Here is a 144,179-nt window from a genome sequence, read left to right on the forward strand (position 1 = left end):
GGCCGTATCTTGTGAAGGCTGAAGGAAACCAGTAAAAGATTCTTAGTTTGGTTTTGGAGTTCACTGGCTCTACCTTTATGCCCAAGAATCAATCTTGGGGTGTAGCAAACTGGGTTTTGTGATATATAAACTGAAATATAAACCAAAAAATGTAGAGTAATAAAAGTCAAATGTAAAGAGAACTTGAGTGTGAAACAAGTCATGCTCGTAAACACACTGGGGTCAACAAAGTGAAAAAGAAATAAAACTCTGACGTCAGCAGACAACTCAAAGTTACTTGTTTGGAGAGTATTGGGGCTTTGCTTCTCTTTCCCCAGAGTTAGCAATTTACTCTAAGGAGCAAAGCAATTTTTTAGAAAACGTATGTTAAAAGTTAAGGTGTTCATTTTATTAAATATAAATTTCTTGTGTTACAACAATGATAGAGTAACTCTGACCCCTGCAGTGCACATCCTGTTCCATGTGGGATCTCCAGCCCATTTCCTGTGACCTGAATAACCATACAAGCTGGAAGTGTTGTCAAGTGCAGCAGCACAGTAGGAAGAGACACGTAGGCAGCTAGTTCAGGATCTCTCAACTGCATCTTATTCTTCAATGAATATTCACTTCTGAATACTGATGAAAACACTGACACCTTTGATCAATTTACTGATGATTAGAGTGGGCGGTGGGGCAAGAATTAACTCTGTTCAGTTTGTCCTTTTTGTTTTCAGGACATTCTTGGGTGATGTTCCACATTTGCGTGGTGGATGCCAGTGTTGCAGTTATAATGGAACAATTTTTGGCTAGTGAGAGATACCATGGAGGAGTGAGGAAGGTTGTGGGAGAGATAGAAATGTATGAGTCTCTGGTAACATAACTCATTTCATTATCAAATCACACTTCAGGTATTTTACCTCTGTCCAAGTTCCTCTAGATTGACTCAAGATCTAGAACTCAAACTCCTCAATGCTTGTTCGCATGTCCACTGTTGATAATTGGAAACTCTGTCTAAACTGGCTGCTATTGCATGCTGTCATTTCTAGGAATGATTACAGTCAACAGCAAAATAAGCTGCTCTGAACAATTCATTCCATGCTGCTTAAACCCAGACTCTTCGAGAAGTGGAAATGTATTCAGTTAGCTTGGGGAAAAAAACAGGAAACAGGACTGGGTTATTTATCAGAGATTAGAAAAAGGGTACAGTAATCTCCCCCTCCCCATCTGCAGGGAATGTGTTCCAGGACTTGAGCAGAAGTACGGAACTTGTGAATAGGAGTGAACCCATTCATTTAAATGGAAATATACCTTCCCAGCAGCCTCCTGGTTCCGGGATGTACCCTATATGTTCCAGCCATGGTTAATCGTGGGTAACTGAAACTGTGAAAACAGGACCCATGGATACATGAGTTGCCCTGTAATTGGAGGGCGAGGGTAAGAAACTTTGTCAAGTTGTTCTGAATGTAGGGTTTCCAGTTTTCAGAATTTTATTTGATTTTAAAATGAGCTCTGTTTATCTCTGACTACTCATGACTAAATTCATGCTCCCCATTAGCTAACTTCCTACCCTGTTTAAGTGGACTTTTGCAGATGCTGAGGCTTTACCTTTTACAGTAGAAATTTCCACTTGCCAGTCCTCAAAACCCAAAACATTTTGGCCAATTTTTGCTAATCTGGGATTGTCCTGGTTGAATTGAGGGCCTGGATATTTAGAAATGGCTATGCCCTCATTGTTGATGACAGTCTCTTCAGGCAAACCCACAACTCAAATTCGATGCAATTTAGTGGCATGAGTTTAAATATTGTGTTAAATGGAACAGCTTTATTCAAGCAAGGAGGAGAAAAGCAGTTAAGTAAAGGCTAGTTTGCCCAAGTTGCATGATTGGTACAGTGCTGGAATCGGAGCTGAAAATGTGTTGCTGGAAAAGTGCAGCAGGTCAGGCAGCATCCAAGGAACAGGAGAATCGACGTTTTGGGCATAAGCCCATCTTCAGTGCTGGAATCTTTATTTTAATAAAGCTAAAGCAAAATAATTAGAAAATTATAATCATGGTTTTGTGAAAGGGGAATAATGTTTAACTGATCAGCCAATTGCCATCTCATCAGTCTACTCTCATCAAACTGAAGGAAGATATTATCAACAGTGCTATCAAGCAGCATCTACTTTGTAATGATCTGTTCACTGATGCCAGTTTGGGTTCTGCCCTTGACATCAGTTTTGGCCTTGTTGCTACTAAGGAGACTAGTAAAACTGGAATCGGGGAAAACTATATGCTGGTTAGTGATCTTTGGCACATCAGAGGATGGCTCTGGTTGTTAGAGGTCAGTCATCTCTGCTCCAGGGCATCTCTGCAGGAGTTCCTCCGGATAGTTTCCTGTGCTCAGCTCTAACTATCTTCGGCAGCTTCCTCATTGAAGGGAAAGTCAATCATAAGGTCAGAAGTGGGGATGTTTGCCAATAATTATACCATGTGCAGCACCATTCACAACTCCTCATAATGAAGCAGTCCACATTTAAAAGCAACAAGACCTGTACAGTATCTAGGCTTGGGCTGATGGATGGCAAGTACATTTAAGAGACTGTTTAAAGCTGACCCTTGACATTCAATGGCATTGTCATCACTGAAGTCCCCCACTCATCATCCTTGGGGTTGCACTTGACTTGACATAAATATAGTGGCTATTACAGCAGGTCAAAGACTAGGAATACTTCTCTAAATAACCTCACACCTGACTCCCCAAAAGCAGTCCATCGTCTACAAAGTATAGAGCAGGAGTTGGATGGACTTCACCCCAGGTCAGTGCATCTCTAACAGCATTTCAGAAACTTGACACCATCCAAGATCTGTCTGCTTAATTGGCACCACATCCATAAGTGTCCATTCCCTCCACAACTGATGGTCAGTACATAATGTTGCTCTTAATCTACAAGATGCATTGCAAATTTTTAGGTAGCACCTTCCAAATCCACAAACAATCACATCTTTAAGGACAAGGGCAGCAGATACAGAGCACCACTACCTACACATTCCCCTTTAAGCCACTTGCCATGCTGAGTTGTGAATGTACTGCTGTCTGTTCATTGTTATTGGGTCAGAATTCTGTAATTCCTTCTAACAACATTGTGGCTCTACCAGCAGCACATGGACTCCAGTTGTTCAAGAAGGCAACTTGGTTCAACCTACTCTGGAGCAACCAGGAATGGGCAATAAATACCCTGTCAGCAATGCTCATGTTCAATGAGTGAATAAAAAAGTATAATAATGTTTTTTGACCATAATATTCATGGTTGATGGAAGAGAGCTGATAGATGTTATATCTTTAGATTTCCAAAATGCACATGATATGGTGCCGTATCAAAGTTTGCTGCAAAAGATTACATGCTATGAAAGGTAACTTATTAACATAGAGATGGATTTTAGGGATAGGGATAAATTATTCCTTTTGGGGTGAGTTGGGTTGTGGTGGATTGAAAGCTTTAAATCAGGAAGTGCCACGGAAATCGGTGCTGTGTTCTCAACTATTTACAATCTCTTTCAATAAATTGGATGAGGGATCAGATGCAAAGGAGTTAAATTTGCTAAAGACATCCAAGTGAGTAGTAGAGAGGGAAAAAAGTAGAGTTTTTAGAAGGTGTAGACCAATTAAGTGATTTGGCAAAGATTTGATAGATGGAATATGTCATGGGAAAATGTGAACCTTTGTCCAGTTTAGCAGGAAGATGAAATGAACAGTATACTGTATAAATGGGGATTGCATAATTCAGTGGTGCAGATGGATCACTGGATCTGGGTGTCCGGGTACATGAATCACAAAGTTAGTACGTGTGCTCAGCAAGTGAGTAGGAAGCGAAATAGAATGTTGACATTTTACGTACCGAATGGATTATAAAAGTAAGGGTGGTTTACTGAAACTGTACGGAACATTGGTGAGACTACATCTAAATAACTTTTTTTTTAAATAAGGAGATCAACAATGTAGATCCCTGTAATCGCTTCAGGTGTAGATCAGGGATGATTCACTTAATACTGGATTAGTGGTGCTGGAAGAGCACAGCAGTTCAGGCAGCATCCAACGAGCAGCGAAATCGACGTTTCGGGCAAAAGCCCTTCATCAGGAATAAAGGCAGTGAGCCTGAAGCATGATTCACTGAAGTCACTCCTGAGGGGATTATCCTAAGAGGCTGGTTTGGACAAGTTAGAACTATATATATGGGAGAAAGTGAGGACTGCAGATCAGAGTTGAGAGTGTGGTGCTGGAAAATCTCAGCAAATCAGGCAGCAACCGAGGGGCAGGAGAATCGACGTTTCGGGCTTAAGCCCTACGTTGGGAATGAGGTTGTGAGCCAAGGAACGAGAGAGATAAAAGGAAGGGTGGTGAGACTGGGGATGGAAGGTAGCTAACCATGCAATAGGTAGATGAAGGTGTGGGTAATGGTGATAGGTCAGAGAGGATGGCAGAGTGGATAGGTGGGAAGGGAGATGGACAGGTCATGAGGCTGGTGCAGAGTTGGAAGGTTGAATCTGGGATAAGGTGGGGGAGGAGAAATGAGGAAAGTGGTGAAATCCACATTGATTCTGTGTTTTTGGAGGGTCCCAAAGCGGAAGATGAGGCGTTCTTCCTCCAGGCATCAGGTGGTTAGGGTTTGACGATGGAAGAGGCCGAAGAATGAGAGGTGATCTTGTCAATATACAAGATCTTAGGGGACGGGATAAGGTGAATACCTGGAGGATGTTTTCACTTGTGGGGAGATACAAACTAGGGGCCATGGTTTAAGAATGATAGATTTCCCTTCTAAGACAGTGATGAGATTATTTTCTCTGAGGGTCATTATCTTCCCTAAAAGTTGGTGGCGTCTGCATCATTAAATTTATTCAAAGCTAAGTTAGAATTTTGAGAGACAAAGGGAGTGGAGGGTGATGGGGTGTAGAAAGTGGAGTTGAGACCCCATCCAGATCAGTGTTGACCTTATTTGAATGGTGGAGTAATCTCAAAGGGTTGAATGCCCAGCCCTGATCTTAAATCCTATGTAACCCCTGCGAATCTCCATGATAGAAAGTATGAAGGCAAAAAGCTTGGGAAATTCTGACAGCAGCTAATGGTCCTGCACCTCCATTATTATTCTAGCTGTCTCTCTGTTTTGACTGACAGCTGACCGTTTGCTATCACCTCGGGGATTTGGGTCTACAGTTGGGATTGGTGCTGTCATAGACTGTTGCAAGCTATTCTTCCTCGGTCATCACCTGATGTAACTAAACACATCCCAGCCTATTTTCTCATCCTTTAGATGCTAAACTGTGGTGCCAGTACTTTGTATTCCCCTTGTTCCTGTGCTCCCAACTCCTTCAGTTAGACCTGCAGTCTAGTTCTCCAGAACTTCAAGCTTTTGTATTCTCATAGCCTAATGGGGGAGTAATTCCAGTCTCCCAAAAGACCAAAAAATTGATTGTAAAGGGCAAATGGGAAACTGGCTTTTATCTACAATGAGTTTAGTAAAGTGTCAGAAAATTATACTTCATTTTGGCACAGTTTTATTCAAATCTCTGAAGTGTTGAATTGCAGTTCTCAAAATTAAATACAAAAGTATACAACAGCATAAGACAAGGTGCAGTGCAGATTCACAGAAAGATGCTGAGGATGCATTGAAGAAATGTGGTTTATATCCCCTTTAGAAGGTTAAGGGGCAATGTAATCAAGACAGTTATAAATGATAAATGAATTCAATACAAAGAAAATAAATGTGAGAGTTTTCACCTGAAGTCATTGCGTGATGAAGTGTTTACAGTATTTCTGCATCACAGTAGCTGTTCAAATGGAACCCATTTCGCATGTTTTACGACCGCAGGACAAAAAGGCAATGTTCCAGCTTAACATCTATCATCTCCTCCTGGTGGTTCTGTGGATAAATGCATCCTTTTAGTATCTCGCTAAGTGTCACTGAAACATGACAGTTCAAGAGAATTGAATCTAACACTAACCTCCGATGCTCCAGGAAAAACAGTCCCAGCCTGTTCAGCCTCTCCCTGCAGCTCAGATCCTCCAAACCTGGCAACATCCTTGTAAATCTTTTCTGAACCCTTTCAAGTTTCACAACATCTTTCCAATAGGAAGGAGGTACAGTTAGTAAGTTTGCAGATGACATTAAAATTGGAGGTGTAGTGGACAGCGAAGAGGGTTACCTCAGATTACAACAGGATCTGGACCAGATGGGCCAATGGGCTGAGAAGTGGCAGATGGAGTTTAATTCAGATAAATGCGAGGTGCTGTATTTTGGGAAAGCAAATCTTAGCAGGACTTATAAACTTAATGGTACGGCCCTAGGGAGTGTTGCTGAACAAAGAGACCTTGAAGTGCAGGTTCATAGCTCCTTGAAAGTGGAGTCACAGGTAGATAGGATAGTGAAGAAGGCATTTGGTATGCTTTCCTTTATTGGTCAGAGTATTGAGTGCAGGAGTTGGGAGGTCATGTTGTGGCTCTACAGGACATTGGTTAGGCCACTGTTGGAATATTGCATGAAATTCTGGTTATCTGTATATGAATTCTGTCTGTATTAGTTACTCTTTCTAGCCACATGTTCATAATGGTGTCACTTAGACCATAAAATTTAGGAGCAGAGTTGGGCCATTCAGCCCATCGAGTCTGCTCCACCATTTGATCTTGGCTTGCCGATAGTTTTTCATTGCTCAAATAGCAGTTACAAAAACATATGATAGAGGTACCTTCCAAATAACTCACCAATTATAACTTCACTTCAATAGAAGACACTTATCAGTGGCCTAGTGTTATCAGCACCAGACAATACATTCAAAAACTCAGCAAATATTCCAAGGTCATCGTTCAAATCCTGCGATGGCAGATGGTGGGATTTGGGTTCAATAATTTCAACTGGAATTAGGGGGTGTAATGATGATCATGACCATTGACGATTCTTGGGGAAATATCCACCTGGTTTACTTGTCCCCTTTAGAGAAGGAAATCAGCCTTTCTTACCTGGTCTGGCCTACAAACGAACAGCAATGTAGGTGTCTCTTAACTGTCCTCTGGGTAATTAGGCCAGCTTTGATTGCTTATCCCTAATCAGAGGTGCCCACATCCTGTGAACGAATGAAAAAAATGTTTTTCCTGGAACATGCTTATAGAGGTTTATAGAGGTTTACAAAATTATAGAGGTTTACAAAATTATGAGGGGCATGGATGAATAAATAGACAAAGTCTTTTCCCTGGGATGGGGGAGTCCACAACTAGAGGGCATAGGTTTAGGGTGAGAGGGGAAAGATATAAAAGAGACCTAAGGGGGAACTTTTTCACGTAGAGCGTGGTACATGTATGGAATGAGCTGCCAGAGGGTGTGGTAGAGGCTGGTACAATTGCAACATTTAAGAGGCATTTGGATGGGTATATGAATAGGAAGGGTTTGGAAGGATACAGGCCGGGTGTTGGCAGGTGGGACTAGATTGGGTTGGGATATCTGGTCGGCATGAATGGGTTGGACCGAAGGGTCTGTTTCCATGCTGTACATCTCTATGACTCTATGTTATGGGGATAAGCTACCTTTGATAAGATTTTGTAACTTGTGGTTCATTTCCAAATCAGTTCAAATTGCATTCAAATGTAATGCAAAGTAAAAGAGAGCATAGCACCAAGAACGGTGCAGCACAAGATTAAGCCCTTCAGCCTGTCATGTGTGTGGGGACCATGATGCCATTCTTAAACTAATTCCATCTGCCTGCACATGATCCATCTCCCACTATTCCCTGCCTGTTCATACATTTGTCTAAATGCTTGTTTATCGTTGCTAATTACCTGCTTCTACCACTTCCCTGGCAGCACATTCCAGCCACCTATCACTTTCTGTTGTTATGGACCAGACCAAACTGCCTCAAAATGTATTAAGATTGTCTAGACCCCAACTTTTCTTTATTTTAAAAGGTAATTGTAAGGTGTTGTGTTCCAGATACAAATCCCTTGATCAAACTATCTGGTTGAAAGCAAAACATACTTTATTCTTATAAAGTTAAAAATCACACAACACCAAGTTACAGTTTATTTGGAAGCATAGATTTCGGAGCGCTGCTCCTTCATCAGGTGGTTGTGGAGTATAAGATTGTACCACACAATTTATAGCAAAGATTTACAGTGTGATGCAACTGAAATGAAAAAAGACCTGGATTGTTTGTAAAGTCTCTCATCTTTTGGAATGACCAAGTTGGTTTCAGTTCTTTCTTATGTAAATCCCAGAACATTTTTTAAAGTTACATTCTCAAACAAACTTTGACAATCCACTCCCCACCTCTTCATTACACCGGCACCACTCCCCACCTCTTCCTCCGCTGCATTGATGACTGCATTGGCGCCACCTCGTGCTCCCGCGAGGAGGTTGAGCAATTCATCAACTTCACCAACACATTCCACCCTGACCTTAAATTTACCTGGACTATCTCTGACACCTCGCTCCCCTTCCTGGACCTCTCCATCTCCATTAGTGTCAACCAACTTGACACTGACATTTTTTACAAACCCACCGACTCCCATAGCTACCTGGATTACACCTCTTCCCACCCTATCTCTTGCAAAAATGCCATCCCGTATTCCCAATTTCTCCACCTCCGCCGTATCTGCTCCCAGGAGGACCAGTTCCACCATAGGACACACCAGATGGCCTCCTTCTTTAGAGACCGCAATTTCCCTTCCCACGTGGTTAAAGATGCCCTCCAACGCATCTCGTCCACATCCCGCACCTCCGCCCTCAGATCCCACCCCTCCAACCGTAACAAGGACAGAACGCCCCTGGTGCTCACCTTCCACCCTACAAACCTTCGCATCAACCAAATCATCCACCGACATTTCCGCCACCTCCAAAAAGACCCCACCACCAAGGATATATTTCCCTCCCCACCCCTTTCCGCCTTCTGCAAAGACCGTTCCCTCCGTGACTACCTGGTCAGGTCCACACCCCCCTACGACTCACCCTCCCATTCTGGCACTTTCCCCTGCCACCGCAGGAACTGTAAAACCTGTGCCCACACCTCCTCCCTCACCTCTATCCAAGGCCCTAAAGGAGCCTTCCACATCCATCAAAGTTTCACCTGCACATCCACCAATATCATTTATTGTATCCGTTGCGCCCGATGTGGTCTCCTCTACATTGGGGAGACTGGGCGCCTCCTAGCAGAGCGCTTTAGGGAACATCTCCGAGACACCCGCACCAATCAACCAAACCGCCCCATGGCCCAACATTTCAACTCCCCCTCCCACTCTGCCGAGGACATGGAGGTCCTGGGCCTCCTTCACCACCGCTCCCTCACCACCAGATGCCTGGAGGAAGAACGCCTCATCTTCCGCCTCGGAACACTTCAACCCCAGGGCATCAATGTGCACTTCAACAGCTTCCTCATTTCCCCTTCCCCCACCTCATCCTAGTTTCAAACTTCCAGCTCAGTTACTATCTCCTTGACTTGTCCGACCTGCCTATCTTCTTTTCCACCTATCCACTCCACCCTCTCCTCCTTGACCTATCACCTTCATCCCCTCCCCCACTCACCCATTGTACTCTATGCTACTCTCTCCCCACCCCCACCCTCCTCTAGCTTATCTCTCCTGCTTCAGGCTCACTGCCTTTATTCCTGATGAAGGGCTTTTGCCCGAAACGTTGATTTCGCTGCTCGTTGGATGCTGCCTGAACTGCTGTGCTCTCCCAGCACCACTAATCCAGTATTTGACAATAAGTGCCAAGTCAGCTCAGATAATGCATTGAAGGTGTAAGGTTAAAGTCTGTCTATCTGTGCCCTAATGTTTAGATTGATTCTATTTCTAAAAAAGGGACTTACAGAATTTTGCAGCATGGATTCATGCAGTTTTTGAGCAAAATAAAATGTAATTCTACAAGTACAAATTCACCCCCACAAACTAAAATGTTTGCGTGCATGTGGGTATGTGTGAGGGGGATGTGAGTGTCTGTGAGAGAGTGTCTATGTGTATGTGCAAGTGCAAGAGTGTAAAGGGGTTTAATTCTGTTAGAGGGTTTGTGTATGGGTGTGAGTGTGGGGGGTGTGTATGTGTCGGCATGTGAGAGAGCTTGTGCATGGGTCTGTAAGAGTGAGTGTGCACTTGTGTGCGCGTGTGTGAAAGTGTGTAATCCAGTGGATTCACCTGTAGTGTGACATGAACCCAAGTTCCAGTTGAGGCCATCCTCATGGGTATCGAACTTGGCTATCAGCCTCTGCTCAGCCACTTTGCGTTGTTGCCTATCCTGAAGTCCGCCTTGGAGGATGGTCACCCAAAGGTCCGAGGCCGAATGTTCCGGACTGCTGAAGTGTTCCCCCACTGGGAGGGAACACAACTGGCTGATGATTGTTGTGCGGCGTCCATTAATCCATTGCTGTAGCCTCTGCTCAGTATTGCCAATGTACCATGCCTCAGGGCATCCTTGCCTGCAGCATGTGAAACAGACAATGCTGGCCGAGTCACATGAATAACTGCTGCGCAGAGTGGATGGTGTCCCCACTTGTAATCTGTGTCAACACTGTGTTTTTAATTTTAGTTAAAATACAAACAAAAGAAAGAAGAATTGGAATAACAACTCTATTGGAAAACTTAATTAAATTCTAGATGATTTAACTACAAAACAGCAACTGTTCTAACATAGTAACATCCCATAAAGACAGTCTTGGCAAAAGGCAAATTCAATAAAATAGATGGTCTCACATGTAATTCTCCAATCCAGGAGGAAAGTTCAAGAGAGAGAAAGAACTCAGGCATTTTGCTGGAGCAGGAAGAGATTTATAGCAGCTTCCAAACCCTAACAGCTACTGAAAGTTAAACTAAACTCTTGGCTCTGTGGGAGCCTGACTCACTCCTTCATGTTCCTTCTATTGTTACAACTTTAAAAAATAAACCCGAGGGCTCATGAGCTGTTTATAGGTTGGGAACAGACCACTCATCATCTTTGTCATGATTTGGAGATGCCGGTGTTGGACTGGGGTGTACAAAGTTAAAAATCACACAACACCAGGTTATAGTCCAACAGGTTTATTTGGAAGCATGAGCTTTTGGCGTGCTCACCTGATCAAACACCTGATGAAGGAGCAGTTCTCCGAAAGCTAGTGCTTCCAAATAAACCTGTTGGGCTATAACCTGGTGTTGTGTGATTTTTAACAATAGACAATAGGTGCAGGAGTAGGCCATTCTGCCCTTCGAGCCTGCACCACCATTCAATATGATCATGGCTGATCATCCTTAATCAGTATCCTGTTCCTGCCTTATCTCCATAACCCTTGATTCCACTATCCTTGAGAGCTCTATCCAACTCTTTCTTAAACGAATCCAGAGACTGGGCCTCCACTGCCCTCTGGGGCAGAGCATTCCACACAGCCACCACTCTCTGGGTGAAGAAGTTTCTCCTCATCTCTGTCCTAAATGGTCTACCCCGTATTTTTAAGCTGTGTCCTCTGGTTCGGATTGTACGTCTATGTCTCAGCCTCTTCATTAAAAAAAAGCCAGGACAAAATACACCTCTTAAAACCATAGTATCATCACATGGTGCAAAAGAAACATTCCTCGCACATCTCCATTAAATTTTAAGTCCCTTGCTGAGACCCCAGCAGCTTATTCCATTGCGTCAACCTTCACAGTGTTTGTAACTAGGATACACTTCAGGTAAATATGACATGAGTGGTTTGTGAAAATACAGTTTGAAACTGAATGTGTTTTCTGCTCATGTTGGAAGCAGTGCTGCACACAAGTGAGAATATGGCATTCTCACAGATTTAAGTAAAACTGCTAACCTGGCCTGTAGCAGATTACTTAGCAAACAAAGTACTGGGATTCTTTGGATCAATGCTTCAAGCAGCCTCCATTTGCACAATCTTATACTCATCACTCCAAAAGACTTTTCCAGCAATTCAAAGTTTCAAGCAGTATCTATACCATTATAATTGCATTACAACCATAGCACCGCCTCCAACAGTACCGATACTAGAAAGAAGAACTGCAATTAAGGACATCACAACAACACTGCAGGATAATCATCATTAATTAAGAAATAGAGGAAGTCAGTGTCACAACTAAATGGCTCCACAGAACATTCATTCCCCCCATCACTGAGGGAGAGAAATCCTCCACATAAAGACCAGCCTTGGAGACAGGGTTAGGGTTAGCTTCCATGACTTTCAGTGATAAAATAACATGAGCACTGTGTGTCTGCCCAGAACAGATTAGCAAGACCAAAGAGGATGCTAAGCACCAATCATCATTCAGGATGTCCTCAGGTGATGTTTATGGCATTGTTACTAGAACACACAGTGTGACTCACCAGTCTGCAATAAAGTTGCTTTGCACTTTTTGCACCTTGTAATCTTAGCGCTCAAGAATCATTTTACCTCCATAACTGCTGTGCAGCTCAGAAGCTCTACTTCACACAAATGTTAAAACTGTCTAATTTCACTTCCATAGCTTTACCCTGCCTTAGCTCATTTATGATTAAAATGTTCATCCACATCTTTGCTTGTTCTGGATTGGACCATTTCAATGTAGTCATGGGACTTACGTTATACCATCCGGAAACTTGATGCCATCCAAATCTTTATTCCTCATCTCCCGGCTCACACAAGTCTCTGTTTCTCTAGGATCTCTGTGCTACTTGACTGCAATTACCTCCTAGTTAGTAAACATCTTGACAACGCATTCCTCATGCTCGTCTTCAAATCCCCTCATAGCCTCACTCCCTATGTTTCTTTTTAATCTCTTCCACATTCATAACCCTCTGAGATATCTGTGTTTCTCTCATTATGACATTGCCAATTTTAGTCATTCCACCATTGTTGGCCCTGTCTTCAACTGTTTAGCCCATGAACTCTGGAACTCCCTGTTAAAATTTCTATGCACCTTTATCCGACTTCCCTCCTTGCAGAGATTACCTGGCCATGCTTTTGACCTAACTTAGGAAAAGATGGTAGCATAGTCACTGGATGAGAAAATGTAGAGGCCCACATGATGCTCTGGGGGCATGGGTTTAATGTTCTCTCAGCATTATTATAATTTCAATATGGTAATGGTGACTGTAAAACTGTCATTGAATGTTGTACAAAGCAGTCTGTTTCATTGATGTACTTTGGGAAAAGAAATAGAACATAGAACATTACAGCATGATACAGGCCCTTCAGCCCTCGATGTTGCGCCGACCTGTGCAACCAATCTGAAGCCTATCTATCCTACACTATTCCATTTTTATCCATATGTTTATCCAATGACCAGATAAATGCCCTTAAAGTTGGTGAGTCTACTACTGTTGCAGGCAATGCGTTCCACACCCCTACTACTCTCTGAGTAAAGAAACTACCTCTGACATCTGTCCTATATTTATCAGCCCTCAATTTAAAGCTTTGTCCCCTCATGCTAGCCATCACCATCAGAGAAAAAGGGCTCTTACAGTCCACCCTATCTAACCCTCTGATTATCTTGTATGTCTCAATTAAGTTACCTTTCAACTTACTTCTAACGAAAACAGCTTCAAGTCCCTCAGCCTTTCCTCATATAAACCTCCCTCCATACCAGGCAACATCCTAGTAAATCTCCTCTGAACCCTCTCCAAAGCTTCCACATCCTTCCTATAATGCGGTGACCAGAACTGTATGCAATACATCTGCCATACTTACTTGTTCTGACCTATCCATGACTCCAAACCCACAGTAATGTGGTGAATCAACTGCTATCTCAAGGTTAATTAAGGATTATCAGCAAATACTGCCATAGCAGTGACACAAAAGTAAGTATCGAAAATAAAGCATTCCCACTGTTAATTCCCCAGTCACGATTTGGCTCTCCAACCTGATCTTACACAGGGGAATGCTAAGTTTCTGATGATCTATTCCACAAATTATCACACTCTCGGGTAGCATTGTCAGAAAGAGAGCAAATACGTTCATCTCTTACTATCAGAGACTGACCAGAACCCATATCTCTTAAGATTAAAACCTCTTTCCCTTCTCCCCCTGTTCTTCCTGAGTAAACTTTGCCCACAAAAGTGAAGTATTTTTTGAGATCAGGCATGAATTCAATACCCAATTGCTGCCTAGGCTGTGCACATTCCTGCAGCTCCCCTTGATTTTTCTTCGGGTTTCCTTTACTGTTTTCACTAATCCCACTGGTTTAGCCTCTTTTGCCACACCTTTTCCCAAATTGCCTTTCTTCAATGACCAGAACTGTGACCTTACCACAATGGAAACACCTGAGGCCTCTCACCTCCATTTCACTCCATTGGACTTTTTTTTTCCCCTGTGATAAACTATTTCCAGGATGATTTTTTTTTGTTTCGTCGTGAAGGATCTCCCCTTCTCCCGATTTCTATCCCTCCTGTCTGAAACTAAATTTCGCCTTATGCCCCAATGCATGTTCATTTGACATCTTTGTCACTCCTATTATTTCTTGAACTTTATGTTTATCCACATAAGTTCTTATCATCTCTGGAAGGGAGTTTTTAAACTCCAGGAGAGTAATCTCTTTTCCAGCCTCATATGTCTTATCTATTTTTAAGGCCCACATGCATCCATTAAAATTACTATGTTTAGACATAAGTCTAACCTGGTTCCTTGTTTATGTTTCTGAACTGTTTAATTAACAGACCACAGTCAAGCGAGGTAGTATTATTGCTCGACTATTAATCCAGAAGCCCAGGTAGTCTTCTGGGTACCTGTGTTCAAATCCCAATGTGGTAGATGTGGGATTTAAATTAAATGAAATCTAGAATTAAGAGACTGATGACTGTCAGGAAAAAACCTATCCAGTTTACCCATACTCTCTGGGGAAAGAAACTGCCATCTTTACCTGGTCTGACCTAAACATGACTCCTGACCTACAACAACTTGGTTGGTTCTCAACTACCCTTCTCAACTGAAATTAGAGATGGATAATAAACGTTGGTCTAATCAACAATGCCCACAACCTGTGAATGAATTAAAAATAAACTTTTTAATATAGATGGTGCTCCTCTATATTTCCCATATTAGTTATGGGAAAGTTTTGAGTGTCAGACAGCAGCCATTTAAGAGGGGGTGGGGTTTGTCTGCTCCTTTCAGTTTTCTTTCTTTCTTTGTTTTACCCCTTTTTGTTTTTGTTTTCTGCTTCTCCTTTGTTTTGGGCCTCCAGTGGGAGTGGCGGCAGTGGTAGTGCTGGGACAGGCAGGACCTGGCTCCACCTCACCCCAGGTTCCCCCAGCGAGTGAGGAACAGGTCCCAAGCTGACTCTCCCAGCCTAGTCTCGTAGGCTAGGCCAAGACTCCAGGTCCACAGCTAGGCCTGGGTGCCTGAAGGAGGAGAAGGCAACTTCTAGGTGTGGCAGTCTCTAGCTGCAATGGTCTTGTCCCAGTGTGGATGTCTCTTTTGCACGTGGAGGTTGTCTGTGTTTTCAGGATCCATCTTTACCAGCAGCCCGGTAGACGTACTCGTACAGGAGTCACAATCTCGACCTGGCATGGTGATCTTCTTTGATGGAGACTTTTGGCCCAGCAGCCCAGCATTGTGGTCTCATCCTGGCTAGGTTATCAGGATATTCTATCATTCCTAAATCAGTTTTCCCTGAGCCCAGGAGCCATTACCTGAACTGTGATGATTCTTGTCTTAATTTTTTTTATATATTATGTATGACTTCTGTTGTTGATGTAGGCATTGACGTGGGGCGACTTATGAAACCTTTTTCTTTTAAAAGGATATGTGATAATAGATTTCTATTCTCTTCTATTCCAGTCTATTCTGTTCCAACCAACCCCATCCTCATTAGAACAGAATAGAATAGAATAGAAGTAGGTCTTGTGGTAACCCTTCCAGGAATAGGACCAACCCAAGTTGGCAATGGGAGTCTCAAAATCAGAGAGAACCAGAATGAAATCAGAAGGTTTTGTAGATCTGCTACAGGTGAGTGTGTTGTGTTGGAAGATTTCACAACGATGAGGAAATGTTTGTCTCCAATGTCAGATAGATTAAATAAAACTAGCACTGGAAAGCAATTTTAATCCTCTGTATTTTTTAAAAAACTGCCTGATATTCTTTATTTCCAATTTAACCCCCACCTTCAAATTCCTTTTCCCTTCTCCTGACACTATCAACTGAAACTGGGAGAATGGTGAGGACCCACATGAAGATCTATTTTACAAGTTCATGTTGGCCATTGAACCTGGTCATTAAAGTCAGTGGAAGCTCTTGACATTGACACTTTGCATTGTAATTTAATGCTGGTGGTATCAGGGCTGGGCTATTGCTTGACTTGCTTGTCAGGGTTGGTCATGCAGTTTCAAGGATGACATATGATTGTGGTCAGAGACTTGAAACCTGATGGGTCCAATTGTCTTGTGAACATCCTCCCAAAATTACTACCCATAAACTTGAGTTCACCTAAAATGTATCTAAACCTAACATGCACCAAGTCCTGTTCATCTGTCACTCTTGTTCTCACTAGTCTATCTTGGTTCTTGATCAGCCATATTTTCAAATTTCTCCCTGGTCTTGCCCACCTATCTATCTCCGAATCCCCCCCCCCCCAAGTTCTCCCCTAAGTCTGACTACTTGGGAGTGTCCAATTTCAATCTCTCTCTTGTTTGTGGTTCGAGAATTTCTCCCAGCCCCTTTCTATATCATAAACACTCCTTATACCCGATCTATTTATTCAGTTTATTCAGTTCACCTCATCATATTGTGTGGCTTAGTATCAAGTTTTGTTTCATAAACAACAAAAACATGCATTCATAGTGTATAACTGTCAGACAACAGCAGGTCCTGCAGCATCAATGAAAAGAAAACAGAGTTAACATTTAGAGATCCTTCTGCAGAACTGGATGTGGATTGACTTGAAGCTACCTCACTGAGATGGAAGCTCTTAATAAAATTAAGTATTTTGTAGCTTTAATTACATCAGCTAAGCTTGTTACTGGAACAAAAGACCACTCTGTGAAGTGCACAAATGTTATAAAGTAGTTTAGCATTGAATTAATACTCTCTGATGGAAGTGCACATATTTTTGAGTTGTGTCTCCTTCACTTGTTTCTAAGAAAACAAACCTTGCAGCTTCAATCTAATCCTCTATTTTATTCTCAACAAAGTATCATATATGTTCTGGATGTAAGTTTGCTCGCTGAGCTGGAAGTTCATTTTCAGACGTTTTGTCACCATACTAGGTAACATTATCAATGTGCCACTGGTGAAGTACTGGTGTTATGTCCTACTTTTTATTTATGTGTTTAGGTTTCCTTGGGTTGGTGATGTCATTTCCTGTTCTATTTCTCAGAGGGTAATAGATATGTTTGTTGATAGACTTCTGGTTGGAATGCCATGCTTGTAGTAATTCTCATTCGACTCTCTGTTTGGTTTGTCTTAGGATGCATGTGTTGTCTCAGTCGAAGTGGTGTCCTTCCTCATCTGTATGTAAGGATACTAGTGATAGTGAGTCATGTCTTTTTGTGGCTAGTTGATGTTCACGTATCCTTTGGCTAGTTTCCGCCTGTTAATCCAACATAGTGCTTGTTACAGTTCTTGCAAGATATTTTGTAAATTATTTTAATTTGCTTGTTGTCTGTATGTGGCCTTTTAAGTTCATGAACTGCTGTTTTAGTGTGTTGGTAGGTTTGTGGGCTACCATGATGCCAAGAGGTCTGAGTAATCTGGCAGTCATTTCTGAGATGTCTTTGATGAAGGGGAGAGTGGCTAGGGATTCTGGGTGCATTTTGTCTGTTTGGGTTTGTTGTTGAGAAACAGCGGACTATGTTCTTTTTGAATACACTGTATAGGTAATTTTCCTCTGCTCTCTGTAGTTTTTCTGTGCTGCAATATGTGGTGGCTCATTGAAATAATGTTCTAATGCAGCTTCGTTTGTGGGTGTTGAGATGATTGCTTCTGTAATTCAGTATTTGGTCCGTAAGTGTTGTTTTCCTATAGAAGCTGCATTAGAAGAGTATAAATACCTGATACAGAAAACAAGCAAAATGAATGTCATTTACAAAGTATCTTGCAGGAACTGTAACAAACACTTCAGTGGATAAGCAGGCAGAAAGATTAGCCACCAGGATACATGAAAATCAACAAGCCACAAAAAGACATGACCCACTATCACTGGTATCCTTACATACAGATGAGGAAGGACACCACTTTGACTGGGCCAATACGTCCACTCGAGGACAAACCAAACAGAGACACACACAATTCCTAGAAGCATGGCATTGCAACCAGAACTCTACCAAAGAACACATTGACTTGGACCCCATCTACCACCCTCTGAGAAAAAGAACAAGAAATGGCATCAACAGAGGAAGTGATATCCCCTGTTGATGATGTCCTCCTTCTTCAGTGAAGGTGCTTTGTAAATGCAAGTTGGTTTTTGTGAGCTATTGTACTTGTGGCCCAAGTAAAAAGTGGGTATTCTGTAGATGACCAAATCCTTTCAATAACTCCTTGTGTATTTATGTCTCACTACACACAGCCTGAATAATCTGAGGGTTTTTTCTTCCAGGCTTCAAGTTAAATTTATTACATTCCTCTACACTACAAGGCAACAATCTGTAAATACTTAAGGTGAACCCTCCCCCCCCCAAAATTTCCATTGCCAATTTATACAGAAAGCAGAGCATACACAAATGAATATTTCATTCGTTGAGGCTGCATTGAAGTTTTCTCAGCATGTCTGTGCCTTTTTAATCTTTAAAGGATAATTATGGTATTTGAGCTAACCTTCCAATTTATTCGATTGGGCAGGGATTAAATAACATCTAATGCTGGATAAACTGAAGTGTATTGACTCTTTTAAACCTTAGTTGAAGCCAAAAATGTACTATTCTTCTTTGCTGTGCCCTGCACGCATTAATACCCTGATGTTCACAAACCAAATCAAGTTTCCACGTTAGGATAGCAACCTGGCGATTGTAATAGAGGGATTTCACGGAGCGCATTGCACGTCGGGATACTCCAGGAGCCATTGCCGGTGGTTGTTCCTTCACGCTGAGAGGCGACGACCAGTTAAGGAAGTAGTATTTGGACACGGTCAGATTGGGAGGGACATTAGCAATCACCGCTTACTCCCTCACCCCACTTGCTCTGTCTTTATGCCACCTTTGCAAAGGAGGCGGGGTGAGGAATGACGATTGGCGACTCTACCACATGACAGGGCGGTAGGGAATGTCGCATGCGCCTGGTGTTGCGCAAGGGATGCCGGGTAGTGCGGTTCACTCGGGGAGGGTACAAACTCAATTTCCCAGAAGGCCAAGGGAGTAAAGTGGAAGGTGATACCAAGTGCGGGGGGACAACAATATCCATTTACTTAAGGAAATCCATCTTACTGAACCAGGACGCTGCTCTTGCCTGTATTACTGTTTGTCTAACTTTAAAGGAGAAGCGGAAGATGGGGTGGGTGTAGTGATCAACGTCAGTTTCCCACCTGTGATCAGTGTACGCTGATGGATTGCCCCGGGGTCGCCATGCGGCGCGTGTTGCTGGCGGTTAGTGGGAGCGTGGCGGCGGTTAAACTGCCGGAGTTGGCGGCGGGAATCGCCGGTCTATCCGAGGTGAGGCCTTCGCATTGTTACGGGGGAGAGGGGCTCCTTCCAGCCGTACACAAATGCACAGTGACCGGCACTATCCCCGTCTCAGTCTCTTCCGTCCAGAGGCGGAAACGCTCAGAACTGAACCTGAATGCAATGCTGAGGGAGCGCCACACTGTCGGAGGGTCAGTGCTGAGGGAGCGCCGCACTGTCGGAGGGTCAGTGCTGAGGGAGCGCCGCACTGTCGGAGGGTCAGTGCTGAGGGAGCGCCGCACTGTCGGAGGGTCAGTGCTGAGGGAGCGCCGCACTGTCGGAGGGTCAGTGCTGAGGGAGCGCCGCACTGTCGGAGGGTCAGTGCTGAGGGAGTGGGCACTGTCGGAGGGTCAGTGCTGAGTGAGTGGGCACTGTCGGAGGGTCGGTGCTGAGGGAGTGGGCACTGTAGGAGGGTCAGTCCTGAAGGAGCGCCGCACTGTCGGAGGGTCAGTGCTGAGGGAGTGGGCACTGTCGGCGGGTCAGTGCTGAGGGAGTGCCGCACTGTCGGAGGGACAGTGCTGAGGGAGTGCCGCACTGTCGGAGGGTCGGTGCTGAAGGAGCGCTGCACTGTCGGAGGGTCAGTGCTGAGGGAGTGGGCACTGTCGGCGGGTCAGTGCTGAGGGAGTGCCGCACTGTCGGCGGGTCAGTGCTGAGGGAGTGCCGCACTGTCGGAGGGTCGGTGCTGAAGGAGCGCTGCACTGTCGGAGGGTCAGTGCTGAGGGAGTGGGCACTGTCGGAGGGTCAGTGCTGAAGGAGCGCCGCACTGTCGGAGGGTCAGTGCTGAGGGAGTGGGCACTGTCGGAGGGTCGGTGCTGAGGGAGATGGCACTGTCGGAGGGTCAGTGCCGAGGGAGTGGGCACTGTCGGAGGGTCAGTGCCGAGGGAGTGGGCACTGTCGGAGGGTCAGTGCTGAGTGAGTGGGCACTGTCGGAGGGTCGGTGCTGAGGGAGTGGGCACTGTAGGAGGGTCAGTCCTGAAGGAGCGCCGCACTGTCGGAGGGTCAGTGCTGAGGGAGTGGGCACTGTCGGAGGGTCAGTGCTGAGGGAGCACGGCTCTGTCGGAGGGTCAGTGCTGAGGGAGTGGGCACTGTCGGAGGGTCAGTGCTGAGGAAGCGGGCACTGTCGGAGGGTCGGTGCTGAGGGAGCGGGCACTGTCAGAGGGTCGGTGCTGAGGGAGTGGGCACTGTTGGTGGAGGGTCGGTCTTGAAGGAGCGCCGCACTGTCGGAGGGTCAGTGTTGAGGGAGCGGGTACTGTCGGAGTTTGTGCTGAGGGAGCGCCACACTGTCGGAGGGTCGGTGCTGAGGGAGCGCCGCATTTCGGAGGGTCGGTGCTGAGGGAGCGCCACACTGTCGGAGGGTCAGTGCTGAGGGAGCGCCGCACTGTCGGAGGGTCAGTGCTGAGGGAGTGCCGCACTGTCGGAGTTTCAGTCCTGAAGGAGCGCCGCACTGTCGGAGGGTCAGTGCTGAGGGAGTGGGTACTATCGGAGGGTCAGTGCTGAGGGAGCTCGGCTCTGTCAGAGGGTCAGTGCTGAGGGAGCACGGCTCTGTCGGAGGGTCAGTCCTGAAGGAGCGCCGTACTGTCGGAGGGTCGGTGCTGAGGGAGCGCCGTACTGTCGGAGGGTCGGTGCTGAGGGAGCGCCGCACTGTCGGAGGATCAGTGCTGAGGGAGCGTGGCACTGTAGGAGGGTCAGTCCTGAAGGAGCGCCGCTCTGTCGGAGGGTCGGTGCTGAGGGAGTGGGCACTGTCGGAGGGTCAGTGCTGAGGGAGCGCCGTACTGTAGGAGGATTGGTGCTGAGGGAGTGCCGGTCTGTCGGAGGGTCGGTGCTGAGAAAGCGCCACATTGTCGGGGGGTCGGTGCTGGGGGAGTGCCGCTCTGTCGGAGGGTTCGCACTGTCGGAGTGCAGTGCTGTCAGAGGGTCAGCACTGTCGGAGTGCGGTGCTGTCGGAGGTCAGTGCTGAGGGAGCGGGCACTGTCGAGGGTCGGTGCTAACGGAGTGCCACACTGTCGGAGGGTCGTTGCTGAGGGAGCCCGGCACTGTCGGAGGGTCGGTGCTGATGGAGTGGGCACTGTTGGAGGGTCGGTGCTGAGGGTGTGCTGCTCTGTTGGAGGGTCGGTGCTGAGGGTGTGCCGCTCTGTTGGAGGGTCGGTGCTGAGGGAGCGCGGCACTGTTGGAGGGTCGGCGCTGAGGGAGCGTGGCTCTGTCGGAGGGTCGGCGCTGAGGGAGCAGGCAGTGTTCAGAGGGTCGGTCCTGAAGGAGTGCGGCGCTGTTGGATGGTCGGTCCTGAAGGAGTGAGCACTGTCGGAGGGTCGGTGCCGCGGGAGCGCCGCACTGTCGGAGGGTTGGTGCTGAGGGTATGCAGTGTCACGGGGATGAGTGGGTGATTGGCTCCGAGGGAGCGCCGCATCTTGCTGCCAGGGGGTTTGCACCGAGCCAGCACTGCTTTTCATGTTGTGTCTACAAAATATACTATAAGTGGTCTTCTGGCAATTGTGTTTTGACTTTTCTATTATCCTTGTTTTTCTGTCAATGGATGCTGCCAGACCTGCTGTGTTTCTGCAGCACTCTGTTTTTGTTTAAGATTTCCATGCAATTATTTGCTTATCTTCAGATTAGAAATTTGTTTTACTAACAGTCAATAGACTTTTGTGCCTGGCGATTTTATTTTAGGAATGGCATTGGTGTAATGGTAATATCACTAGACTAATAATCCAGAGGCCTTGGTCGATACTCTCGGGCATGGCTTGACGTCCCATCACCGCAAATGATTAGATTAGATTATATTACTTACAGTGTGGAAACAGGCCCTTTGACCCAACAAGTCCACACTGCCCCGCTGAAGCGCAACCCACCCATACCCCTACATTTACCCCTTACCTAACACTACGGGCAATTTAGCATGGCCAATTCACCTGACCTGCACATCTTTGGACTGTGGGAGGAAACCGGAGCACCCGGAGGAAACCCACACAGACACGGGGAGAACGTGCAAACTCCACACAGTCAGTCACCTGAGGCAGGTATGAACCCGGGTCTCTGGCGCTGTGAGGCAGCAGTGCTAACCACTGTGCCACTACAATTTAGATTCACAGCTAGCCTCTGCATTATCCTAGCAAGCCCCTCCATTCAAAGGCAATCAAGGATGGGTAATGGATGCTTGTCTTACCAGTGATCAAGGGCTGATGCCCGAAACATCGATTCTCCTGTTCCTTTGATGCTGCCTGACCTGCTGCGCTTTTCCAGCAACACATTTTCAGCTCTGATCTCCAGCATCTGCAATACTCACTTTCTCCTTACCAGTGATCATCCCAATCCATGAAAGAATTAACAAAAGAAAATAAACAGTTAGATGCAAAAGATCAATTGACGGTTTTAAGGCAAACCAAAGAGTTTTCTTTGATATCCTGGCCAGTTTTCACCCCTCAATCAACATGACTGAAAGAGATTTCCTGGTCACTTTAACATTGCTGCTCCTGCGTGTTTGCTTCACACCGACTATCACATTTCCTTGTAACAACGGTGACTATACTTCAAGAAGGACTTCATTGTCTGTAAAACATTTTGGGATGTCCTAAGGTTAGGCCAGCCCCTATGAAAATAAAGCTTTTTGTTTTCATTACCTAGAGGTAAAGTCAATGAGCATTGCGGGTGGTGATGCTTTTCTGTATGTTGCAATGAGGATTTTTGTCAAAGGTTTGTGTCAGATTAGAACTTGAGGATGGAATGAAATTCTGTAACGGAAGGCAGTAGTGATTGTTTTATTTTGTCTCCTAAGGTTATTGAGCCAGGACTGGGCTAGCTGTCTGCTTTGTTGAATTGCCATCCAAGAAGTAAGCACTAGATGGTGCTATATGCAAACAGATAATATACAGAAACAATATGAATCAAATATCATTTTCTTCCTCAACATTGGTTCTAGTTATGGCTTCTTGACAGTCCTGATTTTCCACACACTACAGGTGATTGTGTTGTTTTCATAGTCTAGACCATTTGCTCTGCAATTTCCTCCTTTAAAAATCTTTCCTTTTACTGCCCAATAACCTAGTGTTATGAAACAGACCAAACGGTCTCAAAATATTCAAAAGATATCTAAGCCATAACTACTTTTTAATATAAAGGTATTGCATTCCAGATGCAATTCGATTGATTAAACTACTGGATTTAAAGCATAATACTTTTCTACTATATTTAAAATACAACAAAAGAAAGAAGGAATTAGAAGAACTCTGTTGGGAAACTTAACAGGATAATAGATGCAGTAAGTATTACTAATAACTGTTCCAGTATAGTAACATCCCATAAACACAACCTTGGCAAGGGCAAATCACAAACCGATTATCTCTCATGCAATATGCCTGGGGGGAAACAAACATGAAGAGAAAATTCTGAGAGAATAGCAACTGCGAGAGACTTACTGCAGCTTCCAACCCTGCTGAAACCCCAGCAATTACTGTTACTACTGAAAAATGAAAAAAAAAACTAAAAATGCTGGATCTGTGAGAGTGTGACCACACCCATTCAGGCTGCTTCTATTGTTTCAACTTTTAAAAAACCAAGACCTCGCCCGCTGTTTACTGGCTCTGGTGGACTGCCATTTACCTCTGCTTTAAAATCAGTCTTCAGAAAAGAACCAGGACAAAATACACCCCTTAAAGCCACAGTATTTTCACACTACCTCTTTGATCAACTAATTTCCTTGTAGCTAAGTATCCAATCCTGTTTTATAAAACACGGATTAATATTTACTGATACCTCAATATAAGTTGATGCTTTTCTTAAAAACACTTGGAATAAACAGCACTTCTTTTTGGTATTTATAAAATATCAGACTGATTCTCTTAGCTTTAATACAAGCTCTTTTTTAAAAAAAAATCACATGTCCCCTAGTCGTCTCAAGACATTTGGCCTTACATTATGTCCTTGAGTGCTCTCTATGGGTCTTCTCTGACTCAGTGCAGTTACTTTTCCAAACAAGAAAATGAAACCAGATGTACTCAAAGTGGATTACATATGCTTAAGATTTTGGTTCTCCTTGTTCTCTCTTGGGTGATCTTAACTTAATAGGGAAGCTGTCAAATGATTTTGCAGCCTCTGTTAATTCAATCTGTTCCTAGCTGTTGGCTGTCATCTGTTTCTCCCTGTTTTTCTTCAAGGAAGAAAGGGCTCACTTTTGTCTTTTCCTACATAATATTCCCAACTTCAACGGACAGTTTGTCAAATACTTGTTAAATGTGTTTATATATGCCTTCTCACTTCGCAAAACTCAACAAATATTTTTAGTTATACATTCTAATTCCAAAAATTTCCAAATTTTAGTTTTTTTCTGAATTTAGGAAATTGGGAGTTAAATTAAAATATAGGACCTCAAAGGTAGTAATCTTGGAATTGCTACCAATGCCACATGCTGGTCACAGTAGGGATGGCAATATAATTAAGATGAGTGGTGCATTATGGAGGGATTCAAATTCCTAGGTCATTGGAATTGATTCTGGGGGAGTTGAGACTACTACAAACCAGACCGTCTGACTGGGCAGGACTAGAACCAATGTCTGCTCATGCTGTTCGGAGAAGTTTAACTTAATTTGGCGGGGGGATGGGAACCAAAGTATGGAAATAAACAAAAGACAATAATGGGGAAAGTGAAAATGGAAGGCCGAGAAACCAAAGATTAAAAATCAAAAACAGACGTATTACACCATGATTCTAACAGGGCAATACATGTCAAAACAAAAGAGCTTGAAGGCTCTGTGTCTTTATGTGAGGAGCATTTGTAATAAGGTGGATGAATTAACTGTGCTGATAGTTATTAATGGGTATGTCGTAATTGGGACAAGGTGACTAAGGATGGGAACTCAACATCCAGGATTATTCAATTTTCAAAAAAGATAGACGGAAAAGAAAGGAGGTGAGGTGCCATTGCTGGTTAAGGAGGCGATTAACAAAACAGTAAAGGAGGACATCAGCCTGGACGATGTGGAATCTATATGGGTAGAGCTGCAGCTCACCAAAGGGAAAAAGACATTAGTGGGAGTTGCATACAGACCACCGAACAGTGGTTGTGTGGTTGGAGATTGCATAAAACAGGAAATTAGAGATGCATGCAGTAAGGATACAGCAGTTATTATGAGTGACTTCAATCTACATATTGGTTGCACTGACCAAACTAGTAACAATACGATCGAGGAGGATTTCCTGGAATGTATGAGGGATGGATTCCTTGACCAAAGTGTCGAGGAGCCAAGTAGAGAGCAAGCCATCCTAGACCTGGTATTGTGTAATGAGAAAGGATTAATTAGCAACATTGTGACGTGAGATCCTTTGGGAAGAATCACCATAATATCGTAGAGTTCTTCAATAAGTTGAAGAGTGGCACAAATAAATCTGAAACTAAGGTCCTGAACTTAAAGCTAACTTCAATGGTATGAGACATACATTGGTTAGGATAAGCTGGCAAAGGATACTTACGGGGTTGATGGTGGATAGGCAATGACAGACATTTAAAGAACACATGGATGAACTTCAACAATTGTATTTCCCTGTCTATCATGAAGGTAAAACAGGGAAGGTGGCTCAACCATGGCTAACAGGGGAAATCAGGGATAGTGATAAAGCCAAAGAGGAGGCATATAAATTAGTACCACATGCTTACAATATACATGACAATTTGGATGAAGGAATTGAATGCAAATTTGCAAATGATACTAAGCCTGTGCTGTGAGGAGGATGCTAAGAGGCTGCAGGATGACTTGGGCAGACTAACTAAATGGGCAAATACTTGGCAAATGTAATATAATGTACATAAATGTGAGGTTATCCACTTTGGTCGCAAAAACAGGAAGGCAGGTTATTATCTAAATGGTAGCAGTTTAGAAAAAGGGGGTGTGCAATGAGATCTATGTGTCATGGTGGAACAGTCGCTAAAGGTTGGCATGTACGTGCAGCAGGCAGTGAGGAAAGCAAATGGCATGCTGGCCTTCATCGTGAGGATTTCAGTAAAGATGTCCTGCTGCAGTTATGCAGGCCTTGGTGAGGCCACACCTTGAGTATTGTGTGCAGTTTTGGTCTCCATCTGAGGGAGAAGTTTTTTGCTACTGATGGAGAAAGTGAAGTCACTTGGGGTCCAGGGTGTACTTGGTAGATGGATAGAGAACTGACTGGGCAACAGGAGACAGAGACTAGTAGTGGAAGGGAGTTTCTCAAAATGGAGAACTGTGACCAGCGGTGTTCCACAGGGATCCATGTTGGGACCACTGTTGTTTGTGATATGCATAAATGATCTGGAGGAATGTATAGTTAGTCTGATTAGCAAGTTTGCAGATGACATTAAGATTGCTGGAGTAGCAGATAATAAAAGGGACAGTTAGAGAATGCAGTAGAATAAAGATAGATTGGAGAGTTGGGCAGCGAAATGACAAAAGCGAGGTGATGTATTTTGGAAGTTCCAATTCAAGAGCAAACTATATAGTAAATGGAAAAGTCCTGGGGGAAATTGATAGACAGAGAGATCTGAGTGTTCAGGTCCATTTCACCCTGAAGGTGGAAACGCAGGTCAATTGAGTGGCCAAGAAGGCATACAGCATGCTTTCCTTCATTAGACAGGGTATTGAGTACAAGAGTAGGCAGGTCATATTACAGTTGTATAGGACTTTGGTTTGGTCATATTTGGAATACTGCGTACAGTTCTGGTTGCCATATTACCAAAAGGATGTGGATGCTTTAGAGAGGGTGGAGAGGAGGTTCATCAGGATATTGCCTGGTATGGAGGGCGCTAGCTATGAAGAGAGGTTGAGTAGATTAGGATTATTTTCATTAGATTGAGGGGGGACCTGATTGAGGTCTACAAAATCATGAGAGGGGTGGATAGCAAGAAGCTTTTTCCCCCCCAGAGTGGGGAACTCAATTACTAGAGGTCACGAGTTCAAGGTGAGAGGGGAAAAGTTTAAGGGAGATATGTGTGTAAAGTTCTTTAGCAGAGGTTGGTGGGTGCATGGAACATGTTGCCAGCGGAGGTGGTAGAGGCAGGCACAATAGTGTCATTTGAGATGTACTTAGACAGATATATGAATGAGCATGGAGCAGAGGGATTCAGATCCTTAGAAAATAGGTGACAAGTTTAGATAGAGGATATGGATCAGCGCAGGTTTGGAGGGCTAAGGGCCTGTTCCTGTGCTGTAATTTTTTTTGTTTTTTTTTTAGGGAGCCAAACGAAGGTTCACCAGACTGATTCCTGGGATGGTAGGACTGACATATGAGGAAAAACTGGATCGACTGGGCTTGTACTCACTAGATTTTAGAAGGGGGGGGGGGAGATCTCATAGAAACATATAAAATCCTGATGGGACTGGAGAAGCTAGATGCGAGAAGAATGTCCCCGATGTTGAGGAAGACCAGAACTAGAGGGTTACAGTCCAAGAGTAAGGGTAAGCCATTCATGACCGAAATGAGGAAGAATTTCTTCAAGTGTAGAATTCTCTCCAACAGGAAGCTGTTGGAGCCAGTTCATTAGATATATTCAAGAGGGAGCTGGACTTTGCTCTTGCCTCTAAGGGGATCAAGGGGTTTGAAGAGAAAGTGGGAATGGGATACTGAGATTGCATGATCATATTGAATGGTGGTGCAGCCGCAAAGGTCCGAATGGTCTACCTCTGCTCCTATTTTCTATGGTTCTATCAGTGTCCCCGCACTTGGCAGGCAATCCCAGGTCCATTTGAGTACTGAGTTTTGCACTACATTTGGGTCCTGAGTTTTGTCCTTATGGTTAGAAATGTGATTAAAAGAGCCTGACCCCAACCATAGCTTTCCTTAGCCAGATACAGTTTCATGCTAAGATTGCTGTTGGTTTGTTGGGCTAAATGAGCATGTCCAATGGGCTAACTGGTTTACTCTGCTCCTTCATTCATATAGTTTTGCTTAACTTTTATACATCACTGTTTGTGTTCCAACTGGGGTATTCTCTTCAGTGCTGGTCACTACACTTTAGAATGAATGTCAAGCTCTCTAAGAAAGTGTAGATTTTATGGAGTAATTCTCTGGAAGAGGGATTTAAATTATGTGGAATCTTTAGAATTTACTCTCCTTGAAGCAGAGTAGGGTATACTTATGGGGAGATCTATCTAAGCTGTTCACAATCTTGAAATGTTTTGATTGAGTAAGTCAGAACTATTTCCAGTGGCAGAATGGGCAGCAACCCAAAGAGAACATTTTACGCAGATAGGCAGAAGAACCAGAGGGGATCTGGGAATGTTTATTGTGCTGCAGGTTGTTGTGATTCAGAAGTGCTTGCAAGAAAGACATCACTGCTCTTTGATGTTTGATGCACATTGAGACACAAGAATAGGGAGATGGGAGCATTCCATCTCGTTCAAAGAGCCCCACTTTTCAATTAGCTAGCATTTCCTCAATACTGACCGGTCAGAATAGCTTATGTTTTGAAATTCTTGGAATGGGATAGAGTTTGAACATTCCTTGGACATGTTCCTGGAGCTGTTGTCACATGACCTGTCACCAACCATCCCAATCCCCCATACTTGCCAGTGGTTGCCATTATGTCCATCCTCTTGTCACCTCATCTCCCATGTCAATGGAAATTAATATACTCTTTCATCATCCAATTGGAAAATCCTTGACTGTCCATCTTTTAGTTGCTGTACCGTTGCTAATACTTCTAAACATTGGCAATGCATTAGAGTGACTCTCTGATTGCTCTCCCTGTTGTTGTTATTTGCAAGAATGACCTGGGAATTTGACCTTCAGTTTTAGAGAGTTGGTACCCCAAACTGAACTTTCTGCCTCTAGAAAGTGATAAAATTGCCAACAAAAGTGCTAAACCAGGTTCAAAGCCAGCTGAAGTAAGAATTTTCTCTCATCATTTCTTCTGATTAGTAAGTTATAGCTGGGGCTAATTGCAACAATTTCCATCCCAATCCTACCTGCTCTTCCCCAATGTCCCAACCGTTGCAGCCCGAAACTAGTTTGATCTAAACGGCTCAGGGTGACACTGTTAGTAAAAACAAAAGACAATAGACAATAGGTGCAGGAGTCGGCCATTCTGCCCTTCGAGCCTGCACCACCATTCAATATGATCATGGCTGATCATCCTTAATCAGTATCCTGTTCCTGCCTTATCTCCATAACCCTTGATTCCATTATCCTTGAGAGCTCTATCCAACTCTTTCTTAAATAAATCCAGAGACTGGGCCTCCACTGCCCTCTGGGGCAGAGCATTCCACACAGCCACCACTCTCTGGGTGAAGACGTTTCTCCTCATCTCTGTCCTAAATGGTCTACCACATATTTTTAAGCTATGTCCTCTGGTTCGGCACTCACCCATCAGCGGAAACATGTTTCCTGCCTCCAGAGTGTCCAATCCTTTAATAATCTTATATGTCTCAATCAGATCCCCTCTCAGTCTTCTAAACTCAAGGGTATACAAGCCCAGTCGCTCCAGTCTTTCAGCATAAGGTAATCCCGCCTTTCCAGGAATTGACCTCGTGAACCTACGCTGCACTCCCTCAATAGCCAGAATGTCTTTCCTCAAATTTGGAGACCAGAACTCTCTCAGTACCCCAGGTATGGTCTCACCAGGGCCCTGTACAGCTGCAGAAGTACCTCTTTGCTTCTATACTCAATCCCTCTTGTTATGAAGGCCAGCATGCTATTAGCCTTCTTCACTACCTGCTGTACCTGCATGCCTACCTTCATTGACTGGTGTACAAGAACACCCAGATCTCTCTATACTGCCCCTTTACCTAAATGGATTCCATTTAAGTAGTAATCTGCCTTCCTGTTCTTGCCACCAAAGTGGATAACCATACACTTATCCACATTAAACTGCATCTGCCATGCATCTGCCCACTCACTTAACTTGTCCAGGTCACCCTGTAATCTCCTAACATCCTCATCACATTTCACCCTGCCACCCAGCTTAGTATCATCAGCAAATTTGCCAATGTTATTGCTAATACCATCTTCTATATCATTAACATATATTGTAAAATGCTGCGGTCCCAGTACTGATCCCTGAGGTACCCCACTGGTCACTGCCTGCCATTCCGAAATGGAGCCGTTTATCACTACTCTTTGCTTCCTATCAGCCAACCAACTTTCAATCCAAGTTAGTACTTTGCCCCCAATACCATGCGCCCTAACTTTGCTCACTAACCTCCTATGTGGACTTTATCAAAAGCTTTCTGAAAGTCCAGGTACACTACATCTACTGGATCTCCCTCGTCCATCTTTAGAGTTACATCCTCAAAAAATCCAGAAGATTAGTCAAGCATGATGTCCCCTTCATAAATCCATGCTGACTCTGACCTATCCTGTTACTACTATCCAGATGTGTCGTAATTACATCCTTTATAATAGACTCCAGCATCTTTCCCACCACTGAGGTCAGAGAAGGCAAAGAACGGCAGCTGCTGGAAATCAGAAACAAAACCAGAAATTGCTAGAATAACTCAGTATGTCTGGCAGCATCTGTGGAAAGAAAGCAGAGTTAATGTTTCTGGTCTAGTGACCCTCCTTCCAATCGTTGTGAAGAAGGGTCACCAGACCCGAAACATTAGATCTGCTCTCTCTCCGTAATTGTAACCAGACCTGCTGAGTTTTTCCAGGAATTTATGATTTTGACACTCTCAGCATATTTTCACTGTGGCAAGTGCTGTACTTGAACATGTTGAGCTGTGCAATTCTGAATTGCTCTTTGCCTGTGGCAAAGATCTCACAGTTACAGTGCTTGATCTGCGATAATAAAGTGCTTTTTATTTCTACTGCTGAGGTGGTAAAGCAATATTCTTGCAACGTTTCATGCCATCTGGAGATCAGTAAGATAACAGCTGTGGGAAAAATAATGTGTGGCAAGAGGGAGGAAGGCTACGTGCTAAGATAAAGCTGTCACTTGTTTCACTGAATTTTCTCAGGCCCTGAAATCTAATGTAACTTTTGCTTTTAGTATGTGCTACTTCATTATCTCCAGTTCTCTAAATGGAATTTGAACTCATACAGGTCATTAGTCCATGCTTCTGGAGTATTAGTCACAGCATAACCACTATGTTTTTCCAACCCAGCAGAGAGTTAGTAATTTTCACTTAAAGCAAAAACAGAATTGTAAAAATGTTGCTTGGTGAAGTGGATTTTTTTTTTGAAATAAATAAATATACTTCTGTTTCTTGACAATGCTGTGGTTTCAAGGAGGCTAAATAAGCCAACTCCAATTATAGTGTTTGCGATTAAGATTTATCCTAGCAATCTTGGTACTGTCAATTACAGTCTTCTATTAAAGAAGCATGGTAAATACATGTTCTTCCTGTGCAAAACCACTCTGAAAGCGACTCGTACTAGCTACTGTGATGAAATATATGCCAACGTAGGTTCATTGGTCTTGAAGTGAAACCCCAATTATTTACCATAGAACCAATTACTTGTGGTCTTTCTTTCTATTGCAGTACAACTCTGTGCAATATTGTATGTTTCACTGTGTTTTTTTATTTTATAGGTTGAATTAATAGTGGTGACCACAGAACATGCCAAACACTTTTATGACTCCAAAGATGTCTCTGCTAAAATATATAGTGATTCAGATGAATGGGAGGTAACATATTCTATATTCATTGTTTAAGAAATAAAGCAAGTGAAATGAGTTAAATAGCTCAGTTTCTATTCAAATTGCATTTTTCTTAGGTAAATAATTCTGTAAATACATGAATAGAACATCATTGACATGTGTTATAATTCTAGGTGATGTTCTCTGGTATTTGTCATATTTTAGAATTTCAGACTACATTTTAACTTGGGGTCTTTGATGTAATACATTTGTAAGCTATCAGTGAAGTGCTTGTGATTTGCAAATTAAATGGGGCATCCCAACCACGTGCTGAAGACAGTGAAAGTTATTTTGAAATTTGTGATTATTTACACTTGGTGATTTTACAGCAGATCTGTTCACTTGTGCTTCACTCAGCCTAGTGGATTCTGTTCTGGGGGAAAGTAAGGTCGTTAGTGTTGATTTAAAAATTGATACCACTCTCAGGGATTTCTTTAAATTTAAAAGAAATGTGGTCAAGATGGACGGAAAATAGGAAAGTGAAGTGTGAGAATTGGCTTTATCTCAAATACTCTGAAGTGAGGTCGCCATATACTGACTTTTTTATTATTACTTCATGAGTTTAGTATTGCAATAGTGGAACATGATCATAACTGTTTGTTCAGCTGATTTCTAAATAAAGCAGCATGATCATCTTGTCACACTAAAGTTTTGTTAAGTATGCCTGTTAAATTCAGGACATATACAACTACTGAATACAAATTACATAAGACTGTGATTATTACATTCTGGGGTCATGTTGTTGCAGTAGACACAGGACAGTCTCAGATCACTTCCATGGAATAAGACATCCAACCCCATTAAGGCAGTGACTATTCCCAATCATGTACCTCTGATGCATCTGAATTTGAAACGTGTCGTCATGTACTAATGTCATCATTTCACAAGCAATAACATTTTCCTCTTTTGACAGAGCCAGTTTTCTACAAGGAGCAATGTAATATGAAATGGGGGGGAAAAAATCCTACTATTTTGCCTCCATTTTTAAAGTGAATATGTTTTGTTCATTTGGTTGTTTAACCTAGTGAATGAAAGATGATAGGAAACACATCTTAATTTACAATTTTGATTGTTTTAGAATTATTTTCATCACAATTGATTTTGTTAAACTGTCTAACCTTCAGTAACAACAACTAGACAAAATCTATGAAAAAGGATGTACTTAAATTCAAAGTAATCTTTCTTGCTTAATCACAAGTAACTATATGCTATGTCTGGCAAGTGAGACTCTGGGATGTTCCTCACAATTCTCATAAGTACTGACTAGCCCACAGCTTTTATGGGAGTATTGTTAGGTTTTCATCAATCAACACTCCTTACTTACATTGCTAGACAATGTCAGCAGTGGTTAGGGAATAAAACATAGCCTGTCTAGTCCTGTTCTTCTCTCCCGCTATAATACTGGCTTTATTTCTTATTTAATGTGGAACTTGAGCAGGCAACAAGGCCTCCCACAGATTGCATTTTGTGTAAATGTTCATGAGTGCTAATCTAGATGGTCCTATGAGAACTGTTCAGATGGTGACTGTCCATGATTTCAACAGATTTGATACTAATTTTAAAATAGTTCAGAATCCACAAGTAGTGGTGTTTTTGTCCACCCAAATTTTCTGCATATACAATATGAATAATTAGAATTATTTTCATTATTTTGTTTCTGTTTGTTATTTTGTAATTGAGGGATGTACAGAAGGATATGAAGAATAATTATCCTCATCTGTATCATCACCAGGTCTTTCATTCAAGGTGGGGCTGCGCCATTCTGAAATTCTATGCAGTTTCGGTCCACTTGCGATCTGCTGCCCCCGCTCTAAATAATATTGTGCACTCCCTCATACTCATCATATCTTAACTTGGCTGTGATATTCTTCACTGAATGACCGTAATAAAAGCAAATGTACTTAGCTCCATGCTGTGTTTTGGCAATTATTGCACAGTACTGATTATTTGTGATCTATTTTGCTTCCTTTAGATGTGGAAGCAGAGGTCAGATCCTGTCCTACATATAGATTTGAGGAGATGGGCAGATCTAATGGTGATAGCACCTTTGGATGCCAATACACTAGGAAAAATAGCCACTGGAATCTGTGACAATTTATTGGTAAGTTAACTTGATCAGTTTTTCCCAGTCGAAGTTGGGTCATGAAACTTGTTAGTAGGTTTCTTTCCTGAATTTGAAGCAAAAAAGACTTGCATATACATGGCACATTATCTGAGTTCAGTGTGCTCCAGAGAATGTTTTGAAGTGTAGTCAATGATGCAGTTTTGGAAGTGAGGCTGTCAATTTATGCTTAGCAATCTTTCACAAAATGCAGAAACCAAATAACCTTTATTTGTGATGTTGATTTAAGGATGTTATTTACAAAAAAAAAATTAACTCCTTTGCTCACTTGAAAATTGTGGTACAGAATCTTTGATGTGACCTAGAAAGCAGACAGGATCTCAGGTTAATGTCTCCTCTGAAAGATGGCGTTGCTTTGATTTTGTACTTGAGATTCTGGACATGGGACTTGGTCCCACAAGCTTTTAACTCATAGGCAAGAGTACTGTATCACAGTTAACATGCATTTAGTAGAATGAAAATCTGTAAATATGCAATTAACAACAGACTTTACAACAACATCCTCTCAATCCGGATTTCTTTTCAAAATGGTTGTACTGGAAAGAATAAATTTACTTGTCAGTAAAATAAATGTTGCAGTAAACTTAATGTAATCTTCTCTTCTCCCTAAGTATCTTGTTCCTTGAAAATAAATTACTCAAATTTTACTTCTGGGGACAAGTTGAACACTTTTGAACAACTGTTCTTTGGAGATTGTTCAGTAAATACTTTTTTTCCTCCCAAACAGCCCTGTTTTTGTTTTATTTTCATGTTTCAGACAATAAGATCTTGTATCTGAATTTATTTTTGTTGCTCGATCTAAATCACCTTTTAATGTTAAAAAATGTAATTTTCCAAGGGAAGAGTAGTGTACTAAATCATTTTGCCATTTAAGTTTATGGAATATTACTTCCAAAATATACTTATTGAAATATTACTAAATTTAAGCAGCTTTTGAATTCCAATATTCTATTTTGAAATATTTTGGAAATTTGGTGTAAAAGCTGTATCTATGCTATTGTCTGAATTACTGTTCAGCTGTCTGATTTGTATCTTCTTAACTTTATCCAAACAACTAACCACTGCTTTTGTTGCTTTGAGATGAAACATAGTTTATCTGTTCTTACCGTTAAGCTCTAGATGGAACTTGTTTTTCTGATTGGTAACAAATTACATTCTTGTTATCTATAAGTTCCTGTCTTGAGATCAATAGACCATGTCATTTGTAAACACAAACATAATGCTTTCTTTCCTTTGGTTACATTAGGGCTTTTAGGCCTGATATTTGGGCAGAAATTCAACCTGTTTGCCAGAAGCAATAAGAACAGATGGCTTTGGGGTTCTCTAAATATTTTAAATCAAAGATCAGAAAATTTCAATACAGAAAGTTTGTGTGGGCTTTTGAATCCCTGTACCTCAGATCAGTTACAGGATTATGAGGTGCAGGCCCCACTTAAACCAGTGTTGCCTTTTGGCTGCACTTTTGTGGAGTTTAAATGCTGTGCAACTTTATGGGATTCCTGTGAAAATTACAGGAAATGGTAGAAATCTGCTGTAGCTGGTTTCTTTCCTTTTTCCTCTCCTCTGTGTTTAGGGACTCAGTTTATTTGGTGGAACAGAATAGTGCCTCCAAAGCAACAACTTTAATTTAATGTTTGTTTTCCTCCACCAATACTTTGGGATATTTTCCATTGAAAGTGTAATGGTTTATTGCCACTTGCTATTAAAGCAAATCTATAGCTAAAAGGTTTTCAGGGTTGAATATTTGTGCAAATTAGCCACACAGTTCTTTTTGAGATGGTATCAAACTGCAGTTCACTTTAACACAACTTATTTAATTGACCCACCTTTGTGGTAGTTTGAAAACAGTCATCACAGCCATACCAGCAGAGATATTTTGGAACTTGTCCTTAAGGTCTTCAACTGTTAGCTGCACAAATCGAGTTCTCAATTGGATCAGGTCTCAGGTTCTCTTTCATTTCAGAGCTTTGTTCCAATAATAAGCTATTAGTTACCACAACTGAAGTTTTCTCTTTTACTGTATGCTGAGATAATTTGCTAAAACCTTGTCCATTTTGTAAAGGTATAAAGGTTTTTTTTGTAGCCTGTCAGCTTGTATTCCTTAGATTGCAATCTAAAGTAAAGGATTGTACTTTTGGCAGAAACTACCTTTTGTGTTTCTGCACTATTTATTTTACTGTTTCCTTCCCCATTCCAGTTTTCATTTCCTTTTACTAACATCTATCATTTGGCTTTATTTATCGGTCTCTTCGTTCCTTCCTTTTTTTTTTGCAATGTAATTTTCTAGTTTTGCTAATTATTCCTGTCAGTTCTTTATTTTTGGCTTTGCATCATTTCTTCTTTTCCATTTCTCTGGCATGTGTTTTTTCACTACTGCATAAAATTTTAATTATGGTGTAGCCTCTGAAACTAAATTATTTATAACAGACCACTAATAATACAGTTAATGATTTTTGTTTTTAAAAAGAATACTGTAGTATTCCTTCCTCAACTGTCTGCAGAGTCGGGTGTGTTCAACAGTATAATTCTTTGCTGCCTGTCCGCTTGCCTTTGTAATACTATTTTTACGGAGTATCATTTTAATTCATCCAGCAATGTCTATCTCCCTCCAATCTCGCATTGTAGCTTTGAGCTACACACACAGATCTATCATATACTTGCTCCACTTTCTCATCAGTGCCCTTCAGTGATGGCATCTGTAGACACCAAGTAATTTTTCGTATGTATACTGACATTCTGAATCTCTTGTCAACAGAACACATTGGAATAAATATCAGGAAGATCAATATCGTGACATTTGAGGCACTGTAAATTTCACTCCTTTACTTCTAATTCCACCCTTCTTCCAACCATACTTTGGTTGGAAAAGACCGTTAAGTGTGTTACTATCTTCTTCAACCCACAGCTGAGCTTACTCATCATTAAGAAATAAAGCCTATATACAGGATTTTGTTTCAACACCTCTTCCACTGGACCAGTGTTTTCCTCACTAACTTCATAAGCTCGAGACTATGTAGATGCTCACTGATCCAAAATTTTGGTATTCTTTGTGCCATCGTGTTTATCGCTTGTTCCTGCCCTTGTAAAGCTACATTAATTCCCAGTTCTGTACGCATCAAACTTAAGATTCTTATGCCGCTAATGCTGTGCACTTGCATCCAGTTTTATGTCATTTTCCACATTCTTTCTTTAGTCCTGTCCTTTTGTACATTCTTTAGCCCTTTGCTTCAACATTGTTGCAGAGTTGCTAGCTACCCTCACCTTATTCTATAGAAACCCTTCTCTAATTCCCTGGGTATTTATTCATTCTTCAAACATTTCTCAAAACCCTTTTTTCAAACAGGTTCTTACACCGTTGTTATTGTCCATTTCCATTGTCTCTTCATCTCCTTTTCTCTTCCTTCCCCTTAGGACAGTCACTACTTCAATATCATCAATATCAATATAGAATCAGAGAATCGTACATTATGAAGAGGCCCTTTGGCCCATTGAGTTGCTACTACCAAAAATATACTTGTAATAATCTCATTTTACTGCATTAGGCCCATGGTCTTGAAAATTATGAAATTTGAAGTGAATTTGATGAGTAAGCTCAGCTGTGGGTTGAAGAAGATAGTAACACACTTAACGGTCTTTTCCAACCAAAGTATGGTTGGAAGAAGGGTGGAATTAGAAGTAAAGGAGTGAAATTTACAGTGCCTCAAATGTCACGATATTGATCTTCCTGATATTTATTCCAATGTGTTCTGTTGACAAGAGATTCAGAATGTCAGTATACATACGAAAACGTGAGGTTTCCTGCCTCAACTAGCTACTCAGGCAGTACATTCAAGACCCCTCGCCAAACTCTAGGTGAAAAGGGTTTTCCTCAAATCCCCTCTAAAGCTTTAAAAAATGTTTCCTTGTTATTGACCCTCTGAATAAGGGGAACAGATGCTTTTTATCCACCTTGTCCATGTCCTGCATAATCTTTTACACCTCTTGAGGATCCTTCCTCAACCTTTCTTGCCCTAAAGAAAACAATCTGAGCTTATCCAGCCTTTCTTTGTACCTGAAATGTTCTACATAGAACATAGAAGAATACAGCGCAGTACAGGCCCTTCGGCCCTCGATGTTGCGCCGATCAAAGCCCACCTAACCTACACTAACCCACTATCCTCCATATACCTATCCAATGCCCGCTTAAATACCCATAAAGATGGAGAGTCCACCACTGCTACTGGCAGGGCATTCCATGAACTTACGACTCGCTGAGTGAAGAACCTACCCGTAACATCAGTCCTATATCTACCCCCCCTTAATTTAAAGCTATGCCCCCTCGTAATAGCTGACTCCATACGTGGAAAAAGGTTCTCACTGTCAACCCTATCTAACCCCCTAATCATCTTGTACACCTCTATCAAGTCACCCCTAAACCTTCTTTTCTCCAATGAAAACAACCCCAAGTGCCTCAGCCTTTCCTCATAGGATCTTCCTACCATACCAGGCAACATCCTGGTAAACTTCCTCTGCACCCGTTCCAGTGCCTCCACATCCTTCCTATAGTATGGCGACCAAAACTGCACACAATATTCCAGATGCGGCCGCACCAGAGTCTTATACAACTGCAGCATGACCTCAGGACTCCGGAACTCAATTCCTCTACCAATAAAAGCCAGTATGCCATATGCCTTCTTCACTGCACTATTTACGTGGGTGGCAACTTTCAGAGATCTGTGTACATGGACACCAAGATCCCTCTGCTCTTCCACACTACCAAGTATCCGACCATTAGCCCAGTACCCCATCTTTTTGTTACTCTTACCAAAGTGAATCACCTCACACTTAGCTACATTGAACTCCATTTGCCACCTTTCTGCCCAGCTCTGCAGCTTCTCTATATCCCGCTGTAACCTGCCACATCCTTCCTCACTGTCTACAACTCCTCCGACTTTCGTATCATCCGCAAATTTGCTCACCCAACCTTCTAACCCTTCCTCCAGGTCATTTATAAAAATGACAAACAGCAATGGTCCCAAAACAGATCCTTGCGGAACACCGCTAGTGACGGCAATCCAAGATGAACCTTTGCCCTCAACTACTACCCTCTGTCTTCTTCCAGCCAGCCAATTCCTAATCCAAACCTCCAACTCACCCTCAATGCCATATCTCTGTATTTTCTGCAGTAGCCTACCATGGGGGACCTTATCAAACGCCTTACTAAAATCCATATATACCACATCTACCGCTTTCCCCTCATCTACCTCCTTAGTCACCTTCTCAAAGAATTCAATAAGGTTTGTGAGGCACGACCTGCCCTTCACAAAACCATGCTGACTATCCTTGATCACATTATTCTTATCCAGATGTGCATAAATCCTATCCCTTACAATTCTCTCTAAGACTTTGCCCACAACAGAAGTGAGACTCACTGGCCTATAGTTACTAGGATTATCCCTACTCCCCTTCTTGAACAAGGGAACCACGTTTGCTAGCCTCCAGTCCTCTGGCACTACTCCTGTAGACAAAGAGGACACAAAAATCAAGGCCAATGGCTCTGAAATCATCTCCCTTGCTTCCCAGAGAATCCTAGGATAAATGCCATCAGGCCCAGGGGACTTATCTATTTTCACCCTTGCCAGAATTTCCAACACCTCTTCTCTACATATCTCAAAGCCATCCATTCTACTTATTCATGCCTCAGTATTCATATCGACAACAATGTCCTGTTCCTGAGTGAATACTGACGAAAAGTATTCATTCAGTGCCTCCCCAATCTCTTCAGCCTCCACACGCAACTTCCCATTACTATCCTTGATTGGACCTATTCCTACCCTAGTCATTCTTTTATTCCTAACATACCTATAGAAAGCCTTAGGGTTTTCCCTAATCCTACCAACTAAGGACCTTTCATGTCCCCTCCTTGCTGCTCTTAGCTCTCTCTTCAGGTCCTTCTGGGCTACCTTATAACTCTCAATCGCCCCTATTGAACCTTCACGCCTTATCTTTACAAAGGCCGCCCTCTTCCATTTAACAAGGGATTCCAATTCCTTATTAAACCACGGCTCCCTCACACGACCCTTTCCTCCCTGCCTGATAGGTACGTACTTATCAAGGACACTCAATAGTTGCTCCTTGAACAAGTTCCACATATCAATTACGCTCTTGCCTTGGAATCTACTTTTCCAATCCACACATCCTAAGTTGTGCCTCACCGCATCATCATTTCCCTGCCCCCAGCTATAACTCTTGCCCTGGAGTACACACTTATCCCTCTCCATCACTAGAGTAAAAATCACCGAATTGTGGTCACTGTCCCCAAAGTGCTCACCTACCTCTAGTTCTAATACCTGGCCTGGTTCGTTACCCAGAACCAAATCCAGTATGGCCTCACCTCTTGTTGGCTCATCTACATATTGTGTCAGGAAACTCCTGCACACATTGGACAAACACTGACCCATCTAACGAACTTGAGCTATAGCTTTCCCAATCAATATCAGGAAAGTTAAAGTCCCCCATAACAACCACCCTATTACTGTCACTCTTCTCCTGAATCATCCTCGCAATCCTTTCTTCAACGATTCTAGGGCTATTAGGAGGCCTGTAAAAGACTCCTAACAGGGTGACCTCACCTCTCCTATTCCTAACCTCAACCCAAACTACCTCAGATGGCAAATCTTCGTCCACCTTCCTTTCCACTGCTGTAATACTATCTTTGACAAGCAAAGCCACCCCCCCCCTCTTTTACCCCCACCTCTGACCCTACTAAAACATTTAAACCCTGGAACCTGCAACAGCCAATCCTGTCCCTGATCTAGCCATGTCTCCGTAATAGCCACAACATCGAAGTCCCAGATACCAACCCACGCTGCAAGTTCACCTACCTTATTTCGTATACTTTTGGCATTAAAGTATACACAATTCAAGCCACTCTTCTGTTTACAGGCACCCTCCTTTAAGATTGATGCCATATTCCTAACCTCCCTACACTCCAGGTCCTGCACCCTAAAGCTACAGTCTGGGTTCCCATGCCCCTGCAGAGTTAGTTTAAACCTCCCCCCAAGGATACTGGTGCCCCTCAGGTTCAGGTGCAGACCATCCTGTTTATAGAGGTCCCACCTTCCCCAGAAAGAACCCCAGTTATCCAAGTACCGAAATCCCTCCCTCCTGCACCGTCCCTGTAGCCACGCATTTAACTGTTCTCTCTCCCTATTCCTCGACTCTCTATCACGTGGCACGGGTAACAAACCAGAGACAACAACTCTGTTCGTTCTAGCTCTGAGCTTCCAACCTAGCTCCCTAAAAGCCTGTCTAACATCCTCAGCACTCCTCCTACCTATGTCATTGGTGCCAATATGGACCACGACTTCAGGCTGCTCCCCCTCCCCCTTAAGGACCCGGAAAACACGATCAGAGACATCACGTACCCTTGCACCTGGGAGGCAACATACCAAACGTGAGTCTCTCTCGTTCCCACAAAACCGCCTATCTGTGCCCCGAACTATCGAGTCCCCAATTATTATTGCTCTGCTCTTCTCCACCCTTCCCTTCTGAGTAGCGGGGACAGGCTCCGTGCCAGAGGCCTGAGCCCCGTCACTTACCCCTGGTAAGTCGTCCCCCCCACAAGTATCCAAAACGGTATACTTGTTCTTGAGGGGAACGGCCGTAGGGGGTCCCTGCACTGGCTGCTTCCTCCCAGTCCCCCTCACTGTCACCCATCTATCTGCCATCTTTGGAGTTACTACTTCCCTATAGCTCCGATCTATGACCCCCTCTGCCTCCCGAATGATCCGAAGTTCATCCAACTCCAGCTCCAGTTCCCTAACGGTCTTGGAGGAGCTGGAGATGGGTGCACTTCCTGCAAGTGTAATCAGCAGGGACGTCCATGGCATCCCTCACCTCGTACATGTTGCAGGAGGAACATTGCACTGCCTTCACTGCCATCCCTCTAAAGCTAACCTTTATTTTAAAACAAAACTGGGTCTAAAGAATACAACAAGCAAAATTCAGCACTTACCTACTTACCACAACGGATCTTATTATTAGGTTAGAGGAGGAGGGCGGGTGGGAGGCACTACCTCCGTAGTGCCTCGGGTTCTTCAGCTGCGCGCTTTTAAAGGGGAAACAAGCCTACCCAGGTAAGCTTACGCTCTACCTGCTTCCGGGTCTCGGCTGCCTCTCTGGTCGTCGTCACTTCCCCCTGCTGCTCCCGCTCTTTCTGTGAAGAGAGAGTGAAAAGAAAACACCGCTGCCCGCTACCGGTAAGTACTTTTAAAACAAACAGTCTTGCCTTAGCTGCTGCTCGCACTCAAAATGACCATTAGCGTCGAAGGGTGAGTATTTATACTCACTGCTTTCCTTCCCGGCTGCCTCTCTGGTCGTCGTCACTTCCCCCTGCTGCTCCCGCTCTTTCTGTGGAGAGAGTGAAAAAAAAACACCGCTGCCCGCTACCAGTAAGTACTTTTAAAACAAACAGTCTTACCTTAGCTGCTGCTCGCACTCAAAAAAAAAAGCCCCTTCGAGGCCACAGCTTGGTGAATATCCTTTGCATCCCCTCTAGTGCAATCATACCCTTTCTGTAGTGCGAAGATCAGAACTGCACACAGTACTCCAGCTATGGCTTAGCTATAGTTCTGTACGTATGTTTCCTACATAGCCCACCCTGCTCCTACAATCTATGCTATGACAGAGAAAGGCAACTGTCCCTTATGTCTTAACTTCTTCTTAACCTGTTCTGCTGCCTTCAGGGATCTGTAGACAAGCACCTCAAGATCCCTGTTTTCCTCTGAGCTTCCTAGTAAATGAGTAGGGAAATCAAGAGCACAGGGTAAAGGCAGGAAAATGAATGTGAGGAATATTGGGTCAGCCACAATCTTATTGAATGGTGGATCAGGCTCAAGATGCTGAATGGTTTACTCCGGTTCCTATTTCTTATGATTTTCTATTGCCAATTGGGCAATCTGTAGGCTTAAGACAGGGCAAAGAATGTTTTGTTCATTTTCACCTCCAACAGCTCCAGGTGTGCTGTTGGTCTTGAGGTCTCTTTTGCATTCCTGACCACCACAACTAGAACTACAGTTGTGGGTTTCTGAAGTCTGCACTGGTGTTCATGTTTCCAGACACATTTTCAAACTCATGGCCAACCTAGAGTTGAGCAGTTATCCCGGACCTCGGGTGAAATGTTTTCAATCATTAAAGCCAGATATTAATTTCTTTAGGTGAGCAGTTGAGTTTTAAGTGAGCTGATTAGGACTACAGTTTCAATCCCACAAATGAAGCCTAGTATCCATTGTCACTGTAGAATTGATGTGAATAATGTTTCACTAATGTGTCAATTCCCATGTAAATGTTGGAAGATCAAGACAAACAGATGGAAGCCGTAGGCAGAATGTTACCATGTCTTGAATGACCATAGGCTGTGGTGAGAAATTTGACAAAATTGCTTGAGAAGTCCAGGGAAGTCATTCTTGACATCAGGAGCAACTAGCTTTATTTTCTAGCAGATTTCTGTGCATTGAGATGGGTTTATTGTGACAGACATCTGCCCAGAAAGGCCACTCCCTCTTTGGTATTAAACTACAGTTCTTTCAGTTGATTCAATAAACTGGCTTGCTCAATTTTAAAACATGGTCCATTTGACACCATTCTGTCTGTGCCAGTCAGACCTTATAATTGCATCAGCTGCTGAACTTCCTTTACATGTACTGATATTTGAATTGTCTGTCTTCAGGTAAATGCTTAATTTGTGTGGCCTTCTGTGACTTAAATTTAAACCAGCTACGAAGGTTTGTTTTTAAGGGAGATTAACTTTTCAAATGCAGGCATCTGAAAGAGAATGCTGCAGGACAGAAACGGGCAGTTTGGTCTTCATAACTGTGCCAGCTCTCTTGAATTCATCCCCTGATCTTTCCCTACGGGTCCACAAGTATCTTTGAAAGGATTGGCCTTGTAGTGCAATAATGTTTGTGTCACACTGGAAAAGCACCACGTTACCAAAATTGCGATAAGTTTATTACTATATTACAATGGATTAAAACTGAGATTTTATAAATGCAGTCTTTGGGGTGGGAGAATCCATGCTGCCTACGCACTGTCACATATACCAACAATCATTCATTTTGTTAAATGGTAATCAATTTGTAAGGTTCTTAACACAATCAAGCTATTTAATTTGGAGACATCAAGCTGGTGGATGCCTGATTCCTGATTAGTGCCAATCCAAGTTTGGAGGGAGTCACTGAGTTTAATAAACCTTCAACATTCATTCAACTATGGCTAGCTGCTGGCTAACATAGCTTGTAATTTGCTTGAACTCCATAACAAGAATTCATGCATTCAAACATGCATCAAATGGACCAAGAATTCTGTTGTTTCTCTTGTTTGATGACAGTTTTCAATGTCTTTGGGCTATTTAACCTGATCTTTCATTCAGGTCCCATGTCTTATTTATCACACTAGAAGCAAAATCCCCTTAGATTCAAGAGCTAAACACCTGACTGATATGCACATCTTCATGTAAGCAGCGATTCTTTCTCTGTGTCAGAAGTTTGTACATTAGTTTTTATAAATCTAATAAATTAAAGCAAAACATTTAACTCAAGACTCTCTCTACCTTTTCAAGCTGGGTTGTGCCTATTCTAGGGAAGGGGAAACCAGGCTATCATATTTGACAAGTTGGGTTGGGGTGAGGCTTTGTGAAATCTGACTGGGAGAGAGGCTGTCAGGTCTGGTGAGGGTGGGGCTGTTGGGCCTGGCAGGGAGAACAAGGTGTCGAGTCTGGAATGTTAAGGTGTATGTTCAGTCTGATGGAGGTGGGTTAGATTGATCAGGTTTGAAAGTTTGACTATCATCTCACAGGTGGGGAGTAGTATGAGGTGAAATCGCATTGGGTTGACAGGTCCTGGTAAGAATTTGGTGGGACCCTGGTAAATTGAGGGTCAGTTTAATGGTTACCCAGGAGCTGGACAAGGTTTCTCTTTCCTCCTCCAATTTCTCCTAAAGTGGAATCCTCTGATTTCTCTGACTTTAATGGATTCTTCCAGACATGGGGGCTTGTCCATCAGAATCTTTAATTTCCTAGGCAATTTCCATGGAGTTTGCTATGTATGGGTTTCCACATTATCCTGAGCCATTGGGAGTAATGTTGAGAGCTCCCCCATGCCTGATCAATATTTATCCCTCAAACAATGCCAGAAAAAACACTGCTGTTTCAGAGGACTAATTATGAACAAATTGGCTGCCTCAGTTTTTACATTAGCAACGGTGACTACATTTCAGGAGTACTCTGGCTATGAAAGCTTGTGAAAGGTGCTTTACTAATAAAAGTCTTACTTATTCTAGTGTTGCTCTTACAGTATAATTGGAGCAGTTACATCAGTTGTGTTGTTTGATAGTTGCAACTCAAACCTATTGAATTGTGACAAAGACTGCTCCTACCCTATAAATTCCCTTACCTGCCTCATTTGCAGTCACATTCTCCTATCCCTGAAGACTGAGCAAATCTGAAAACATATTCCAAGAGATGTGACTGCCTCCTGGTACAAAGAGCTGAGGCATGTTGCCCGAATGTGTCACAGTATCTATAATTTAACCTACTGAAATTCTGAACTGAACCTTCTTGAATTTGAAATACTTGCTGCAGATCAGACTACCCTGGATCAAACTGACATCCAGGAGTTCTCATATGATACATATAAGGTCTTCTCTTAATTATTTCCTTCAATTTTAAAAAATGTATATTTTGTTAATCCTAATGCCATTTGCTCTATTATTTTGAATCTCAGGAATAGAATAAGCCTTAATTATTTACCAGATGCTTGCCAGGTAGCAAGCTACTTTCCCTGTAACAGAAAGAGTCATCAGTTCATTTAGTAGGGGATTCAAGAGGATATCTTTAACCCAGTAGTTGAGAGAATGTGGAACTAGCTGCTAAAAGGAGAAAGTTGAGGTGAATAGCACAGATATAACATACGTAATAGCAAAAAAAATCTAGGTAAGTGTGTGAAAGAGAAAGAAATAAAAAGTTATACTGATGGAGTTAGATAATGGATGGAAGGAGGCTCATGTGGAGCATGAACAGCACGATATAGGGATTAGACAAAATTGCTCATTTCTGGACAATGCATTTGATGTACTTCCTTACTCATTCTTCTTAATCAAAGTAGGGAAGAATCCCAATGTGGTTAATTCTTAATGTGCTCAGGTCAAGCAGTACTTGTAACCTCCAGGCTTGCCCACATTCCAAGAAATGTTGAAATAATTTATAACATGGTGGGAATCTATTTCGTTCATTGTGGTTTTGCCAGCTTTCTGGAATAATTTGGTTCAAGATCAGTGAAGTCTGCTTTATGTTTTGTTCTATAGATTCTACAATAACCCACTACCTTCTTTTCGTCCCTCAAATAGGCCATCTTAGGATCTACACTTTTTTTTTTACACCTCTCAGAATCTATATTCTTGAACTTTGCATGTATCCTTGATCCTCAAATCTGCTTATCTTGTATGACAGTAGATTCTTTTTTAAGTAGTATGGGTAGTTACTACATGGCCTTGGATTTGGTTTAATAATTTTATTTGAGGTGTTTATATTTGAGCTTGTGCCTGCAAAATCATTGGACACAGCGATCAAAGATCAACTGGTAAGGTGTGAAGATATTAAACAGCAGTTAGCATGAAGTGTTTAGGTGGAGCCATTTGTTCTTATTAGATCATGTAGAAAAAAGTAGACTCTCATACAATGCAGGAGACTTGGCAGAACTGTGTGTACCTTGCATAGCACACTGTCAGCCCCCAGGTCATCTGTTACGTTCTAACAAAATTTACGACTACATTCTTATTAACATTCTTCAGCCAGAAGTTATATTCACTTCAGTGATTCACTAATTGGAAAGATCCTTTAAAAATATTTATTTCCATTAAGTTCAGTTGTTAAAACACAATCAAGAAGCTTGACTTACTTTTTCTCCCCTTCACTGTTTGGCTTCGAGACAGTGAAACCCGAGTTCCGAGGTTAAATGCCAAACCATGTTACATCTTCTGGGAAGACCATGATTTGTGAAATCCTTTGCTGTCCTAAAAAGGAAGCTGGCAAGACTGGAGATTATCTGTCTAACATCATTCCTCAATTATTCCGCTTTCTACAAAGGGCAATGCAGGGAACACTGTCTGTGTTTTTGAGGTTTTTGACTGGATTTTCCCTTCAACTTTAATATGCTTTGTAACAGTTGTTTATTCAGCCTCTTCTTACAGACAAAGACTAAATGGGCTGATACTCATCCGTTTTTGGTGAAATCTGTGTTTAGCCTAATTGTGTAATTAAAAATTAATTCTGTTTTCATTAAAGATTTGTTAATGTTTACGTTGTTGATGCTTCAAACTTTCCCCCAACCATTTTTGTTTGCTTTTATTAGGGAGAAAAGGTGCTTAATCTAGCAGATCAAATCTACTATGAGTGGAAAGCTTTAAATGGAATTTGAACAGCTAAGAACAGGCAAGAGCATAGCAGATGGAATGTAACGTGGATAGGTATGAGATTATCCACTTTGGTAGGAGGAACAGAGGTACAGGGTATTTCCTAAATGGGGAGATATTGGGTTTTTGATGTGCATAGGGACCTGAATGTCCTTGTCATACATCGTTGAAGACTAATATGTAGATGCAGTAAACAATTAGGAATCTTTTAAAAAATCTAGCAATCTAAAAAAAAATTCATGGCGTGTTACTGGCAAAGCTCGTATTTATTACCCACCATTAGCAGCCCTTGACATAAGTGGCTTGCTTGGACCACTTAAGAGTGAACCACATTGCTGAGAGTCTGGAGTCAGAGGTAGGCTAAGCAGAGTAGGGGTGACATATTTTCTTTCCTAAAAATCATTAGTTTGTTTTTTAATGAAAATTAATGTGAGTTGTCATGGTCATCATCATCAAGAGTAGCTTTCAATTCCAAATTTATTCAAGTGCTTAAAAATCCACAATCTGTTGTGATGGAATTTAAACCATGTCCCAAAGCATTAGCCCAGGCCACTGGATTAGAAGCCAGTGGTATGTTAGCCTTCGATGTAAGAGGATTTGAGTGATGGAGGAAAGATGTCTTAGTTCAGTGTACATAGTCTTGGTGTGATAGTATCTCAGGTACAGTGCGTAGTTTTCATCCCTAACCTAATGAAGGATACTTGCAATAAAGGAGCTGCAGTGGAGATTTACCATGCTAATTCTTTAGGTAGCAGACTATCCTGTAGAGAGAGATTGAAGAGTCTGGGCTTGCCTTCTCTGGAATTTACAAAAATAAGAGGTGATCTCATTAAAGTGGACAAAATTCTCATGGACCCAAGAGGTTAGATGCAGGATGGATGTTTCTTTTTTTTTTGGAGAAAGGGAGAGGAAGGCATAGAGTTACTGAAGGTCTGTAACTATGTAACACTGTGTCAGAAAAAGAGGCTCACCACTTAAGACTAACATGAGTAGGAATGTCTTCATTCAGTGTATGGTGAAACTTTGGAATTTCCAACTGCAGAAAACTGTGGAAGCTCAAGTCATTGAGTTTGTTCAAGACAGAAATCAATAGGTTTCTAAATAGTAATGATGTATGTGAGGGATATGGGCACAACATTGTGAAATGACATGTCTGTGCCAATATCAAGCCCCTATCTCCTGTAGTCCCATTTTCCAGCACCTGATCCATAACCTTGTGTCCAGTGACACTTCCGGTGGTCATCTAAGTAATACTCAGGTGTTATGATTGTTCCCACCTCTGTCATCCTTTCAGGCAGAGGATTCCATATACCAATCACTGTCTGAGTGAAACAGTTCTTCCTTGAATGTTCTCTGAATCTTCTCCCACTTGCCTTAAGTCTATGCCCCTGGTGATCCCTCTGTTAAGAAGAAAGGTTTCTTTTTGTCTTGGCCCTTCATAATTTGTGTACCTCAATCTGTTTCTCCTTTATCCCCACTTTAGCCTTCTTGGATCTAAAGACTACTGACCAGTTATTGATGACAAATGCCTTCTGGCTACTGAAAATGATGTGATTGATCAGATGGGCCAGTGGGCCAAGGAGTGGCAGATGAGGTTTAATTTAGATAAATGTGAGCTGCTGCACTTTTGGAAAGGCAACTGAGAGCAGGACGTGTACACTTAATATTAAGCTCCTGGGGGAGTGTTGCCGAACAACGAGACCTTGGAATGCAGGTTCATAGTTCCTTGAAAGAGGATTCACAGCTAGATAGGATAGTGAAGGTGGTGTTCGGTATGCTTTCCTTTATTGGTCAGAGCATTGAGTATAGGAGTTAGGAAGTCATGTTGTAGCTGTACAGGACATTAGGTTAAGCTGCTTTTGGAATATTGTGTGCAATTCTGCTCTCCCTTCTATAGGAAGAAAGTTGTGCAACTTGAAAGGGTTCAGAAATGATTTACAGGGATGTTGCCAGGGTTGAAGGGATTGAGCTATAAGGAGAGGCTGAATAGGCTGTTTTCCCTGGATTGTTGGAGGCTGAGAGGTGACCTTCGAGAAGTTTATAAAATCATGAGGGGCATGAATAAGGTAAATAGATAGGGTCTTTTCCTTGGGTTGGGGGAGTCCAGAAATAGCTAGAAGGCATAGGTTTAGGGTGAGAGGGGAAACATTTAAAATGGACTTAAGGGGCAACTTTTTCATGTAGAGGTGGTGCGTAATATGGAATGAGCTGCCAGATGAAGTCATGGAGGCTGGTACAATTACCACATTTGAAAGGCATCTGGGTGGGTCTTTGAATAGGAAGAGCTTAGAGGGATATGGGCTAAGTGCTGACAAATGGGATTTAGGATATCTGGTCAGCGTGGAAGAGTTGGACCGAAGGGTCTGTTTCCGTGCTGTATATCTCCATGACTCTTAAATCTTCATGGCTTCAGGTTAAACATAGGCAAAAAAAACCTCCTGCTAATTACCAAAGACCATCCTCCCTCAGCTAATCAATCAGTATTCCATGTTGAACAACACTTTGGAGGAAGCACTGAGGATGGCAGGGGTGCAAAATGTACTCTGTGTGGGGGATTTCAATGGCCATCATCAAGAGTGGCTCAGCAGCAGCACTACAAATCAAGCTGGTCATTTCCTAAAAGACATAGTTGCTAGACAGGGTCTGCAGCAGGTGGTGAGGGAACCAACAAGAGGACAAATCATACTCACCCTCATCCTTGCCTATCTGTCAGCTGCCAATGCATCTGTCCATGACAGTATTGGAAAGAGTCACCACAGCAGTCTTTGTGGAGGCAAAGCCCCACCTTCAAATTGAGAATATCCTCTATCAAGTTGTATGGTACTATAACCATGCTAAATGGGACAGATTGAGAATAGATCTAGCAACTCAAGACTGGGCACTCGTGAGGCACTGCAAGCCATCAACAGCGGCAGAATTGTATCCCAGCACAATCTACAACCTCATGGCCCAGCATATCCTCACTCCATCATTATCATTGAACTAGTGGATCAACCCTGTTTCCATGGAGAGTGAAGGAGAGCACGTCAGGAGCAGCACCAGACATACCTCAACCTGGTGACGTTACCCAACAGGACTACGTGCATCCCAAGCAATGTAGGAACCAAGTGATAAACAGTGAAGCGTTTCCATAACCAAAGGATCAGATCAAAGCTCTGTGGTCCTGCTCCATCCAGGCATGAATGGAGGTGGATAATTAAAGAACTCGCTGGAAGATGCTGCTTCACAAATATCCCCAACCTCAGTGATGGAAGAGCCCAGCACATCAGTGCAAAAAAACAAGGCTGATGCGTTCACAGCAGTCTTCAGCCAAAAGTGCCAAGTGGTTGATCCATCTTGGCCTCCTTCAGTGGTTGCCAGCATCACAGATACCAGTCTTCAGTCAATTTGATTCACGCCATGTGACGTCAAGAAACAGTTGGAGGCACTGGATTGTGAAAAGGCTATGAGCCCTGACAACATTCTGACAATAGTACTGAAGACCTGTGCTCAGAACTTACTGTTCCCCTAGCCAAACTCTTCTAATACAATTACACACTGGCGTCTACCTGATGACACCCCAGGGTTCTAAGGGAGATAGCTAAAGAGATAGTGGAGGCGTTAGTGGTGATCTTGCAGGAATCGCTGGAATCAGGAAGGGTCCCAGAGGACTGGAAATTTGCGAACTGACATACCTGTTTAAAAAGGGAGTAGGCAAAAGACAAAATTGCAGACCAATTAGCCTAAACTCGGTTGGGGGTAAGATCCTGGAATCCATTGTGAAGGATGAGATTTCTGAATATTTAGAAGTGTATGATAAAATAGGACAAAGTCAGCGTGGTTTCATCAAGGGGAAGTAACAACTCTTCTAAAATTCTGTTGAGGAAATAATAAACAGGTTAGACCAAGGGGAGCCAATGGATGTTATCTATCTGGACATCAAGAAGGCCTTTGACAAGGTGCTGTACAGGAACCTACCGAGTAAGATACGAGCCCATAGTGTTGGAGGCAAGGTGCTAGATTGGATAGAAGTTTCACCATCTGGCAGAAAGCAGAGAATTGGGATAAAAGAGTCCTTCTCAGGTTGGCAGCTGGTGACAAGTGGTGTTCCGCAATGCTCAGTGTTGGGACCACAACTTTTCTCGATATACATTAACAATCTAGATGACAGAACTGAGGGTATTCTGGCTAAGTTTGCAGATGATGCAAAGATAGAGGGACAGTTAACATTGAGGAGGTGGGGGGCCTGCAGAAACACTTGGACAGGTTAGGAGAGTGGGAAAAGAAGTGACATGGAGTACAATATGGGAAAGTGTGAGGTTATGCACTTTCGGAGACTGGAGCAGTCTCCTCTACACTGGGGAGACTGGATGCCTCCTAGCAGAGCGCTTTAGGGAACATCTCTGGGACACCTGCACCAATCAACCACACCGACCTGTTGCCCAACATTTCAACTCTCCCTCCCACTCTGCCGAGGACATGGAGGTCCTGGGCCTCCTTCACCGCTGCTCCCTCACCACCCGACGCCTGGAGGAAGAACGCATCATCTTCCGCCACGGAACACTTCAACCCCAGGGCATCAATGTGGACTTCAACAGCTTCCTCATTTCCCCTTCCCCCAGCTCACCCCAGTTCCAAACTTCTAGCTCAGCACTGTCCCCAGGACTTGTCCTACCTGCCTATCTTCTTTTCCACGTATCCACTCCACCGTCCTCTCTGTCACCTTCATCCCACTCCCATCCACCCATTGTATTCTTTGCTACCTTCCCCCACCCTTCTCCCTGACCTATCACCTTCATGCCCACCCCATCCTCCTCGCATTTATCTCTCCACCCTTTCTGTATTCCTGATGAAGAGCTTTTGCCCGAAACGTCAGTTTTACTGCTCCTTGTATGCTGCCTGAACTGCTGTGCTTTTCGAGCACCAGTAATCCAGAATCTGGTTTCCAGCATCTGCAGTCATTGTTTTTACCTAGACAAAATAGAGGCATGGACTATTTTCCAAATGGGGAGAAAATTCCGAAGTCAGAAGTACAAAGAGTCTTGGGAGTTCTAGTCCAGGATTCTCTCAAGGTAAACTTGTAGGTTGAGTCAGTAGTTAGGAAGCCAAATGATGGCATTTATTTTAAGAGGACTTGAATATAAAAGCAGGGATGTACTACTGGGGCTCTGTGAGGCTCTGGTCAGACCACATTTGGAGGATTGTGTGCAGATTTGGGCTCCATATCTCAGAGAGGATGTACTGGCCTTGGAGTGTGTTCAGAGGAGGTTCACAAGAATGGGCCCAGGAATGAATATCTTAACATATGAGGAATGTTTGAGAACTCTGGATCTATGCTTGTTGGAGTTTAGAAGGGAGGATCAAATTGAAACATGCAGAATACTGAATGTAGACGTTGGGAAGATGTTTCCATTGGTCTGAGAGACTAGGACCCAAGGGTACAGGCTGAGAGTAAAGGGAAGACCTTTTAGAATGGAGATAAGGAGAAACTTCTTTAGCCAGAGAGTGGTGAATGTATGGAATTTATTGCCACAGAAGGCTGTTAAGGCCAAGTCATTGAGTATGTGTAAGACTGAGATAGATGTGTTCTTGAATATCAAGGGGATCAAGGGTTATGGGGAGAAAGTGGGAGAATGAGAAACTTATCAACTGTGATTGAATGGCAGAGTAGACTCTGGGTTGAATGGCCTAATTTCTGCACCAATGTCTTACGGTCTTATAATGTAGAAAATTGACCAGGTACGTCCAGTACACAAAAAGCAGAACAAAATAAATCCAACCCAGCAAATTACCAACCACCAGTCTACACTCAATCATTAATAATGGACGTTGTCATTAACAGTGCTATCATGCAGCACCTGCTCAGTGACATTCAGTTTGGATTCTGCCAGGGCCACTCAGCTCCTGACCTCTTTACAGCCATGGTTCAAGCATGGACAAAAGAGATAAGGTACAACTGAGGTGTGACATCATGGAGCCCTAGCAAAACTGAAATCTGTGGGTATTGGGGGCAAATGTTCTGCTGGGGATTTATACTTGGTGCATAGGAAGGTGGTTGTGGTTATTGGAGGGCAGTCATGTCTGCTCCAGAACATCTTTGTAGGAGTTCCTCAGGGTAGTATCCTATGCCCAACCATCCTCAATTGCTTTATTAATTACTTTCCCTCCATTATAAAGTAAGAAGTAGGGATGTTTGTTGATGATTGCACAATGTTCAGCACCTTTCACATCTCCTGAAATACTGAAGCAAATGCAACAAGATTTAGATAGTATCCAGCTTGGGCTAACAACTAACACTTGAACTACAAAAATGCCAAGCAATGACCATCTCAAATAAGAGACAATCTAACCATCACTCCTTGACATTCAATAGTGTTACCATCACTGAATTCCCCACTATGAACATCTTGAAAGTTGCCATTGACCAGAAACTCAATTGGACTCACCACATAAACATAGCAGCTACAAGAGCAAGTCAGTTCCTAAGAATACTGCAGCAAGTAACTCACCACCTGACTTGCCAAAGCCTGTCCATCATCTGCGAGGCATAAGTCACAAGTGTGATGTGGACTATTCTCCACTTGCTTGGATGGGTTCTGTTCCAACAACACACAAGAAACTGGACGCCATCCAGGACAAAGCAACCCTCTTGATTAGCACTACATTCACAAACATCCACCCTCTCCACCATTGATGTTCAGTAGTAGCAGTATATACTATCCACAAGATGCATTGCAGTAATTCACTAATGGTCCTTAGACAGCATCTTCCAAACCCATGTCCACTTCCATCTAGCAGGACAATACATAGGAACACTCATCATCCTGGCACATGGAATGTAGTGGCTCCAGAAGGCAGCTCACCGCCAGCCCCTTAAGACCAATTAGGGACAGACAATAAATGCTGGCCAGCCACCGAAGTCCACGTCCCACTAATGAATAAACAAAAAAACTGGCTGAAATCTACCTTCTCCTTTCTCGTTTTCATAGAGTTGTCAAGTTGGTGAGTAGGTACTAAATGCAAGTAGTTTTGAATTTTTGGCTAAAAGTTGGGTATCGACTGATGCATGAGATATCTGAAAAATAAATATTCTTTTTGATCAGAGGTCGACTTTTGCACCAGTTGGACCATAATCGAGTATATGCAACAATGAAGAGACAATCAATTGAATGAAATTGAGAAATACAATTACAATATATTTTGTTAAATGCTGTATTGAGTTGACACCTTAAACCATTCAGATAAGGAAAAATTTGTGATATTGTGGATCTCATCTGAATACCTGCATTGGGTTCCAGAGCGATACCATAGTGTCAATCCAGCATGAGGGGAGTTGAACTGGCTACCCTCCTTTATTGATTCACCGCTTCACTTCGTCAAAATGAAGTTAATTTTAAAAAGTATTACTTTCTCCCAAACCTAATTAAAATCATGTCTGTAAGGGATCCAATTTTGCTAGGCTTTCTTGATTTAACTAAAGGTCTGAAGTAACTCCCAGGAGATTACAGTTCAGTTTGAAGTGCATTTCTCCCTTATAAGAGTACTATTTATTTTCTCTCTGAGCCAGACTTGCATAGTTAGAGCCTGGGACCTTAAGAAGCCACTACTCTTCTGCCCAGCCATGAACACTGTAATGTGGGAGCATCCGATTACAGCAACACAGGTCCAAACACTGAAGAGCTTTGGTTATATTGAAGTTCCTTGCATTGTAAAGACTTTGGTGTGTGGAGACAAAGGTGAGTGAATTCTCTCTTTCTTTTGAGAAACTATATATATTATAGTTTTGCCTGCTTCATATAGATAGTTCAGATACTAAGCTTGCATTTATATCCCATATTTCAGAACTTTTGAAGTGTAAGAAATGTTGTAGCCAAACTGCACATAGCAAGCTGTGACACAATGATAAATTGATAATATCCAGAAAACTTATTTTGGTTGTACTGGTCATGACATTGGTGAAAATTCCCCTCAAATCCAATCTTTCTTTGAAAAAGCAGCATGCAATCTTTCACCTTCACTTAGTAAACCTCAGTTTGTTATATTCATCCACAGATGTTTAGGAAAATTATTGCTTGAAGAAGTTTAAAAACTTGAAATCCCAGATATGAAAGCACTTTATTGCGAAAACAGTCTGAAGTATAGTTAACTACTGTTAGCACGGCCCTGTGCTAATAATGGGATTTTGGTTTTCTATGTGGGATTAATTGTTAGTTCAATCCAGTCCCTACTGGGCTTGGGACTGCTTATCTTTCCATGACAGTGCATTAATCCATTAATCATTATTGTTAGGTTTCCAGAGAAAGTTTTTCCTTGTAAATAAAGTCAACATAGTCCCAGAGGACCACAGTGCTACTCTCTCATTTGAGTTTAATCTGAGAGTCTTGAGTGAGGTGTGAGGTTGAAAAGGCAGGACCTTTGTGATGCTAGCTGGAGTGGATAGACAGAAGGGGGAAACAGTTTAAGGGCAGAATATGAAGGCTACTGGGAGAAAGTATCAGGGCAATTTGAAGCTAGAAGACAGGGGGCTGGTCAACAGTTGGAAAGCTTGTGGGACCCCACTTTGCTTCTTTTGAGGGTGGATTGTCACATTAGTTACCACTGTCCAATTTTGGCCCCAAACTACATTGGCCCACAGCCAAAGAAATCCAGCCTGACAGAAAACTGGCCAAATTAAATTAAGCAGCAGCAAACTGCTTCAGAGAACAGTGCAAACCAAGATCAACGAGGTTACAAATGTTCAAAGTTATTCAGTTACAATCAACCCAATGGTCGTGTATTGGAGAAGTGTTGATTGCCTGAGTATGAGCACTTCACACCACCTGGCATGGCAACAATGAAGAATGTTGGCGCAATCCCATTGAATGATTGAACCCAGCTTGTAACCCCATTGGCCAAAGAATACCAACTCACCTGGGCACCACAACCTCAGCGGAGACTGAGCAAGGACTCATGGGGAAGATTTGCATCAAGATTCGTGGCAGAAGACTGTTTGACAATCCAAAAGATTCACCCTGACCTGTGAGAGCCACCTTTGTGGAAGAGAGCCAGCCTTATGTTGAAGAGATTCTAATGCCCCAACTCAAACGTGTGGACCGTCACAAGTAATATCCTTTCTCAGACAGAGCTAGAGAGAGAGAGTAAATATTGTAGGAATCTGGGAAGTGCTCGTGCGGTGTTCTTTTAATAAGTAATATTTTGTGAATAAAATAGAGTTGAATTGGAAACCAAATTTTGTGTCCCCTTGTTCGCCTAACCCACAATATCTGCCTAAGGAACAAGAGGCTTGGGTAAAGTGTTTTTATTAAGTAAACTGGTTGAAGTGTCCAAAGCATGGCCAACACTTGCATGGTGACTTCAGCCAGTACGGAAATTGAAGGTATGCTTTGATGTCACTCTTTAGTGCAATCCAGGAATGCTAGCTGGAATGGGTAGACAGGAGGGGCAAACAGTTACAGAGTAGCATATGGAAGCTGCTGAGAGAAAGTATTTGGGCAAATTGGAGCTAGATGGCAGGGAGCTCACCAACAGTTGGAGAGCTTGTGGGAGCCCTACACTTTGAGGATGGCCCCTCACATTACTTATCGCTGGCAGACCTTTTCTGGATCAAGGACCCGAGAGGTGAGCAGCTTCTCCTTGCCTTCAGTGCCACTTGACAATGACAGTAACAGCCACTGATGCATTCAACAGAGGCCTAGGATTGGTGAAGTGCAAGGGCAGGGTGAGAGAGTTAGGGTAGGTCTCAGCAGGCCCATTCTCTTGATACAGGGTGCTTCAGTCAGGGACTGAGAGCCTGATATTTTTCCTGGACTCGCTGTATAGTAACTACCCTGCCCACCATTAATTGAATACCTGAAGTGACCAAATTAGGAGAGATGATGGTGGAGTGGTAATGTCACTGGGCGAGCAATCCAGAACCACAGGAGACCTTGCATACGTATCCCACAATGGCAGATAGTAAAGTTTGAGTTCACTAAAAATCTGGTATAAAGAGTTGGATTAATGACAACTGTGTAACCATAAATGCTAGCCTAGCCAGTGCCATCACATCCTATGGGGAAAAAAACAAAAATAATTGAGTCCTCAGGTGAACATTAATTGTCCATTTGAAGACCTCGAATAGTGGTGAGGTGGTCTTCCTTGCCACGGATGTAAATGGGGCAGAGGTAAGAAGAGAGCAGAGACTCTACCTAGCACTGTCTTACGTGTTAATTGCCCACATCTACAAATAACCCAGAAGTGGACATTAAATTCTTCTATAGGTTTACTGAGTATTTTTAATCATTAAAAGTTTTAGATTGGAACAGAGATCAGGGCACAAGTCAGACAAAAAGAAATAATCTAAGGTTGAATTAAATTTTGGAAACACTGGCTTATTGATGATGGCTAAAAAGTCATGTTGGCTTTTCTTGTAATGTTGATATTTTGCAGGAACTTTTATTTTGGGGATTGAATTTTCCCATTAAAAAAAACATTATTTATTCAGAGAGGAATTGATTCAAATTGATTTCTGTTTAATGTTTCATCTCATTTAAAGTCTGCCTTGTCCCAAAGCAGCCCCCTGCAATTCCACCCCCCTCCCCCGCCAAAAAAAACCCACAGCGTTAGCAGATGCACTCATTGGCGGTAAAATCTCCTTGTTTTCCCCTGTTTACCAAAAATTGAATGAGTGCCTCTCACACCAACTGATGCTTATTGCATTCCTACTCTATGGAAAATTTGAGGCAAGATTTGCATTCAAGCAGTAACATCCTCCAGTTACTTGTCTGAGCATAAATGCAGTTCATGAATTATATTAAAAAGTTTGTTCTGGCTATTATTTAGTCAGAAACCAGAATTGTTAAAATAGGTTTGCCAGTAGCATTGCAATAAGAGGATAATGGACTGGACCCTACCTTCTATCTCATTTACAATCCTATAACATAATTTTGATGAAGGGCATAAGTTTTCACAATATCCTGGTCAACGTTTAATCTTGAGTTAACACTGAAAGCAGATGATCTGGTAATTTACTGCTGTTATGGAAGCTTCTGCTATAACTGTTTGTTATGATTTCTCAATTGGTCCAATCATGGCACTTCAAAAATCCTTTGTAGACTGCTGAACTTGTAGTTACATCCTGAGGTATGGAAAGACAGATGTAAAAGCAAGTCTTTCTTGCAGTACAGACTTTTGAGGAACAGGAAAAGGGTAATCAAAAGTCAGAATACATTCAACTGGTGAAATATAAAATTCAGTTACTGTTGGTATGTGGACCACCAGATCAGCCAATCTGTGCTGATAGAAATGGAATGAATGACCAATTTGTTTATTTTCACTGACTAATTGTTGTTGTTATTTGGTGACTGGATATGGGCATCACTGACCAGACCAGCGTTTATTGTTGTTAAGAAGATAATGGCAATGCATTGCTACAGTCAAAATGTAAGTACTGTCCCAGTGCTGTTAGGATGGTAGTTCCAGGTGATGGAGGAACAGTGATAATTTAAAGTCAGTCTGCAGTGGCTTGAAGGGGTAATTGCAAGTGCTAGTTTTGTCATGTACTTACTGCCTTTGTTCTTCAAGCTATTAAAGATTGTGGTTTCAAAGGGACTGTCAAAGTTAAGAAGAGAATGTAGGTTAGGACAATGAGAGAGCTCCTTGCTCCTTTTTGTATAAAGATGTGTGATGCATCAGCCTGACATTTTCTAACAGTTCCTGTTCACTTGCCTCGTGAATCTTTCTCTCTGAAGCCATTTACAAGAGAGAAATTTGTACTCTTAAGATAGAAAGACCCCATATTTCAATTAGAAGTGGACTGTCAATCATTACATTAAAATGATGGTGTGTGCCTGAGCAAATGTATCTTGGAAAAAATTGCTCTGGTCATTTTGTTCTGTGCCAGTAAAATTTAGTTGGCTGCTGCTTCTGCCTTATAATAAAAACCTAACTTACAGTAGCTGAGCTTGCAAAATATTGTCCTTTCCTTTTCAAATGCACTATACAATATACTTAAGTAATTAAAAAAGGTGATTCATTGCTCAGTGTTGACTGCCAATTCATCAAAACAGTGTAGAATGCATTTGCAATGAAACTACAGAGAAGTGTAAGAATTACGGAGTAGTTATAGCCTTTTAATTATTCAAACATAGGCTGGCGTTGTAGTAGTAGTAAGGTTAGAGAGGGACAAGAATTCCTAGGGAGATTTTTGTGACATGCTGAAGGGTCATGAGGATTTTGCTTAATTCTGGGTCATGCTGAATGTTTTTTTAAAAGGCAAAACAGATCCTGTGAAATAGGCATTTTTTCTTGGATTTAGCTTTTCAGAAAAAGATGTATCCATCACTTTGTCCCTTGAGATGACTTATTCCTGTCCCCAAGTCTACACAGTAATGATAGTATTTTAGCACTGGAGTTCCTGGGCTGTTATTGACGTTCAGGTGTGTTGCTGCTAGAGTTGTCAATGAGCAGGGGAGTGGAGTGGCTGATACACACTGATTCCTCCACAGTTCTGGTGAAGCCCGATGATAGAGAGAGCTGACAAAATTGGAGTCACAATCCGCTACATGCACAAGGAACTAGTATATAGTGTTGTTGCCTCAAATCCTATGAGCCCACAGTCCTCCTTGCTTGTGGCATGGCAATGAGCAGAGAGGGTGCTCCAGGTCAGTCAGCCCCTGTGACCTCGGCAGACACATTACTGTGGCAGCAAATTAAATGCTTCCCAAAATGTCAATAAGATCCTCCCCTACTCATTGCTGCTTTGCATGCCTGATGTCACACTTCATTTTAATTTCTCCACATTGGTGAATATGTCTTCAGCTTCCTAGATTCTAAACTTTGGATTTCCTTCCCTAATTCCTCTGCCCCTCTACCTTCTGTTCTTCTCAAAATCTACTTGTTTAACCAAACTTTTGGTTATTTGTCCTGATGTTTCTTTGAGGTACTGGACTTTATTTGGGAATACTGTTGTGAAATACTTGGAACGTTTTATTGTGATAAATGAGCTATCTAAATGCAACTTGTTTGTTGTGTGCCAAATGATTGGAACCCAAATCTGCAATCAGGTTGAATGTTCAAATTTCTGTAGGTCACATCAGTTTTTTTTGCGAGCTTGGAAAATGTTTAATTTAGTACTGCTTTTCTTTTCATGTTGCTTCATATCATTTTCTCAAGTTCCAAAAGTATAGGAAAGGAAATGATTCTGTACAATCCAGGGATGTCTGGAGAGTTGTATATGTTGCTGAAAGGATCAAAGATAAGCCTTGAATGAAGCAAAAAGTGCAAATTTTAGATATAACCTGCCTGAATCCTAAGTCCAATAGGAGTGCCCAATCTTAGTAAGTATGCATTTGTTGTTTTGCTACATGTTCTGTTGTACCTGGTATCGTGAGGTGCTTCCACAGTCATCTGTTCTTAGTTTAAATTTTCATTTGAATTTGTTTCTGTTCTTTTAACATTTAAATTTTGCCATCCTCAAGAATGCTATTGCACCAGGTAAATTGCTAAACAAATAGTTGTTGTCTTAACTGACTCACTTTACCTGAACACATGACTTACATATTTCAGCAAAATATATACCTATTATTTGGTTTACCTCAAAGAAAAGTATAATGGCAGAAATGAAGTGTCTGTCAAACTGCAAGTAAAGCAGCAGGATGATTTCAAGGCTGTTGCTGATTTCGTTCTGAGAGTGTGAAGGAAGCTAATTCAGTGATATATTGCAAAAAGGAATTGGAGCAATACTTGAGGGGATAAATCATACCTGACATTTGTAAAAGAGTTGGGCAGCACACCTAATTGACATTGTTCTCCCAAAGAGCTGGCATTCATATGATAGGCTGATAGTTTCCTGTGCTGCATGTATGATTCTGTATGGAATCATATTGGCATCAGGCATCACCAGTAACCCATGTGAGGAGTCATTCTTTACATTTGATCCAAGGCAATGGATTTCACTTATTTTTACAAGTGCGAGGGTGGAGATGGTCATCATATCTTGCTATTCCTCCCATCTGAATATTCCATTTTTGGCTATTCTTTCACGCTATCCTCCTGTAAATCTTGGGAATTGGGATTAAACAGAAAATGCTGGTGAAACTCAGGAGATCTGACAGCAACTATGTAGAGAGAAGCAGAGCTAGCATTTTGAGTCGCATATGACTCTTCAAAATTAAACTTGGCAGCTTTCCCACAATAGCCCATTAAAGGAGTTTTGTAGCTGAGGCTTTTTTGATGCATTTTTATTGTGACAGTAAATGAAAAGTGGTTTTCAGACGTGGTCTGTAGAAAGAATATTGGTCTCAACCTAAACTGTTTCACTTTTCACAGATGCTACTTTGGTTGCTGCATTTCTTCAGCAGTCTTCTTATTTCAGAGCTCCAGCATCTGCAAGCCTTTTGTCATATTTGACTTGTGTTAGTCTCTGTCTTAGTACTCCCCTGATCCATTGATGCTTTGGGATCAGAATATTGCTTCATATTCTACCCCAAACTGTCACAATCCCAGTGAGAACAAAATTAGAAAATGTAGTGGGGTTGTTGGACTATCTTAACTTCCCTTGAAGGTCAAGAGCCCTTCAATATCATTCCAGAAAAATTGCAGAGAGGCTGATACAACCCAAACTTTAAATTTTGATCTGCAATGTATATTGTCTCAAGAAAGGAGGATGGAGTATTGCTGATTTCTTTAAGGAATAATGCTGGAAAAGATGGTCTTGCATTGCAAAATCAGACTGTGTATTATTGTCCCAATCTTTCAATCATGCAATGTTCCAGTCAAAACAAAAATGCCCAGAGGATAGGTCACATCTGTAACATTAACCCAATTTTTCTTTATATACTATTAATTGAAAATAAAGAAGTAAACATTTGCTCTTGGGGCTGGGACCTCCACTTTTGGTAAAAATTGATGGTGTGCCTTCATGCACTTGTTTGGTTTGTAACTCAGCCATTTAATAGCTGCTGGGCATTTAATTGGATCAAATCTAGACATTTTCCTCCTTCCAAGAGGAAATCTCACCCCTAGGATCTGCCAGCTAATTGTCCCAACAGCATCACCAGGAGTGGTGAGCAATAAAGAGGAAACTCCAATGAAGCCTGGGCTTGTCAGTAATTGTGATGTCCTGATGGGACCGAGTTGAGGTGTCTAAAAGTGGGGCCAGGATCGTCTGGGTTGGAGGGGTAGGGAATTAGAAGGAAATTCCCTTGGCATGAGAACCTGGAAGTGAGAAATGCCCTTTTTCTCAGCCACCCAGCCAGTTTCATTTTGCCAGTTAAACACTTGACATTGGACTCCATTAATTGGTCTCAGTAAACCATAGGTAATGAATTCCTCGTCGCTTCCTTGGTAAAATTGCAGTGGGAAAAATAGGCTGTGGGAAGTCACCACTGCTGTTTTAAGGCCCCCATCTCCGCATTTCTAAGCCTTGAATATTTGATTTGATTTATTGTTGCTGTTAGATTTAACAGAGTTACAGTGAAAAGTGTTGTCTTATGTGATTTACAGGTAGATCATATGATACATGTGCATCAGGGTAACAGAACAGAGTGCAGGATACAATGTTACAGCTGCTGAGAAAGTGAAGAGAGTGATCAACATTAATTTCCATAACATTCTGAACCATGGCTGACACTTCATTTGTAATATATTTGCAGTGTTTGAAGGGAACATCTCTGGGACACCGTACCAATCAACCCCACCAGTTTCCTCATTTCCCCACCCCCACCTTACCCCAGTTCCAAACTTCCACCTCAGCACCATCCTCATGACCTGTCCCATCTGTCAGTCATCCTTCCCACTTATCCACTCCACCCTCCTCTCCGACCTGTCACCTGTACCCTTCCTCCCATTCACCTATTGCACTCTCAACTACCTTCTCCCCAGCCCCACCCCCTCCCATTTATCTCCCCATCCCCGAGGCTTCCAGCCTCATTCCTGATGAAGGGCTCCTGCCCGAAATGTCAATTTTCCTGCTCTTCGGATGCTGTCTGACCTGCTCTGCTTTTCCAGCACCACACTAATTTTGACTCTAATCTCTAGCTTTTGCAGTCCTCACTTTCGTCTAAAGGCTTTTGACACATGAGTTAAAATCCCACAACAGCTGGTGGAATTTAAATTCAACTTTTTATTTTCAAACTAAAGACTAATCTGACTAACCGTGACCAAGAAACTGCTGTTAATTGACATAAAAGCTCAACTGGTTTTCTATTGTCTTTTAGTGAAGAAAATCTGCCATCCTTAACTGATATCACTTAACTGATTCAAGACCCACAGTAATATGTTTGCTTCTAACTGCCCTCTGAAATGGCTCGGTTGTCTTCAGTTCAAAAGATGATTAGGACAACAAATGCTGGCCTTGCTGATAGCATCCACATCCCATTAAAAAGTGTTAGTTTTTTAAGTTTTCCAATTTGCTGGGTCCTTTTGTTTTAGAATACAGGGACTTTAGGAAGATTGCAAGCAATGCATCAACTGTCTCTAAAGCTAATTTTTTGCAGATCCTAAGATGCAGGCAGTCAGATCCATGGGACTTCTGTAGGCCTTTAATCACAATGTTTTCCCTGTTCTTTTTCCTTTACATTGATCTTTATTTTAAATTATTTTCTTCCTTTTGTCTTGATTTTAAATTATTTTTGGGATATATTTTTCTGCAGCAAAGACTGATGCAAAATTCATGTTCAACACTGTACTATTTTCCTTGCTTCCCATTATTAATTCAGGAGTCTCATGCTTTAAAGGACCAAAACTAATTTCGTTGCTACTCTTTTTTTCATATACCTTTAGCAACTCTTACTGTCTAATTTAATATTTTTAATAGTTTAATCTCTTATTCTAATTTTTCCCCATTTGTTAGACATTCATTGTTGGTTTCTAAAATACTTTTCACCCACCACTAATCTTTGCAGTATTATACCTGTTTTCTTTCAATTTAGTGTTATCCTTAACTTCCTTAGGTGGCCACAGATGGTGCATCCTGCTCATTGCCTTTCTTTCTCAATGGAGTGTATCTTTGGTGAGAGTAATAAAAGATTCCCTTAAACCTCTGCCGCTACTTTGCTCCAGTTTAATCTTTTCCAGTCTACTTTAGCCATCACTGTCTTCATACCCTTGTAATGACCTTTATTTAAGCTTATAACACTGAACCTGGTTCTATTTAATTATAGAGTGGATAAATAGTTAGCACTGCTGCCTCATATTGCCAGGGACCCTGGTTTGATTCCACCCTCGAGCAAAAGTCTGTGTGGCGCTTGCACATTTGGTCTGTGTCTGTATGGATTTCTTCCAGTGCTCTGGTTTTCTCCCACAGTTCAAAGATGTGCAGGTTAGGTGGATTGGTCATGATAAATTGCCCATTGTGTCCAGGGATGTGTAGATAAAATAGATTAGCCTTGGGGAATGCAGGGTTACAAGCAAAGAGGGTGAGTCTGGATGGGATGCTGTTTGGAAGGTTTGTATGAATTCGATGGGCTGAATGGTCTTTCCACACTGTAGTGATTCTGTGATTCTCACCGTCAAGCTATGACTTAATGTAGGTTTTCTGGCTTTCAGATTTTGAAGTTGAGGCTTAATTTGACTGACAAATTTGACTGATGGGAATATATTCAGAATTCAGGGGTCAGCCTTATCTCAGTATAAGCACTCCAGCTTCTGATTTGAAGGGTTGTCAGAAGACTGAAGCACAAAGTCTAGGTTTATACTGCAATGACCTTAGCTGGAATGTTGCACTGTTGCTGGTCCTGTCTTTTGAATGAGACATCAAACTAAGGCCTTGTCTTCTGGCTCAGTTGGGCATAGGAGATCCCATGACTTTGTTTCAATGAACATTTGAATCTGTGATGTCCAGTGCAACATATTTATCTTCAAACTATCTTGAGCTAGTGAGAGTGCTGCAAGTGGTGGGAGAATGTAATTATCGTATGAAATGTTCACATAGGAAATTTCTGTTATCAATATAGGAAATTCATAATTAGAAATAGCTGACATAACTGTTATTTACGTGGGAAATGTATACAGGTGTAAAATCCTTAATGATAGCTGTCCAGTCTATTGTAAGAAAACATGCAAGGAATAATCCTGATTTAATGATCATTGGGGAGCAATTTTAACATGTACGTCTTGCAATTTCTGGTACACCACTGTTTTATAATCTTTATGAAATTATGCACATTGCTAATGGCTCTGTAGATGCTTTGTCAACAGCATTGTATCCTCTGGAAATATTGATCTTGCTCAGATGATCCAGTATGCATAGACTTGAGATATATTGTAGATAGTGAGTCACCGGGCAGAATTGCATCACTTGTGACATTTGTGTAATCAAAAGTTCTATGTTAACTCCTACACATTCTTATAGAGAAGCTGGCCAAAAGCAATCTTGGTTGCAAAATGAGTTTTTTTTTCATTCTTTTGGAAATGAATAATAGACCAGAACAATGAGATGCTAAAGGACAAAATTAGTGAAAGCATAATGTCTGTGGAGATCTATTTGGATTAAAGTAAATTATCCGATAGCAGTAAATGTGCCTATTGGTTTATTATCATAAACAAATGAATTGCCTCAAAACATTCTTCCAAAAAGACAGCTGCACAACTTAACAAAAACTTGTTCAGCTTCTAGCAGAATTTCAGATTGCACTGAGTCTGCTCTCAAAGGCATGTTGAATTCAAACTGAACCAGTTGTAGGAGAATTACCATATTGCAGGCAGGGAGATGGACAAACTTCAATTATTTCATTTTTCTCCCCACCATATGCTGAAGTCTTTTTTAAAAAAAACATTGTTATTCCTCTTCCTTTTCAAATAGGCTGTGGTGTATTGTCCCAAACCTTCTCTGCAAGAATATTAAGCAATAGTTCAAAATGCCCGTGTGTTTTTTTTTTGGACTGAATCCAGAAAGTCAGTGACCAATGAAGGTTTTTGTGTCCACTGTCGCACACCCAGGACAGACATGTTAACACAGGAGCAAGATGGTTTATTGAAATGTTAAGCAATTGGAAGATCGGCCTCGTTCCTATGGACAGAGCAAAAGTGTTCCGCAAAGCCATTGCCCAGTCTGTTTGATCTCACCAATGTAAAGGAGATCACATTGTGAGCAGTAAATAAAGTAGACTAGATTGAAAGAAGTACATGTAAAATGCTGCTTCACCTGTAAGGTGTGTTTGTGGTGCTGGATAGTGAGGGCAGAGCAGGTGAGTGGCAAATGTTACACCTTCTATGATTGCATAGGAAGCAGCAGTGGGAGGTGAGGAAATGTTATGAGTGATGGAGGAGTGGACAAGGGTGTCTCAGAGAGAATGGTCTCTGCAGAACGCTGACATGGAGGAGAGGGGGAAGATGTGTTTGGTAGTGGTATGCCGTGAGAGGTGGTAGTAATGGCAGAGGATGATCCTTTGAATGTGAGGAGTGGTGATGTGGATGCTGAGGACAAGGGTCACTTATAGTTCTATTGGGAAGGGTATAGGTGAGAATGTAAGTGTGAGATGGTTCAGACATGGTTGAAGGCCCTGTCAATCATGGTGTGGGGAAATCTTCAGTTGAGGAGAAAGGATGACATGTCAGAGGCACTTCGGTGGATGGTGAATTTAGTCTAATTAATCCGAGATCACAAACACACAGATCAGACTGAGAACTGACAAGGATTTATTTAACAAACAGTGATATTGTGGAAGAGACTTGACCCCACTGAAACAGTCACTGACAGGCTGTTCAGAAGGAACTACAGCTTCTTCCCTGAACAGAAAATACAGTGGAGTTTTATACCCTTACAACAATGAAATGTGAGTTGTTAGACAGTGGTGCGAGTTATACAACAAAGAGAAATAAAGGTCATTAATTGAAAAGATTCTAGTGTCCAGTTTCTGACAATGAGTTTCTTAATTGACTCAGGAGATTCCGATTCTTGGCTGGAGTAGGCGTTAGTGGGTTTCATCCTGGTATCAATGTGTTTGTATTGTTGAGGGGGCAAGCAAAATACCTTTTTGGTGCCTCCTTGTCTGGGTTCCCTTCGTAAAGGCTTGACTCTTGGTGGGAGCAGCTGTGCCCTAAGGACATCAGAGGTGGCTGGGCTATTGTGGAGCAGGAGGCGCATTATCAGTTAATCTGAAGAAGTATATTCTCTTGGGCTGGGGCTGGATGAGTCATGTCCTAAGGTATGTGTGATGGCTGGAGTGGCAGGTTTGGCTAATTTGAGGCATTGTGAGTAGGCTCAGTGGCTAAGTGCAGACATTTTGTGTTGTCTGTTTTGTAGCCATGTCATGGGGAGGCCGGGACCTGTATTTCCTCTCTCAGGTGGATTCATCATAACAGATGTGATGACAGTTACGCTGGGAGAATATAATGGAAATCTTGCAGGAACCAGGGTGTAAGGAATTGTAGTCGGGGTAACTATGGAAGTCAGTGGAGTTTGAAGTAGATTCCAGAAATGGAAACTGTGAAGTCAAGGAAGGGAAGCATCAGAGATGGACATTTTGGAGGTGAGTGAAAAATGGAAGTTAGAAGGAAAATAATGAGCTTTTCCAAAATGCAGCTGAGAGCAGGAAGCAGCACTGATGTACTTTCCAAATACCCCATAAAGACACATGCATTGCTGGGGCCCATGTCAGACCCAAAGCCAAATCTTTGACTTAGTTTCTCCACTTCAGACAATGCAGCATTCTCTCAGGATTGCACTAGCGTGTCAAGTTGGGTTACTTGATCAAGTATTTAGTATGGAATTTTAACTCTCAATTTTAATGAATCAGAGATAAGAGTTAATTCATGACCTAGGCTAAGACATTGCAAAGACATTTTCTAGCTAGAATGTTGGTACAATGCTGCCCTATTCAAGAATATCATCTCCAACTTAATTGTTAGACAACTCGAAGACCTCTTTGGAAATTAAATTCAGATTGGAAGGTAAAATTTCTGATGTCTCATAGGCTGATATAGTAATCTAAAACTCATCAGCATGAATTGTAGTTTTGTCTGCATATTGATAACAAGTACAGCTGTGCTGAGGGAGGATATTCCCCGAAATACATCCAGGGAAGTTATTTGGGTGGAACAGAGAAATATGAAAGGGATGATCACCTTATTGGGATTGTATTATAGACCCCCCAATAACAGAGGGAAATTGAGAAACAAACATGTAAGATGGTCTCAGCTATCTTTAAGAATAATAGAGTAGTTATGGTAGGGGATTTTAACTTTCCAAACATCGACTGGGACTGCCGTAGTGTTAAAGGTTTAGATGGAGAGGAATTTGTTAAGTGTGTACAAGACAATTTTCTGATTCAGTATGTGAATGTACCTACTAGAGAAGATGCAAAACTTGACCTACTCTTGGGAAATAAGGCAGGGCAGGTGACTGAGGTGTCAGTAGGGAAGCACTTTGGGGCCAGCGACCATAATTCTATTAGTTTTAAAATAGTGATGGAAAAGGATTGACTACATCTAAAAGTTGAAGTTCTAAATTGGAGAAAGGACAATTTTGACGGTATTAGGCAAGAACTTTCGAAAGCTGATTGGAGGCAGATGTTCGCAGGTGAAAGGACGGCTGGAAAATGGGAAGCCTTCAGAAATGAGATAACAAGAATCCAGAGAAAGTCTATTCCTAATCGGGGTGAAAGGGAATGCTGGTAGTTATAGGGAATGCTGGATGACTAAAGAAATTGAGGGTTTGGTTAAGAAAAAGAAGGAAGCATATGTCTGGTATAGACAGGATATATCGAGTGAATCCTTAGAAGAGTATAAAGAAAGTAGGAGTATACTTAAGAGGGAAATCAGGAAGGCAAAACGGGGACATGAGATAGCGTTGGCAAATAGAATTAAGGAGAATCCAAAGGGGTTTTACAAATGCATTAAGGACAAAAGGGTAACTAGGGAGAGAATAGGGCCCCTCGAAGATTAGCAAGGCGGCTTTTGTGTGGAGCCACAGAAAATTGGGGAGATACTAAATGAATATTTTGCATCAGTATTTACTGTGGAAAAAGATATGGAAGATATAGACTGTAGGGTAATAGATGGTGACATCTTGCAAAATGTCCAGATTACAGAGGAGGAAGTGCTGGATGTCTTGAAATGGTTAAAAGTGGATAAATCCCCAGGACCTGATCAGGTGTACCCGAGAACTCTGTGGGAAGCTAGAGAAGTGATTGCTGGGCCTCTTGCTGAGATATTTGTATCATCGATAGTCACAGGTGAGGTGCCGGAAGACTGGAGGTTGGCAAACGTGGTGCCACTGTTTAAGAATGGCGGTGAAGACAAGCCAGGGAACTATAGACTGGTGAGCCTGACCTCGGAGGTGGGCAAGCTGTTGGAGGGAATCCTGAGGGACAGGATGTACATGTATTTGGAAAGGCAAGGACTGATTAGGGATAGTCGACATGGCAACATGGGAAATCATGTCTCACAAACTTGATTGAGTTTTTTGAAGAAGTAACAAAGAAGATTGATGAGGACAGAGCAGTAGATGTGATCTATATGGATTTCAGTAAGGCGTTCGACAAGGTTCCCCATGGGAGACTGATAAGCAAGGTTAGATCTCATGGAATACAGGGAGAACTAGCCATTTGGATACAGAACTGGCTCAAAGATAGAAGGGTGGTGGTGGAGGGTTGTTTTTCAGACTGGAGGCCTGTGACCAGTGGAGTGCCACAAGGATCGGTGCTGGGCACTCTATTTTTTGTCATTTATATAAATGATTTGGATGCGAGCATAAGAGGTACAGTTAGTAAGTTTGCAGATGATACCAAAATTGGAGGTGTAGTGGACAGTGAAGAGGGTTACCTCAGATTACAACAGGATCTGGGCCAATGGGCTGAGAAGTGGCAAATGGAGTTTAATTCAGATAAATGTGAGGTGCTGCATTTTGGGAAAGCAAATCTTAGCAGGACTTATACACTTAATGGTAAGGTTCTAGGGAGTGTTGCTGAACAAAGAGACCTTGGAGTGCAGGTTCATAGCCCCTTGAAAGTGGAGTCACAGGTAGATAGGATAGTGAAGAAGGCGATTGGTATGCTTTCCTTTATTGAGTCCAGGAGTTGGGAGGTCATGTTGCAGCTGTACAGGACATTGGTTAGGCCACTGTTGGAATATTGCATGCAATTCTGGTCTCCTTCCTATTGGAAAGATGTTGTGAAACTTGAAAGGGTTCAGAAAAGATTTACAAGGATTGCCAGGGTTGGTGGATCTGAGCTACAGGAAGAGGCTGAACAGGCTGGGGCTGTTTTCCCTGGAGCGTCGGAGGCTGAGGTGTGACCTTATAGAGGTTTACAAAATTATGAGGGGCATGGTTAGGATAAATAGACAAAGTATTTTCCCTGGGATTGGGGAGTCCAGAACTAGAGGGCATAGGTTTAGGGTGAGAGGGGAAAGAGGGCAACCTTTTCACACAGAGGGTGGTATATGTATGGAATGAGCTGCCAGAGGATGTGGTGGAGGCTGGTACAATTGCAACATTTAAGAGGCATGTGGATGGGTATATGATTAGGAAGGGTTTGGAGGGATATGGGCCAGGTGCTAGCAGGTGGGACTAGATTGGGTTGGGATATCTGGTCGGCATGGACAGGTTGGACCAAAGGGTCTGTTTCCATGCTGTACATCTCTATGACTCGAAGTGATTAATGTGCCAAATGATAAGATAATATCCCTTCTCATTTTTTTCTGGTAATTCTGCAATGTCTGAGCAAAATTTTTTTTTAAACCACTGATTTAGTAAAGTTCGTAAGTATTAAACTGCCAACTGGGTTAAGAACTTGAGACAAATGGTACCCAGTGTATGAGTGAAAGGTTATCTTGAAAATTCTAAAATCGGCATAATTGTATTGCGGCTTTTGTGACTTTAGCATGTCTCTGTGCATTTTGCAAGCAATTAAGTGCTTTTGAAATGCAGCCACTATTGTAATGTAGGAAATGCAGTAGCCAATTTGTACTTAGCAAACTCTGTCAAGCAGCAATGAAATCCTTACCAGGTCATCTGTTTTTCAAGTAGTTAAGTAATAAGTATTAGCCAGGACACTTGGCAGAACTTCTGTTTTCCAAATAGGACCAAGTGATCTTTTATCTTACAGAATAACCACTCCCTTCGTTTAATGCACCATCTAAAAGATCGTATCTTGACTTTGCAACATTCCTTCAGTGCTGGACTGGAATGTTAACCAGGATTTTGCACTTATGGTTCTGGAGAGAAAAATGAACCAACATCTTCTGACTGTAAGGTGATAATGTTGCCAAAGACTAACACTTGAAGCTGCTCCAAATTCTGTTACAATATCATCCTAAGTTTAATTCTGCAGCACCTATTAAACAGAGGAAACCCCCAAGTACTGATGCCAAAAATGTCTATTGTAGGAATTATTGCATGTAATTTTGAAGTTCAGATTCTTACTGATTTAATTTGCCATTAACTTAACCTTTTTTTAACGTTAGGCCAAACTACAGCAATGAGTAATAGCATAATCACACACATCCTTTAGTTACATATACTAAATTTTGGCATCTGATGGCAGTTTGTTTGGCAGCTATCTTATTATTTACAAAGAAAGGACTGCCTTATAAAGCTTGACCATTATTAAAGCATTTGTTGCTCAAGGTTCATGGCACAGAGCAAGTATAAATGAGCTACAAGATTTTGTTTCCATTGTTGGTATTGAATGCCTTTTAGTTTAAATATTAATTCGTTTGCTGCCTGCTTGGGCAAGATTGTACAAAGTACAGAAACAAGTTAGAATAAGAAAATTTGCAGGCGTGGATATTTGTTACATATTTGCAGACTTTATGTTACTCATTCATAGAGAATTGTAAGTGAAATCATTTTCTTCCTTTAATCAAGTCCTTGATTAGGTAGCTATTAATGATCTTCAAACACCTGCAGCAAAAAAAGTACAGTTTACACTGTATGAATTGACTTGCTTCGGTTGTGTTGGCTAGGACACAGGTTTTTCTGAATAATGGCCATTAATAACCAACAACTGTAATCTTAATTGTTAGTAGTCTATATTTAGACATACCCTGTTTTTCTTCCAAAACTATCAGTATCTCCTCCCTCATAAATCTACCCTTGACCCATCTATTTCCTGCAGATTCCAACAATTCCTTTGCCATCCCTCTTTGTCTGTGACCCTTGAATGCCTGCATCTCTCACCTCCCAGAATGTTTCTTTTCACATCTAGTTATGACATGCCTACAGTTTTTAGAGTGCCTTGGCCAGAATTGCTAATCATAGTGTCAATGTCTGTTGCTGTGGCACTTTATTACCTTGACCATGCTGTCACCATGGCAAATCATGTCATTACCTCCACCCCTTCTCTATTCAGTCATACTCCCTTGCATGGCTGCTTCCTACATTCCCTAAACATCTCTCTTTGGGGCTTCTATCCAGTAGCTACATGCAGCCCATTGGTGCCATAATTTGCCGATCTGAAGTCAGCTTTCCCATGTGTCCAGGGTCCAAATCTTCTACTTCTCATGCTCGTGTACTGTTTGATTGTTGGAAGTCTGATGGACTACTAATGTTCTTCAAGGCAGGAAACCACCTGTCCTCACTCTGTCTGGCGTCTATGTTACTCCAAGCATACAACAATATGCCAGATCTTAATTGTCCTTTTACATAGCTTAGCAAGCCACTTCAACCGTTCAAGGCTTCCTGTTTGATATTAGTTTGTGGAAGTGGACTTTTCTACAGTTGATGTTGGAAGAACAAAGGTGTTGTTCTAAGACAATTGAAAACATCATGCCATCTCCCTTTATTTGCACTCTGTTTGATCTTCTAGTTCTATACCTGACCCATCGCCAGGCCAGTCCACCTTGGCAAAACTACTAACCTTGATTTTTGCCTCACCACCATACCCTCTCCTGACTTGCACACATCCATATCCTTATCTTAATTAGATTGACTTCTTTATGGTCTTTATTGATGATATTCTCAGCACATTTAAAATTAACACTGCATTCAGACTTGATAGGCACATCTAAATGGCAAGCAAGGCATTGCAAATAAGATGAGCATAAAATAAAATTTTACCCTTTTAACAGCCAGTTGGATAGCTATGTGATGAGCCCAACCTTAATAGCTCTCCTTCAGTCGCTAGAGCTGTAGGCCATTTGATTACCTGGAACTATACCAATAACCGGAAAGCACATTTGAATATCATTTCGTTGTTCATTATAAACAAGTAGCGGCTGTCCATCTGCATGAAACTATGCTAAAAATAGCTTTTGTTAAAAAGATATATTGAAGAATTGCTAAAAATAAGAAAAATAACTTGCTTATGTGGACTTGTATCCTACAAGGGAACCAAAACTCTATCAGTTCCATATGAACTTGGGACAATATTCAGATATATCAGGCCAACACTTTAGGTGCTTGTTATACTTTTCAAAATGTTATTTTGCGGGCTAAATTTAATGCTCCCCTGGAGTTTTTCTGCATTGAGCTAAACACATGTTAAGGCATCCACTGTGCTACTATGGGCCATTGTTCATGTGCTCAACCACCTTTGATTTCTTTCTCTTTCCGTTCATTCCTGCATTCATTTCCCCACTTTAAAACTGAGCTTGGAGCAACTGTGGGGAGGTAAGTGGTCTAAATCAGATAGAGCTATGTGGGCACTTTGCCTCTGGAAAGTCCCTGCAGTTCATCCTGATTGTTAAAATGAGCCTAAGGTCCTATTTCTTTGCGGCTTCTGATAATCTGTTCAATCAACGGATCATTTAATGATAGCAATTTATACCCTCAGTTTTGCACGCATATTTCTATTCCTGACCACTAAGAGGCTTTGGATGTTGTCTGTTTTTCTTCTATTATTAAGAAGAATTTTCACCATAATAAAAAATTTTATCAGGATAAGAAATTCCAATTTTGAACAATCTCTTTTTTGAGAGAATTGACTTTTTTTAGATATCTTGCTGTTTTCCCTAATTCGGTTAAGTGAAAATGATGTTGTCAGGATATTGTTGGAGGAGTTGCAGTGCCTGCCTGTGCAAGGGAGTTGATTCTGTGCCATACATCAGAAGTAACATTCTTAATATTTGGCAGGCATTTCAAATTTCATCATTTCAGCTGTAAACTCCCTCACTCTGGCTAGCACAGTAACTTATTCCAACCAATTATTCCCTAGCTGTAATATCAGCCCTTATTTTTGTTAAACAAATAGTACTGAAAACGTACCAAAGTAAAGAAAATGTCAAAGCTGAAATTAAGCCTGAGAGATCTGTCAATGTCTAAATAGCTGAGTTAATTGCCTTTGCACATTGAATTCACTTTCATGACATTCCTTGGTCCATTAATTAAACAGGACCATTAACTCATATATTTAAACTTGGTAAATACATTAGTTATGTGGAAGGTGAGGAAATTTCATGGGACCACTGTTTGCGCATGGATTAGTTACCTGAGAGAAGATAGTTTTGTTATGCAGTATGTTATTAAAATCTAGAATACAGTATCTAAAAAAGGGTGGAACCCTATTTAGTAATAACTTTCAGAGTAAAATTGACTAAATATTTGAAAAGGAGAAAAAAATTAGAGCTATGGGGAAGGAGTAAGGGAGTAGGATTAATTCAAAAGCTGTTTTTCATCTGTTGCTCAAGTTTAGTACTACTGAAGTTATTTGAAAAAGATTTAATAGGCAACTATTAAAATTTATTTCTTTTCTAGGACATTTAATTTTCTACATTTCTCTGCAGTGATAAATCCAGAAATTTAGGGGTCTTATCAGTACGGATGCAAATAAGACAGCAAAGTTCCAAAGGAAAATCACTCCTGAATAATGTATGCAATGCAATTAGATTAGGGTTCTGTGGTTTTTGCACCCAGTTTGGGCTGAAATAAATTGTCTTTGTTATATAGTTGACAAGAGTGTACTTTGGTTGGGAGGAGAGTGTGTTCCTCCCAGCTTGTTTATTTGGTTTGAACAGCAATCTACTTCAAGAAATCCTATACTGCTGTATCTAAATAGCCATAATGTGGAGGTGCTAGTGTTGGACTGGGTGAACAAGGTCAGATATCATAAAGTCATACAGTCATAGAGATGTACCCCATGAAAAAAATCCAGTCGTCCATGTCGACCAGATATCCTAACCTAATCTAGTCCCATTTGCCAGCACTTGGTCCATATCCCTCTAAACTCTTCCTATTCGTGTACTCATCGAGATGTTTTTTTAAATGCTATAATTGTACCAACCTCCACTACTTCCTTTGGCAGTTCATTCTATACACGCACCACCCTCTGAGTGAAAAAATTGCCCCTTAGGCCCCTTTTAAATCTTTCCCCTCTCATCCTAAACCTATGCCCTCTATTTCTGGACTCACCCACTCCGGGAAAAGACCTTGTCTATTTACCCTACTCATGCCCCTCATGATTTTCTAAACCTGTATAAGGTCACCCCCCAGCCTCCGACGCTCCAGGGAAAACAGCCCAGTCTATTCAGCATCTCCCTGTAGCTTAATTCCTCCAACCTTGGCAGCATCCTTGTAAATCTTTTCTGAACCCTTTCGCATTTCACAACATCATTCCGATAAGAAGGAGAACAGAATTGCACACAATATTCCAAATGTGGCCTAACCTAATGTCCTGTACAGCCACAACATGACTTCCCAACTCCTATGCTCAATGCACTGACCAATAAAGGCAAGCACAACCAACACCACCTTCACTATTCTATCTACCTGCGACTCCACTTCCAAGGAACTATGAACCTGCATTCCAAGGTCTTGTTGTTTAGCAACACCCCCTACGACCTTACCATTAAGTCCTGCCCTGATTTGCCTTTCCAAAATGCAGCACCTCACATTTATCTAAATTCAACTCCATCTGCCACTCCTCAACCCATTGGCCCATCTGATCAAGATCCTGTTGTACCCTGAGGTAGTCTTCTTCGCTTGTCCACTATACCCCTAATTTTGGTGTCATCTGCAAACTTACTGGCTATACCTCTTATGTGCACATCCAAATCATTTATAAAGAATGAAAAGCGGTTGACCCAGCACCGAGCCTCATGGCACACAACTGATCACAGTCCTCCAGTGTGAAAAGCAACCATCCACCACCACCCTCCTCTGTCTTCTACCTTCAAACCAGTTCTCTATCCAAATGACAAGTTCTCCCTGTAATGCATGAAATCTAACTTTGCTGACCAGTCTACGATGAGGAACCTTGTCGAATGCCTGACTAAAGTCCATATAGATCACGTCCACCACTTTGCCCTCATCAGTCTTCTTTGTTACTTCTTCAAAAAACTCAATCAAGTTCGTGAGACATGATTTCCCACGCACAAAGCCATGTTCACTATCCCTAATCAGCCCTTGCCTTTCCAAATAAATGTAAATCCTGTCCCTCAGGATTCCCTCCAACATCGTGCCCACCACTGACGTCAGGCTCACCAGTCTATAGTTCCCTGGCTTTTCCTTCCCATCTTCTTTCATAAATAGTGGCACCAAGTTAGCCAACCTTCAGTCTTCCGGCATTCCATCTGTGACTATCGATGATACAAATATCTCAGCCAGGGGCCTAGTAATCACTTCTCAAGCTTCCCACAGAGTTCTATGGTACACCTGATCAGGTCCTAGAGTTTATCCACTTTTATGCATTTCAAGACATTCAGTACCACCACCTCTGAAATATGGACATTTTTTAAAGATGTCACCATCTATCTACCCACATTCTATACCTCCCCATGACCTTCTCCACAGTAAACACTGATACAAAATACTCATTTAGTATCTACCCCATCTCATGTGGTTCCACACATATGTTGCTTTGCTAACCTTTGAGGGGACATAATCTCTCCCTAGTTACCCTTAATATATTTATAAAATCCCTTTGGATTCTCCTTAACCCTATTTGCTAAATGTCTCTCATGTCCCCTTTCTACCCTCCTGATTTCCCTCTTTTTTTACCGTCTTGATACTTTTCTAAGAATTCATTCAATCTCTGCTGTCTGTACCTGACACATGCTTCCCTCTTTTTCTTAACAAAAATCTCAATTTCTCTAGTCATCCAGCATTCCCTACACCTACCGGCCTTGCCTTTCAACCTAACAGGAATATACTTTCTCTGGACTCTTGTTATCTCTTTTTGAAGGCTTCCCATTTTCCATCTGTCCCTTTACCTGTGAACATCTGCCCCCAATCAACTTTTGAAAGTTCTTGCCTAATACCATCAAAATTAGCCTTCCTCCAATTTATAACTTTAACTTTTAGATCTGGTCTATCCTTTCTCATAACTATTTTAAAACTAATAGAATTATGCTCGCTGGCTCCAAAGTGCCCCCCCACTGACACCTCAGTCAACTGCCGTGTCTTATTTCCCAAGAATAGGCAAGTTTTGCAGCTTTTCTAGTAGGTACACCACATACTGAATCAGAAAATTTTCTTGTGCACACTTAACAAATTCCTCTCCATCTAAACCCTTAACACTATGGCAATCCCAGTCTATGTTTGGTAAGTTAAAATCCCCTGCCATAACCACCCTATTATTCTTACAGATAATTGAGATCTTCTTACAAATTTGTTTCTCAATTTCCTGTTGATTATTGGGTGGTCTATAATACAATCCCAATAAGGTGATCATCCATTTCCTGTTTCTCCGTTCCATCCAAATAACTTCCCTGAATGTATTCCCAGGAATAGCCTCCCTAAGTACAGCCATAATGCTCTCTCTGAGCAAAAACACTACTCCCCCTCCTCTCTTGCACTCCCTTTTTATCCTTTGTAGGCAGCACGGTGGCTCAATGGTTAGCATTGCTGCCTCACAGTGCCAGAGATCCAGGTTCAATTCCAGCCTCTGGCAACTGTCTGTATGGAGTTTGCACATTTTCCCTGTGTCTGTGTGGGTTTGCTCTGGTTTCCTCCCACAATCCAAAGAGTGCAAGTTAGGTGAATTGGCCTTTCTAAATTGTCCAGTGTTCAGGGATGTGTAGGTTGGGCGCATTAGTCAGGGGTAAAGAGAGGGTAGGGTAATGGGTCTGGGTGGGTTACTCTTCGGAGGGTCAGTGTGGACTTGTTGGCCGAAGGGCTTGTTTCCACACTGTAAGAATTCTATTTCTAATTCATCTTATAGCTTTTATACCCTGGAACATTAAGCTGCCAGTCCTGTCCATCCCTGAGCAGGTCTCTGCAATTGCTATGATATCCCAGTCCCCTGGTCTTAACCATGCCCTGAGTTCGTCTGCCTTCCCTATTAGGCCTCTTGCATTGAAGTAAATGCAGTTTAATTTATCAATCCTACATTGTTCTCTGCTTTGTTTCTGGCTGCCCTGACTTTTTGACTCCTTTTCCCAGCTGTACCAGTCTCAGATTAATCCCTTTTCTCTCTATTTCCCTAAACCCATCCCATCCATCTTACTAGTTTAAATCCACCCAAGCAGCTCTAGCAAATCTTCCTGCCAGTATATTAGTCCCCTTCCAAGCCAGGTACAATCTACCCTTCTTGTACAGGTCACTTCTACCCCAGAAGAGATTCCAGTGATCCAAAAATGTGAAGTCTTCTCTCCTGCACCAGCTCCTCAGCCATGCATTCAACCTCGAGGACCTTCTTTTTAAATTCCTGCTGAACTTTCTATTTTCTCCCTTCAGAACCTCATCCTTTTCCCTTCCTATGTCATTGGTTCCAATGTATACAATGACTTCCTACTGGTCTCTCTCCCCTTTGAGAATATCCTGCACCCTTTCCAAGATATCCTTGATCTTGGCATCAGGGAGGCAACACACCATTCTGATTTTCGCTTCCGGCTGCAGAAGCATCTGTCTGTGTCTCTGACTAGAGAATCCCTTATCATAATTGATCACTCGTAACCCAACGAAGCCTTCATTACATTGGATCCATTCCGGTACCTGAAACTTGGCTGTTTGTGCTACGTTCCCCTGAGAGTCCATCACACCTACATTTTCCAAAACAACACACTTGTTTGAGATGAGGATAGCCACAGGAAACCCCTGCACTGCCTGCCTGCCCCTCCTACCTTCCCTGGAGTTAACCCATCTTCCTGATTGTATCTACAGCTTTTCTCCCTTTCTGTAAATGCCATCCTTCACACCCCCAGCTCCTGTAAATTCCTCATTGCCTCTAACTGCCGGTCCAACCAATCCATGCGATCTGAGAACATTCGCAGCCAAAGACACTTTCTGCAGACATAATCATTAGTAATGTGGAATTTCTCCCTCAACTCTCACATCTGACAGCAAGAGCATATAAGTCTACTAAAGACCATATTTGCTCCTTCATAATGCACAGACCCAAAAAATGGAACCGTCTTGTTGTTCTAAAAAAAAGGCAAAGGCAGTAACTGCAGATTCACTGCTGCGTCAGACAGCAGTGTAGGCTTTTTTTCTGACCATGCGGTTGCTGCTTTTGTCTGCCTGTCTTCCTTTTTAAAGTGCCATTGTTTTGATTTTTTTTGTCCTCCAAACTTTGAAAATGATGCAACAGTATATAAAATAGTTATTGTTCCTCCTCGACTTTGAGGAAATCATCTACAACACCCAAAATACCTCAAAAAAGGAGCAGCTTTTGCAGCCACAATCTTTTCCTGTCCTCCATCTTGGAGTCATACAACACCAGGTTATAGTCCAGCCGATTTATTTGAAATCTCAAGATTTTGGAACGCTTGCCCCTTCGTCAGGTGATAAAGGAGCAGCGCTCTGAAAGTTTGTGATTTCAAATAAACCCTGTTCGATAAATAAATAAGCAAATAAACCCTGACTTATGACTGTATCTAAATAGGACAGCTGTGAAAGAGAGTTTTTGTACTGAGTAGAGCTGCAGGGTAATATGTCTAAATATGATGCCTTTTTAATTGATCTGTTCGTGGGATGTAGACATCACTGGAAGGCTGCACATGTCTAATTTACTTTGAAAATGTGGTGATGAGCTACTGCAATCCGCGTGGGGAAAGTAACCTCACAATCTTGTTAGAAAAGGAATCCCAGGATTTTGGTTCAGTGACAGTGCAAGAATGGCAAAATAACTCCAAAATTAGGGTGGATGCCAGTAGTCCTTGACCTTCTAAATGGCAAAGACACGCAAGATGCTGTGAAAGAACCTTGGTGAGTTGCCACAGTGTATTGATGGTGAAGGGAATGAACACTGATAGAGTACCAATAAAGCAACCCACTTTGACCTAGATGGTATCAAATTTTTAAGTTTTGTTGATGCCAACTCTGTTTCAATTTTGATGTTTCAATTGCCACTTCGTTGGTGTTTGCAAAGACCCAAAGCTCTAGAATTCTGTCCCTAAGCACCTCTGTCTTTCTAGCTCTCCTTCTTTTAAGTTGCTCCTTAAGACCTACTGCTATGATCAAATTCTATATTACCTGTTTCCTGTAACTTATTGCCTAATTTTGTCTGTCAAAAAGTCAGTTTTGTATGGATATGAGAATTGAGTAAATTTACCAGAAAGCTAATTGACTTCAATTGACAGTTTAGTACGATTTGTAAATACAAACCAGGATTTTATTATAAATCTGTTCCATTTCAAAACATTTAAGGATTGTGCTCTGCAAAACATTTTTATAAGTTTTGGTTTAGTCCCTGTGAATACTGCAGGTCCCACTTTGACTCTTGAAGTCAAAGAGAAGTACAATGAAATTCAGTACATTGACCTAAATGATACATTTTAATATTAGATGGCCAATGATATACTTGGATCTTTATTGGTGTTAAATAGTTCACATTATTTAAAATCCAATTTGCTGCAGTTACGCTTATAATTTTTTGTCACTTTGGATTACTGTATGAGTGCTTAAGGAGTAAAGGGAAATGAGAATGCTGAATGAATGAATGATTTATTGTCACACATATCTAGGGAGATAAAATGAAAAGTGTTCAGTGTATCTTCTGAGACATATGTGACAATAAATCATTCAGTCGCCACAATCCGGCTCCATTTTGAGGTACAAAAGAATAAAAAGAAAGTATTTAAATAGAGTTCATCAGCTGGGGTCCCAAACATAGTTCCTGGAGTTCTGCAAGGTCCCCGCTCTGGGCCTTCTGCACTCAGGAACTTCCGTTCTGGACACCACCCGTGCTCCAAGCCTACTGCAGCCGAGAGTCCCTACTCCCCATTGCTGCAGCTAATGCCCTGCTGCTGTTCCAGGATGCCATGCAACAGGCCTATGAGCCAAGAGTCCACTGCTGACACCACTCCAGCCAAATTGATTCCAGTGAAACATCCACAAAGAAAATGTGGTCAAAATTCAGCCATGAACTTTTCTTATATTTATTTTGCAAATTTGAATTATTACTTCAAATTTAATTTCTCTAATTAATTTAATTCATACACAAATTCAATTGAACGCTTAAAAAAATTTCATTTTTGAACTGTTTATGGATGTAACTTGGTCCAAATAATTTAAGCACCATACATTAGATTCTCAATATCCTGTAGTCAGCAACATAAAACTTTGCTTAAGTGTATAGAAGATATAGCAAATACTGAATATCTGAAGATATAGTGAATGTCTCAAGGGAGGTAATAGATCAAAGCCAAAAAGTTGTCATTAAATTGAAATGTTGAGTGGCTTGTGCTAGTCAATCATTCTTTGATTGCTCATTAGTAGCATTCTTTGACTTTGAGTCAGACATCTGTAGATTCAAGGCCTAGTTCTCAAGCTTGAGCCCATAATCCAGAATCATATTATTGCTTGAGCCCATAATCCAGAATCCAGAAACTGCAGTATTGAAGGAATATTGCATTATTGGAGAGGTTAAATCTGAGGTGCCATCTTGTAGAAAATAAGGTCTCTGCTTTGTTTTGGCTTGTATTTATTCCTTAACCACTATCGCCAAAAGGTTATTATCTGACCGTTATCACCTTTCCTACATTGGCAATGAATTGATTGCATTGGCTATAGATACTTTGACGTTGTTCGATACACTAATAATTTGCTCATGCTAATAAGACCACAGTATTCTGTTGTTGTCGGCTGTTGAAAATTGTAAGTATGAAAGACCAGAGAAACAGAATGTTCACAGCGCAGGAGACTATTTGATCTGTTTGTCAGTGCTGGACCTGATTGAGCGATTAATGCCACTCCCTATCTCCTTCCAATGTTTTGCAAATTCTTCATTTTTAGATATGAATCTAATTACCCCTTGAATGTCTCAGTTGAACTTGTCTCTCGGTGTATTCAAGATCTTAGCCAACATCACATGAAAAAGATTTTCCTCGTACTTCAGTTGTTTCTTTTGTCAATTACTGTAAATGTGTCCTTTGTTTCTCAATGTTTCCACCAATGGGAATAATGTCTCTCTATTTATTCATTCAGCTGCTCATGATTTCAATACTATTAAATCAATAAAGAATGCATGAGGGCAAGTTAAGTGCTGCACCAGGCATACCTAAGTGTGATTTGTCAACCTGGTGAAGCTGCAAAATAGGATTATCTGAATGCCAAGCAGCAAGACAAAGCTAAGTAATTCCAAAACCAGTGGATCAGATCTAGGCTCTGCAGTCCTTCCTCATCCAGTTATGTGTGGTGGTGGACAATTAAACAGTTCACTAGAGGAAGAAACTGTAAAAATATTCTTATCCTTAATCATCCAGGAATACAACACGTCAATGGATGATCAATTTCAGCATGTTCTAGAGGTTCTGCTCACTTCATCTGATATCAAGAAACAGTTGGGGACTCTAGATAATGCAAAGACTGTGGCCCCTTGCAATATTCAACCAATAACACTAAAGATCTGTTCCCCAGAACTAGCTGTACTCCAAGCTGTTCCAATACAGCTACAACACTGGCATCTGTGTGACAGTGTGGAAAATTACCCAATAATATCCTATACGCAAAATGTGGAACAAATCCAACATCATCAGTAAAGTGATGGAATGTATTATCGACAATGCTATCAAGCAGCATGTGCTTAGCGATAACCTGCTCACCAGTACTAGTTTTGGGTTCTGCAAGGGCTATTCAGCCCCTGAGCTGATTACAGCCATATTTTAAATATGGACAAAAGAACTAAATTGAGGGTTGAAATGAGAGTGACTGCTCTGGTCGTCAAGGCCATCAAAGAGTCCTAGTAAAACTGGAGTCAGAGAGAACCAGGGAAAATATGCTTTCAGGTTGGAGCAATATCTGGCACAAAAGAAGATGGCTATGGTTGTTGGAGTTCAGCTCTTCCTCAATGACTTTCACTCCATCATAAGGTCAGAAATGTTCACTGATGTTTGCATAATGTTCAATGCCATTACAGCTACTCAGATACTGAAGCAGTCCATGGCCAAGTTCTGAACAATATCCAGATTTGAGCAAATATGTGACAAGTGACCTTTGTACCACACAACTGGTAGACAATAACTGTTTACTGCTAGAGAGATTCTGACCGCTGTCCCTTGACATTCAATGGCATTATTATCACTGCTCCATTAACAACATCTTGGGAATTAGCATTGACTAGAAAGTGAAATGGGCTAGCCTTATGAATAATCTGGATATAAGAGCAAGTTGGAAGCAAGGAATACTGAAGTGAGTACTGACTTCCCAAAACCTATCCATGATCTGCAAGGCACAAGTCAGGAGCATGATGGAAATTTCCCTATTTGCCCAAATGAGTGCAATTCCAGCAACACCCAAGCATGATACCATCCAAGACAAAGCATTCCATTTGACATTCATAAACGTTCACTCTTTCCACCACTGACACTCAGTAGTACCAGTGTGTACCACTTCCAAATGCACAGCATCAAACAATCAGTGCCCTTTTGACAGCATCTCCCAATCTCTCTACCACTACTGTTGAGAATTACAAGTGCAGTAGATGCAATAGAATACCACCACTTGCATGTTCCCCTCCAAAGCACACTCCAATCTTAGTCAGAACTGTATCATCATTCCTTTAGTGTCACTAGGTCAAAATCCTGGAACTCCTTATCTAACATCATGGTGGGTCTACCTAAAAGAAATGGACTACAGCAGGTCAAGAAAGCAGCACACTTGTACCTTCTCAAGGGCATAAAGGAATGGGCAGTAAATGCTGGTTCAGCTGGTGATGCCCACATTACATGAATAAATTTTAAAGAATCTCCTTCCAACTATTGTTCCAAGGAACTCAGTTACAACTATATCAAATCTATATAATCTATTGACATATCTGAAATTCTTTGTCAAAAAAAATGTTCTTGTGAATATTTTCTGCATTCTTTGTAATGTCTTCACATCCTTCCTCGAGTGCAATGCCCAGACTGGATGCAACGTTCTGGTTGAGGTCAAACCAGTATTTTATGCAAGTTCAATATAATTTCCTTGCTTTTCTACACTCTGTCCCTATTAAGAAAAACTCTGTCTATCATTTAATCAAGTGTGATTTATACACTCTACACCCACGTTCCTCTGCTCCTACACCTCTTCTCCAGTTATACTCTTCATCTTATATTGTCTGTCCACATTTTGTTTCCCCAAAAACATTCACTTTGACACTTTCCTGCATTAAATTTCATTGTCTACTTGCTAGTCATTTCACCAACCTGTCTATGTCCACTTCATATTTCATGCTACCCTCTTCACAGTTCACGATATGCCCAAGTATTTTTATATCATCTGCTGAGACTAACATTGAGCCCTGTGATCAATGGTCTGGGTTGTTGGTCTTAACAGTGACCTCTGGGAAACTCCGTGGTAAACCTTCCTCCAGTCAGAATAACAATCATTCACCACTATTCTTCATTGCTCGTCAATTGGCAAATTTCATATTCATGTTGTTAACTATTCTTTTATTCTTGTATTCCATTAACTCTATCTTGCAGTATACCGTACATGACTTGCCCTTTTTTTTTATTCATTCACTGGATGAGGATGTCTTTGACCAAGCCAGCATTTATTGCTTATCCCTAATTGCCGAGAGGTAATATTGCTCTGCAGTCCTAGGTAGGCCAGATCAGGCAAGGATGGCAGATTCCTTGCCTAAAGGGCATTAGTGAACCAGGTGGATTTTTTCCAACAATCAACAATGGATTCACAATCATCATTAGACTGTTACTTCCAGGTTTTACTCTGTTCAAATTACACCATCTGCTGTGAACCCAGGTTCACGGAACAGTACCTGGGTCTCTGGATTAACAGTCTTGCGATAATACCACAATGCCATTATCTATCCTATAATCTGTGCTAGTTTTCCGTCATTTATCCACATTTGCCCAAGTGTCTAGTAATTTTGATCTAAATGAAAGCTTCTTCACCATTGAGGTTTAACTGACTGGCTTGTAGATGGTCAGCTTATCTTTACTCTTTTTGAACAAAGATATAACATTTGCTGAAGACAACAAATACTAGAGATCACAGCCAGTCAGACAGCATCCATGGAGAGAGAGCAAGCTAACATTTCAAGTCTAGAGAAGAGTCATACAGATTTGAAATGTTAGCTTAATGTCTCTCCATGGATGCTGTCTGACCCGCAGTGATCTCCAACATTTGTCTTCCGTACAGATTCCAGCATCTGCAGTAATTTGTTCCTATAACATTTGCTATTCATCTGTCCCATTACCACCCCTAAGTGTGCAGAAAATTATAGTGCCTTCTTAATTTCCATTCTCACTATCCTCCATATCCTTGCATGCATCACATCTAGTCCTGTTATCTTATCCACTTTAAGTACAGAAAGTTTATTTGACATTTCCCCTTTATCAATTTTAAACCTTTCAAGTGACTGAACTCTTTTTGTTTAACCAAGACCTGTGCAACAACAACTTCCTTGGTAAAGACAGATGCATGTCCTCCTGCCTCCACTTTCTGGTGCACATTCAGCTTCACTCCTTTTACTACCCTTTTATATGTCTATTGAAGACTTTTAGATTCTCTTTTATAATAGCTCTGTTTCTTCAAATCCTCTTTCTTCGTCTTTCGTATTTGCTTCTGTCTTTGAGTGTTGTTTCTGGTAATTCTGGTTTGTGATGGTGTATGATAAGGATCTTTGACATTGTTATCAGTGAAATGTTCCTGTATTCTCTTGAAATTGCTATTTCATTTTCATGCCCAAGTAGGATGTTGCTGTATGTCTTTTCAGACCTCCCTTTAAGTGATAAAGCGATTCTTTATATCTTGTTGTTTATGCTGTACACCAATTTAATTAATAGCATATAAGTGTCATTTCCATGTCCCCTTTCAGGCATATCTTTTTCCTGCCAGCTGCCATGGTGTCATTCATAAATCTTTATCTTTTAATATCCATGTGCATTCAACCTCACTAGTTATTTTTATTTCTCAACCAAATCTATATTTCTAACCAGGCATTCATGACAGTGTAACCATTGTCAATTGTCATAAAAACTCATCTGATTCACTATGTTTTAGCAGAGATCTCTTCTTACCTGTCTGGCCTACAAGTAACCCAAGGCCCGCAATAATGTGGTTGACTCTTAATGATCCTCGAACATAGTTTACCATGTCATTTAGTTGTAAAGAATGCATTGAAACCAGATGTACCACCTAGCTTTGGTCTAGGCAGCAGATATGACAACTGCAAACCCAATGGTTCAAGAAGGCAGCATGTTATCAACATTCAGAACTAGGTTAAAAATCACACAACACCAAGTTATAGTCCAACAGGTTTAATTGGAAGCACACTAGCTTTCGGAGCGCTGCTCCTTCATCAGGTGATAGTGGAGGACACAATTCTAAGGCACAGAATTTATAGCAAAAATTTACAGTGTGATGTAACTGACATTATACATTGAAAAATACCTTGATTGTCTGTTGAGTCATTCATCTGTTCGAATACCAAGAAAGTTTCACTTCTTTCATGTGTAAATCACAAAACCTTTTTTTAAAAGTTGCATTCTCAGGTTTGCTGTAACAATGGGCATTAGCTAGACAATATGTTGAAGGTGCTGGAAGAGCACAGCAGTACAGGCAGCATCCAACGAGCAGCGAAATTGCCTGAACTGCTGTACTCTTCCAGCACCACTAATCCAGAATTTGGTTTCCAGCATCTGCAGTTATTGTTTTTACCTAATATGTTGAGGGTGTTAGCCCCCTGTGTCCTCTGTCTATGTCATGATGTTTAGATTGATTCTAATCTAAAAAGTGAGAAAACAGAGTTTTCATGCAGTTTTTGAGCAAAGTACAATGTAACTGCAAGTACAAATTCACCCCACAAAATATGTGTGTGCATGTGGGTCTTTGTCTGTCTGCCTGTCTGGGGTGGGGGGTTGTGAGTGGGGGGTTGTGAGAGAGAGTGTACATGTGTGTGCATGAGTGTAGTGTGATCTAAGTCTCAGGCTGCCTGTGTGTGTGTGTGTGTGTGTGTGTGTGTGTAAGAGTGTCTGTGTGTTTATATAGTGCAATGGTGGTCACCTGTAATGTGACATAAACCCAAGGTCCCGGTTGAGGCCCTCCCTATGGATACCGAACTTAGCTATCAGCGTCTGCTCGGCCACTTTTCGCTGCTGCCTGTCCCGAAGTCTGCCTTGGAGGATGGTCATCTGAAGGTCCGAGGTCGAATGTCCTGGACCACGGAAGTATTCCCCAACTGGGAGGGAACACTCCTGTCTGTTTGTTGTGCGGTGCCCATTCATCTGTTGTCATAGCCTTTGCTCGGTTTCCCCAATGTACCATGCCTCAGGGCATCCTTGCCCACAATGTATAAGATAGACAACATTGGCTGAGCCAAATGGGTACCTGCCACATACAAGGTGGGAGGTGTCCACACTCTGACACGTCATGCAGCGCCTGCCGTGACAGTATGGAATTGTCCTGAGAGCCGGGCAACTTGCTATGAGCAATGATTTGTTTGAGGTTTGGCGGTTGTTTAAAGGCAAGCAGTGGAGGAATGGGAAAGATCTTGGCGAGGTGCTCATCCTCATTGATAATGTGTTGCAGGTCACGAAGAACATGGCGTAGTTTTTCAGCTCCTGGGAAATACTGAACAATGAAGGGTACCCTATCGGTTGCAGCAAGTATCTGTCTCCTGATGAGGTCATTACGGTTTCTTGCTGTGGCATGTCGGAACTGGTGGTCGATGAGTTGGGCATCGTACCCGGTTCTTGTGAGGGCATCCCTGAGTACTTCCAGGTGCCCGTCCCGTTCCTCCTCATCTGAGCAGATCCGGTTTCCGCATAGGGCTTGACCATAGGGGAAGGCTGTTTTAATAAGTTTTGGGTGGAAGCTGGCGAAGTGTAGCATTGTGAGGTTGTCTGCAGGTTTGCGGTAGAGTGTGGTGCTGAAGTGTCCATCCTTGATGGAGATGCATGTGTTGAAGATAGTCGAAAGTAGTCCATGGTGAGTTTGATGGTGGGATGAAACTTGTTGATGTCACTGTGTAGTTTTATCAGTGACTCCTTGCCATGGGTATTAAAACAGCCATCCCCTATGGATAAGCCCTACGCGTCCACTGGATCTGCTCAGATGAGGAGGAATGGGACCGGCACCATGTTCTTCATGACCAGCAACACATTATCAATGAGGATGAGCGCCTCGCCAAGACCTTCCCCACTCCTGCACTGCTTGCTTTTAAACAACCGCCAAATCATTGTTCGTAGCAAGCTGCCCAGCTCTCAGGACAACTCCATACAACCCTGTCATGGTCGGCTCTGCAGGACGTGTCAGAGTGTGGACGTGGATATTGCCATTATCCGTGGGGACACCTCCCACCTTGTAAGTGGCAGGTACTCATGTGACTCAGCTAACATTGTCTATCTTATACATTGTGGGCAAGGATGCCCTGAGGCATGGTACATTGAGGAAACCGAGCAAAGGCTATGACAACAGATGAATGGGCACCGCACAACAATCAACAGACAGGAGTGTTCCCTCCCAGTTGGGGGAACACTTCAGTGGTCCAGGACATTTGACCCGAGACCTTCGGGTGACCATCCTCCAAGGTGGACTGCGGGACAGGCAGCAGTGAAAAGTGGCTGAGCAGAGGCTGATAGCCAAGTTCGGTACCCATAGGGAGGGCCTCAACCGGGACCTTGGGTTCATGTCACATTACAGGTGACCACCGTTTTTTCTCTCTCTCTCTCTCTCTCTCTCTCTCTCTCTCTCTCTCTCTCTCTCTCTCTCTCTCTCTCTCTCTCTCTCTCTCTCTCTCTCTCTCTCTCCTCTGTCACTGTCTCTGTCTGTCTCTCTCTCACGCTATACACAGAGACATGCACACATGCACTCCCACACCCACACAGGCATCCTCTCAGTGACTTAGACCACTCGACACTCGTGCACACACATATACACTCTCTCACAGATACTCACAACCCCTCCACCCCAGACACACACAGACAGACAAAGACCCACATGCACACATTTTGTGGGGTGAATTTGTACTTGCAGAGTTACATTGTACTGCATGAATTCATGTGAAACTCTGTTTTCTCACTTTTTAGATTAGAAACTATGATGCAATTAGACATTAGTTAGGAAGCATGGACTGGGAGCAATTGTTCCATGGTAAAGGCACTATAGACATGTGGAGACTGTTTAAGGAACAGTTGTTGTGAGTGATGAATAAATATGTCCCTCTGAGTCAGGCAAGAAGGGGTAAGATAAAGGAACCTTGGATGAGTAGAGCGGTGGAGCTTCTTGTCAAAAGGAAGAAGGTAGCTTACATAAGGTGGAGGAAAACTAGGGTCAAGCTCAGCTCTAAAGGATTACAAGCAGGTGAGGAAGGAGCTCAAAAATGGTCTGAGGAGAGCCAGGAGGGGGCATGAGAAAGGCTTGGTAGAACGGATTAGGGAGAACACAAAGGCATTTTACACTTTGTGAGGAGTAAGAGAATGGTCAAAGAAAGAGTAGGGCCGATCAAGGATAGCATAGGGAACTTGTGTGTGGAGTCTGAGGAGGTAGGGGAAGCCCTAAATGAGTTTTTTGCTTCTGTCTTTATGAAAGAAACGAACTTTGTGGTAAATGAAACTTTTGAAGAGCAGGTGTGCATGCTGGAATGGATAGAGATAGAGGAAGCTGATGTGCTGAAAATTTCGTCAAACATTAAGATTGACAAGTCGCCAGACCCGGACCAGATTTGTCCTTGGCTGCTTTGGGAAATGAGAAATGCAATTGCTTCACTACTTGCAAAGATCTTTGCATCTTTGCTCTCCACTGGAGTCATACCTGAGGACTGGAGAGAGGCAAATGTAATTCCTGTCTTCAAGAAAGGAAATAGGGAAATCCCCGGCAATTACAGACCAGTAAGTCTCACATCTGTCATCTGCAAGGTGTTAGGATTCTGAGGGATAGGATTTATGACCATCTGGAAGACCATGGCTTGATTAAATGCAGTCAACACGGCTTTATGAGGGGCAGGTTATGCCTCACAAACCTTATCGAGTTCTTTGAGGCTGTGACTAGAAACGTTGATGAGGGTCGAGCTGTGGATGTGGTGTAAATGGACTTCAGCAAGGCATTTGATAAGGTTCCCCATGGTAGGCTCATTCAGAAGGTCAGGAGGAATGAGCTACAGGGGAACTTAGCTGTCTGGATACAGAATTGGCTAGCTAACAGAAGACAGCGAGTGGTAGTAGTAGGAAAATATTCTGCCTGGAAGTCAGTGGTGAGTGGTGTTCCACAGGGCTCTGTCCTTGGGCCTCTACTGTTTGTAATTTTTATTAATGACTTGGATGAGGGGATTGAAGGATGGGTCAGCAAGTTTGCAGACGACACAAGGGTTGGAGGTGTCATTGACAGTATAGAGGACTGTTGTAGGCTGCAGCGGAACATTGACAGGATGCAGAGATGGGCTGAGAGGTGACAGATGGAGTTCAACCTGGATAAATGCGAGGTGATGCATTTTGGAAGATTGAATTTGAAAGCTGTGTGCAGGTACATAGATCCCTTAAAATGGCCACCCAAGTGGACAGGGTTGATAAGAAAGCATATGGTGTTTTAGCTTTTGTTAACAGGGGATTGAGTTTAAGAGTTGTGAGATCTTGTTGCAGGTCTATAAAACTTTGGTTAGACCGCACTTGGAATACTGTCTCCAGTTCTGGTTGCCCTATTATAGGAAAGATGTGGATGCTTTGGAGAGGGTTCAGAGGAGGTTTACCAGGATGCTGCCTGGATTGGAGGGCTTATTTTATGAAGAGAGGTTAACTGCGCTCCGACTTTTTTATTGGAGAAAAGGAGGAGGAGAGGGGACCTAATTGAGGTATACAAGATAATGAGAGGCAAAGATAGAGTTGATAGCCAGAGACTATTTCCCAGGGCAGAAATGGCTAACACGAGGGGTCATAGTTTTACGCTGGTTGGAGGAAAGTATAGAGGGGATGTCAGAGGTGGGTTCTTTACACAGAGAATTGTGAGAGCATGGAATGCGTTGCCAGCAGCAGTTGTGGAAGCAAGGTCATTGGGGACATTTAAGAGACTGCTGGGCATGCATATGGTCACAGACATTTCAGGGTTCATATATGAGGATCAGTGGTCAGCACAACATCGTGGGCTGAAGGACCTGTTCTGTGCTATACTGTTCTATGTTCTATGTTCTAATCAATCTAAACATCATGACATAGACAGAGAACACAGGGGGCTAACATCTTCAACATATTGTCTAGCTGACGCCCATTGTTACAGCTAACCTGAGAATGCAACTTTTAAAAAAAAAAAGGTTTTGTGACTTACACATGAAAGAAGTGAAACTATCATGGTATTTGAACAGATGAACGACTCAACAGACAATCAAGGTATTTTTCAATGTATAATTTCAGTTACATCACACTGTAAATTTTTGCTATAAATTCTGTGCCTTAGAATTGTGTCCTCCACTATCACCTGATGAAGAAGCGGCGCTCCGAAAGCTAGTGTGCTTCCAATTAAACCTGTTGGATTATAACCTGGTGTTGTGATTAGGTTTTGAAATCCAAAGCTCAAGCATTTGCAACTGTGATGCTTTCTAGTTAGTGTTACCAGGGTAAGTGCCCTTGAGTTCCCACATCGCACAAAATGTGTGCTCGAGAAGTTGGGACTTTCCTACCATTTTACCTGTTAGATTTTTAAAAAAACTTTTGTGCTACTAATAAATCTTAATATTTTAAAAAAAGAAAGACTCATCAGCTGTTCACTGTCTTTATTTTGACAGCACTTAGAGAAAGGATAAGTGGGGGAATACTTAACCCTGCATTGCAGTTAATATAAGAAGGTATAGTAGTCCCACCCGTACCTGCGGGGGATGCATTCCAGGACCTACCGCAGAAGCCTGAAACCACGGATAGGAGCAAAGCCTTTCATTTCAATGGGAAACGTACCTTCCTGACAGCCTCCTAGTTCCCTATAATATGTTCGGTGCGCGGTAATCTGCGGGTAACTTTAGCTGCGAAAAACAATCCCGCAGGTACAGTGATTGCCTTGTAGCTTTATTCTGTAAGAAGTGTGGCAAAGATGAAGCATACTGGTGTGTGATTTATCTTCTTTCTTTTAGGCATGTTATATATTGGGTCATTTAGGTAAAGTGGCAAACTTCTTTTAATGTTCAGTATCCCCTTAACAGCTATTATGTTTGCAAGCTGTTGGGGCTATATTGTCCAATTCAAATTTAAGCATCTTGTGGGCTTGTTAAAAATGATCATAAACTTGTTCTAATTGTAATGTTTTATCTTTGTATCTACCAAGCTATGTATGAAAATAGAATCAGCGTGGGAATTTTTTCAGGACCTATTTAACTTTCTCCCATGAGGCATTCTGAATTTATCTTAGTCATAACTTTCACAGCGGTGGTGGTCTTTTGCGAGATAGGTTTAATATTAGACTGAAGCTTGAGAGCTAGCTTTAAACCTGCTCACTTGACGTGGCAGTTCCAGATATGACCTCAGCTGCTTTTAAACATCTCTGCAATAAATGTTTGAAATTGCCATTCATTTGCAGGTTACTTTGCAGGTACTGTGTAACTGCTGTGTTTTGTTGTCTGTTGCAGGTTATGGGGCAATGGCAGAGATATCAACAATTGTGGAAAAGGTAAAAGAGTGTTTGGAACAGTCTCCATAGCCGCTGATGATGGGAGAAGCAGAGCCAACTTTCAAACATCCACAATCTTTCACTTCATTTTATTTAGAACTTTGTTCTGAATGTAAACCACTTCAACATTGGGATTATAAAGAACAAACTGATTCCAATCAAATTATGCAAGCCTTGTTATTACTCAAAGTTGGTTACTGAAACTAAAGTGATGTTGTAAATTGTTTTGCTGCTGCTGGGAAACCACCTGCACTGTCTCAAAAATTCACCAGAAATCTGTTAGCTTCTGTGAACGTTCCTCCCTGACGTGAGATGTTGCCACAGGTGCCTGCCCATGTTTTGACTTCACCTGTAAAAGAAGCATACTTCAGACTGACACCATGTAGCAGTGAACATCATAACTGCCGCACCCTTGAATTGTTGGACAATTTGAGCATATGTGCCGCCAGGTTTATGCCAGTAGAAGAAGGCATCAGCAGTTTAATACAATGGATTAATGCATTCAGTCTGAATTATAGAATGACACTTTTTTATAAGTAATATTTACAGAGGAACCTTGATTATCCGAATATCAGTTATCTGAATATCGAATTACCCAAAGGGGATCTCGTGGTCCCGATAGAAACACTATGTCAAAGAGCCGTTGTAACCCTGATCTCGTCTTTTGTTTACAGGTACAATGATTAAAAACAAACTTGACTCACTGAAATGCTGCCAAGAACAATCCTGGACAGTCCAAGCACTGTCTCCAAATGACTGACCCCTCTCTCCCCCCACCCTTCACACTTTCCCTGGAGTTCCACACAGGGGTGAACCCTAAACCCCCCTTCCCCAGAAAATCTCTCCAACATTGTCCTGTACAGGCAAAGGTGGAACCTGTCAAAAAGGTGTGTGTGTGTGTGAGATATTTGGCGACTTAGCCCACAAAGGCAGCAGCAGTCTTACTATTGGTGTCCAGTCCAGCTGCCCTGGAGGGCTGGGTGGGAACGGATGGGGTCAGAGGTGGGCAGGGTGGGAGCAGACAGGGTTGGGGAGGTGGGGTGGGAGGTGTGGGGGGCAGGGTCTCATATGCAGTGTGCTTTTGCCTAGTCTTCTGAACGGAGAACAGACTTCACAGAAAACTCCAAGCCCATGAGGAAATCAATTAACTGAATAATCAATTATCTGAATGAAATAGTGCCCGCCTATCTTGTTCGGATAATCAAGATTCGTCTATATTATGTGAGGCATTCGCTGTGTATTGTTAGATCAGACACTTGTTCATGTGCTCTAATTCTATCTTTCATTACCTTAACACAAGTACTTCATTTTATAATGGTCTCATGCATGTAAGACAGCTTGCCTGATGCTAAAGAATTTTAAAATAAAAAGTAGATTTTCCAGTTGATGCAGGCTCCCACGAACAACTGTGAAAAAGTTTCCAAGTGGTCTGTTATAATGATGCTTGTTGAGGGATAAATTTTGGCCAGGACACCTTTGGTGGATGGTGAAGAAGACTGCTTTGTGTTCTTCCCAGTGATGCAGCACATCTCATTTTTTTTTTCATTCAACATGGGGTATGGGCCAGCATTTATTGACTATCTTTAATTGCCCTGTAGGGGTGGTGGTAAGCTGCCTCCTTGAACTGCTACATTAAGGGGGTGAGGCAATGGTCTTGTGGTGTTATCACTGGACTGTTAATGCAGAGGGAAAAAATGTAGATTTCTCCAGCTTCCTCATTTCCCTTCACCCCCCCCCCAATCCCATCTCAGTCCCAACCCCCGGATTCAGCACTGCCCTCTTGACCTGCAATCTTCTACTGGATTAGTGGTGCTGGAAAAGCACAGCAGTTCAGGCAGCATCCAACGAGCAGCGAAATCAACGTTTCGGGCAAAAGCCCTTCATCAGGAATAAAGGCAGTGAGCCTGAAGCATGGAGAGATAAGCTAGAGGAGGGTGGGGGTGGGGAGAGAGTAGCATAGAGTACAATGGGTGAGTGGGGGAGGAGATGAAGGTGATAGGTCAAGGAGGAGAGGGTGGAGTGGATAGATGGAAAAGAAGATAGGCAGGTCGGACAAGTCAAGGAGACAGTAACTGAGCTGGAAGTAGAAACTAGGATGAGGTGGGGGAAGGGGAAATGAGGAAGCTGTTGAAGTCCACATTGATGCCCTGGGGTTGAAGTGTTCCGAGGCGGAAGATGAGGCGTTCTTCCTCCAGGCGTCGGGTGGTGAGGGAGCGGCGGTGAAGGAGGCCCAGGACCTTCATGTCGGAGTGGGAGGGGGAGTTGAAATGTTGGGCCACGGGGCGGTTTGGTTGATTGGTGCGGGTGTCTCGGAGATGTTCCCTAAAGCGCTCTGCTAGGAGGCGCCCAGTCTCCCCAATGTAGAGGAGACCACATCGGGAGCAACGGATACAATAAATGATATTGGTGGATGTGCAGGTGAAACTTTGGATGTGGAAGGCTCCTTTAGGGCCTTGGATAGAGGTGAGGGAGGAGGTGTGGGCACAGGTTTTACAGTTCCTGCGGTGGCAGGGGAAAGTGCCAGAATGGGAGGGTGGGTCGTAGGGGGGTGTGAACCTGACCAGGTAGTCACGGAAGGAACGGTCTTTGATTTTCAGCATCTGCAGTCATTGTTTTTACCTCTGCAATCTTCTACCCTACCTCTCCACCCCCACCCCCTCTCCGGCCTATCACCCTCACCTCTTTCCACCTATCGTATCCCCAGCACCCCTCCCCCAAATCCCGTCTCCACTACCTTTTATCTCAACCCGCCTGGCACACCAGCCTCATTCCTGAAGAAGGGCTTATGCCCGAAACGTCGATTCTCCTGCTCCTTGGATGCTGTCTGGCCTGCTGTGTTTTTTCAGCATCACATTTTTCAACTGTTAATCCAGAGATCTAGTGTCGGAGAATTGTCCAATTACAAATAGAGGCCATACACAGATTGTGAAATTGACGAACACTGGTTTGTTTCTCATGATATCGCAGGGAAGAGAAACTGACTGGACTGATAACAAAATTGACACTTTGCACAGTTAAGTCAAGGATTCTCTTCCCTAAGCTTCAGCTACAGACAGTTCTTATAGGATTACAATAGTGACATGCTAATTACAAGACAATGCAGTTTCAGTTACAGTTAATAGAAAACAATTGCTTGTCCAGCAGTATCCATCAGTTAACAATTGTAACATGAGGTTTAGCTAATGTGCAGAAATGGGTGCTAATGGCTAACATCCTGGCTTTAATAGGTCTCTAGGATAGTGTTCATTCTTGTCAGGTATCTTGGTGCCATCTAGTGTGTGTGGGCTTTGTGGGGATTGAGTATCTGGGGAGACAGGGAATGCCCTTGGGGCTTCAGAAGCAGTGATATTATTTTAAGATAGGAAAATCAGTTAGCAGATCATCTAGGTGATATATTCCTTCAGTCGTGAAACTGTTTAGGAAATGTTTTATTTCACTGTTAGCTTCTGAGCTGAGTGTGGTCTAGTTGATGTGCCAGTAGCATTCTGGGTAGGCTCCCTTTGGCTAAAATTGGTTAGCCAAAGGTTTCTGTGAGCAAGTAGTGGGCAGGCAAAGTGGTTTGTTTTTCTCCCACACCTATATAATGTTCTGGGGACCTGAGTTCAAACTCACCAAGGCAGATGGTGGAATTTGAATTCAATTTTAAAAAATCTGGATTTAAGGATCTAATGATGAGTGTGAAACCATTGTCAATTGTTGGAAAGCCCACTTGGTTCCCTAATGCCCTTTAAGAAGGAAACTACCATCCTTATCTGGTCTGGCGTACATGTGACTCCAGATCCACAGCAATGTGGCTGACTCTTACTGCCCTCTGGGCAATTAGGGATGGGCAGTAAATGTGACCTAGCCAATGATGCCCTCATCCCATGAATAAATAACTCCTTGGGGTGTAGGAACACCTACATTTGTAGTGCCCAGTATAATTAACCAGTATAGGAGTGATATCCACAGTCAGAGTTGAACATACTCCAATAATGGAATGCACCCTCAGTACTGCACACCAGGTTGGGTGTTTATGTTCATGTATCTGTAGTAGCATGGTTTTCTTCCGATTTGAAGTTAGGTGCTTAAATATAACATTAAATGTCTTTTGAATTGCCTCTTGCACAGTTTCCTATCCCTATAGGACTGGAATAGGTTGTGTTCACCACTCTCAATAAAGGAAATTGATTTGAAGGAGTTAAAGTTCCTGTTTTATATGAATTTTTTTTTCATTTACATCGCATCATTTATTTTTAAGGGCTAATGGAAGGAATCATGACCTAAAGTATCAAATCATGTTGGATTCTGCAGGATGGCTTGAAAGTAACGTTTTACAGGTTTGGCAGAACTAGATCATTATTAATCATTAGTGTACAGGCAAATAGCTAATTACAGCATGACCTTTCACTGTTCCTTGGGGTGATATAGAGTTCCAGGCTGGATGCTGAGCCTAAGCCCAAAGTTAATGGGATGGGCTTGCGTTTAAAACTTCCACAATTCCTCAATAAATGGTTGAGGTGGTAAGAGGTGAAAACAAATCAGGAATATTGACTAGCATTTCAGGAAAATTGTCTAAAATCCAAAAAGTGTAATTAACAGCTAATTATTATTCAACATTTTTAAACTAAGACAAGTTCAGAAAGGATGTTGCCAGGATTGGAGGGTTTGAGCAATAGGGACAAGCTAAATAGACTTGGGTTGAGCACTTTAGGGAACATCTCCGGGACACCCACGCCAATCAACCCCACGGCCCTGTGGCCCAACATTTAAACTCCCCCTCCCGCTCTGCCAAGGACATGCAGGTCCTGGGCCGCCTCCACCACTGCTCCCTCACCACCCAAAGCCTGGAGGAAGAACGCCTCATCTGCCTCAGAACACTTCAACCCTCTGGCATCAATGTGGATTTCACCAGGTTCCTCATTTCCCTTTCCCCCACCTCACCCCAGCTCCAACCTTCCAGCTCAGCACTGTTCCCATGACCTGTCCTAATCTAGAACCTGTCCTACCTGCCTATCTTCCTTTCTACCTATCCAGTCCACTCTCCTCTCTGACCTACCACCTCCATCCCCACCCCTATTCACCTATTGTACTCTATGCTACTTTCTCCCCTCCCACCCCCCCTCTCATTTATCTCTCCACTCTGCAGGCACCCTGCCTCTATTCCTGATGAAGGGCTTTTGCCTGAAACATCGATTTTTCTGCTCCTTAGCTGCTGCCTGACCTGCTGTGCTTTTCCAGCAGCACCCTCATCTAGACTTGGGCTATTTTCCCTAGGGCGTTGGAGGCTTAGGGGTGACCTTATAATAGAAGTTTATAAAATAATGAGGGGCATGGATATGGTAAATAGACAAGGTCTTTTCCCCAAGAGTGGGGGTGTCCAAAACTATAGGGCATAGGTTTAAGGTGAGAGAGGGAATATTTAAAAGGAACCTAAGGGCCAACTTTTTCATGCTTAGGGTAATGGAATGCGCTGCCAGAGGAAGTGGTTTAGTCTGATACCCATCCAGATGCCTTTTAAATTTTGTAATTGTATGTGAACAGGAAGAGTTTAGAGGGATATGGACTAAATGCTGGCAAATGGGACCAGATTTATTTCAGATATCTGGTTGACATGGATGGTTTAGAGCGAAGGGTTTGTTTTTGTGCTATATATCTCTATGACTCTATCTCAGAATTGCTACTCTGGAGAAGGAAGGCATTCAGCACATTGTGCAGCAGCAAAGTTGACTTTAACCTTCATCACTTGGGATTTGTCGTCACAAACCATGCAAGCTGCAATGTTCATCCTAATGAGATGAAGCAGAAATGATAATGTCTTATGATGTTTAAATTTTTGTTGGAAAGTTTATTGCACAGATGAATTTTTCTTTAAAGTGGATTTAATAGTAGTGGTTTTGAACAGGGGGATGACAGTATCTGACTAACATGAACCATTTACAACTAATTCGAAATTGTTGGCAAAGTTCAGTTCTCAGGAAGGGTCACTCGACCCGAAATGTTAACTGATTTCTCTTCTTTGTGGATGGCATGGTGGCACAGTAGTTAGTACTGCTGCCTCACAGTGCCAGAGACCCGGGTTCAATTCCCATCTCGGGCGACTCTCTGTGTGGAGTTTGCACATTCTCCCGTGCTTGCGTGGGTTTCCTCCGGGTGCTCCGGTTTCCTCCCACAGTCCAAAAATGTGCAGGTTAGGTGAGTTGGCCAGGCTAAATTGCCCGTAGTGTTAGGTGAAGGGGTAAATGTAGGGGAATGGGTCTGGGTGGGTTGCTGTTGGGAGGGTCGGTGTGGACTTGTTGGGCCAAAGGGCCTGTTCCCACACTAAGTAATCTAATCTAATCTTTAAATGCTGCCAGACCTGCTGAACTTTTCCAGCAATTTCTGTTTTTGTTTCTGATTTACAGTTCTTTCTGTTTTTAAGAATCATTTACAACATCAGCTTGCAAAGGAGGAGGACAGGAAATTGAGTGAGCGACAGTTTAATGGGAATAGAGTCAACATAGGAGGTGGTTCCCCACATAATAGGAGGCTTGAAATCAACAGAAGTCCTGGTTTTCAGGGTTGGAGAAGATAGTAGAGGCAGCTGACAAAGGAATCACAATCTTAAAACGATGTTCAAGGAATTTTCAACTGGAAGTGGCAATAATAAAGGGTTTTAAGAGATGGTTTACAATAAAGCAAGGAAGCTAGGGTTTAGGTTGCTTTCGAGGATTGAATTGTGAATGACTGGCAGAGAAAGGCAAAGTCCAATGGCACAAGCTATAGTTCTAATGGATATGATGATGGACGGCTAAATTCATAAGACCATAAGACATAGGAGTGGAAGTAAGGCCATTCGGCCCATCGAGTCCACTCCGCCATTCAATCATGGCTGATGCGCATTTCAGCTCCACTTGCCAGCATTCTCCCCGTAGACCTTAATTCCTCTAGACAACAAGAACCTATCAATCTCGGCCTTGAAGACATTTAGCGTCCCGGCTTCCACTGCACTCCATGGCAATGAATTCCACAGGCCCACCACTCTCTGGCTGAAGAAATGTCTCCGCATTTCTGTTCTGAAATGACCCCCTCTAATTCTAAGGCTGTGTCCACGGGTCCTAGTCTCCTCGCCTAACAGAAACAATTTCCTAGCATCCACCTTTTCAAAGCCATGTATTATTTTGTACGTCTCTATTAGATCTCCCCTTAATCTTCTAAACTCCAACGAATACAATCCCAGTATCCTCAGCCGTTCCTCATATGCTAGACCTGTCATTCCAGGGATCATCCGTGTGAATCTCCGCTGGACACGTTCCAGTGCCAGTATGTCCTTCCTGAGGTGTGGGGACCAAAACTGGACACAGTACTCCAAATGGGGCCTAACCAGAGCTTTATAAAGTCTTAGTAGTACATCTCTGCTTTTATATTCCAACCCTCTTGAGATAAGAGACAACATTGCATTCGCTTTCTTAATCACAGACTCAACCTGCATGTTTACCTTTAGAGAATCCTCGACTACCACTCCCAGATCCCTTTGTGCTTTGGCTTTATTAATTTTCTCACCATTTAGAAAGTAGTCCATGCTTTTATTCTTTTTGCCAAAGTGCAAGACCTCGCACTTGCTCACATTAAATTCCACCAGCCATTTCCTGGACCACTCTCCCAACCTGTCTAGATCCTTCTGTAGCCTCTCCACTTCCTCAGTACTACCTGCCTGTCCACCTAACTTCGTATCATCGGCAAACTTCGCTAGAATGCCCCCGGTTCCCTCATCCAAATCATTAATATATAATGCGAACAGCTGTGGCCCCAGCACCGAACCCTGCGGGACACCGCTCGTCACCGGCTGCCATTCTGAAAAAAACCTTTTATCCCAACTCTCTGCCTTCTGTTAGATAGCCAATCCTCAATCCATCCCAGCAGCTCACCTCGAACACCATGGGCCCTCACCTTGCTCAGCAGCCTCCCGTGTGGCACCTTATCAAAGGCCTTTTGAAAGTCTAGATAGACCACATCCACTGGGTTTCCCTGGTCTAACCTACTTGTTACCTCTTCAAAAAATTCCAACAGGTTTGTCAGGCATGACCTCCCTTTACTAAATCCATGTTGACTTGTTCTAATCAGACTCTGCTCTTCCAAGAATTTAGAAACCTCATCCTTAATGATGGATTCTAGAATTTTACCAACAACCGAGGTTAAGCTGATTGGCCTATAATTTTCCATCTTTTGCCTTGATCCTTTCTTGAACAAGGGGGTTACTACAGCCATCTTCCAATCATCCGGGACCTTTCCTGACTCCAGTGACTCTTGAAAGATCTCAACTAATGCCTCTGCTATTTCCTCAGCAACCTCTCTCAGAACTCTAGGGTGTATCCCATCGGGGCCAGGAGATTTATCAATTTTAAGACTTTTTAACTTTTCTAGCACTCTCTCTTTCGTAATGGCAACCATACTCAACTCAGCCCCGTGACACCCTTTAATTTTTGGGATATTACTCATGTCTTCCACTGTGAAAACTGACGCAAAGTACTTGTTAAGTTCTCCTGCTATTTCCTTATCTCCCATCACTAGGCTCCCTGCATAAGTTTGAAGTGGCCCAATGTCTACTTTTGCCTGTCGTTTGTTTCTTATGTACTGAAAGAAACTTTTACTATTATTTCTAATATTACTGGCTAGCCTACCTTCATATTTGATCCTCTCATTTCTTATTACACTCTTTGTTATCCTCTGTTGGCTTTTGTATCCTTCCCAATCTTCTGATTTCCCACTGTTCTTAGCCACTTTATAGGATCTCTCTTTTTCTTTAATACATTTCCTGACTTCTTTTGTCAGCCAAGGTTGTCTAATCCCTCCCCAGTTAATCTTTCTTTTCTTGGGAATGAACCTCTGTACAGTGTCCTCAATTATACCTACAAACTCCTGCCATTTTTGCTCTAGTGTCTTCCCGGTTAGCCTCTGCTTCCAGTCTATTTTAGTCAGTTCCTCTCTCATGCCCTCATAATTACCTTTATTCAACTGTAACACCATTACATCAGCTTTTGCCTTCTCCCTATCAAACTCCAGACTGAACTCTACCATATTATGGTCGCTACTTCCTAAGGGTTCCCTTACTTTAAGATCTTTTATAGAGTCTGGTTCATTGCAAAGCACTAGGTCCAGAATAGCCTGCTCTCTTGTGGGCTCCATGACAAGCTGTTCCAAAAAGCCATCCTGTAAGCATTCCATGAATTCCCTTTCTTTAGATCCACTAGCAACATTATTTACCCAGTCCACCTGCATATTGAAGTCACCCATGATCAATGTAACCTTGCCTTTCTGACATGCCTTCTCTATTTCCCGGTACATGTTGCGTCCCTGGTCCTGACCACTGTTAGGAGGTCTGTACACAACTCCAATTATGGTTTTTTTGCCTTTGTGGTTCCTCAATTCCACCCACACAGACTCCACATCATCCGACGCTATGTCATTCAATACCATAGATTTAATTTTGTTCTTAACTAACAAGGCAACCCCACCCCCTCTGCCTACCTCTCTGTCTTTTCGATAAGTTGAAAAACCATGGAGGTTTAACTGCCAGTCCTGACCCCCCTGTAACCAAGTCTCTGTGATGCCTACTACATCATAATCATTCACTATTATCTGTGCCATTAGTTCATCGGCTTTGTTATGAATGCTACGAGCATTCAGGTAAAGTGCCTTAATGCTAACTTCCTTATCATTAGAGATGTTGTAAGTCATATGTCCTAAGTTATCCTTTTTTCTGCATTCTCAGTCTGCCTCAATTTTAAATCCGCCTGGAAACATGCTATCCTGCTGCTTATCTTTCCATTTACCTCCATACTCCCTGTCGCTTTCACTTTCCCTTCCCCCCAACTCAGAAGTTTAAAGTCCTACTGACCACCCTATTTATCCTCTTCGCTAGAACATTGGTACCTGATCGGTTCGGTGGAGACCGTCCCAATGGTACAGATCATGTGCCAGATTAGCTCATATCCTCTACCTTGCAACTGAGAACTGAAGATAGACAAGAATAAAAGAATATAAATATTTTGCTTGAGACCAAGTTATTTTCAGAACGTAAGAACTAGAAACAGGAGTAGGCAAGTTCAACCCCTTGAGCCTATTCCATCATTTGATACATTTGTGGCTGGTCTGATCACAGCCTCAACTCCATTTTTCTGCCTGCTGTTCATAACCCTTCAACCCATTATTAATTAAAAATATGCCTATCTTTTTAAATTTATTCAATGTCTCAGTGTCCATGGCCCTCTGGTGATGGTGAATTCCACAGATTTTGAGGGAACTGTGTATTTTCCCAAGTTTATTACCTCATGATGCTGAAATAACTCCACAGAGGCTGGTATCCCATCACCAAGTTACCCTTTATTTACACGTGGCAAGTTCTTGATACTGGTCCAACTTTCTCAGAGTCAGCTCTCAGGGTGAACTGGATGTGTGACACTTTTCTTTAACAGAATCTCTGACATTCCTGTTTTTTTTTCCTTTTGTTTTGTCTTCACACTTCCACCTAACTCCAGTAAGTGCTTATTTTCCCCAGCACCCATGTCATTTGTGTGCAGGCGTCGGACACAGTGGAGAATAACAGGCATATAAATCTTTATTTATATTTCACCAGCATGAAGAAAGGAAACACCCGAGTGGCCAGTGGCAAGCAGCGTCCTTCTCAGAGGGCAATGCCGTGTGATCAAACAGTGAAGGGGAGGGCAGGGATTAAATCAAAATAGAGTTGGAAGGGGAAATAATGCACTCTACTGCCTGCAGCGTCCACCTCTCCCTGAACAGCTCCAGGGTGTTTAGCCATTCCCTTTTATTTTTTTTCCTGACACTCCTGTTTATTTTTTTTTATTAACCCCCACACTACCGCCTAACTGCAGTAGTGCTTATTTTTCCCCAGCACCCACGTTGTGTGTGCGCGCAGGTGAGAGACACAGTGAGAGACACAAAGTGTACGAATCTTTATTCAATTTCCACCACCAGGAAAAAAGGAAAACACCGAGTGGCCAGTGACAAGCAGTGCCCTTCACAAAAGGCAATGCTGTGTGATCAAACAGTGAAGGGGAGGGCAGGGACTAAATCAAAATGGAGTTGGAGGGGGAAGAAATGCGCTCCACTCCCTGCAGCGCCCACCTCCCTCTGAACAGCTCCAGGATATTTAGACATTCCTTTTATTTTATTAAACAAATTACAAAAACAGTTTGCAACAGTTACATTTACAGCTGCAAACAAGAGACAGCAATTTTACAAGGGAGAGGAGCAGCAAAGCCAGGCCCCAAACCCCATTGTTCAAACAGTTTTCAGGGACATGAGGACAAACCTCAAATCCCAGTTTCACGACATTCCTTTTTATTCTTTTTACTATTTTTTTTCTCTTTTTTTTCTTTTTTACACAAAGTGCATAAATCTTTATTCAATTTTCCACCACCAGGAAGATAGGAAAACACCCGAGTGGCCAGTGACAAGCACTGCCCTTCACATCAAAGGGCAATGCTGTGTGACACTCCTGTTTATTTATTTTTTCTTTTTCTTATATTTAACCCCCACACTACCGCCTAACTGCGGCAGTGCTTATATTTTTCCCAGCACCCATGATGTGTATGTGTGTACAGGTGTGAGACACAGTGAAAGACACAAAGTGCATGAATCTTTATTCAATTTCCACCACCAGGAAGGTAGGAAAACACCCGAGTGGCCAGTGACAAGCACTGCCCTTCACATCAAAGGGCAATGCTGTGTGATCAAAACAGTGAAGGGGAGGGTAGGGACTAAATCAAAATGGAGTTGGAGGGGGAAGTAATGCACTCCACTCCCTGCAGCGCCCACCTCCCTCTGAGCAACTCCAGGATATTTAGACATTCCTTTTTATTTTTTTTATTTTATTAAACAAATTACAAAAAACAGTTTACAATAGTTACATTTACAGCTGCATACAAGAGACAGCAATTTTACAAGGGAGAGGAGCAGCAAAGCCAGGCCCCAAACCCTACTGTTCAAACAGTTTACAGGGACATGAGGACAAACCTCAAATCCCAGTTTCACGACATTCCTTTTTAATCTGTCAGCCAGGTCTCCCTGATTGGACTAGATTAACAGTCTCGGTCAAGACATTTATGTTATGAGATCCACCTAGCTGACCTCGTTACAATCACTACAGACACTTAAATCTCCAAGCAATTGGATATCAAGAAATCGATAATGAGAATGTTTTCATAGGAGCAAATTACTGCAGATGCTCGAGTCTGTACTAAAAACAACAAATACTGGAGATCACAGCGGGTTAAGTAACATCCATGGAGAGAGAGCTCTGATGAAGAGTCATCTAGACTTGAAACATTAACTTGCTCTGTCTCCAATGGATGTTGCCTGATCTCCAGTATTTGTTGTTTCAGCTTTTCTCAGCCATAGATATTAAAGCTGGATCCACCTAATGAGATATATCAGCAGCACTGCTTCAGTGTCTGAATTGTAGTTCAACCTGCTCTCTTCTCAGGAGTGAGTGTGTGTGTGTGTATCCATCTTTATCCAAGGACTTCACAACTTAAAATAAAAAAAAGAAAAATCTATCTGAGCTGAGTGTTCGCCTTAAGCTTTAAAGAAGCTGTCCTAATTTTCTACATTGGTGTATGGATATATTGCTGACTTGTAAAGCGCTAACCACGTATGCAAAAATATATTAATTGTAAAACTAGGACTCAAGATTTAAAATAAGTCACAATGGCGACAGAAATATTCACAAGTTGATCATTAACTTCAGACACAAGCAAAATCCCATGTATCTCACTAATCTAGAATCCAAGAAATCAAACTTATAACATATAATATTAAAGATACATGTAAATCAGAACATTTCAGAGGATACTGAATCTTGTTTCATCTGAAGTCAAGACTTTGTATTCAAGACTGAATTGTACATTAATAGCTCCCAGTTTTAAATGGAACTATAACTAACGTTATGTTCTCTTTTATAACCATTTACAAGGAGACAGGAAAGAAGAAAAACTGGTATTTTCTGAAAGGAGTTATGAGATTAGCATTCAGTGGAAAGAATGATGCAACATTGCAAGAAAAGAGTCACCAACTAGAAAGCATCTCTCTTTATTGATCATTCCATGGCAAGGCAACTATTATAAACAAGTACCTTTCTGTGTCAGGAGGCATACATAAGCCAGACCAGATAAGACAGGCAGATTTCCTTCCCTAAAGGATACATGTGAACATTTAGTGAGCTGATGGCCTGGTGCTATTATCTCTGGATTGTTACTCCAGAGACCCAGCTAATGTTCTGAGGATCTGGGTTTGAATCCTGTCATGGTGGATGGTGCAATTTGAATTCAATAAAAACCTGGAATTATCTCACAAACTTAATTGAGTTTTTTGTAGAAGTAACAAAGACGATTGATGAGGGCAGAGCAGTGGATGTGATCTACATGGACTTCAGTAAGGCGTTCGACAAGGTTCCCTGTGGGAGACTGATTAGCAAGGTTAGAATACAAGGTGAACTAGCCATTTGGATACAAAACTGGCTCAAAGGTGGAAGACAGAGGGTGGTGGTGGAGGGTTTTTTCAGACTGGAGGCCTATGACCAGTGGAATGCCACAAGGATCGGTACTGGGCCCTCTACTTTTTGTCATTTACATAAATGATCTGGATGTGAGCATAAGAGGTACACTTAGTAAGTTTGCAGATGACACCAAAATTGGAGGTGTAGTGGACAGCGAAGAGGGTTACCTCAGATTACAGCAGTATCTGGACCAGGTGGTACGATGGGCTGAGAAGTGGCAGATGGAGTTTAATTCAGATAAATGTGAGGTGCTGCATTTTGGGAAAGTAAATCTTAGCAGGACTTATACACTTAATGGTAAGATCCTAGGGAGTGTTGCTGAACAAAGAGACCTTGGAGTGCTGGTTCATAGCTCCTTGAAAGTGGAGTCACAGGTAGATAGGATAGTGAAGAAGGCGATTGGTATGCTTTCCTTTATTGGTCAGTATTGAGTACAGGAGTTGAGAGGTCATGTTGCGGCTGTACAGGACATTGGTTAGGCCTCTGTTGGAATATTGCATGCAATTCTGGTCTCCTTCCTATTGGAAAGATGTTGTGAAACTTGAAAGGGTTCAGAAAAGATTTACAAGGATGTTGCCAAGGTTGGAGGATCTGAGCTACAGGGAGAGGCTGAATAGGCTGGGACTGTTTTCCCTGGAGCATCGGAGACTGTGGGGTGACCTTATAGAGGTTTATAAAATTATGAGGGGCATGGATAGGATAAATAGACAAAGACATTTCCCTGGGGTCAGGGAGTCCAGAACTAGAGTGCATAGGTTTAGGGTGAGAGGGGAACGATATAAAAGAGACCTAAGGGCAATGTTTTCATGCACAGGGTGGTACAAGTATGCAATGAGCTGCCAGAGGATGTGGTGGAGGCTGGTACAATTGCAACATTTAAGAGGCATTTGGATGGGTATATGAATAGGAAGGATTTGGAGGGATATGGGCCTGGTGCTGTCAGGTGGGACTAGATTGGGTTGGGATATCTGGTCGGCATGGACGGGTTGGACCGAAGGGTCTGTTTCCATACCGTACATTTCTATGACTAAGAGTCTAATGATGACTGTGAATCTATTGTCAGAAAAGAAAAATCTGATTCACTAATAGTCTGGCCTACATGTGACTCCTGGCCCATTTTAACCCATGTGAGTATTAGCTTGGGCCTCTGACTTTCTGTTCCAATGATACTACACCATTGTTCCTATTTGTTGCTGGGAAGAATTTAAAAACATATTGCAGAATTTCTTTTTGCATTACTGTTAAGAGAAATAACTCCAGGAGGATTGCTTGATATATGATGGAATGTAAGGAAAATCAGTGGTTTGAAATAAATAGGCCAGATGGAGAACAATGGAGCAGGATCTGTGTGGTTATCACTGTTTACTTTAAATAGATCTTCCTGTGATTCAGTGATATGCTTAGACTTTAACCACAGTCTGGTTAGAAATAAACAGCTGCCCGGATATGGACTGGATAGTAATTGATAGCATGTTCTAAGATGTGTGTCCAAAACATGAGTCAGGAATTAAGAACAGGATTGTTACTGTTCTGACCTCTGTACTGTGCTTCTCCAATTTTACTACCTTGCGTATCCTCATAAATATGCAAACAGGTGCAAGGGTATGCCGTTCACCATATCAAATCTATTTTGCCATTCAAAAACATCATGATTAATCAGATTTAAAATCTTGAGCTCACATTTCCACCTAATGCTGACAACCTTCACCCCATTGTGTACTAAGAATCTATCCACCTCTACCATAAAAATATACAAGAACTCAATAATGAGGGGTAGCAATACAATTAATGGTAGTTATCTTTTCCCTAGAATGCGGGGATTTCAAAACTGAGGGTACATTTTTAAGCTGAGAGGAGAGAGATTTAAAAAAGACATGAGAGGCAATTTTTTTACACAGAGTGGTTCTTGTGTAGAATGAACTTTCTCAGGAAATGATGGATATGGGTACAATTACATCATTTAAAAATGTTTTGAAGGTGTATGTGTGTATTGTACCTTTAAGAGAGACTGGAAGCTGGCACGGACTTAGAGAGGCACCGAGTGTGCTGAAAGAATTTAAAATGTAAAATTTGGCTGTGAAATCAATTGTACAGCTGAATTGCTATGATACAAAAACAAATTCAAATTTGGCCATTTTAAATTATGCCCCAGATACCAAAATCCAATCAAATTTGAATTTAGTATTTTGACAAAATCAAACCAATGAAATGATCTGGGATTTGGGGTATAAAGCTGGATATTTTGAACAGCTGGGGGAGAACTGCCAAGAAAACCAACAAGAAAACCTGCTAGCCGAAGAGCTCTGTGAAAGGTATCAGTGCGTCTGAAAGTCCTGGGAAGCAGAATATTGAACAAAAAAAACATAGGAAATTTTACAGAAGAAAATACAAAGAGAACATTCAACATTTGGCTAGTTTTGAAACTTTGAATTTTTAAAAAAATGTTAATGGGGATTTCTATCTGACCAGTTTTGCAGAGTGGGAGATAAAAAGTAGGTTTAAGAGAAAGGAGTTGTAAATAGTTGTCTAGTGTTGTCTTTTGGACTTAAAGAATAACATTGTTTATTTTTACTTTAAATAGTGACCTCTGGGGATAGTTCTTTGCCTCTCGAAATTTAACAGATTGTGGCACGAGGTGAGCTTCTCCGTGGTCAGGTTTAAATTAGTCGAGGGGTTTACCCCGTGTCATAACAAAAGACATTTGGATAAGTACATGAATAGGAAAGGTTTGGAGGTATATGGGCCAGGAGCAGGCAGGTGGGACTAGTTTAGTTTGGAATTATGTTCAGCATGGACTGGTTGGACCAAAGGGTCTATTTCTGTGCTGTATGACTCTGTGATTCAATTTCCATCACCTTTTCAGGAAGAGTATTTCAAGATTTATGATTCTGGGACAAATAAATTTGTCTGATCTCCGTTTTAAATGTATTAAATTATGTAGTGAGCACTAGCCATTAATGCTCCTATATGTGGAAACATCTTCTCCACATCTTCCTGTCAAGCCCCTCAGGCTCTTATATATTTCAATCAAATCATCTCCTCTTCATCGAAGATGCAGCAGATACAAGCCTGTCTGTTGGTCAACCTTCCCTCATAAGAAAATTGACCCAACGTAGGTATTTGTCTGGGAAACCTTCTTAGAAATGCTTACAGTGTGTTTGTATCCTTTCTTAAATAAAGTGACCAGTACTGTACAGGCTATTCCAATATCTTGTATATTTGAAGCATAAACTCCTTAGTTATGGATTAAATTGCCTTCATAGTAAATTATAACACTTTGTTAGATCTCATGGACATCTGTACCTGACCTTCTTTCACTCAAGCTTAGGAGGTTAAGAAGTAACCATTTAGAGGTTTAGAAAATAATGAGGAGCATAGATAAGATGAATGGCAGGTGTCTTTTCCCTAAGGTGGGGGATTTCAAGACTATGAGGCATATTTTTAAGGTGAGAGAAGAAAGATTTTAAAAACAAATGGAAGTGCATTTTATTTTAGACAGTGAGTAGTTCGTTTGTGAAATGAACTTCCAGTGGAAGTGGTGTATGTGGGTACAGTTACAAGATTTTAAAGTTTTTTTGGATAAGTACATAAATAAGAAATGTTTGGAGGGACATGGGCCACGTGCAGATAGATAAGACTAGTTCAATTATCACTGGCATGGACTGGTTTGACCAAAGGGTTTATTTCCATTTATGACTCCATGTATGACTCAATGACTCTTCCTGAATACCAGCCTTTTGGGATTCATGCACCAAGATACTCAGACCTCTGTAACTCAGAACTCTGCAATGTCTCACCATTGAGAAAAAAGTGTTTTTTATTCTTCCTGCCAGAATAGACAATTTCACTCTTTCCCATGTTATACTCCATTTGCTAGACCTTTATCCATTGACTTAGACAATATGTATCCTTTGTGGGCTTCATGCGTCCTCTTTACAACTTTCCAACTTACCTTTGTGTCATCAGCAAATTTGGTAACCATACCGTCTATCCCTTCATTCAGGGCATTGAGAACAGTCAAGATCCCAACATTGATCCTTGGGGAACACCATTCAATACAGTTCACCAACATGAAAAGACCCATTTATGCTTTTTCTCTGCTTTGTGTTCACTAACCAATCTCCTAACCTCGCTAATATGCTGCCTATGCCACAAACATTATTTCTGTCATAACCTTTTCACAATGAAACTTTTCAAATGCCCTAAGGCAATAAGATCACAAGAAATAGGAACAAGAATAGGCCATTAGTCCCTACAAGCCTCCTCTGCCATACAATAGGATCATGGCTGATCTGAAATTCCTCACGTCCGCTTTCCTGCCTTTTCCCAGTAACCCTTGATTCCCCAACTGATCAAGATTCTAACCATCTCAGTCTTAACTATATACAATCACTCTGCCCCTACAGCTCTCTGTAGCAAGGAAATCCAAAGACTCTGAACCTTCTGAGAGAAGACATTCCTCCTCATCTCAGTATTAAATTGGCATCCTTTTTTTCTAAGACTATTATCTCAGGATCTAGATATAAGAGTACAGTAAATCCAGCCAGTCTACTTTATCCATGGCACAAGTTGTTGCCTCAGAAAACTCCAATAGATTGGTCAAACATGATTTCCCTTTCACAAAACCATGCTGACTCCACCTGATTATTGTGAACTTATATAAGTGTTCTGCTTTAACTTCTTTAACTATAGCTTCAATCATTTACCCTGTGAGAGATGTTAAATTAACTGGCCTGTAGTTTCTTGCCTTCTGTCTCCTCCCCTTTTCAATAAAAAAATCACTTTTCCTAACTCCTAATCTAATGGAACTTTCGCCAAATCAAAAGAGTTTTAAAAATTAAAACCAATGCATCAACTATCTCATTAGTCACTTCCTTTAAAGTCCATCAGGAACCAATTATTTGTCAACCTAATAAGTTACTCAATTCTGATTCATTGGTGATTGTAATTTTCCTGGATTCCTCCATTTCTTCAATGTCTGGAATCTGGAATCTTACTTATATCCTCTATAGAGAAGACTGATACTTGTTTCTTTCACCTGCCATTTCATTACGTTCCATTATTAATTCTCTACACTCACTTCCAATAATAATAGAAACTCTTACTATCTGCCTTTATATTTCTGGCTTGTTTTCTACCACATTCTAATTTTCTCCTAGTTAATTTTCTTGGTCATTCTTGGCTTTTTCAAAAAAAGAACTGTAAATCTTCTGACTTGCTACCTGTCTGCTCAAATATCTGTATTTTCTAAGCAACCTTTTCAGAAATACCATTATACAACTTTGGAGCAGGTGGCTATTGAACCTGGGCCTCTTGGCTCAACAATGGGGTCACTACCACTGTATTAGAAGAGCCCATTCTGCATAAATATTCTTTAGGTTTGATACTTTCTTTGACCTTTGTAGTTAACCACAGATGGTGGGTCTATTCCTGAGAATTTTTCTTCTTCTTTGTGTACGTGTGTATATCATGTGTATACTAAAATATCTACTGCTTCATCTCTATTAATTTATCAGGCACCCTAATTTAATCATTCACTTTAGACAACTTTGCTTTCTTGCCCTTGTTTTTAACAGTGGCCTCAGACCCCCCCCCCCCCCCCCCCCCCCCCACACACACACACCTCTATTCTCCCTGAAACTGAATGTAAAGTTGAATCATATTATGGTCACTGAGGTACCTTCAATTTCCTTTATGCACCTACAATTGTTTGTCACTGTGTCTTGAGTTGGCTACCAAAGTTATAGAGTCATAGAGATGTACAGCATGGAAACAGACCCTTTGGTCCAACCCGTCCATGCCGACCAGATATCCCAACCCAATCTAGTCCCACCTGCCAGCACCCGGCCCATATCCCTCCAAACCCTTCCTATTCATATACTCATCCAAATGCCTCTTAAATGTTGCAATTGTTCCAACCTCCACCACTTCCTCTGGCAGCCCATTCCATACACGTATCACCCTCTACGTGAAAAAGTTGCCCCTTAGCTCTCTTTTATATCTTTCCCCTCTCACCCTAAACCTATGCCTTCTAGTTCTGGCCTCCCCGACCCCAGGGAAAAGACTTTGCCTATTTATCCTATCCATGCTCCTCATAATTTTGTAAATCTCTATAAGGTCACCCCTCAGCCTCCGACACTCCAGGGAAAACACCCCAGCGTATTCAGCCTTTCCCTGTAGCTCAGATCCTCCAACCCTGGCAATATCCTTGTAAATTTTTCTGAACCCTTTCAAGTTCCATAACATCTTTCCGATAGGAAGGAGACCAGAATTGCATGCAATATTCCAACAGTGGCCTAACCAATGTCCTGTACAGCTGCAACATGACCTCCCAAATCCTGTACACAATACTCTGACCAATAAAGGAAAGCATACCAAACGCCTTCTTCACTATCCTGTCTACCTGCGACTCCAATTTCAAGGAGCTATGAACCTACACTCCAAGGTCTCTTTGTACAGCAACACTACCTGGGACCTTACCATTAAGTGTATAAGTCCTGCTAAGATTTGCTTTCCCAAAATGCAGCACCTCGCATTTATCTGAATTAAACTCCATCTGCCACTTCTCAGCCCATTGGCCCATCTGATCCAGATCCTGTTATAATCTGAGGTAACCCTCTTCACTGTCCACTACACCTCCAATTTTGGTGTCATCTGTAAACTTACTAACTGTACCTCTTATGCTCGCATCCAAATCATTTAAGTGAATGTCAAAAACTAGAGGGCCCAGCACCAATCCTTGTGGCACTCCACTGGTCACAGGCCTCCAGTCTGAAAAACACCTTTGCCAACCTCTAGTCTTCCGGCATCTCACCTGTGACTATTGATAATACAAATATCTCAGCAAGAGACCCAACAATCACTTCTCTAGCTTCCCACAGAGATCAGGTCCTGGGGATTTATCCACCTTTAACTGTTTCAAGACATACAGCACTTCCTCCACTGTAATCTGGACATTTTGCAAGATGTCACCATCTATTTCCCTACAGTCTATACCTTCCATATCCTTTTCCACAGTAAATACTGATGCAAAATATTAATTTAATATCTCCCCCATTTTCTGTGGCTCTGCACAAAGGCCACCTTGCTGATCTTTGAGGGGCCCTATTCTCTCCCTAGTTACCCTTTTGTCCTTAATGTATTTGTAAAAACTCTTTGGATTCTCCTTAATTCTATTTTCCAAAGCTATCTCATGTCCCCATTTTGCCCTCCTGATTTCCCTCTTAAGTATACTCCTACTTTCTTTATACTCTTCTAAGGATTCACTATATCTATCCTGTCTATACCAGACATATGCTTCCTTCTTTTTCTTAACCAAACCCTCAATTTCTTTCGTCATCCAGCATTCCCTATAACTACCAGTATTCCCTTTAACCCTGATAGGAATACACTTTCTCTGGATTCTTGTTATCTCATTCCTGAAGGCTTCCCATTTTCCAGCCGTCCTTTCACCTGCGAACATCTGCCTCCAATCAGCTTTTGAAAGTTCTTGCCTAATACCGTCAAAATTGTCCTTTCTCCAATTTAGAACTTCAACTTTTAGATGTAGTCAATCCTTTTCCATCACTATTTTAAAATGAATAGAATTATGGTCGCTGGCCCCAAAGTGCTCCCCCACTGACACCTCAGTCACCTGCCCTGCCTTATTTCCCAAGAGTAGGTCAAGTTTTGCACCTTCTCCTGTAGGTACATCCACATACCGAATCAGAAAATTGTCTTGCACACACTTAACAAATTCCTCTCCATCTACATCTTTAACACTATGGCAGTCCCAGTCGATGTTTAGAAAATTAAAATCCCCTACCATAACTAGTCTATTATTCTTACAGATAGCTGAGATCTCCTTACAAGTTTGTTTCTCAATTTCCCTCTGATTATTCGGGGGTCTATAATACAATCCCAATAAGGTGATCATCCCTTCCTTATTTCTCAGTTCTACCCAAATAACTTCCCTGGATGTATTTCCGGGAATATCCTCCCTCAGCACAGCTGTACTGCTATCCCTTATCAAAAATGCCACTCCCCCTCCTCTCTTGCCTCCCTTTCTATCCTTCCTGTAGCATTTGTATCCGGAACATTAAGCTGCCAGTCCTGCCCATCCCTGAGCCATGTTTCCGTAATTACTATGATATCCCCCAGTCCCATGTTCCTAACCATGCCCTGAGTTAATCTGCCTTCCCTGTTAGGCCCCTTGCATTGAAATAAATGCAGTTTAATTTATTAGTCCTACCTTGTCCCTGCCTGCCCTGACTGTTTGACTCACTTCTGTTCTCAGCTGTACCCGTCTCAGATCGATCTCTTTCCTCACTATCTCCCTGGGTCCCACCCCTTACTAGTTTAAATCCTCCCAAGCAGTTCTAGCAAATTTCCCTGCCAGTATATTAGTCCCCTTCCAATTTAGGTGCAATCCGTTCTTCTTGTACAGGTCACTTCTACCCCAAAAGAGATTCCAATGATCCAAAAATGTGAATCCTTCTCCCATACATCAGCTCCTCAGCCATGCATTTATCTGCTCTATCCTCCTATTCCTGCCCTCATTAGCTCGTAGCACTGGGAGTAATCCAGATATTACTACCCTTGAGGACCTCCTTTTTAAATTTCTGCCTAACTCTCTGTAATCTCTCTTCAGAATCTCAACCTTTTCCCTTCCAATGTCATTGGTTCCAATGTGGACAATGACCTCTTGCTGGCCCCTCTCCCCCGTGAGAATATTCTGCACCCTCTCTGAGACATCTCGATCCTGGCACCAGGGAAACAACACACCATTCTGTTTTTTCTCTGCTGGCCACAGAAACGTCTGTCTGTACCTCTGACTACAGAATCCCCTAACACAATCAATCGCTTGGAAGCCAACGTACTCCTCGTTGCATTAGAGCCAGTCTCAATACCAGAAACTTGGCTGTTCGTGCTACGTTCCCCTGAGAATCCATCGCCCCCTACATTTTCCAAAACAGCATACACTGTTTGAAATGGGTATATCCACAAAAACCTCCTGCCCTAGGTGCCGACCTCTCTCACCCTTCCTGGAGTTAACCCATCTATGTGACTGTATCTGAGATTTTCCCCCCTTCCTATAACTGCCATCCATTACATATTGTTGCTCTGCAATTCCTCCAGAAACTTCTCCACTTCTCAGTGGTGGAGAAGTCTGTTTAAGCCTCTCAGGAATAGCTTTGACAAAAATTTTAATTACTTTATACAAAAGTATGAAGGTACAAATTAATAGCAGGAGTAGACCATTTGGTCCTCCCATGCCTACTTGCATACTCTTCAAGAGGTGCTGATGTTATTGTGACCTCCAAACTATATTCTTGCTTACCTCTGATAATCATTCAGTCCCTTTTTAAGCAAGAATCTTATCTACCTCAGCCTTAAACATATTCAATGATCCTGCCCCTCCACTGCTGTATGGGAAAGAACCTCTCAATCCTCTGAGAGAAAAAAATAATTCCCCTCATCTCAATCTTAAATGAGAAGCTCTAGTTTTTAAAGTGTGTTCTATAATTCCAGTCTCTCCAACAACATCCTGCAGCGCCAAATATGTTTCAAGTGATGTGTATTTAATGGCTGCCCCAGATTGCACAAAAAGGTATTTGCAACAGTGGTAGGTGCTTTCTGATTACAGCAAGCCAGCCAGTATACTCAGAAATTGTATCTTAGTAAAGTGATCTTGTGGTGCTGTGTTATTCTTCCGACCAGAAGACCAGGGTTCAAGTCCTACCTGCTCCAAATTTGAGTTATGTTATTTCTGAACAGGTTGATTAGAACCATCTAAAACTGCATTTTTCCAAACTTCTCCTTTGTATTAAAAAGTACAGACAATGGGAAATGCAAACCATTTAAAGGCGTGTGTGATTTAAAGGTTGCGTGCAATACATGTGCAGAAGTTACTAGTTTCTCACGGTCTCAAAGAAAATTATCATTTATTACCAGAATGCTGTATTAACTCTAGTCAGTCTACTTCTGCCAACTTCTGCATATTTATTGCATGCAGTTTTTAAATCGCACACGCCTTTAAATGGAATATATGCACATTCCCCATTGTCTATCTGTTCATTCCGAGGGTGATGTTTCAATCCTCCAGGGAATGTCATTCCCATGCAAAGTGATTTTGCCACATTAACTGTTGCTGCTGGTTCATTTCCGTTGCTGGGGATCAGTGGACCTCTGGGATTGATGCTGGTTCTGTACTCCATGCCAAAGGTGAGATCACATCTTCCTGATCAGCTGCCTGCAGTGACGGAATGGCTTCTTTCGTTGCACATAGATGCATGCAGTTGTGGTAATCCATCTGGCCAGTCACTGCATACAATTGAGGTGGCAACTGTTCAACACAGATCCCAACTTGTCATGTGGGCTGACAGTTATTTTGTGGCAGTTTTATGAAAATGACATTTTGCTTTTTGTCTTTTTGCATTGATTTTGGCACTGATCCTGGCTTTGTTAAGTTTTTGTTAATAGTTTGCATGTGACATAATATTAGTCGTTGGATTGGCCTACTCTCAATTCATACATAGATGTGTGTCTCCACTCACAGATTCCATGTACAAGTCTAATCTGGATTTGCTGAATGTGATACCATTGGTGATATGCACTGCTGCCTCATTTGACTGGGATGTATGGTCTTGAATTCCCCAGACCATGATGAAGTAGCTGAAGTTTCCTCTCGTTCATTGAGATACATTGTCACTCCCATAATGTTTGAATTAAGTACTGTCGGAAGTGTGTTTTAAGGCATTCTGTAATTTCTCCTGTAGATGGTGACATGAGTTTACCAAACTCCCAGCAGTCAGAATAGTAGTCAACAATTAGAAGTTAAGCAGTTCCCATGAGAGTGAAGAAGTCTATTCTAACCTTTATTCATGGTCTGTTGAGGATGCCATGTATCAGAAGCAACTCTTCAGCTTGTTTAGCCTGGTATTTATTCCAAGCAATGTACTGACTGATGTTGCTCTGAATGATGTTTGGCCAGTACAGACTTCTCTTGGCTTCCTCAGACTAGACTGAATTCGTTGATGGCTTGTGAGGATGCAAATCAGCATCCCCTTTCCTCATTTCCTTAGGCTTAATGCCTCTAAATCCCCTATTCAAAATGCTGTCTTGGGCTATGACTTCACCTCTGTATGACCAATGCAATGTTGCAGCAGCTATTTCCTTCATGCTTTCATGCCCTTTCCATTCATCCTTACAGCTGCAGCACTTAAAGAGTTGCATCTTGTGGCCGTGTTTGTCTCAATTGAGACACCTGCCTTTCAGGTTGAATGACTTTGCTGGATTGGTGACTTGAAGACTTTCAGAGTATACTGAGCTGTTGCTTATCATTGGATCCGGCAGATTTCACACCCCGTCTTAGCATCCTCAGCTTACTTCGTAGAGAGCTGTCTCAACCATATGTGGGAAAGATACATCTGTTTCCCTTGAATGTATGCCATGTACAGAGCAAGCTAAGTGATGCTATTTGTAGATGCTTTGGAGCTGATAAAAGTGATTTGAGGAAGATGTTTTGATGTGCTTTGAGGTTAGACTCCATTGTCACTTAATCTCTCCCAAAAGAAACTGTTTAAAATGCTTATAAAGAAAGACAATTGTCAGTCACTCTTTCTCTATCTGAGTCCAGTGATGTTGAGTTTACATTCAAATCCTAAATGTAACTGGCTATCCTTGCAGCATAGTGGTTGCTCTGAGTCCTGTCTTGCTGTCCTCACAAGATGATTTTATCATTGATGTTGTAGCACCTCAACACAGACATTGGCATCATTGTTGTTTGATTCCACTGTTTGATTTCTTCGTGCCCCAATAACACTGTATTGTGAACTTGCATAGAAGTCCACATTGTGATGACAAGTAAGGTAAGAACTTTGCTCAATAGTCACAAATCCACCAAATTGTAGCATTGTTTTAATATCTGTTAGCCACTACATCTCTGCTTCAGCTCTCACCTTGGCAGGATCTGACCAAACTCTTTTTTGCCATCTACATACATGACTATGTGCTTGGTTTAAGGTACCTTTGATTGTAGCTTTTTTTTTTGTTTGGAGAAACACACTATATTATGAGCTGTCATGGCTTCTTCCACATCCATAGACCAACAGATCTTCCACAGTAGCTTCCACTTTAGGATGATCACAGACTATCTTGTGCTGCCTGCATCGATACTCTTCCAGGGCAGTGGAAGTACCCAATGACTTGCTGAACCACCTGTAACTCCCAAATTATGTCAAGAATATAGTTAAAAAGCTACTGTTTTCATCCAGCTTCATGTAGCAGTATCTATTGTTTGTATCAAAGGTAATAAAGACCTTTGCCTAAGTGAGTTGTGGCAAAATTTCTTCAACAGTTTGCAATGGATTGTTGAGATCTCTTTGATGCTTTATTGCGATCCTTTGGACCGATGCACACTCTGTTTTACAAGTTTTTTTTTCACGACTGCCATGCCGCTCATCCAGTCTGTAGCAGTAATCACAGTTATTTACTCCCTTCATTTTCAGCTCTTGTCTTTCAGGCTGCTCTTGAAGATATCTGGAGCGTTCTTCAGCAGATGCTAAATTAGTCTTATTTTCATGAACTTCAAGGCAATATTCACTATAAAGACAGCCAAGATTGTAAAAACATATTTGGAGCCTTCTAGGGTCTGTACAGTAGTCAATGGCTTTGTCGCTTGCAAAACCCTGAAAATCTCCTCTGGCATGTTAATGCAAGTCTCGAGCTGGTAAAAGTGATTTGAGGAAGATGTTTTGATGTGCCTTGAGGTTAGACTCCATTGTCACTTAGTCTCTCACAAATAGAAATTGTTTAAAATGCTTATAAACAAAGACAATGGTCAGTCACTCTTTCTCTGTTGTGCAAGCTCGAAACTTCCTTCCCCCACTTTGACGTTACAATCAAGAAGGCACAGCAATGCCTTTATTTCCTCAGGAGGCTCAGAAAACTCAGCATTTCCATAAAGGCGCTTCCTAAATTTGGGATGTCCATTCAAAAGTCTAATAACAGCGGACTGGACCTATCAAATTTTTAAGTTTAATGTTGATCTTGCTCTTTGTGTACCTTCACTGCTCCCATAAAAATTGTATTCATTGCTCTGTTCTATTACGCTGATGCACTTTGTATGGTATGACCTGCCTGTACTGCACGCAAAGCAAAGTACAGTAGCTACGAACATTTGTCAATAACAGATCAAATCAAAAATCAAAAGAGGTAAGTGGATTTTGCTTAAGATTTACGATCTGGAGCTCCCGATCTTCCTTTCCATTGATTGAACACTCTGCATCATTTGTCCTGTTGCAGTGAATTTTATTTTGTCATGAGGGGTATGGATAGAGTTAATGGTAGGTGTCTTTTCCCTAGGATGGGGGACTTCAAGACTAGGGGACATGTTTTTAAGGTGAGAGGTGAGAGATTTTAAAAAAGACATGAGGGGCAAAGGTTTTGCACAGGGGGCGGCTTGTGTGTGGAATGAATTTCCTGAGGAAGTGGTGGATGTGGGTACAATTACAATATTTAAAAGACATGTGGATAAGTACGTAAATAGGAAAGGTTTGGAGGGATATGGTCAAGAAGCAGTCAGGTGGGACTAGTTTAGTTTGGGATTATGTTCAGCATGGACTGGTTAGACCAAAGGGTCAATTCCCATGCTGTAAGACTCTATGACTCTAAGTAGCCTCAAGATTAACTTTGAAGGCTTCATATTTGGGTGATCATCTTGACTGACTCAACTGCCATCCTACCCACTTCACTTCACATTCCAGGTATCAGTTAAGTGTACTTCTCTGAGTTGCTAACTCCATTCTTTCTTAAATAAGGAGACTTAAGCTACACAGTATTCTAGATGTGCCCTCACCAGTATTCTATACAACTGTAGTCAAGTATCCCTACTTATATAGTGTATTTCCCTTGCATGAGCAACAATATTTTATTTGCTTTCCTAATCACTTGTTGTATCTGCATGCTATCTTTTAGTGATTCAATTACCAGAAAACCCAGGTCCCTCTGCACCTTAGTGTTCTACAATCTCTCCCTATTTAAATAGAACCATAGAGTTCCTACAGTGCGGAGATAAGTCATTCAGCTCATCAAGTCTGCACTGACCCTCTGAAGAGCATGCCACCCTATCCTCATAACCCCACATTTACCATAGTTAACCTACCTAGCCTGCACTTCCCTGAATATTATGAGGCATTTTGGCACGGCCAATCTGCCTAACCTTCACAACTTTGGACTGTGGGAGGAAATCCATGGAGACACGGGGAGAACATGTAAACTCCACACAGACAGTCAATGAAGGCTAGAATTGAACCCACGTCCCTGGCGCTATGAGGCAGCATTAGAGCATACTGCTGAAACAATGTGCTGACCATAATATAAATAATATGCTGCTTTTCTGGTTATCCTGTAAACACTTTTACACATGCTCCTCCATTTGCAAAGTTCTTACCCGCTCACTTAAACGATCTACCTACCTTTGAGTCTCTTTATTTCCTCTTCACAGCTTACTTTTCTGTCATTTGTATCATCAGCTAACATAGCAACCTCAGAATTGGTTCTTTCAATAAAGTTATTCATATAATTTATGAGGAATTGAGGTTCCGAAATTGATCTGTGTGGATGTTACTTAGTCATATCTGTCAATCTGAAAACGAGCCATTTATGTCCATCCTCTGTTTCCTATTATTCCTGATGAAGGGCTTATGCTCAAAACAGAGATTTTCCTGCTCCTTGGATGCTGCCTGACCGCTGTGCTTTTGCAGCACCACACTCTCGACTCTGTATCCTTTGAGCCAACACACCTTGGCTGCATGGCTGGTTTTGATTGCAGCATGTTGGCAACAGCATGGGTTCAATTCTCACATCTGCTGAGGTCACCATGAAGGACTGTCCTTCTTAATCTCTCCTTTCACCTGAGGTGTTGTGGAAGTAGTAAGAAATTGACATACTGCTGCATGATGGGATACTTGACCAAGGTAAAAGCTATCTTGGCTCTCAGCCTCCGGCTTTAGTGGAAGAATACTGCTGGAAATAATGACTGAGGTTGTGTAATTATAATTTTATAAATATAAGGAGTATATCATAGGCTCATTAGTGGGGCTGCTTCCTGAGCTCGTTAGCTTTTCTGTCCTTGAGCAACAAGGCGATAGCTGCTTATCTTTATCTTGAATTATTGTAAACTGTGGAATGTAAGCAATGTTGTTTCTATCATTGTATAAGTATAGCCTAACTGTTCAGCTCGAGCGAGTGCTGTTAGACAGTGGAGACTGTCTCTGCCTCTCCGTGAATTCACAAAATATAAAACTTCTTGAAACAAAACTCGAAGTCTCAGACTAAGTAATTTCCTCAACAAGCATGGTGACCCGCAGGTTAAACCATCACCTCTCTCTGTAGTGAGTGAGCAGCCCTATTGAGCCAATCGATCCATAATTCATACCAATATATGGCTCAATATCATACTTTATGTCAAAGCTGAGTTGTTTTGGATTGAAAAATGATAGAATACCTACAGTGTGGAAGCAGGCCATACCAAGTCTCCAAAGAATATCCCACCACCATACCCTTATATTTTCTCCATGGTTAACCTGCACATCCCAGAGTAATTTAGCATGGCCAATTCACCTAGCCTGCACATCTTTGGACTGTGGGGGGGAGCCCCCACATAGGGAGAATATGTAAACTCCACACAGACAGTAGCCTAAGGTTGGAATTGAACCCAGGTCCCTGGTGCTGTGAAGCAGCAGTGCCAACCACTGAGCCACCATGTCAGCTGGGTTTGGTCCAGTATCCACTTTTTAACCAGTGGGTTCCAATCATGCCACTGAAATTATATTTACATATTTAAATTTTGGATGTAGGTTTGCTCGCTGATTTGTAAGGTTCATTTCCAGATGTTTCGTTACCCTACTAGTTAACATCTTCAATGGGCCTCAGGCGAAGCAATGCTGAAAATTCCTGCTTTATATTTATACGTTTGGGTTTCTTTGGGTTGGTGATGTCATTTCCTGTGATGATGTTATTTCCTGTGGTGTTTGTTACAATCCTTGCATAGTATTTTGTTAAAGACATTGGTTTTGCTCATTGTCTGTATAGGGTCTTTCAAGTTTTTTAGCTGCTGTTTTAGTGTGTTGGTGGGTTTGTGGGCTACCATGATGTAGGGGAGAGTGGCTAAGGTTTCTGGACGTGTTTTGTCTGCTTGTTTAGGTTTGTTGTAGAGAAATCGGCGGACTGTGTTCATTGGGTACCCATTCTTTTTGAATACATGGTATTTGGGTGAGAATGGGTACCCAATGAACACAGTCCGCCGATTTCTCAGCAACAAACCCAAACAAGCAGACAAAACACGTCCAAAAACCCTAGCCACTCTCCCCTACATAAAAGACATCTCAGAAATGACTGTCAGACTACTCAGACCCCTTGGCATCATGGTAGTCCACAAACCCATCAACACACTAAAACAGCAGCTAATGAACTTGAAAGATCCTGTACAAACAACAAGCAAAACTAATGTCATTTACAAAATACCATGCAAGGACTGTAACAAACACTACATTGGACAAACTGACAGAAAACTAGCCATCAGGATACATGAACACCAACTAACCACTAAAAGACATGACCCTCTCTCACTAGTATCCTCACATGTAGGTAAGGAAGGACACCACTTCAACTGGGACTACACATCCATCCTAGGACAAGCCAAACAAAGAAACGTACGAGAATTCCTAGAAGCGTGGCATTCCAACCGGAACTCTATCAACAAATGCATCGAGTTAGACCCCATCTACCACTCCCTGAGAAAAGGGACAGGAAGTGACTTCACCACAGGAAATGACATCACCAACCCAAAGAAACCCAAACATATAAATAGAAAGCAGGAATTTTCAGCATTGCTTTGCCAGAGGCCCTCTGAAGATGTTACCTAGTAGGGTAATGAAACATCTGGAAATGAACCTTGCAGCTCAGTGAGCAAACCTACATCCAAAACCTCAACCTGAGCTACAAATCTTCTCAAAATTCGCTAACATATTTACATAAAGAGTCTTCACCAAAAAGGTGTTTACTCGTAATTTAAAATGAGGTCAGAAGTCGATGTGCTTTAGGAGCAAATTACTGTAGATGCGGGAATCTGTGCTGAAAACAGCAAATGCTGGAGATCACAGTGGGTCAGACAGCACCCATGGAGAGAGAGCAAGCTAATGTTTCGGGTCTAGACTCGAGCTCTCTCTCTGTCTGGATGCTGTCTGACTCACTGTGATCTCCAGCTGCTGTACTTTATCTACTCTTGTACCCCTCCCCCTTCCGTCTCTCTCCTTCTCGATCCTCCCAGTTTCTATGTCTAGCTCCTTAGTTGCTAGGTGACATACCTCCCAAACTGAACAGGCAGTTTGCCTGCCGGACACACAAAGCCACCACAATCAAAACCAAGACTGAAGAGGAAGTCTGTAAGCCTCCGGCGAATATTGATTTCAACTGTAAGAGAGATAAAACAGATACAGAAAATCCTGTGTCTCCTCCACATCCGTTTGACTTGTAAGAGTCAATGGTGTTAACAAAAAATAACAGACTTGTTTCCTTTTAACCTGGAGGTATAACAGCATAACCTGTAAATCCACTGTCTCAGCAAAATGCAAGGTTCTCACTGACTTCACACAGGAATAAGATTGAAGGTTCAGGGAAATCTGCACATACCTCTGATTTAACTTTGTACACCCCATTTGTCCATTAAATGATGCAACACATGGGTCATTATAAAAGCTTATCATCTGACCTCTGATGAGCAATACAAGGGGAGACCCACTAATTTGTGTGGTCATGTGATAACCTTCAATCTTGAGGAAACCCTTTGTTTAAAAATGCCCCAACTGACAGGTTTTACACCCTGATGGAAGAATACTTTGGCTAGAATAAATCTGTTGGACAGCAGGTTTATATACGACAGCACCTCGGGATGTGGGGGAAGGGTAACAAAGATAGAGGAAGTTAAAAATCACACCAGGTTATAGTCCAACCTGGTGTTGTGTGATTTTTAACCTTGTCAACCCCAGTCCAACACCAGCACCTTCACATCAAATATAGAGGCGATTGTTAATCTCAGTGTTGAATCTTGAAAGCTGTAAGGTACCCAGGCAGAAGATGAGGCTGGGTCCTGTCCTGTATGGGAGACAAAAGCAGAAATTGCTAGAAAAGCTCAGCAGGTCTCAGCAGAGCTGACATTTCAGGTTGAATAACCCTTCCTCAGAATGGAGGAGGTAAGGGATTTATCCCTCCACAGCCAACCCATTTTCAACCACACCTCATATTTATCTCCTTTCAGCTTTCATCAATAATCTCATTGCCTCCATCCTGACAAAAGTGACAGCATTTCAAAATAGCAAGAACCACCCTCTTCTTCCCATGCACCAAGGGGCAAATTCCAGTTGCTAGTGGCTAAATACTACAAAGAAAGTCTTACTTGCATTTTGTTAATTTATTTGCAGCTAGGTAATTCGATTTATGATCAGCAACTTTAGTTAAGTGATGATTTGGAGACACCGCTATTGGACTGGGGTGTACAAAGTTAAAAATCACACAACACCAGGTTATAGTCCAGAATATTCTTCACAGCCACCTGATAAAGGAGCAGCGCTCCGAAAGCTAGTGCTTCCAAATAAACCTGTTGGACGATAACCAGGTGTTGTGTGATTGAGTTAAGTGGCTATTCCAGCCAAGGTGTGGAGGTGCCAGTGTTGGACTGGGGTGGACAAAGTTAAAAATCACACAACACTAGGTTGGATTACAACCTGTTGTTGTGTGATTTTTAACTTCCTCTATCTTTGTTATCCTCCCCCCACACCCCGAGGTGCTGTCTTGTATCTGAGTGAAGCCCGCCATTAGGGGGAGCTGGAGCCTTAAGCCTTGGCAAAGTGGAAGCTGTCTCTGGTAAGTTTTTAATGACTGTACTGCAATGGATCCTTGATCTGAATTGCTATGTCAAATCCAATAACATTCATTGTAAAGTCCAGGATATAAAATGGGAAATGTACCAGATTTGTCATTGTAACTTGACATACTCAGAACTTTGAAAATCATTTCAAGTCAACTGATCATAAATGAATCCCCCAGAGGAATAATAAAAATATTTGGAGTTGCAAGTGTGGAATTTGGCCTTGGTTCACATGATCACGCCCACAAAAGTGGACCTCAAACTGGTTATGAGCCAAGAGTAGACTCGTAATGTTGCAACATCTGTAAGTCTGCTGGTGTAACAAATGAATAGGGCAGTGAGATGGTGTGTCCTTGTGTTGTTTAAAACCTTTCGCAGACAGAGAGAAGAGATAATGAATAAGGCAGAGACAAATGCTCAAGCCGTAATATGAAGTTCCCATAAATGCTGCAGTGTGCTTCTAACTCAGCATTATTCAACATCCTCCTCCTGCCTTATCTTATTTGATGATGAATCCCTTGTTCAAGCCTGGACTTGACTGTTACAACACACCACTGGCTAGTGTCCCACATTCCAATCTCTGTATACTTGAGGTCACCCGATACTCTGTTACTCATGAATCACTTCACATTAATTCCCATTCTCCTGTAACTCCTGTACCCTCTGAATTGCATTGTCTGTCAGCATTAATTTTAAAAACCATGATCTTGTTTTCACATCCTTCCATGGTCTCATCCTCTCCATCTCTCCATTATCCTCCAATCTCTCAATCCCTTCAGATGTCTGCACTCCTGTAGTTCTAGACTATTGTGTGTGGCTATGTCTTCAGCTGCCTGTGTCCTAAGCTCTGGAACACCTACCGGACAGAATGAGATGATCAAAACAGAGATGATTAGTGAATGGATTTGACAGGAGAGGTTGTTTCCTTTGTGGAGGCGGGGGGCGGGAGGCCGGGGGGCGGTGGGCATATCCTTAAGATGAGTGGTTGATCCATTCAAGCTGAGATGAGGAGAAATGGCTTCGTTCAAAGGGTTGTGAAGCTTTAGAATTCTGTACGCCAGTGGGTTGTGAATGCTCTACAAGAACGTAAGAACTAGGAAACAGGAGTAGGCCATCTGGCCCATCGATCCTGCTCCGCCAGTCAATAAGATCATGGCTGATCTTTTCATGGACTCAGCTCCACTTACCACCCGCTCACCATAACCCTTAATTCCTTTACTGTTCAAAAATCTATCTATTTTTGCCTTAAAAGCATTTGATGAGGTATCTTCAACTGCTTCACTGGGCAGGGAATTCCACAGATTCACAACCCTTTGGGTGAAGAAGTTCCTCCTCAACTCAGTCCGAAATTTGCTCCCTTTTATTTTGAGGCTATGCCCCCTCGTTCTACTTTCACCCACCAGTGGAACTAACATCCCTGCATCTATCCTATCTGTTCCCTTCATAACTTTATGTTTCTATAAAATACCTCTTTGTTTTTCTAAATTCCAGCACGGACAGTCCCAGTCCTCTCAATCTCTCCCCGTAAAGCAACCTTCTTAATTTTGAAATGAACCGAGCCAACCTCCCCTGCGCCCAGTGCCAGTACGTCTTTTCCATTGCTGGCCAGATTTAAGGACAGATTCTCAATAGGAGGAGGATCAGGTAGGAAAGTAGAGTTGAAGTCCAAAATAGGCCACAATCATATTGAACAAAACTAGCTTGTAAGGTTTATTCCTACTGCTATTCTCCTGTGCTTTTGTTCATCTCTTGTGTTTCTACGTCACTTTCCTCCTTCAAGACACTCCTTAAACCTATCTTTTCTGTAAAGACTTTGTTCACCTGACCTAATACCTCCTACATGGCTTAGTGTCACATTTAGTTTTACAATGTTCATGTGAAGGGCTTTGGTCTGTTTTAGTACATTAAAGGCACTATACAAATATAAATTTGTAGTAAACCATCCTTCCTGTCCTCCATCAAAAAGCTCCTCAAGATCTGTTAGTTTGTTTTTTTTTAAATATAGGATTATAATACAAAACATTTTCTAAGTTATAATTAGCAAGGATTAGAAACTTTGTATATGAAGTGTAGTTCTGTGTTAGAGTATAATTTCGGTCATGAAGGCTGATTTGCAATTAATTCTGAACATAACTTGGTGTTTTGGCAGGGAATGAAGTTTAACTGGTTTTTAATGTGAGAAAACTTGTTTCTATTTATTTCTTTTGTGAGTGCAAGTTCCCAAAGCTGCCCAGCAGCCTCCTCATTTGCTGAGGTGATTAGACCCCCCACTTGGTCTGTAGAGGGGCATATGCAGTATTGTTTGTGTCTTTCCACAAGTCCTAGATGTGGGTATGTTTGCCGAGCTGGGAAGTTCATTTGCAGATGTTTCATCCCCTGTCTAGTTGACATCTTTAGAGCTTTGAAGCCTCCTGTGAAGTGTTGCTGTACTGCGTCTTCTTGTATTTATTTGATTCCGTTCCTGCTGCTTCCGGTTGCTGGTTCTGGTTGTTTGGTGTAGTGGCCGGTATACTGGGTCGAGGTCAATGTGCTTGTTGATGGAGTCCGTGGCTAATTGACATGCTCCTAGGAATTCTCTGGCTGACCAGTGTCTATCTTGTCCTATGATCGTTGTGTGTCCCAGTCAAATTTGTGGTCCTGGTCATCGTTGTGTATGGCTACTAGGGACAGCTGGACTCCACAAGTCCATAAAGTGCTTTGTTCTGAGGCCCCAAAGCTGGAGGCTATCAGAGCAGGAACCCTGTCCTGTCCTGAATAAAAACCAAATGAACTGTAAATCAGAAACAAAAACAGAAATTGCTGGAAAATCTCAGCAGGTCTGGCAGCATCTGTGGAGAGAAGTCAGAGTTAAAGTTTCGGGTCCGAAACTCTTATTTCTCCCCACAGTTGCTGCCAGACCAGTTGAGTTTCTCCTGCAATTTCTGTTTTTGTTTCTGTCCCAGCCAGAATCTGTTCAGCAAGGAGTACCCTCTCTTGGGGTGGTTCAAAACCTGCCAATCGACCAACTGGACTTGTCACAAGGAACTTGTTAGTATCTTGATTGATTGATTGGACAAATTATTGTCACTTGTATTTTATACACGAAACATACAGTGAGAAGCTTCAACTGTCGCCACAATCTGACGCCATTTTGAGTCGTGTAAGAATAAAAAGAGTAAGAAATTCTAACTGAAAGTGTTCGGCTGCCTCCACCATGAGTCCTGAGCCGAGTCACAGTCCACACCTGCACCGCCACCCGACCTCCTCCGCCTGCACCAGATTCACCAACATATGAGTCGCCATTCTTTAGGTGCCATATCTTCGCTACCGGGCTCACCTCACCAATGCCACTGAGTTGCACGGCGAACCCACACTCATTCCACCACCAGGAGTTGCCAGCTCTGCTGCAACTGCCACTGCTTTGGCAGTTTTAGGAGTCCCTACTCTGGACCTACTGCAACCAAGACTCCTGGCCTCGCCAGTGCTAGGGGTCCCTATTCTGGGCCTACTGCAACCAAGACTCCTGGCCTCACCAGTGCTAGGGGTCCCTGGTCTGGGCCTACTGTGACCAGGAATCCTGGTCTCGCCAGTGCCAGGGGTGTCTGCTTTGGGCCTACTGCAACGAGAGTTTGGGCCTTGCCAGCGCCGGGAGTCCCAGGTCTGGGCCTACTGTGACCAGGACTCCTGGCCTCACCAGAGCTGGGAATCCCTCGTCTGGGCTTACTGCTAGGACACCTGGCCTCCCCAGGGCTTGGAGTCCCTGGTCTGGGCCTACTGCGACCAGGACTTTTGGCCTCACCAGTCCCAGGAGTCCCTGCTTTGGGCTTACTGCGACCAGGAATCCTGGACTCCACTGCCAGGCCACCTCCACGCCAATAGTCCCTTGTCAATGCCGCCATCTTGAAGATTCCTCTGTCTCCAAACGCTGGAGGAGCTTTGCTGATGTTGGCACCAGCCCCCAAACACCAGGAAGACATCCTTGCTGCTGCTGCCACCGCCTCCAATCGCAGGGAGATGCTGCGTCCACTGCTACCATCACCCCACACACGGCCCACTCTCGCTACTGCTAACCCGCCAAAAAAAATGAAGAAAAAGGAGCAGAAGAAAAAAAGATAGAATAAAGAAAGAAAGCAGGTAGATGTTGATGAACCCCAAGCAAGCGCCTTGCTAATCTGCTGCCATTCCTTCTCCAAAAGGAAAATCTTCTGATGGATCTTGCTCCCCCAGGTGAAAGACAAACCAGTATTAATTGAGACACTGGTCCTTCATTTTCAAGTATACAAGACAAGCAAAACTAATGTGAATCATTTGCCAGTTTTACTGAGTTCTCCTTCTTGGCAGTAAGATTACTCCAGACAGACTACCCACTGGGTAGTAACTGGGTTGAATAGATCACCACAGAGCAGGAAGACAAGGTGAAGCACTGATGGCTTAAATCAGCCCATGGGTTTCCATCCATCGGTGGGCGTGTAGGGAAGTGATGCTTATGAGGAAAGGAAGCCAGAGGAACCTTGAGAGGAAGGTTCCAGTTTTATTGCATGTTGTTGCATTCACCTGATGGTCTCCAAAATTCTGGATCATGATCTTTGCTGGATGGGTGTACAAGAGTCACTCAAGGACAGGGCAAGGGCTGAGGTCCATAACAATGTGGCGATAGCACCCAAAATAGGTCCAACAAGTTTGGCTAGTAAACAAAAAATAGTAAGTGCTGGAGAAACTGTGCAGGTCTGGCAGCATCTTCAGAGAGAAACAGAATTAACATTTTGAATTGTTAACTGGTCCAAACAGTCTGAAGAAGAGTCATATTGGGTTCAAAATGTTAACTCTCTCTACAGATGCTGCTGGACCTGCTAAGTTTCTCTAGCACTTCCTGTCTTTATTTCAAATTTCCAACATCTGCAACACTTGGTGTTTGAGTTATTGTTGTGGGAACAACTAAAGAACAAAGCAGTGAAGGTCAAAACTAGAAACAATCTAGTACTCAAACACCAAGTGTTGCAGATGTTGGAAATTTGAAATAAAGACAGAAAGTGCTAGAGAAACTTAGCAGGTCCAGCAGCATCTGTAGAGAGAGTTAACATTTTGAATCCAATATGACTCTTCTTCAGACTGTTTGGACCAGTTAACAATTCAAAATGTTAATTCTGTTTCTCTCTGAAGATGCTGTCAGACCTGCACAGTTTCTCCAGCACTTACTATTTTTTGTTTACTAGCCAAACTTGTTGGACCTATTTTGGGTGCTATCCCCACTGTGTCGTGTTGGGCTCATGATTTTGTCGCTGACCATCAACATAGAGAGGTAACTTTATAATGTCATAGTAAAGTATTTGGTCTAGGAAACTAAACGGTGCAGTTTGGATGTACAATGTGTGTTATCAAGATAGACGAACCAGTGAGATGGCATTGTTGCTAATTGGAAAGTGATAAGGTTTGCACTGAGACCTGTAACAGTCCTCTGTCTCTGATGTGAAGGAATGTTTTGAAACGGCCATGATCCAGGTCAGAGGCAGTCCAAGCAGCTGTAGGAGCAGGCCAGTGTGCCTCAAGAAAAGCCATGATATAGAATTGTAGATTCTTACAACTCAAGAAGACACTTTTGACTTCAATGTACCTCTGCTCGCTCTATGTCAACCTGAACCAATTAGTTGCACTGCTCTACTTTTTCCACATAACTCTGCCTTCTTTCTGTTTGAAATGATAATGTCTGTGTGTGTTTGTGTGGGAGTATACTTCAGATTCATGATCATGGGAGGAAGATTTGCCTTCTCAGCTGGAGGTTTAGATTAGATTAGATTACTTACAGTGTGGAAACAGGCCCTTCGGCCCAACAAGTCCACACCGCCCCGCCGAAGCGCTACCCACCCATACCCCTACATCTACCCCTTACCTAACACTACGGGCAATTTAGCCTGGCCAATTCACCTGACCTGCACATCTTTGGAGTGTGGGAGGAAACCGGAGCACCCGGAGGAAACCCACGCAGACACGGGGAGAATGTGCAAACTCCACACAGAGAGTCGCCTGAGGCGGGAATTGAACCCAGATCTCTGGTGCTGTGAGGCAGCAGTGCTAACCACTGTGCCACCGTGCCGCCCACAACACTAGTTTGTGACTAGTGCTGTTCTGCAGGGATCTGTACCGGGACCTCTGCTGTTAGCGATACAGGTAGTTCTCCTACGACATGGTAGTTGTGTTCCTGTGCAACTCCCTGTGTTATAGAAAATCATACAATTGAAAATAATGGGGACCAAGAGATAAACAAGGTTTGGGTGAACCACCGAAAATATGAGTAAAACTCAAAACAAAAATAGTAGCTAGCCTACTAACGGGGTGGCACGGTAGCTCAGTGGTTAGCACTTCTGCCTCACAGCACCAGGGACCCGAATTTGATCCCCGCCTCGGGCAACTCTCTGTGTGGAGTTTGCACGTTCTCCCCGTGCCTGCGTGGGTTTCCTCCGGGTGCTCCGGTTTCCTCCCACAGTCCAAAGATGTGCAGGTCAGGTGAATTGGCCATGCTAAATTGCTCATACTGTTAGGTGCATTAGTCAGGGGTAAATACAGGGTGTGGGTGGCTTACTGCGTGGAGGGTCGGTGTGGATTTGTTGGGCCGAAGGGCCTGTTTCTATACTGTAGGGAATTTAATCTAACACAAACGATGCACAGTCTAAGTAAATTATATTCTAATGAAATAGTACAGTAAATTTAACACTAAAATCACTGACTACAGCACTGTCACCAGAAAGTGCGTGAGCTGACTGACCATGTGATATCGACACTGAAGTCTAGTCCTCCGCGCACCGCGACACCTAGTGCTGGGGATGGGAGTTGCGTAACAGGTTTTATAAAGCGAAATTTATTTTAAAAAGTCCACAATTCACGAGTAATGTTACAGCCAAATTGCCTTTAAGAAATGCGCTTTATCGGAGAACTACGTGTATGTATAAATGACTTAGATGAAAATGTAGATGAGTGGGTTAGTAACTTTGTAGACAATTACAAAGATCGGTGGAGTTGTGTAGATAGTGTAGAAGGTTGTCAAAGGTTATAGCAGGATACAGATCAGATGCAGATCTGAGCAGAGAAATGGCATATGGAGGTTAGAGCATTGAACAGTGCAGCCCAGTACAGGCCCTTCGGTTCTCGATGTTGTGTCAACCTTTTATCCTTCTCTAAGATCAAACCCTTCAATTTACTATCATCCATGTGCCTATCCAAGAGTCGTTTAAATGTCCCTAATGTATCTGACACTACTATCACTGCTAGCAGTGTATTCCATGCAACCACCACTCTCTGTGTAAAGAATCTATCTCTGACAACTCCCCTTAAACCTCCTCCAATCATCTTAAAATTATGCCCCCTTGTGTAAGCCATTTCCACCCCTGCAATAAGTCTCTGACTATCCACTCTATCTATGCCTCTCATTATCTTGAACACCTCTATCAAGTCACCTCTCATCCTTCTTCGCTCCAATGAGAAAACCCCTAGCTCCCTCACCCTTTCTTCATGAGACATGCCCTCCCTTCCAGGCAGCCTCCTGGTAAATCTCCTCTGCACCCCTCTCTAAAGTTTCCACATCCTTTCTATAATGGGGCCACCAGAACTGAACACAATATTCCAAGTGTGGTGTCATCAGTGCTGTATAGAGCTGTGAGCATAACCCCCTGCTAAAGAAAGCCAAACACCATACTCCATAATAACCAGATCAACTTGGGTGGCAACTTTGAGGAATCTATGGATGTGGACCCCAAGATCCCTCTGTTCCTCCACATCGCCAAGAGTTCTGCCTTTAATCCTGCAATCTGCATTCAAATTCGGCCTTCCAAAATTAATCACTTCTCGCTTTTTCAGACTGAACTCCATCTGCCAATTCTCAGCCCATCTCTGCATCCTGTCAATGTCTCGTTGCAACCTACAACAGCCCTTCACACTATCCAAAACTCCACTAACCTTCATGTCATTGGCAAACTTAATCATCCACCCTTCCACTTCCTCATCCAAGACATTTTTAAAAATCACAAACAGCAGAGATCTCAGAACCGATCCCTGTGGAACACTGCTGGTCACTGAGCTCCAAGTTGAATATTTTCCATCTACCATCACTCTCTGTCTTTCATGGGCCAGTCAATACTGTATCCAGACAGCCAGGTTTCCCTCTTTCCCATGCCTCCGTACTTTCTGACTGAGCCTACCATGGGGAGCATTATCAAACACCTCGCTAAATCCTTATTCACCACATCCATTGCTCTGTCTCTGGGTAGGTATGAGGCACCGCACTTTGGGAAATCAAATGTTAACAAAAAGTACACAGTTAATTGCAGGACTCTGAACAGCATTGGTGTACATGAGGATCTTGGAGTTCAAGTCCATAGCTCCCTGAAAGTGCCACGCAATAAAGAATAAAGAAGGGTGATAAAGAAGGCATATGGCATGCTTGCCTTTATTGGTTGGGGAATGAAGTATAGAGTCAGGATGTCAAATGGCAGCTTTATAAAATTTTGGTTAGGCCACATTCAGAGTATTGCATTCAATTCTGCTCACCACATGACAGGAAGGATGTGGAGGCTTTGCAGAGGGTACACAAGAGGTTGACCAGGGTGCTGCCTGGATTAGAGAGTATGAGCTAAAGGAGAGGCTAGAAAAACTCGGGGTGTTTCTCTGGAGCAGCAGAAGCTGAGGGGAGACCTGATAGAAATCTATAAACTTATGAGATATATAGATAGGATTGATGGTCAGAATCTTTTTCCCAAACTTGAAATGTATAATACTAGAGGGCATGCATTTAAGGTGAGAAGGGGATGGATCAAGGGAGATGTGAGGGGCAAGTTTTTTAGTAGTCAGAGTTTGGAATGCACTGACAGGGGTGGTGGTGGAGATAGATACGATAGGGGCATTGAAGGGATTTTTAAACAAGCACATGAATATGCAAGGAATGGAGGGATCTAGACCAATGGCAGGCAGAAGGGATTAGTTTCATTTGGTGTCATGTTCAGCACAACATTGTGGGCTGAAGGGCTAGTTCCTGTGCCCTATTGTTCTATGTTCTAATACTAAATGCAGCAAGATCACAGAACTAAGAAGTTAAAAACCACACACCAGGTTATAGTCCAACAGGTTTAATTGGAAGCACACTAGCTTTCGGAGCGACACTCCTTCATCAGGTGATAACCTGATGAATCACCTGATGAAGGAGCATCGCTCCGAAAGCTAGTGTGCTTCCAATTAAACCTGCTGGACTATAACCTGGTGTTGTGTGATTTTTAACTTTGTCCACCCCAGTCCAACACCGGCATCTCCAAATCAGAAATAAGAAGCTTCAGGTAAAGGTTTCACTCCCGAATTTCCACCCAGTATATTTGGTTAGATATGACTGTTGATGTTAACAATAGATTTTTAACATGCCTATGTGATTTCTGTAATCTCTCTAAAGTAAGTAATGATGTTATGTTAAAAAAAAGTGGGCAGAGTAAGGTTAGTAAGAACCCATTGACATCAAAACTCATTTGATGCCAGAACTTAAAAGTTTTAACTATGAGGAAAGATTAGATAGACTGTGGTTGTTTATGAACAGCTCTTTGGGTAAGATTTCCCAATCCACTAAGGTTCAAGACTGGAAAACCGGTCTTGATATGCTCCCAAGTGAAGAATACTGAACTAGCTGCCCTTCTTTATCCTGGATTAGTGGTGCTGGAAGAGCACAGCAGTTCAGGCAGCATCCAAGAAGCAGCGAAATCGACGTTTCGGGCAAAAGCCCTTCATCAGGAATAAAGGCAGTGAGCCTGAAGCATGGAGCTTCAGGGCAGAGGAAATGACCTGGGAATTGCAGTGGGAGAGGGACTCCCTGAGATTCTTGTAGAGAGAGGAGGAAAACCTCTTCAAGGCAGGCATCCTTGCAAGAGGATTCGCAGTAGGGTTAAAATCAACGAGGTAAAAACAATGACTGCAGATGCTGGAAACCAGATTCTGGATTAGTGGTGCTTGAAGAGCACAGTGGTTTATCCACGTTCCCTCCCCACGCTGGATTAGTCATCTCAGTGTTAGTTAAAAAGAATCCCTTCCCTTTCGGATATATTTCTCCCAGATTGAATGAGCCAATTTAAGTAGACTTTCTTCAGTTTAAGAAAGAGTCAATTCATTGCTTACTAAACATAGGAAGTAGTGAAAATGAAATGCAAACACATAGGTTAGAATTAAGAAAAGTGTCAAAAATGATTAAAAAGTACACAGATCAGTCCCTCGGTTGTTTGTGAAATGCAGATGGTGGAACATTACAGCTTTTACAAGGAGAGGCAATAGCTTAGTGGTATTATCACTAGACTATTAATCCAGGAACCCAGGTAATGTTCTGGGGATCTGTGTGTGAATCCTGCCATGGTAGATTTGGATTCAATTTTTTAAAACTTATGGAATTAAGAGTCCAATGCTGATCATGAAACCATTGTTAGTTGTTGGGGAGAAAGCCAGCTGCTTCATTTCAGGGAAAGAAACTGCTCTCCTGACTTGGTTTGGACTGCATACGACACCAGACCCACAGCAATGTGATTGACTCTTAACAGTTAGGGACAGGCAATAAATGCTGGCTTAGCCAGCGACAGGCACATCCTTTGAATGCATGAAAAATAAGATTGAGTGATATTACTGGTGTTGATATCAGTAGTCAGTTGGTTGCAATTGAGATTCTTGGCTTTGTACTTCAGCGAAAACGTTTTCTCATGTTCCCTTCTTAACAGCGACTGCCTTGCTAATTAGTATTCAACGAGGTAAAAACAATGACTGCAGATGCTGGAAACCAGATTCTGGATTAGTGGTGCTGGAAGAGCACAGCAGTTCAGGCAGCATCCAAGTAGCTTCAAAATCGACGTTTCGGGCAAAAGCCCTTCATCAGGAATAAAGCTTTATTCCTGATGAAGGGGTTTTGCCCGAAACGTCTCTTCCAGCACCACTAATCCAGTAATTAGTATTCAAACTGAGTGATTGTCTTTTCTTTTTGCCTGTAGTACAGAGCCGTCTAATGGCTGTCCTCAAATTGTAACCTTCATACCACACTAGTCCACCATAGCAAATCAGTCCACTAATATGCATTATTCAGGCTTTGCAGTTAACTTATAAACTCTTTTTTTCTGTATTCCAGGAAGGTCAAAACTCAAATATGTCTTTTGACTCATGTGCATTTTAGGCTGTAACTTACAGGAGATGTTTTCATGCTGAGATGAGGTGATTAGATTGCCTTGCTTCTCTGGCTTTTAAAGTCTTTCTCTTTGAAGCTTATTCGGGACCATACAAGGGGTTACATTCCAAAGGTTCACATCGGGAATCTTTCAGCAGTCAGTGAATTCCATTCTTAAAAGCAACGTTATCAGTCAGACTTGGCTTGTGGTGTTTGTTTTAAAAATGAAAGTCAAATCCAAAAGTTTAGTATGTCAGTAAGTAAATTAGAGTTCTGATCAATTGTCCTGACATTTGGAGCAGAGGAGACTGAGGGGGTGATTAATTTCAGATGTACAAAATTATAAGGAGCTTGGATAGAGTGGATGGGAAGAACTTATTTTAATTTTCAACTAATTCATTAACCAGAGGACATGAATTTAAACAAATTGGTAGAAGTATTAGTGGAAAATCATGGAATAAGTCCGCACAAAAAAGCCATTCAGCCAGTCCATCAGAGCTGTGCTGGCTTTCTGTAAGAACAATTCACCTAGTACCACATGCCTGTCTGCTCCATGTAGGCTTGCCCATTAATTCAGTAAATTATCCATTTCTTGGTCATTGCCTCAGTTGAACTTGCCTCCACTGCATTCTCAGGCAGTGCATCCCAGATCCTGATCAGTTGTTGCTTGAAAATGACTTCCCTCCTGTTGCCATTGCTGTTTTCGCCAATTGACTTAAATCCATTACCTCGTGTTCTCAATCTTTCCACCACTTTCTTTCTCTAACTACTTTGCCCAGACCCTTGACAATTTTTAATATCTGAATCAAGTCTTCCCTTAACCTTCTACCCTTCAAGAAAAGCTGCCCAGTTTCTCTAGTCAATTGACAGATGTTCTACAATTCTGGGATCATTCTCATGAATCTTCACTGCATTCTCTCTCAAGCCTTCACATTATTCCTGAAAAGCAGTGTCCAGAATTGGACACAATACTCCAGCTGAGGATGAAGCAGTGTTTCAATACAAGTTTAACATAACCTCCTCGCTTTTGTACTATATATCGCTATTAATAAGACCTTAGATGGTGCCTGATTTATTAAGTGTTCTGTCAACTTCATTAGTTGATGTGCATTACAGCCAGATGTTCCTGCACCCCAAGATGGGTTGTCAAGTGATTTGAGAATTTTTGCAGCTTGAGTCTGCTGTAGGTCAGGAATGCATAGTCTGAAAGAGGGTTTGAGGCAGAAAACTTAGCTGCTTTTAAATAGTGCTTGGGCAGGCATTTTGAAATGCTGTGACCATCAGGTGAACAGGAGAAGAGCTGTGAAATGCAATCATACTGCATAGTTGCGTCATGTTGTGGAATTGTGTGATACAGATAGCTGCATGAAGGGAAAACTGGCCAACCCCTGGTTGTAGCACATCCTTTGACTGTTCTTTGTACAACCCCAGAGTTGCCTGACACAAGTTAAGACTATAACAAAGGTCAAAGCATCGCTAACCTCAGCAGGACTTGATGTCGGCTGAGTCCACATAAATCTTTAACCTTGGTGGACCCTGTCAGAGCTTGAGCAGGCTGGCTCCACATATATCTTGGGATACTGACCTAACCCAAATAACGACATTCCACAAAATCCTTGGAATCTCCTACAAGGACAAGATTATGGATGACGTATGTGATACCAGGTTTTGGAGGTCAATATGATATTAGGAAATGTTGTGCTGATTTGGCTGCTAAGGAGGTGGCTGCATAAGTGGTTTTGGTTCAAACTGACAGGAATCAAGCACTAAATCGAGTACCTACTTTAGGGACAAAGCACATGCTAGATCTAACTGTGATTCAAGCTGTACAGAGGGATGCCTCTAACTCTGAGCGTACACTTTGGAAGTCAATGGGGTGTTCACGCTCCTCGAGATGAGACCTCTGGCTTACTCCGGTAGGTCACGTTTATATTCCTGATTCTTTATTGCCAATGCTATTGATTACTTGCATTCTTGTACTCATCTTGGCAAGGAAGGAATGGTACAGGTACTTTTAAAAACTTGGTGGCACCCGGATTTGAATACTGCAGCTCAAATGCGGCTAGATCGATGCCTTATCTGCATGAAAAATAACAAGGGTAAGGGTATCAAATGCCCTTCTGGGACTACCCCTCTGCCTAATGGTCCTTTGGCCTGTATACAGCTTGAATTTATTGAATTGCCTAAGATACAATGTTATAATTACTGTTTAGTGATGGTTGATGCATTTAGCAAATGGATTAAAGCCTTCCCCACAATTAATTGTACCACACATACAGAGGTGAAAATATGGTTGACTGAAGTTAGTCCCCATTTTGGGTTGCCTAAAATGATAAGCTCGGACAACGGACCACGTTTCGTGACTCGAATCAAAATTGAGTTATGTGACTCACCCTCAATTAAACAGCAAGTGCATTGCATGTACCACCTGGAGGCAGCAGGGATTGTGGAATGGGCCAATGGTACTTTAAAAGAGAAATTATCCTAACTAAGAGAGTTAGTTGAAAGAATGGGGTTAAATTGGCTCAAAGTAGTACCTTTGGCACTTTTTCACATATGAGTGACTCCACATTTGTGGACTGAGCTATCAGCTGCAGAGATAGTTTATGATCGGCCATCGAAGACTCCATGGGATGCTCATGCTAAACCTCTAGCGGGCGTAGACCTCTACATAATGGGTGAGCAAATGCAGAACTCCTTGAAACAGTTAACTCTTTCTCTGAAGTTTCTTCACTCGCTGAGGAAAAAATGAATGCCTCCCAATATCCATGGGTAAATCCATGGATCAAGAATTGGTCAAAAAAATAAAAGAAAGAAACTAGGACAATGCTGGAGTCTTAGTAACTACACCAACTTCAGTCAAAACTGAAGAACGCTCAAACTGGGTCCATCTATCTGATTGGAAGAAGATTACTCCTCCAGGAGAAGACAAACATGAACATCTTTTTGATACTCTTTGGACTTTCTGAATTCTTATTACCTAGGTGGATATTAGATATTGAAAAAGTGACCTGCACAGGTTAGGTGAGTGGTCAGATGCATAGCAGATGCAGTTTAATGTGGATAAGTGTATGGTTATCCACTTTGGTGGCAAGAACAGGAAGGCAGATTACTACCTAAATGGAATCAATTTAGGTAAAGGGGTAGTACAAAGAGATCTGGGTGTTCTTGTACACCAGTCAATGAAGGTAAGCATGCAGATACAGCAGGTAGTGAAGAAGGCTAATAGCGTGCTGGCCTTCATAACAAGAGGGATTGAGTATAGAAGCAAAGAGGTTCTTCTGCAGCTGTACAGGGCCCTGGTGAGACCACACCTGGAGTACTGTGTGCAGTTCTGGTCTCCAAATTTGAGGAAAGACATTCTGGCTATTGAGGGAGTGCAGCGTAGGTTTACGAGGTCAATTCCTGGAATGGCAGGACTACCTTATGCTGAAAGACTGGAGCGACTGGGCTTGTATACCCTTGTGTTTAGAAGACTAAGAGGGGAACTGATTGAGACATATAAGATTATGAAAGGATTGGACACTCTGGCAGCAGGAAACATGTTTCCGCTGATGGGTGAGTGCCGAACCAGAGGACACAGCTTAAAAATATGTGGTAGACCATTTAGGGCAGAGATGAGGAGAAACTTCTTCACCCAGAGAGTGGTGGCTGTGTGGAATGCTCTGCCCCAGAGGGCAGTGGAAGCCCAGTCTCTGGATTCATTTAAGAAAGAATTGGATAGAGCTCTCAAGGATAATGGAATTAAGGGTTATGGAGATAAGGCAGGAACAGGATACTGATTAAGGATGATCAGCTATGATCATATTGAATGGTGGTGTAGGCTCGAAGGGCAGAATGGCCTACTCCTGCACCTATTGTCTATTGTCTATTGACCTACTCGGGAACTGCATGCAAACACCTATTTACAGTTATAAATATATATAAATAATATATATATGCTGAAAAATTGAATGTAAGTAAGTGTTGGGTTTGTACCCATGTCCCCATCCCTTTAAGGGAAGGAATACCTCTCCAACCACTCCCTTTCTACATAGCAGTAACAGTTGAATGGATGTTACATTGGAACAACAAGGGATTAGTAGGGATGTGAGAATATAGGAATCAGCAGGTTATGAGATGACTAAATTTTCAACATGGTAGCAACCTGCATATAATCACGACTCAGTTCTCCCTTCCCTTACAGTCCATTCGAATAATGCTACAGGTTCCCTATGCTTTAGAAAATTGGGAAAGGGAAAATTGATGGGGCAAGCAGGTGTCACTGGGAAGGCCCAGTAGTAAACATTTCCAATATCGAGATATTTAACTGTAATTGGTCCAGAGTATGAAATATGACTTCTAATAGTCCATGGGACTATTCCACCTGACAACCTTGGATGACATTGGCTAATGATTTTATAGCTTATAATGGCACATACTTTATATGTGGCACCAAAGCTTACCCATGGCTTCCTACTCATTGGACAGAATCCTGCTATCTGGGTTATGTTGTGACCTACATGCATCACCTGACCTCCCTTAAGCACTACCATCCACAAGCCAAAAGGGCCATTACCAGAACAGACCAGTTCCTCGTTATGTCCTTTCCACTGTACGGAATAGGCCAGGCATTCAATGAATTGACTTATATGGCCTCAGCATTAGAACACCTCGCAAATGAGACAGCTTTAGAAGCCAGGGCAACTGGACAAGCACTGGCTGAGGTCCCAGCTGAGCTGGTGGCTGTCCGGACCGTGGCATTACAGAATCGAGTGGCTTTGGATTATCTGCTAGCCTACAGGGAGGAGCATGTGCTGTTGTAGGTCAGGAACGCTGTATTTACATTCCAGGTGCCCATGAGAATATCACCAACTCGACTGACCATATCAAGCGACATGCTGATCAAATACAAAAGATTGGCAGGGAATTCCTTGATTATAACCCAACAGGTTGGTTGGGCTGGTTGGGTCACAGAATGTTTGATTGGATCTTTAACATCTTATTTACTGATATTACTATTGCTAGTATGAATAGGATTGCTTGTTTGCTTGTACCAATGTATTTTCAATTGAATTGTTAATATACCCGTATAACTGATTGTCCTGATATGACAAAAGGAGGGAATGTGAATTGTGTGAAACTGATAGCTGCATGATGGGAAAATTGGCCAATCCCTGATTGTAGTATATCTCTTGACTGTCCTTTGTACAACCCCAGAGCTGCCTGACACAACACAAGTTAAGACTATAACAAAGTTCAAAACATTGCTAACCTCAGCAGGACTTGATGTAGGCTGAGTCCACATAAATCTGTAATTTGGTAGACCTCTTCAGAGCTTGATCAAGCTCCACATATATTTTGTGATACTGACTTAACCCAAGTAAAGACATTCCATAAAATCCTTTGAGTCACCTACAAGGATGGGATTATGTGACACCAGGTTTTGGAGGTCTATATGGTAAACCTCTGAAGTAATAACCCAGATCATAATTCAATGTACTGGTCTAATTGATGACTAACCTCTAGTGATAGTTTTTGATAGCTATTGATAAGTTTTAAGTATAAGTATTCCTGCTTTTCTCTCTGTAAGCGCAAACTTGAGAGAGAAGTAGAGAGCTGTGAGCAGGTGTCTCTTTCTTCCAAGTTTAGCCATCTGCATACAGTTCTATTGTCATTTTTATCGGAACAAGCTGATTTTTGTTGTTGTGTATTGTTGATTTTAGCTCTCACAGTCCTCCAGCTATTTTTAACCAACTTCAACAATGTTCAGCACCAGCATTATTTTAACAATCCACTCTTAGAGTCATGGAGTCATAGAGATGTACAGCATGGATCCAGACCCTTCAGTCCAACCCGTCCATGCTGACCAGATATCCCAACCCAATCTAGTCCCACCTGCCAGCACCCAGCCCAGATCCCTCCAAACCCTTCCTATTCATATACCCATCCAAATGCCTCTTAAATGTTGCAATTATACCAGCCTCCACCACATCCTCTGGCAGCTCATTCCATACATGTACCGCCCTCTGTGTGGAAACGTTGCCCCTTAGGTCTCTTTTATATCTTCCCCCTCTCATCCTAAACCTATGCCCTCTAGTTCTGGACTCCCCGACTCCAGGGAAAAGACTTTGTCTATTTATCCTATCCATGCCCCTCATAATTTTGTAAACCTCCATAAGGTCACCCCTCAGCCTCCGATGCTCCAGGGAAAACAGCCCCAGCCTGTTCAGCCTGTAGCACAGATCCTCCAACCCTGGCAACATCCTTGTAAGTCTTTTCTGAACCCTTTCAAGTTTCACAACATCTTTTCGATAGGAAGGAGACCAGAATTGCATGCAATATTCCAACAGTGGCCTAACCAATGTCCTGTACAGCCGCAACATGACCTCCCAACTCCTGTACCCAATACTCTGACCAATAAAGGAAAGCATACCAAACGCCTTCTTCACTATCCTATCTACCTGCGACTCCACTTTCAAGGAGCTATGAACCTGCATTCCAAGGTCTCTTTGTTCAGCAACACTCCCTCGGACCTTACCATTAAGTGTATAAATCCTGCTAAGACTTGGATGTCACTGGCCGGGCTAGCATTTAAGTGCTCTTTCCTAATTTCCCTTGAGAAGGTGATGGTGATCTGCCTTGAACTGCTGCAGTATATTAAGGAAGGGTATTCCAGGTTTTGACCCGGCCAGACTGAAGAAATGACGATATTGGCAATCCAAGCCGGCTTGATGAGTGGGTGGGAGGGGAACATGCAATGGAGAGAGGATCAGAATATTGTGTCAAAAATAATACAAAGGTCAACACATTGAGTTCTGAGCTATTGGTTCTGCATGTTGGAAGGTAATAGACCTTGTCTCAAATCTTTCCTGCAATCTGGCACAAATTCCATAGATGGAGATTGTTATCAGCAGCACACGTGGAAAATGATGCCAGTAATTTATGTTTTAATTTGCTTGACTTTCAGCAACATTTTATTGTAGGAACCATGCAGAAAGTTGTGGATCAGGAAGTTGCAGACTTGCTGTTGATTCACAGAACTAAATACAAAATCTCGGCTCACGCATTCAGTACTGGGAGAATGCTGCACCGTAAGAGGTACTGTCTTTCA

At 42.2% G+C, this 144,179-nt stretch overlaps 1 protein-coding gene across 1 annotated transcript; it reads left to right on the plus strand.

Annotated features, from left to right (window-relative positions):
• Window positions 1-19,259: 19,259 nt before the first annotated feature.
• ppcdc (phosphopantothenoylcysteine decarboxylase) lies at window positions 19,260-93,662 on the plus strand. Its single transcript, XM_072553080.1, has 5 exons — window positions 19,260-19,516; window positions 32,016-32,111; window positions 34,096-34,224; window positions 55,241-55,409; window positions 93,459-93,662. The coding sequence occupies exons 1-5, from the start codon at window positions 19,409-19,411 to the stop codon at window positions 93,527-93,529; spliced, it is 573 nt and encodes a 190-aa protein (XP_072409181.1). The 5' UTR covers window positions 19,260-19,408; the 3' UTR covers window positions 93,530-93,662.
• The last annotated feature ends 50,517 nt before the right edge of the window (window positions 93,663-144,179 follow it).

The sequence above is a fragment of the Chiloscyllium punctatum genome, chromosome 33 (genome assembly GCF_047496795.1).
Source record: "Chiloscyllium punctatum isolate Juve2018m chromosome 33, sChiPun1.3, whole genome shotgun sequence".
Lineage (NCBI taxonomy): Eukaryota > Metazoa > Chordata > Chondrichthyes > Orectolobiformes > Hemiscylliidae > Chiloscyllium > Chiloscyllium punctatum.

Excerpts from the sequence above, each read along its gene's own strand:
- ppcdc (XM_072553080.1), top strand. The coding sequence starts at position 19,409 with ATGGATTGCCCCGGGGTCGCCATGCGGCGCGTGTTGCTGGCGGTTAGT. Across the intron at positions 19,517-32,015 it reads GAATCGCCGGTCTATCCGAG|GTTGAATTAATAGTGGTGAC; the intron begins GTGAGGCCTTCG and ends TTTATTTTATAG. Across the intron at positions 55,410-93,458 it reads TTTGGTGTGTGGAGACAAAG|GTTATGGGGCAATGGCAGAG; the intron begins GTGAGTGAATTC and ends TGTCTGTTGCAG.